This window comes from Podarcis gaigeae (genome assembly GCF_964106915.1).
Source record: "Podarcis gaigeae genome assembly, chromosome: 3".
Taxonomy (NCBI): Eukaryota; Metazoa; Chordata; class Lepidosauria; order Squamata; family Lacertidae; genus Podarcis; species Podarcis gaigeae.
The window spans coordinates 84,483,865-84,628,043 of record NC_139680.1 but is presented as its reverse complement, the minus strand read 5'-3'; the positions used below and the strand labels follow the sequence as shown (position 1 = coordinate 84,628,043).

The 144,179-nt window shown below is 43.6% G+C and overlaps 1 protein-coding gene and 2 long non-coding RNA genes across 11 annotated transcripts in view; 1 reads left to right on the top strand and 2 right to left on the bottom strand.

Moving 5' to 3' along the window:
• The window catches only part of MDGA1 (MAM domain containing glycosylphosphatidylinositol anchor 1), a 261,863-nt gene extending 235,184 nt beyond the window's left edge, over positions 1–26,679 (top strand). For 3 of the 6 annotated variants that reach the window (XM_083732246.1, XM_083732248.1, XM_083732249.1), the window contains exons 15-17: positions 14,933–15,057; positions 21,534–21,642; positions 22,622–26,679. In XM_083732246.1, the coding sequence (XP_083588372.1) occupies positions 14,933–15,057; positions 21,534–21,642; positions 22,622–22,713 (326 nt within the window). In that variant the 3' untranslated portion in view covers positions 22,714–26,679. The remainder of the gene's footprint in view (positions 1–14,932; positions 15,058–21,533; positions 21,643–22,621) is intronic. The other 3 variants (XM_083732247.1, XR_014562498.1, XR_014562499.1) reach the window with 3 other exon arrangements.
• Positions 6,505–22,692, bottom strand: LOC310841617. 3 transcript variants are annotated; one of them, XR_014562615.1, is made up of 4 exons: positions 22,585–22,692; positions 15,219–15,380; positions 9,927–10,062; positions 6,505–8,042 (listed from the first exon to the last, which is right to left on the bottom strand). It is a non-coding gene; the product is annotated as an uncharacterized lncRNA (long non-coding RNA). The 3 variants fall into 3 exon arrangements; XR_014562617.1 differs by having other exon boundaries at positions 15,219–15,383; positions 22,585–22,674; XR_014562616.1 differs by lacking the exon at positions 15,219–15,380 and having other exon boundaries at positions 22,585–22,688.
• Positions 26,680–82,856: 56,177 nt separating the features above from the next.
• On the bottom strand, positions 82,857–122,781 carry LOC310841703. 2 transcript variants are annotated; one of them, XR_014562708.1, is made up of 3 exons: positions 122,672–122,781; positions 105,293–105,338; positions 82,857–82,990 (listed from the first exon to the last, which is right to left on the bottom strand). It is a non-coding gene; the product is annotated as an uncharacterized lncRNA (long non-coding RNA). The 2 variants fall into 2 exon arrangements; XR_014562709.1 differs by lacking the exon at positions 122,672–122,781 and adding an exon at positions 106,853–106,991.
• Positions 122,782–144,179: the final 21,398 nt, after the last annotated feature.

The window sequence follows — 144,179 nt, the reverse complement described above, 5'->3', positions numbered from 1 at the left end:
AAGCTCTGTGAAAGTCTGAGGAGTATTGTAAAAAAGAGAATAAGACAGGAAGGGTATATTAAAAGGCAATATTAAATTTAGGGAATGTGTAATAAAAATTTAAATATGGATGATTGGCAGAGAAGCTGACGGAAGTCCAAAAGTCAAAATTTGTGAAAATGTTTGATATGGTTATATGTGTATAATGGAAAATCTAATAAAAAATTATTTTTTAAAAAAGAATGTATATGGAAACACCAATATTTGCTGTCTACCTAGCAATGGCCACCCCTTTTACTGTAATATACCAAACAAATGCAGAAAAACAACAGAAGTTTTAATTCAGGAGCTTTCAAGCCACCTCTCACATGGCAATCATCACATTACAAAGTATATATAGTGGCCCAAATTGAATACATTGTCCATAATAGTGGTTGTAACATAATCAGGTTTAAAACTTGCATTCTGCATGCCTGAAATTAATGAGCCAGAATAATAATAATAATAATAATAATAATAATAATAATAATAATAATAATAATTTATTATTTGTACCCCACCCATCTGGCTGGGTTTCCCCAGCCACTCTGGGCGGCTTCCATAGAAACCAAAAAACACTAAAATATCACACACTAAAAACTTCCCTGAACAGGGCTGCCTTAAGATGTCTTCTGAATGTCAGGTAGTTGTTTATCGCTTTGACATCTAATGGGAGGGCGTTCCACAGGGCAGGCGCCACTACCGAGAAGGCCCTCTGGCTGGTTCCCTGTAGCTTTGCTTCTCGCAATGAGGGAACCGCCAGAAGGCCCTCGGCGCTGGACCTCAGCGTCCGGGCATAACAATGGGGGTGGAGATGCTCCTTCAGGTATACTGGGCCGAGGCCGTTTAGGGCTTTAAAGGTCAACACCAGCACTTTGAATTGTGCTCAGAAAAGTACTGGGAGCCAATGTAGGTCTTTCAAGACCGGCGTTATATGGTTTCGGCAGCCGCTCCCAGTCACCAGTCTGGCTGCCGCATTCTGGATTAGTTGTAGTTTTGAGTCACCTTCAAAGGTAGCCCCACGTAGAGCGCATTGCAGTAGTCCAAGCGGGAGATAACTAGAGCATGCACCACTCTGGCGAGACAGTCCGCAGGGAGGTAGGGTCTCAGCCTGCGTACCAGGTGGAGTTGGTAGACAGCTGCCCTGGATACAGAATTGACCTGTGCCTCCATGGACAGCTGTGAGTCCAAAATGACTCCCAGGCTGCGCACCTGGTCCTTCAGGGGCACAGTTACCCCATTCAGGACCAGGGAGTCCTCCATACCAAACCGCCCCCTGTCCCCCAAAAACAGTACTTCTGTCTCGTCAGGATTCAGCTTCAATCCATTAGCCGCCATCCATCCTCCAACCGCCTCCAGGCACTCACACAGGACCTTCACCGCCTTCACTGGTTCTGATTTGAAAGAGAGGTAGAGCTGGGTATCATCTGCATATTGATGGACACCCAGTCCAAACCCCCTGATGATCTCTCCCAGCGGCTTCATATAGATGTTAAAAAGCATGGGGGAGAGGACGGAACCCTGAGGCACCCCACAAGTGAGGGCCCAGGGGTCTGAACACTCATCCCCCACCACCACTTTCTGAACACGGCCCAGGAGGAAGGAGCGAAACCACTGTATAACAGTGCCCCCAGCTCCCAGCCCCTCTAGACGGTCCAGAAGGATGTTAGTGCTGCTGCTGTCTTTAGATAACTAGAGGATATATGGAAAGCACCCTGTAAAATAACATGTTCAGATCAGTGATTGCAGAAGATTGATTCCTGTGACCCCCAAATCAACCCTAGGTGTGCAGTGAATCCAATGTGCAGCGAATCCACAGTTGGCTGTGGAAGGGAAGCAATCACATAATTGCTTCATCTTGGACCCAGATCAATTGTCATTGCACAATGAGATGAGTGAAAAAAATTACCTCTTTGTGTACTGAAAACCATTCTGGTCACACGAACAGTAATCAATGACCACTTTGCTACATGTTCAAGCCCTGTTAGGGCGTAATGTGAAACAAGCTTAAATCTCTCCTAAATCCACACAATTGCATTCATGCTGCATTTTGCACTCTGCATGATTCAAGCAAGACATTTCCCCCCATCACAGAATGGTGTAGTGGCAGTTTCGAATTTGCCACTGGGCTGCATTCAAAAACGCAGGCACAAACATAGATATGCAATATGTGTCCTAGTATAGGATAGGTACATTTTATCCTAAAGAGCTTTGCCTGGTGTTAAAAACCTCTTTCTTAATTGCTACCTGCTAGTTAACTGTCCTTTTCTTAATTATGCAGCCATAAGTCACAAAAGGGACGCGGGTGACATTGTGGGTTAAACCACAGAGCCTAGGACTTGCTGATCAGAAGATTAGCGGTTCAAATCCCCGCGACGGGGTGAGCTCCCGTTGCTCGGTCCCTGCTGCTGCCAACCTAGCAGTTTGAAAGCACGTCAAAGTGCAAGTAGATAAATAGGTACCGCTCCGGCAGGAAGGTAAACGGGGTTTCCGTGCGCTGCTCTGGTTTGCCAGAAGTGGCTTAGTCATGCTGGCCACATGACCCGGAAGCTGAACGCCGGCTGCCTCGGCCAATAAAGTGAGATGAGTGCCGCAACCCCAGAGTCGACCACGACTGGACCTAATGGTCAGGGGTCCCTTTATCTTTACCAACTCACAAAAAAACTTTAAGATCCTGTTTCAAGCAGATGCCATGAGGACATTCTATTATATTCTGCACTATCATGGGGTTGCCAGTGGACTGACTTACCAGCATCCATCAGATCATCAAGCAAGACCACTTAGAAAATGGGACCTGAGTTGTACTGGTGGGAAATGTCTCTGGTGCTGGTGGGAAATGCTATGTGACTGAACTGGCAGGCAGGACTTGCATCTGGGAAGTCCAGGCGGAATACCAGCTATTAGGAGTCAGCAAAACAAAGCACTGAGTTGGTGGCATTGGGAGGCAGCTGAGAACCTGCAATTGTGCTTATTAAGCACATGTTGCTTTTCAAAGGATCATTAGAGACGAGAGAATAGTAAATACATCTTATCGTGGCATAGAAACAAATTACATTGCTAAAAATTTAAGCTCGGAGCAGCTTGATATTTTTCTTCCTCTAGCGCCAGCAGGGCTGGGTTTTTGCTGTTCTCGCTCATTTGCTTTCCCCCTTTCAGAGCGGTAACTTGCCATTATTACAGAACCATAATTAAGAACACAAGCTTGCTGCTGATTGCTTTTCATTATCATTCATTTAAACGAGAGGAAAAAGCGGCCCATATTTGTTCTCGGGATTATGAACAGTAATAGATTCTTTTTGAGGGCTTTAGCTTACTCCTGGGATTTTCCTGCAGTGAGCCTTGGACTCGTGCTTCATCACCAGTTACATTACAATAAGCTTTCTGGGAGATGCAATCAGGGCCACAAGTGCAACAAACAGGGTGGGGGGAGGGGGAAGCATCCACAAGAGATGTTTGGCCTCCCAGGGGAGACTGATGCTTCTGGGTTCTGGATTACACCTAAAAAGTCAGGTTGCTGAGGAGGCCAGGAGTGCTTTTTATCATATCCATTTGGGGAGATGGCTGGATTCATTCTTGTTTTTCAGATCTTGCTTTTCAGAAATGTTGCTGAGGGTGCAAATCAGGCCCCCAAACTAGGGATTCGCCATTCATTTATATTAATGAATGTTGCTTTCTGAAGCAGCCGACTGTTTAGTCCATATCTAATTTGACTCTTAATGGTTGGGGTCAAGTGAATAATTGTTTCTCTCTCTCTCTCTCTCTCTCTCTCTCTCTCACACACACACACACACACACACAGAGTGCTTTAGTATGCTCACATATGTTTGAGTGCATTTTGATTTTAACGCTAATACTGGTCTCAACCCAAGTCCAAGAATATGACTGGCTGAAGCAAAATAAAAAGGAAATAACCACTTTTGGCTGGATTGGAGAGTTGAAGACTCCTTTGGTAATGCTTGGTGTTCCTTTGGGAAGAATGGCAGGATAATAAATAAGCAATAGGCTCTATGTGCTTCAGGAGTACTCTTCCTGAACAATTGCATATATTTTGAAATCACTGTCACGCCGCGTTCTCACTGAAGGGAGAATGAGAGAGAAATGTGAGCATGTGTTGACCTCTCTTGTGTATCACCTCTCTTGTCTTAATGACTAGGATGTCAAGTGGGGGGTTCAAGTCTTCTCTAATTTCCCATTATGCTTCTCCCCACCTGACTGCCATCATCTGTAGAGAGTATCAGTATGAAAGTTTCTTCTATTGTCTGAAAAGCAGGATAAGGAGGTGCTTTGTGGAGGTTGTGTAATGGTGTTACGTATGTCATTAGATTGTGTAATGGTGTTTGTTAGGAAGAAGTGGAAAGGCTATCCACAGCTTTCTCCTGAAACACTTTAGGAAAGGAACATTGCATTTAGAAAGAATTATGGGCAGAACAACACAATAGAAAACCGCACCTCAGAATTAACAGGAACATGTTTATTTATATTTGTTGTCCTTTTATACGAATGTCTATCCCACCTCTCACATAAATGTCAATACACGCTTCATCTATTATTAAGCTTGCAAGCTTTTTGCCCAGCCCTGAACCTCTGCCTTGAATTTGCAACCTCACCTGCAGAAAGGAAGTATCAGCACATCCCACTGCTTGCTTTGCTATTGCATAGACTTTTGCTTTTTGCTGAGAGAGACGGTCCTTTGCAGCTGTTCTCCCATAGACTTCTAACTGTTACGGATAGACTGAGCATAGCGATGTTGTCTTTGAACGGGAGTTTGCAGAATATATGAAAGGTAAACGGCAGTTAGAACACATATTTTTGCTTTTCTGGGGACATTTTTGGCTTTCTGGGACTCATTGCACATTTCATGTAAATACTTGTTAGTGAGACCCAGTGCCGTTAATTTTTTTATATGAAATAAAATAAAAGTTAGCTTCAGCAGGGAGGAAGTGGAAGCAAAATGAAGCGGTATGTTTTCCCTGCCCACATTTCTCTATTTCAAATCCTCCATGTTTGCCATCACAGCACCCGTTTGAATCCTGCAGAGAGAAAGATAATTGCGGAAGCAAGTTGGGCAAGAAGCCTATGGGACGGGAAAAGGATTGAGTAAACACATTCAGCACTGCTTCTTCACTTATTGTGTGCACACACAGACACAGAAGGTGCTTTTGAAAGAATGGGAGGGAGGGTGCATCTGTAAACAGGTAGCTGAGATATTGCAAATGGATCACTGACAACAGGGTTTGTTGGTTTGTTTGGTTTTTACTGATTGGATTTTCCCTATAAAGGGTAAATCCAGATTAAGTTGGGAGGGGAGGAATGCAAGCTGACATTTTGATTCCTACACTGTTGTGTGGATGCTGCAAAACAGCTTGTGTCTATGAGGAGGACCAGATCCCATAATAAACACCTGCATGGAATCTCCCAGAGACAGACATGGGAACTCTCCAATACAGGTTTGCATATATAGGTATTGGGCACCTCAGCCTCTCTATTGGGCTAACAGAAAAGTACTTTTTTGCAAGGTTTTGCAAGTCCTCAGACCTGACCTCTGTGAGACCTCGGAAGTACTGCTACACCGCTGCTACTGTGTGACGTCATGACTTTATGTCACGGGCGCCATTGGGCACACGTAACCTGGGGCCCAAGTCAGCATCCCTGGCCTGCTAGATGTAATTTAAAATTTCTGGAGTAAGTTATAGAGCAGATCATCAGTCTCTTCTTTCAGCCTGCCTATGCCAAAGCCTCTTTTAATTGTCTTTCTATGAAATGCCAATCTTGTGTGACTTCTGCCATGAGAGACCGACGCTGAAGTCTGCAGATCATTTCTTCCCATAAATTTCACTCACTGATGCTAACTTGGATTTAAGTGATCTGTGCACTGCATTCGGACATCATACGCAAGAGTATTGCAGCAAGACCAAGTCACGGAGGATGCCTTATGTTGAGTCATACTTCCAGAGTTAGTCCTACTGATAAGCAGGAATACACCAAGGGAGGTAACAGGGTCCTTGTGGGGAGTGAGATTTCCCCATTACCAGCCATTCCTGGAAGTGGGAATTGTTCTTTCTTTCCTCCCATGCATGTTATTTGGAAAGTGAATTGTCATGTGAGCAGGTTATAAATATTTTACAATAAATAAAATTTTAAAGTGATGGGGGGCAATAGGCTTGATCCCCAAAAATGGCTGGGGGGGGGGAGAAGCCCCTCTTGCCACATCCCTTTGGGATGACATGGTCCTTGTGGTGATGGGGGATTTCACCCAGGTGGTGCACTTTTCCCACCTCATGCATTGAGAGATGATGGGGAGGGAATAGGCAAGATCCCTGAAAAAGGCTACGTGGGGAAAGAAGCCCACTCCCTTCTTTCTCCCAGTGCAAGGTGAATAGAGGGATTGCTCCCTTAACCTGCCTTAACTGCCTGCAGAGGTGTGCTGTGTGCACCTGTCTAGGAAAGGAAAAAGAAAGATGACACAGGATGTAAAACCTTCTCAATTTTTATTGTACTTCTCAGTGGCATGTCACACAGACTGTTTTTTTTACATTGTGGGGTAATGAGATTTCTGTCCCATCCTGGGTTCGTTGCAGTCAGCACTGCTTCCCACTAGGATTCAGTTTCCACTATAGCTAAGTTTTTCATCTTGTTATCCCCTTTGGCTGAAATTTGCATAATTATTTACATTTCAGTGAAATGGGAAAGTTTTTACAAATGCAGTATACATGTAGGTCCTGCTTACCGAACACAATGCTTCCCTGGAAATTGTTTGTTAGGCAAGCGTTCACATAACAAGTCCACAATCTCCATGGATTCTTATGGAAATATTTCTAATCTGTAGTTTGTCCAGTCTCTCTTCCCCGCTCCTTTCCTGGTTTCTTCCAGAAATGGCTGCAGCCAACCAGAAAAAAAGATACATTATTTGTCTTTCTTGCTCCCTGATTTGTCCATTTTCTCCAGCTCTCTGATATATCCTATCTACCCTGCCTGCCTGCCTGCCTGCCTGGTTTCTGCTGACCAGCAAACACAAACAAGGAAGGAAGTGGGCAAACTCTGGCTGTTTGGATATCTGAATCTGTGATGTGTATAGCAAGGTTTGGGTGCCAATTCTTTGTGTTTGGATACCTGAATTTTCACATAACAAGCGGGTGAATAGCAGGACCTGTGTATATAACATAGTTCTTTACATACTACTTGCAGACAAAAAAAAGGAGTTAATACCACTCGTATTAGTTTGCATGAGTTCCATTCCTGACCTCTGGTGAACATATGAATTGCAGGAATTTCCACTCCCATTTCTGTTTTTGACAGAATTCTCTGGCATCCCAAGTTGTGTTCCATGCAGGGTGTCCCATGAGCAGCCACTGTGTTTGCAAACTCCAGCTCAGTGAGAACTTCCAAATGCAAGGGGCTTCAGTGTGGAAGGCACCCTGATTGTTATGCAATAGGGGATAGTGAAGAGTGAAAATAGTGAGCTATCTCTATTCCTGCTTTGCTATCCTAAATGTCATTCAGCAGGCTTTAAGCATCTTCCCCTTTGCCTGTATGATCAGCTGCTGCTCACCATTGTTACTGGCCAGGCTAACTAAGTGAGATTTATATTGAGTGGAAACTGAAATCAGACCTTTTCATCTAGAAACCTCTAGCATTTAAATGCATCCCCCCTGGGTTACTGTATCTAGTATCACAGCTGGTGCACTTCTGTGTACCAGGCACTCTTCTAAATGCCAGCTCTGGACTTTAAAAAGAGCCAGAAGCAGCCACTGCTGGCTCATATATTGATTGTTTCCTCACATTTGTTATGAGCCTTTATTTCATTTTCTGATTAATAACAGTTGTTGTTGTTGTTGTTTGTTAAATTTATTACCAACCCTTTGGCCAGCAAGTCACAGGGTGGGTTCTTGCAATTTTAAAATCAGCATTAGAAACAATTAAAACAGATTACAGTCACGGGAATAGGGTGGGTCCTGAAAACACACTCAGGTGTCAAAGGCCTGGGTGAAGCTGAGAGCTGTATAGCGATGGTGCCAGACACACGTCTGTGGAGAAGGAATTCCACAATTAAGTTGTAAGAACCAGACAAATAACAAATGCAAATGTGGGGGGAAATACCAAGGCACTTAGGCATAACTACCGTTCCTCTCCCATGGTAAGCTTTGATATTTTGCAAGGAGCTGGCAACTGCCACCTGGCAACCAACCGCTTGCATGTGCATTGTGAGCAGTTGCACCCAAGAAAAGCCAGGCTCAAATCAGGTGGGGGGGGGGAGTGGCCAAAGAGGAGGAGAAAATAAAAATTGCCAGTGAGGAGGTAAGATCTTGAAAAGGAAATTGCATGATTGCAATTATTCATTCTTTCATTGAATTAATATCTCATCCTTCCTCCCAAAGGAGCCCAAGGCAGCAATCAATAGCTGACTCAGCATCTCCTGTGTTTCAATTGCTTCATAAGTGATGGGGCTGAAGGACAGCTATTCCACTTCCTTACAGTTCTTACATTAACGTTTAGGAAACATACCTTAGATTCCTGTCCGCCATCAGGCCACTGAGGAATCAGCGCCTCGGTAATAACATTCCAGATGTTTGCGAGTGAGTAAGCTCATTCCTCTGCTTCTTCCTTCTGAACCTCTTTTATCAATGAAGGTAGGAGAGTCATCAGAAAGCTGAGAAGGAGGGAAATGCAATACACTGCTTCTAGGAAGCCTGTGAGATTTCCAAGGGGTGGAGCCTTAGAGTACTGTAATGCTCCATCCCTGGGGGGGGGGGGGGACAGTAATGGAAAGGCTCTCAAAATGCATGTTTACAGTTGTGACAGTAGCAGCCAGAAGAGCAAATCTTGCCACCTTCATTCTTCTGAATATTTGAATATCCTGAGAATACCCTGCATACCCCCACACTTTCCCACTATTTGGTGAGGGCTTCACCATTATCAGTATTCCATAGTTTTCAATGCAATAAAAAAACCCCTAATATCATTCAGGAATGAGCTACTTTATCCTGTTTACTGGTAGGACCAGCTCTTAGCATTCGGTGGAAGGCACTCCACCATAGCTTGGTTTAGCAGTAGAACCTCTTCCACAAGATATCTGGTTGCAATGCACAAACAATCCAACCGCCAGACATAAGAGCTGACCTCCAAACCAGCATGTCTCTTCAGTATGGCCCCTAGCCATAGTAAAACTATGTACATAGTACAGAGAATATATTGTTATCCAAATGTTTTAGGTAACCCCCTGCTATTCAGATGAATGAGGCTGCACAATATTCAAAAAGCATTAATTAATCAGCCTAATCAACAGAAGAGCTGGGTCACTTCCCCAATTTACACACTTGCCTCCTCCTTGTGCAGGTCAGTTTCTTCCTCTGGAAAACAGAAGGAGCAATGAGATTAATCTGCTTTCCAGAGACACTCGCCAGCCTTAATTGCTATTTGCAAAGAGCTCTCTGCACCTCCAGCGGAGGCCATGTGGAGGTATTTGACACTTTGTTGGCTCTTGCTCCTTCCCTCTGTTCTGTGGCAGAGCTGAAACTTTCTGCACAGGTATATCGGTTTGCTTAATGGCCAGGAGTTCAAAGCTGGATCACTTTTCATTTTCTGATACTGCTTCATTTCCTTCTTTACTTTGCCTTCTCCTCCTTCCTGCAGGTGCCAGAGTTCATTTTCTGGATAATTTGACCCACTTCTGTCTATGTTCCTTGCCTAGAGGGTTCTAACCAGAGTGTGCTAACCTAGGATTCTTCATTGTACTGAGTCAGGATTCGCTACCCTGACTGGCAGAGGCTTTCTGGGTTTTCAAACTCAGGTCTCCCAGTTCTACCTGGAGATGCCAAAGGTTAAACCTGGGACCTTCTGCATGCAAAGCAGATGCTCTACAACAGAGCTACAACCCTTCAAAACACTGTGTAGCTGGATTTTGAACTTACCCGTTGGCACTTTCTTCCTGAAAGTGTTGAAGATGTCAAGGCTGTAAATGATTTCCTCCAGGTTTCTGTTATATTTCCTCAGGGCCAGTGCAGTACAACAGGGTTGTTGATTTGTCCAATAACTGTCAGATAGTGTCTACAGTGAAACCATTTGAGAATCAATGTAAGATATTGTTAAAAGTGTATTGCCACAAATCAGATCAGACTGATTTCTGGAGGCATAAATGTCCCTGCTAAAACTTAGCGAAGCAAAACTAGCCTGTGACCAATCCTTATGGTAGCCATGCTGTGGCTAAGTCAATCTGATCTCCTTCCACTGGCTGGTTCCTTGTGTTCCTTGTGTAATTGTGCAAAGATACAGGTATAAATTCGTGCAATTACACTGCTTCAATCTGGCTGAAGTGCACACTTTCTGGAAGTTTAAAAGTTTTTTTAAAACACCAGTTTATAACAATGCCAAACAGTAACACCTCCCTCCTCAGGTGGGGACCAGTAATAACATTTTGAGCATGACGTAGCTCTATGCTGTGTGATGGGGTTTACTTACAATTTGGTAGCAATGCGGGGGGGGGGGCAGGGGAACACGACCAATTCTGGCCTTGCATCACTGACATCTGAGCAGTAACACAGACAAGAGTCAAAGAGGATATTGCCTGTTTTGCAAATCTGTGCTTCCACTTGTTGATGAAGCAGGAGCATGAGATGAGCATGACATGATATTCAAATCTTTAAATAGGAACCACAGGATGTGGAGCAATCCTGCACCAGCCTCATGTCTTTGACAAATACAGGCATGACCTATATTGATGCCATGCTCAAAGCTGACAGTGGTGTAGATGAATGCAGCGCCCAGTGCAAATCAAGTACACATCAGAAGTGTGGCATTGCACGATGCACTATTCCCTCCCTCCCTCCCTCCCTCCCTCCCTCTCTCTCTCTCTCTCTCTCACACACACACACACACACACATCTATAAATCTTTATTTCTGTCTGTTTCTCACTCATTAATGTTATAACCTTGGGAGTATATATTTAGGCAATGACCATTGTCATTTATTGGCCAACTTGCAGAGATTTCTTGCTTTTCTACAATTTCCTACAGTTCTTTCTGGCTTATCCACCCAGAGCCAACGCATGCATCATCTTTACTGGGCACATTTGAACTTCTTCCAGTTTATCTATAGTCTTCTGACAGCAAAGTAGCCAGAACAGTGTACAGTGTCCAAATGGACTTCTTCCAGAACTGTGGAGGGACACATACACCCTTCTTAATAATACAACTCATTTTGATATTTTCCATGTGATTATTTGCCCAGTCCTGATAGTTTTCTATTTGTGTGCTCTGTTGCTTCCTATAGTTAACACACCTAATTAAGGGGGGGGGGGGAGGCAGAGATGATTTAGGTAAATTTCCCATACACTAGTTAAAGAAATCCACTGGTGGTGTTATTTAAGTGGAAGAGCCATCAGTGAAGAGCCACCACATTTAACAGTGACATATGTGTAATTCCAAGCCAGCACTTCACCAAAGATCATCCAAAACATTTCTCAGCATGGTTGAGATTTTTAAGATAAGATGGGGAAAAGGGAGGGCCGAAAGGTGCAAGAAAGGATAAACACCTGCTGCTGTGAATAATAAAAGCCTAATTAAAATGTTAAAATTTCCCAAATTGAAATACATCCAATACGTGCTTACAATCAAATCATCTTTTTAAGATATACAAAATGTTTGCAAGACATGTTTGTAATGTGGGGAGTTATTCAGTGTCTCAGTGTGTCAATCATTCCATCAGCGCAAGCATATTGGCTAGCCAGGTGAAACAAGCCCCACCCTCCTGTGTGCTGTTCTGGGGGTCCCCCTCTACAAAGCAAAATTCAGATGACATGTAGGTGGGTGGAGAACACCCCATTATACAAGTGGAACTCCACTGACAGGACTAATTAGCTGAATCCCGCTCAAAATATTTTACATATATTCATTATAATAAAGCACCAAAATAGAGTCTTTGCCTCTTAACCCTAATTTAAAATGACCTTGCCTCCTGCCTCACCTACAAGAGCCAGCCTCCATGGCACTGAAGGTACGTACATATGGAGACTGGGAACCCGTCAAATATTGCTCCATGTCATCACAATTTATTTTGCGGTGAACCACCCCAGCAGCTAGAAATTAAATGCAAGTGCAAATAGCAGCTGCCAAAAGGTTACTACTTTCATAGCACAGCAGAATGAAAAATATTGGGAATGGGATTTTGCTGTAGCACAACCTTCTACAGAGACATCCTCTTTTCATAGATTTAAGGTCTTCACTGGTAAAATCAAACACCTGCAGTATTGGGATGTGGAGCTTATGACAGAGGGAGGAGCCAAGAAAAGACAGTGCCCAGCCATATCATCACCATCATCACCATCACGAAAGGAATCTGCCTAACATGTTCTTGTTGCTTATCTGCCAGTTCTAAGTAGAGGCTCTGTGGATAATGCCTTGTCAAACGAATCTTTCACTTGCTTAGCTGATAGAGACAGCAATTGGTTCCAGTGTGGAACGATTTAAATCTCCAAGCCAGAAAGGCCTGGTTCAAAGCATTAATTTTAATCAAGTTTTCCAGGTAAGGAAAAGTCAGCCTATCCATAATGCAAAATGACTAAACCAGTCTGACGGGCTTTGTTAGGCTTCTCCCCAATGTCACAGAGCCAGGGGCAGCTCTATTATGGTATGTTACCTTCTCTTCCTCCCTCATTCACAGTACTGTACTGAGGTGAACAAAGATGGACTAGGTCCATCCATTTTAATACTACCACCTTGGTCAACAAGCAAGCAATGCCATTACCAAAACTCAGGTAGAGAATAACTACCACCTCACCCTGCCTCCCACACTTACGTAGCAAATACTTGGAAGCTGCCAAACAGGAGTACACTGGGTCTGATGCATATTTTCAGACTCGCTGTCCACATTCCTTAACCATTATTATTTCTCAATAGCTTCAGATTTAAAGTGTGTTGGAGCAATGATCCCCAATTATGTGGACAGTTCTACTAGGCAGAGGGCCTTCTCGGTAGTGGCTCCTGCCCTGTGGAACGCCCTCCCAACAGATGTCAAGGAAATAAACAACTATCTGACTTTTAGAAGACATCTGAAGGCAGCCCTGTTTAGGGAAGTTTTTAATGTTTGATGTTTTATTGTGTTTTTAATATCCTGTTGGAAACTGCCCAGAGTGGCTGGGGAGGCCTGGCCAGATGGGTGGGGTATAAGCAAGAATTAATTAATTAATTACTAGCAATCAAGCAGACCTGAGTAGAACCCCTTGAAGATCTTCCCTGTTGGTAACTGAGGGGATGCGAGGATATTGGGTTGGGGTTTGCATGTGCAAATGTCTATAAACACACCTCAAATGTAAAGGTGTTCGTGTTTTTTGAGGCAAAGGTCCTGTATTGAACCAAGCCAGAACCATTAATGAGAAACATTTATTTGAGGCAAGTCAGAAAGCATATAAAACATGGGGGGGGGGGGCGGTTGAGAGGGAGAAAAACAGATTTCTGGGTAAAACGCAGCCCAGTCATATACACAGGGGCTGAAGACTACTTGGTTTGTATGGCTTCCCCCCTTTCCTTTTCTTTAGTATTTAAATTGTAATACTGACGTCTGTTTTTAAACGTTTTTATTTTATACTGGCAAGCTGCTTTGTGCAGATAGCTATATTTTGAAAGAAGTGTCTCATAAATAAATGTATTTTTATACCACTGCTTCTCCACAGAACTCAAATGGGCTTGCATGTACATGTTCCCCTCCCTTATCTTCACAATGAATGTGAGGCAGGTTAGGCTGGCAGATGATGACTAGACTAAGGTCACTAGTGAATTCTGGAGCTTGAGTGGAAGTTCGAACCTGGGCCTCTCCAGGGATCCTAGGCCGCAACCTAACGCCTGCAATACATTCAACCATTACCCAAGAACAACTGCGAGTCCATTTTCAAAACGGCCTTATTTAGCTACACAGCAGTATAGTCAAACATGCCACAGGGATCACTCAAGTCAATGCCTTCACTACCTGACAAATTGAGATTGCTGAATTTTTCCATCTCTCATGACTTTTGGCCAATTGTAGCACATTTCCCATGAGTACAAGATAGGCACAAGACCTGATGAACAGGTCTTTAAGCCCTAGTGCGTTCAATGAGGCCTACTTCTGAGAAGAAATGCACTGTTTCTGGCCTTAATGCTAGGATGAGGAAGCACCCTTACGCACCCACCCTGAGGTTGTTGGGTCACAATTCCCCTCGTCCCTGAACAGTCGCCATGCTGGCTAGGGCTGATGGGAGTGGAACTTTAATTTCTGGAGAGCGGCAGGCACTCCCCTTCTCTGCCTTAATGCATCATTAGCTGCCCTGGGCACAGCTTGATTCAAGGAAAAGGGGTTGTACAAAGAAGGAGAACTGAGTCTAAATTCACATTTTTATTTGCCGCATCCAGCATGTAGGAAATGGAATGTACCAGCTCTCCCTCTTTAAATGGTTTCAGTTTGGTTCACATGTAATTCAGAAGAATAATGCTTAGTTTTCCTACCAGTTGCTGGAAATTGCAGGAGGGGAGAGTGCTGTTGTACCCAAGTCCTACTTCTGTGTTTCCCATCTGACTGGCCACTGTGAGAACAGGATGCCTGACTAGATGGGCCACTGGCCTGGTCTAACGGGCTCTTCTTATGTTCCCAAATCTACATTCTGTCTAGTTGGTACTGCAGTGGACTCAGATTGACTGGGAATTAACTAGGTTCCAGGGGGGATTCTGAGGGGAAACACGAACCGTAGGGCAGGAGAACTTTTGAACTGGCATGGCAAACTATGTGTTGGTTTTTGAATAGCTGCCGTTCTGATGCATTTAATTCACTGGGAGAACTAGCGTGCAAGAGCTAGTTTAGATGCAGGCATAGAATGGCCCCTGAGAGAAAGGAAGAGGTTGCTGTGGAGAAGCAGTGTGACTCCAGTGTCTGGTTGCCGCTCTCTTACAGGCTCCTTAAACCTCTTGGTTCATGTGAAGAATAAGCAGCCCACTCAAGCCTTGTCACTCAAAGGGGACAAAGGAAATGCCTGGCAACAAGCACATGTACCTATCAACCCTGCAGGACCTTTCCAGGTAAGCAGAACCTTGGGGGCCTAGGCAACAAACGCCAACTCACATAGATGGGCTAGCGGGACCAGCAGCAAAATAGCAGAAAAGCTTGTTTACTCCTAGTTGCTGTGGTTGTAGAAAAGAAGCCAGAGTCAAAGGGCCCCGTGAGCTTATTAACAGCCTACTTCTCTCCATGAATGGTCAGTTAGTATTGTTGCTTGAGCAGCAGGTAGCCATGTAAGCGCATGCCTCAATCTGTCCCAAAATTAATTCACACTTTCATCCGGTATTTTCCAGTCTGCTGCAATTGGTTTATTTTGCACAAGTCTGTGCATCTATCTTGTCATCTGCTAATAAAGAAAAATGTTGTTGTTTTTCACATAACGCACAATAGATAAGCATGTCTCAGCCATCAACAGATATTTACAAATCAGTTACCTTTCCTGCCCAATCCTTTTCAAAGTTAATTAGCTTCCATAGGCAAAGTAGCCCTGTTAGTCTTTTGCAGCAAAAACAACAAACAGCCTTGTTACATCTTAAATACAAAGTTAATGAAGTGGCTAATGGCCCATCACAAAGCCATCTATGGCTGGGACCCTAACCATGCCTACTTGGAAGTAAGTCTGACTAAAGAGATTACTTATTTCCATATCATATGATGAGCTTTGCATGCCATGGGTTTTAAAATTTCACGGTAGGAAACTGACTATCACTGAACACATAGGATTTACTTATGAGTAGACATAGTTAGGATTACACCGTTAGTGCATATAGGCTGCCTTTGGCAACAAATACTTCAGAAACGAGAAAAGCAGAGAGGTGCTTGAATATGTAACAAATATGTAAATAGCAAACGACATATGCATGTTTTTTAAAAAGTTAATTGTGGAGAACTAAGGTAGATATCCTTCACAGCAAGAGTCTGTGATGCAATGGGGGTTGAATAAGCAGACTGAAGGAAAATTGCTTGTTCAACCAGATTTCTCTGACATCCTTAGCACCAGGCTACTACTTGTAACTGATGCTTGAGTCAAGAGCAATGAATCTGCTATTGGCCTCCTAATTATAGGGCAGTTTGTGAGACCCAGACATGCCTTTATTCCCCATCTGTGGTAATTCATGATGATACTTATGCGTTTGTCTGCTCATACATGGCTTGAGCAGCTGTTGTGTGCCAACTGCCTTGTTATTGCCAAATACAAGGTGACACGAAAGTTTATAAAATTAGGCATATCATGAAGAAAATGGGTAGAGAAAAGTTTTTATTCCTCTGCCATGACACTAGGGTTGCAGTATTTCAAGAAGTAAAACTCCTGAGATTTTTTTTTAGGAAGATCCCAAAATTGCTGAGCTTTTTAAAGAAACCCACCAAAATTGTTGAGATTTTTTGGGGGAACCAACTCAAATTGTTTGGCTTTTTTAGGAAAAACTCAACCAAAAATAGTGATTTAAAGCTTTTGGAGCTGTTTCCACTGCTTTTCCCCATCCGGGTTTCCCCTGATATTTTGCCAATCGGCAAAATTCTCCCGACGCCATTTTTACACCCAGAAACCAGGACATGTCAGGAACTTTCCTGATGTATGGCAAGCCTACTGTAGAAATCCAGTGAAGCTGAATGTTGGGAGATTCTGGACAGATAAAAGAAAATACTTCTTTATGCAGCATGCAGTTTGACTACAAAACTCGCTCCCACAGAATGCAATGATGGCCACCAATTTATATGGCTTTGAAAGAGGATTGGGCAGATTCATGGAGCAGAAGGCTATCAATAGCTACTAGCCCAGATGGCTGTGCTCTGCCTCCGAATATCAGTCGCTGGAGACCACAGGAGAGGAGAGTGCTCTTGTGCTCAGATACTGCTTAAGGGTTTCTAACAGGCATCTGGTTGCTCACTGTGATAACAGAATGCGGTACTAGGTGGCCCCTGGCTCTTATTACATTTTTATGTGTGACTGTGGGTAGAATTAAATGTTATGGGAGACGTGTGACTGCTACCGGAACCCTACAGTGCAGTGCAGCGGCTAAAGTATAGCACAGCGATACCATGTGTGTGAGAGCCAGTGTGGTGTAGTGGTTAGGAGCGGTAGCCTCGTAATCTGGGGAACCGGGTTTGCGTCTCCGCTCCTCCACACGCAGCTGCTGAGTGACTTTGGACTAGTCACACTTCTTTGAAGTCTCTCAGCCCCACTCACCTCACAGAGTGTTTGTTGTGGGGGAGGAAGGGAAAGGAGAATATTAGCCGCTTTGAGACTCCTGAAGGGGAGTGAAAGGCGGGATATCAAATCCAAACTCTTCTTCTTCTTCATGTTATTCAGTTTTATTTCTGGATGTTGTCAGAGAGAAAGGAGGATGAAACCCTGGACCACTAATTTTTGGTGGCAACTACATATTTCATATAATGTGTATTCCAGCACTGGGACTATCCACGTTAGCAGAATGTTTCTTGTGGCCTTTGAGCCAGGCACATTATTACTCTTGTTATCTATAATTGGGTACATAGGAGTAAGCTCACACATTTGCTCTAAGCATTGTTTACTTTGCACAAGTTTTTAGAGGCTGTCATCATTTATTTTTTTACTGACCCTGTGTCTTTAACAAGCACTTTAACATGCAGCAATTTAGGCAGGGGAAGTTTTTCCTCGTGGAGATCCATGGGAAGAAAAACTTTGCTTGGCGAAAACATGCTGCTGGTTGGACTTGATGACCCTTGTGGTCCCTTCCAACTCTAGGGTGCTAGACAAGAATGGGCCATTGGGCTGATCCAGCAGGACTCTTCTTATGTTCTTAAAGTGTGGTGGTTCCATGAGGACACTACTGCTTCCATTGCTGCACTTCATGAGCCACCACTGAGTTTTCTATGGCTGTGTGCTGAGACTATGGAGAGGTTCACAGCCCTGTAATTTGTGGTGAATGTGAATACAAGGACAGCTGTCATCTTGCAACTGTAGGACATTCGTATATGAATGTTACTCCATTTCTAGGTATCCTTATTATTTCATATATGCTTTATTTCTGGAGATATGACACATAATGGATAAACTGCGTTTAGGTTTAATTTCAAGAGCCAAACAAGTTTATATTTGGTTCTCTTGTGAATTATATGATGCTCTTTAAGTTTAGAGTTGGGATTAGGAAAGGCCCCTCCCACACCTTTCCTCTGTAACTGGCCCAAATTGAGACAGGATGCTGTAGCAATGCAAAGCTATACTCAATGACACTTGCTTGTGGTGATTCAGCAACTGGTTTTGCTTGTGCTCAGGATATAACTAAGGTTTTGTGTGTATTTCTTTATTTTGATGTATTTTATTTTGTTACTAAATTCTATATTTTATTAAATTTCTACACCGTCACTTTATCCAAAGATCACAGTGTAGTTTACAATATAAAAACACAATAATGTACAATAATGATAAACCCCACAGTTTAAAAGGCCAGATTGTTCAATGAGCTAAAGGGGGAGGAGGGATGTTTTTGCCTGGTGCCTAAAGATATGTAACAAAGGTGTTAGGCGAGGCTCTCTGTGGAGAGCATTCCACAAAAGGGGAGCCACCACAGAAAAGGCTCGTTCTCGTGTTTTCACTCTCCAAGACCTCTCATGGATGATCACAGCTTCTGGGTTGGTTAATACTGAGAGAGGTGGTCCTTGAGGTATTGCAGTCCTGAGCCACTTAAGGCTTTATAGGTCAAAACTCACACTTTGAATTGTGCCTGGAAAATAACTGGCAGCCAGTGCAGTTGGGCCACGATTGGTGTAATATGCTCAAACTGTTTTGCCCTGGTGAGCAACCTGGCAGCTGAGTTCTGCACTGGCTGAAGTTTCCAAACTGTCTTCAGAGGCAGTACCACATGTAACATGTTGCAGTAATCTAAGGTACAGGTTACCAGAGCATAGACAACAGTAGTTAGCTTATCGCTGTCCAAAGCTGATGGAAGGCACTTGTGAAATGGATTCAGAAAGTACCCCCAAGCTACGTACCTGCTCTTTCAGAAGGAATGTAAACCTATCAAGAGCAGGCAATCACCCAACAATCTGCTCTAGGAAGCCACTCACTATTGAAGTATGCTTCAGTCTTATTTGGATTGCAACCTATATCTTGCAACCTGGACATTGGAAGCATACTTTTAAGTCCCTCAGTGTAGAGGCAGCTCCAACTTCCAACTCTGCTGTTTTGTGATTTTGTTGACATATATATTTTTACTGCATGCTTAAGAGACATTCTCCGTCCCCAAGGAATCCTGGGAACTGTAGATCAGGGGCAGGTAGGAGGCAGGGACACATAATTGTGAATATTATTAGCACCCCATGGTGGACCACAATTCTCAGGAATATTTGTGGAAAGCCGTAAGTGTTGAATAGATAAAAAACCAATGTTAATTTGTAGTGTAAATAGGTCCTGTGGTCCGAAAGGGTATTATTTATTATTTTGAGCTGCTGCTGCTGCTTCTTGTAAGGGGCAACCCACAGGTGTTTGTTCCTGGAGAGTTCATTGTGATTGTTATGCCCTGCATCTTTATTTTCTTTGTTCAGGGAATGATTCCTTATGAATTCATGTCTGTGTATTTGCTTTGTTTTACTTAGCTCTGAAGTGCATATCATGCTTTGGGGTGCCATAAAACAATCTTGTTACTTGCAAGTGTGCTGTTTATGGCTTGTAGCTTGCTTATTGCTGTGTGCTTAATGACAATGGGGATGGGCAACTAATTTGTTATCATTCAGTTGCTTATGAGCCTGCTCCAGCATACATTGGTTTAATTCATAGGCTGCTTTGACTCTCATTTCTGTTATAATGTTTCTGGACCATTTACACTTGACAGTGATGAGAGCATAAATAGCAACACTCATGAACCCAGATTTCTAGGCACACAGTAACATTGTCATTTGGTCATATGCCACAAGGCTTATGCAGGGCAACATTATTATTTTTATTCTATCTGGCTCATCTGGGGGTTTTGGCTGGGCCCTCAAGAACTGGTGATGAACCTGGGGCATTTCCAAATGACCACATCAGGTGTCCTTCATAGGCATTTGAGCTACCGCATCAGTCTCCCAGCTGACTTTTCAGTGGCTATACTAAAGCTTGAGTTTGTACATAATAGGTAGCTGGATGGAGGAATAGTCTTACTGTGAAGTATGCTGAAAGAGGAAAGGGCTCTTGCATCTTTCTTTAATGGTTGTGTAGGAGAGGCAATATCAGCAGGTGTAGCTTGACACAAGGGGAGGTGAAATCTCAGAGAGAGACACATCCCTTCAGACTTTATCCTTCAAATTGCAGCAAGTGGGAGGTAAGGAACGTAGTAGAGACGAATATTATCTTCTGAATACATGGACATTGCTCGTGGCAGGCTTGGGTTGCAGCCATCTCTTGCATAATAGGATATGAACACAGAGGTTGGCTTTGCCCCTTAGGGAATGGGAAGCGACTGAGCCTTTGCCCTAAGCTTCCCGTAAAGCCTTGTAACCATAGGAACAGCACGCATGGCATGGGCTAATGAAGCTGCAACTGCCAGGCCTCAAGAATGAAGGAGCCCCCTGTGGTTCCAGAGTAAGCAGGACAGAGGCAGGAACAAAGTTGTGGCCTTCACAGTGGTGGGTTTTGAGATATTTTAGCACCAGAGCAAGCATGAATCCTGCCTCACAAAAGGAAGATGCAGCTTGACTTGCTCCCTCCTTAGCTAGTTGCTTTTGGTGACTCACCTCCTATCCTGGGTCAGATAATGAAACAAGGATGACCCATTAAAATGAGGAGGACATGCAAGAGTATATGCATACTTAGGTATCGACAACTCCAGTTGTATACCACTGACACACACAAAAACTGCAGTGTTTTATGTTGCCTCTGAAAGATGTTCAAGCTTGGGGGCAGGCGCATTCAGTAAAAGATGACTCGTGCTAAGGGGTGAGGTAAAGGATAGCAAAGATGTGACGAGACAGGAAAAGGTGCTGGTTGAAATGTAATGTTGTACTCATGTGATTGCTTCTCCATCACATTTACCACACAATCCCATAATTGTCTGCTCAGAAATAAGCATTACTGGACTGATTTCCAATTAAGTGTGTAATCCTATTAAAAGTGTAACTGTTGGGAGTAAGCACCATTGGGCATGGTGGTATTTACTTCTGAGTAGACATGCATAGGGTTGCACTGTTCCATTACCCAGCACCAACAGATGAGCTTCCTTCCTTTTCCTGAACCATACCTCTTCTCACATTGCTCATTTGATTTAATCTTCGTATGCGCTGCTCCATTTCCCCTCTTGTCTATTTTCTGAGTCATCTGCCATTTGAACCTGCTGATAAGCCTAAACGTGGATTCTCAGTTGGTCCCTACGTTTATGATAGGGCATGGTAAACACAAAATGACCCGAAGAGAATTTGGGCGTTTTTCTTCCTTTTAAAAAACAAACAGTATCTTGGAGAATGGGCATGTGAGAGTTTAAGGGGTTGGGTCCCTGGCCTGCTACCTAAGATCCTTTCCAACTCCGATGTGCTCTGCTTGCAGATCATCTTTGAAGGCGTCCGTGGCACAGGCTCAGAGGGAGATATTGCCATTGATGACGTCACTCTAAAAAAGGGAGATTGCCCAAGGAAGCCTATTGTTCCAGACAAAGGTAATGGGTTATATTTGGCGTAGTGTTTGAATACCTGTGGGTACTCCCAGGTGGCGCTGTGGGTTAAAGCCTCAGCGCCTAGGACTTGCCGATCGAAAGGTCGGCGGTTCGAATCCCTGCGGCGGGGTGCGCTCCCGCTGCTCAGTCCCAGCGCCTGCCAACCTAGCAGTTCGAAAGCACCCCCGCGTGCAAGTAGATAAATAGGGACCGCTTACCAGCGGGAAGGTAAACGGCGTTTCCGTGTGCGGCTCTGGCTCGCCAGAGCAGCGATGTCACGCTGGCCACGTGACCCAGAAGTGTCTCCGGACAGCGCTGGCCCCTGGCCTCTTGAGTGAGATGGGCGCACAACCCCAGAGTCTGTCAAGACTGGCCCGTACGGGCAGGGGTACCTTTACCTTTACCTTTACCTTGAATACCTGTATCCCAAATCAGAAGGAAAGGTTGGGAGAATTCTGCATGTTGACTTGACTGTTTCGCATATTTGCTTATAGCAGCAGGGTCCATTATTGATTAAGGTGTGTGTACCTGCCTCACTTGAATTACTTCAGTGTTCCAAAGTGGAGTCAATGGCACACACGAGATTTCTGGTGGAACAAGAACTGGGAAACATGCCACACAATCACCCGATGCTTAACCAATTTTCCATACATTGTTGCAAATGGTATATTGATCCTCATAACCTTTGCCATGTTCGTTAACCAAAGTTGTTCTTTAGAACCCTTAATCATCTTCATTGCCCTCCTCTGCACACATTCCAGCTCGTCAACATCCTTGAACTGGACACCATACTCCAGGTGTGATCTGACTAAGGCAGAACAGAGTGGTCCTGTTACTTCTCGTGATCAGGATACTATACTTTTGTTGATGCAGCCTTGAAGAGCATGAGCTTTTTCTGTGGCATCACATTGTTGTTGTTTATACTACAAAAGCAGGAACACTTACCTTAACTAACCCTTCTTCTTTCTTTCTTGCCCTGCAGCAGTTGTCCTTCCAGAAAACGGTGCCATCACCCAAGACAAATTTCCCCTCTGTGGACCGTTACTTTTCTTCCTTTTTGTCCTGCTCAGATGATAGCAAGCGAGTCCGTCCGTCTTCTGAGACTTTCCTCTTCCTTTCCTACTTGGTCACCTCTGCTCCTCTTCCTCCCCCTCCTCACTGGCACACCAAAGTGTCCATACCAAAGACTGATAAGCATGACGACGCAAAGGGGATCCAGCTCAGAACATGGAAGGATTCCTGGAGGAAGTCATAATGTCTAAAAGAAAAAGAAAACAAATCTTGATTATTAAAAAAAAAAAACCACAAGAGAAAGAGGGAGGAAGCAATGGAAAGAAGAGATGGAAACAATGGAACGAAAGGCAAAGATGAGAATGACAAAGCTATTTAAAAGGATGAATGAAAGCGGGGGAAAGCCACATTTCCTTGGGAATAGTGGACAGGACTTCCTCAGGGAAGTGGGAACTTTTGTTTTAAACAAAAACAAAATATATTAAAGCACAAATTTCTACAAGAACTGTTACCTTCTTTACCACAGAGGCTCAGTTTAGGAGACAGTCTAGCACAGCGCCCCCTTCTGGATCTCTGTGTTATGACCTTTCCCTGGCTGGCTCTGCTACCATCATCTGTCTGCTGCAGCACCGCCTCACCTTTCCGAAAGAGCATCCCACTCGTCTCCATTGGGGGCTGCTCCTCCCTGCGTGCCGGTGACCACGGAATCTCGCCCCCGCTGCATGTGCTTCAGAGTCTCCATATGCATTTTCAAGACTCTCATGTATTTACTTGTCCATGTGCAATTTGCTTTTGACCCATCCTTCACACCTTTGTGCCCCCCAACTTTCGCTCGGCAAAGCAGAGAAAAAGACTCGTTGCGGATGGTGGAGATGGATGGAAAAAATCTGGGGCAGACGTAAGCTGCAGGATCAGCTGTTGACCTCCTCTGCCCCCTCCCTCTTTCCCCCCTTCTTAAGCTGCTCAGCTCTCCCTCCCTTTGAACTTGTTCTTTCCACCACCATGGAGGCAGATTGTCAATCTAGCATAGGGAATGAAAGAAGAGGCTTTTTGGTCAGGGGCCTCTTTGGCAAGGTGACCGAATTGTGGTGCTGCACTTGGCAGTGTCAAAAGCATGAGCTGCAGAAGCCTTAAAGCAAGGATCTCCTCTGAGACAAATTATTTAATAATAACTGTCTCCCATTCCATTTTTTTCCATAATTCTCCCACCAAAAACATTTTCATATACTACCTTTCATCTTCTCCTAAGCCCTTATGACACCTGAATTTGCAATAGTTGTTTGTTAATTGTAGTACCTACCTGTGGCTCAGTACTAATTGCAGGGTGCTGATATCATGGTGCTTGATTTACCACTCAAGGATGAGACTGCTCTATTTCAGTTTGCATGATGAAGTTGGGAGACAGGTGGAGCCCTCAAGCTGGGTGATGAGCAGAGGAAGCAGGAAACGAAACAGACCAACCCCACAGGAGTTGGGGCAGGTGGATACACAAAGGGAATTAGATTGCAGACTTGTGTTTTCAGAGATGCCACACTACCACTATAAGAGACCAAGAGATCTCAGGAAAGCAAGCTTGTTGCTCCCAACTTGAGCTGGGCAGCATTAACCCTTCTAAATCAGTATGGCAAACTATACATTATGAAGTCAGGAGGAGGTGGTCTTCTGAGTAGGGTGCTTTGGATAAATGTTACCCTGTTGCCCCTACTTCCATAAGCAGCTCGCAGAGGGGAGTTTTCAGTACAAAGGTTCACTCTGCACCAGTGCACCCCTTACTTTGAGCTTGTGAACTGCATTCGTATTCAAGGAATACCTTGGGTGTAGAAATACCCACCCACCCCCATCTCACCTTCCTCCACCTTCAGTGCTGTCTTGGCAAGTCAGGGCCTTTTTGAATCCAAAATGTATACATTTGAAGGAAGATTAAAGTAATTTAGGAGCTAGTAATGGTTTTGGTTTCCCCAGTACCCAATGCTTTCATAGATTTGTAGAGTTGGAAGGGCACTGACAGTTACTTAGTCTAGCTCCCTGCAATGCAAGAATCTCAACTAAAACATCCATGAGAGATGGCTATCCAGCCTCTGCTTCAAAACTTCCAGTGAAGGAGAGTCCACCACCTCACAAGGAAGTCTGTTCCACTGTCAAACAGCTCTTGCTGCCGGAAAGTCCTTCCTGATGTTTAGTCGGAATCTCCTTTCTTGTAACCTGAAGCCATTGGTTTGAGTCTTGCCCTCTAGGAGAAAACAAGTTTGCTCTATCTTCCATGTGACAGGCCTCTAGATATTTCTATCACAATTCCTCTCAGTCTCCTCTTATTCAAGCTAAACATGCCCAATTCCCTCAACTGTTCCACCTTGTCAATATCCTTCTTATATTGTGGCGCCCGGAACTGGACACAGTAGTCCAGGTTTCATTTGGCCAAGGCAGAATAGGGCAGTACTATTACTTCTCTGGAAACAGACAGGGCATATATCCACAGCAGTGACCAGAGGAGGAAAGACCACTGAGAGGAGTGCAGAAAGAAGAAACACCACGGTACACCTGCATCAGCACAACCAGATGCCTTTCTCTGCCCCAGCTGCAACAAAACATGTCTCTCCCGTATCAGTCACTTCAGCCACAGCAGGCGCTGTAACTCTCCAGCGGTTTGACTTCTCCCCTCAAGGGACACTCTTCCATTGTCTCCTAAGATGGACTGATGCCAGCAGTATTACTTCCCTTGATCAGGACACTATACTTCTGTTGATTCAGCCTAGCTTTATCCCACACATGGAAGGAATAGTTTCCTAAATTGGTTTTTGCAGGGCTAGATTTGTAAGGTAGCTACAGAGTAGGATCCCAGCCAGTTTAACTGCCAAGTTGTGCCTGAATTAACCTTGATGGTTCTGAATATGCTGATTCTGCTCCTTCCAAAACTCCTTGCAGGTCAAAGTATACTGGTGCTTGTAATAATCTAAATGTGAAAGGGGAAGGAATGGCCACATTCCCTTATGTAGGAAGATTTAAAGCACAATTCTACATATGTCCCATTTAGCTCCATGGAGTTTACTCCCAGATAAACTATGTATAGGTCTGCAGAGATTTTTGGTACCCTGAGCAAATATTATCACTGCTGCAGGAGATTTGAGGAGAGCATATGGCATAGATGAAAGAGATGCTCTTTCATATGGTGATAGTTGTATAGGTTTGGCTGCTGGCAGAGGAGAAACATAGTTTATGGCATCTGAGAAATTCATTAAGCATACCGACCTCATATTGTTTAATCTGGATTGGATTATATATGTTTTACCTCCCAGATGACCCAAGTGCTTTCTTCGTTTTCACAGCCGCACAGAAGTAACATTCAGAATTGTTTGCTGTCCATCATTTGCTAGTGGCTCTGATAAAGAATCCTACCCCAGTTATCTCTTACACAAAGGAGGATACTAGATTGCTGTTGTAGAAGAGAAAGGTGGTAGGGTCTCAAAATTTCTAAAAGCCTCTATGACTGGCCTTAATTGCCCCCCTTTTAAAAGAATGGAGGCTGCATCACCCTTTCCTTCTGATTTTGCAGCTCTTAGAGCCATTGGATAGGTAAAATATTGTTTCAGAAAGTGTGGATTAGGTAGGTTTGCCTTTAAATACCAACTGAGTCCAATTTCTCCTCAACCCCTAGTCCTGGAGGCCATATTGTCTTTGAGACTTAGTAGTCTATGGGTAGAAAGAGTTGTGAGCTACCTTGGAAATTTGGAGAGTTTTATTGCAAATAGGCATTGCTGATATTTGGAAGAACAGGCGTGTGGGATTGGCCATGTAGAGAGGGATGGGGGACAAAATACATATCCTGGGCTGGTACCGTCCTCTCTGTCCCTTTTTCGGTGTGTCACCTTTATGATTTGAGCATACATCTATATGAGAATGTGTAAGTAAGGACCAATGGTGCCTATCTATTCACAGGGGATATGACTTGCTTGTAGGAACTAATCATGTATTCCGTTATCATTGGTTCAGGTATCTTACCAGTGATAAATCTGCATTTTAATCATCATATAAGTCTCAGGGAGCCTCATTTACTGATCCTTCCTCCTTTTCATTCTCTTTCCTTTCTTTGGCTTAGAAATAGCAGGTTTCCCTGGGGAAATTGCTACCTCAAGTGCCTTGGCTCGTCAGAAGCATGAAGACTGAAACAACAGGTTTCATGTCATTGTACAAACTGTTGTTAAGAGGAAATATAGAATGTTTTTACAGTAGCGTGGACAGTGCAGCTGCTTAAACCCTAGACCTGGCACTGCAGTTGTTAATACTGGAAACATAAACACTTGCAAGTGAAGCAGAGTTGGGTTGCATTAGTACTTGAACATTTAGACCTCCAAGTAAATGTCAGGTGCTTCCAGAGAAGTGTTATAGTCACTTAGGAATCAGCAGCTACTTATAGCCTAATGGATGTCAGATGTGCTGTTATTTAAAGTACATATAAAATTATTGTTCTGCTCTATTCAAGTGGTACTTTTTATGAGTACAAGAAGCTTAGAACCCAATGCCCTAGACACACAAGATTTTATAAATATTCTGCCATCTTAAAGGAGACCTGCAATTTCAACTGGATGTATTAATTAATTAACCTTGTGTGTTATGATGCAGCTATTGCATGAGGCATTTCGTTCATCCAACAGGTGAGTTTCATTGCTGCATAACAGCAATGTGTGTGGAAAGAACTGTGAGCTGCAAACCAGTCCATCATGGAAGGTACTACAAAAATCTGAGATACAGTATTGTTATTTTCATGGAGGCTTGGGGGGGGGGGCGGAGAATAAAGTAAAGACATGAATGTGAACCAATTAAATATTTAGGTTATGTGTGTGCATATGAGATGGGGGTGTATTTGCCATCAGTAAGTCCATTGGTCTCTCTTAGCCATGCCAGATAATTATAACCTCCATATTCAGAGGAAGTATACTTCTAGTTGCCAGGTGCAATGGACAAGCAATAGAGGGTGGCCATTGTCCTCTTGCTTTCTGCTTGGGAGCATTCCAGAGAAATCTGGTTGGTCAGTTGAGGAGAAGCCTGGAACAGAAGCAGCATATTGTATCTTCTTAATGAATGCAGAACAGCCTTTGCTTTTCAATGCTGTGCAGCCATTGCATTCTGAACAACAGTTGCTGCTGACTTAAAACCTTCCATGCCTACCTAGTCAAACTAGGGCTAGTATTCCTCCCAGGTGAGTGTCCCTTTTATACTGAAGAGTTAGCTTCACAAAACCAATCAAGGAACAGATACTGTATTATGTGATGTATCTTACCACTGGAGAAGGGTCACAGTGAGTCACTGCAGAATGTTTGAAGAAAGGACTGAATTTAACAGCTGGGGCATGGGGAAATTTAACAGCTGGGGCATGGGGAAATTTAACAGCTGGGGCATGGGCTCTCGATCCATTCCAGTCTGGCTTCCGCGCTGGCCATGGGACCGAGACGGCTCTGGTCGCCCTAACAGATGATCTCCGCAGGCAGCTGGATCGAGGCGGGTCAGGGCTGCTGATTCTTCTAGACCTGTCAGCACCCCCTCGACATGGTCGATCACGAACTCCTGGACCACCGCCTTGCCGACGTGGGGATCCAGGGCACAGTCCTTCAATGGCTGCGCTCGTTTCTCTGGTCGGGGACAGAGGGTGGCGCTTGGGGGGGAATTGTCATCGCGCCACTCCTTGGTGTGTGGAGTGCCTCAGGGTGCGATTCTCTCCCCGATGCTTTTTAACATCTTTATGCGCCCCCTCGCCCAGCTTGTCCGGAGTTTTGGGCTGAGTTGCCATCAGTATGCCGATGACACCCAGCTCTATCTGTTGATGGACGGCCATCCTGACACGGCCCCAGATACTGACCAGATGTCTGGAAGCTGTGGCTGGATGGTTACGTGGGAGCCGGTTGAAGTTAAATCCTTCGAAGACAGAGGTCCTCTGGCTGGGACGGAGCGATATGGGATTGAGGGGGCAACTCCCATCTCTTGCGGGGGTGCAATTAGTGCCAGCATCGTCCGTTAAGAGTTTGGGTGTAATCTTCGATACCTCCCTCTCTATGGAGGTGCAGATTACAGCTATAACAAAGGCGGCATTTTTTCATCTCCGCCAAGCTAAGCAGTTGGCTCCTTATCTCTCTCGCCCTGACCTAGCCACTGTGATCCACGCGATGGTCACCTTCAGACTGGATTATTGTAACTCGCTCTACGTGGGGCTGCCCTTGAGACTGACCCAGAAACTCCAGCGGGTGCAAAATGCCGCGGTGAGACTCCTTATGGGGTCTTCGCTGCGAGATCATATTCATCCAGTACTATACAAGCTGCACTGGCTCCCGGTGGAGTACAGGATCAGGTTCAAGGTGCTGGTTTTAACCTTTAAAGCCCTATACGGCCTAGGACCCTCGTACCTACGGGACCGCCTCTCCTGGTATGTCCCACAGAGAAATTTACGGTCTGCAAATAAAAACATCCTAAAGATCCCAGGCCACAGAGAGGTTAGGCTGGCCTCAACTAGAGCCAGGGCTTTCTCGGCCGCGGCTCCAATCTGGTGGAACACTCTGTCACAAGAGACTAGGGCCCTGCGGGACCTGACATCTTTCCGCAGGGCCTGCAAGACAGAGCTGTTCCACCAGGCCTTTGGTCAGGGCGCAGCCTGACTCCCTCCTTTGGCAACCTGCACAGAATTTTGCTTGATGGTTGCCATTAATTTGATTTTAATTAATTTTATAATGAATGTTTTTAGAATGTTGAACTATTTTGATTGTTGTTAGCCGCCCTGAGCCCAGCTTCGGCTGGGGAGGGCGGGATATAAATAAAATTTATTATTATTATTATTATTATTAGATTATTAGCTTGCCTGGTGCTTAGGATTCATTATTAGTCAAAAGAAAAAGGGGGGCATATATGAAAGATTATGGATTTGTATGGCTGTATCTCTCTGGCTGTTGTACAGAACTAATTTCCTGTACTTTTGGCAGTTTATTACTGGCATTGGGCCAAGTTAGTAAACTTTATGTGTGGTGTGAAGGATTGCCAGTGCAGTCCCATTCCAAGTGGCCCATGTTATATTAGAGGATATGTCTAAATATGCAGTGCAAACTGAGTTTAGCCTTGGGTCTTGATATAAAGCAACAGGAGTTCAAATGCACCTTGTAAAAATGATTTTACTGAATCAGTCCTTAGAAAACGCATTTAAATGCAAGTAAGAAAAGTCTGCAGCCTGCAGATGAAAATACTTGTACAGAGTCAGTGCCCAAAAAGAAACATGTCTGCAACCTCCCTCTTTGTGGGCTAGCCTAATATTGTTCAGACCTCACAAGGAGACAGGCTGAGGCAGAGATCCCTTTTCCGCTGGAAGAAGGAAATTATTAGAGCCTTGTCACGGAGCAGTCTTTTGCTTCCACCAGGTGCTTTTCTCTGCTGACACCAGGCTCCAGGGCAGTTGAACGCTTCTTCCCCTTGTAGCCTTGCACAAAGCTTGCTACATTTCTCTCAGAACTATACAGGCAGCTTTAGCCACCAGCCGGCATGCCAACAGGAGGACTGGCATTCTTTGTGTGAGAGCTGCCAGTTTTTGGAGCGCTGTCTTCTTCACATCCCAATGTTTTTCATTTGCCCTGATTGGCCTTGGATGATGTTTAATAAATGAGCAAGACATTTACAGAGGAAGATCTCCCATAGTGCCTTTGAAAATTGCATTTTAACGAGGACCAATTTACACTCCATAGTAATAAACTGCAGTCTAGAGACCATGGTTATCGTAGGAAGCTTACAACCTTAGTCTGCTTTGCAGCTGAAGAAGGCGGCATGGGTAGCTTGAATGTTTCTGAGTTTTACCCCAAGCAGAGAACTGTGGCAGACTGGTGATAGCCCGCCCTCTGTGTGACAATAGCAGAATCAGGAGGAAGCAGTCTACCCTACATGTGAGAATGTGGACGGCATTGCCTTCTTGTTCTCTGATGCCTGGCCTATACGCGCAACAGAATGAGATGGAAATTAGGTGGTGGAAACCTGAGATAGTAGAACAGACTATACCACTTCAGACTGCAAACAGAGGATCACATCAGACCTCAGTTTGACTTTCCTGTCCTTATCAAAGAATCTTTTACAAGAGGGAGAATAATAAGCAAGAGAGAAAATCATTTAACAGATAACTTGATAAGAACTTGACTTCATTCAGCCAACATCCATTTGCTTCATTGCTAAGCAATGCTATAACTAGTGTCTCAGATGGAGCTCCAACTGAGGAAGGAGGGATTTTACACTTTCAAAAGTTATCCAGACACCAGCTTTTCCTGCTTTCATCTTCATTTCTCCCCACCTCCAGGCACCACCTGATGTAGTCACCTGTTGCATAGAATGGCATCCCTGACTACATTGCTGCATATACATGTCTGTAGGACAATAGCAGATTGCAGCTCTGCCTACGGAACCAGTGTTACAAATATCTCAGGCACCACACTAACAAGTTGCAGATAATGCCTGGTGGAGCACATTGGACAGTGTTATTGGTGTGGCCACTAGCTGAACTTTTTATGATGACACAACCCACTTCCCTAGTATCCAGCCAAATAAATTCCCCAAGTGTGTACTATATCAAACTCCAATAAATTAAATTGTACTATAAACACAAATCTATACATTGTCCTACAGTTTATGAATGCTCTCTTAGATACTGTCTTGCAGAGTGGCATTTCACTGTGCAGAGCTTTGGAGATGATGCTCTTTGAGACTAATGTTGTTCTCCAAGACAATTGGGGGAACCAACCCCCAGAAGGAATGTTTTTTTAAAGGGGCTTCCAAAATGTAAGTTCTTAGAAAAGGGAAATAAGTATGTGTAACCTTTCAGATGCACCTGTCATTAGACAGGATGAGGTGGTCTTCTCAAGGCCATGTTTGGGGGGACTGCTCAAAAATAGCAAATTTACATTTATTTTATTTTTTCCACCACTGGGGGTGGCATTTAGATTTTTCACCTCAGGCACTAATATTTCTTGTGCAATCTTCTGGCTACTAACTCCACTGGGACCAGGACTGACCCACATCTTTACAGTACTAAGCAAGACATGCATGGTCTGCCCTTTACAAGCAGAAGGAGCCAACTGCAACTTCAGGACAGATTCAGGCAATCCTACATTTGACAGAAATAATGAAAAGTGGATGAGACTATCTCAGTTGCTACTCTGCCCCCAAGGCTTTTGATAGGTAGTAAGAGTAGATAAATAGGGACCGCTTACCAGCGGGAAGGTAAACGGCGTTTCCGTGTGCGGTTCTGGCTCGCCAGAGCAGCGATGTCACGCTGGCCACGTGACCCGGAAGTGTCTCTGGACAGCGCTGGCCCCTGGCCTCTTAAGTGAGATGGGCGCACAACCCCAGAGTCTGTCAAGACTGGCCCGTACGGGCAGGGGTACCTTTACCTTTACCTTTAAGAGTATCATCCACACAGACTGTACCAGTAGAGGCCTGTGACAATTAAAAAACAATATGTGGCTCAATTCAGAATGGGAACTTCCTTGCTGAGCATTCATAAAAAAGCTCTGTGTCTTTCCAGGAGTTCTCCTGTGGCTCATATTTTTGGTACATGCACATGAGTGGTACTGCATGCATATGCATTACTTTTGGCACAATTAGTTTCATTTGGTACTACCTGCATGGCTGCAGTTATACCATTGTGGATGCTATCCTTTACTGACTGTTTGCTGGCAGCATGATATTTTGTAAATTACATGTATGGTTTGGAAGTTCAGGGAATTTCACAGCAATCTGTGAGTTTTGTTGAGAGTGAGGGATTAACATTAAATACTTTGTGCATACTCCCACAAAGCATCTGGCTTTGTGGGAATGCTGATCACATACACAAAGTATCTTGTTTAACATTCTGAGCCACAGAAGAACTTTAGAGGGAAGTGGCACTCGATTCAAAATAGAGCCAAGCATTATGAGCTGGACAAATTAATATATTGAACCAAGTAATTATGAACTTCATCACCATGACTTATTATAACTAAAAAGGGATTCAGAGCTTTAGATTCTGGACAGAGAAATTCTCTCTTTAACCCTGCTTTCTTTTATTGTGATAATTTTCTGAATGGTGCAGACAATAATGAGGCTGAAAATCTGTGGGTCAGTAAAAGAGCTATAGTAGCAGCTGATGGGAAGATCCACGCAATTATAAATTAGGAAATTCCCGCCCCCATCTTCCTCGTAGATCCCCTCAGTGCAGTGTCTAGCACTCAAGTCTCTGCTTTAGCTACCTGAATCTGATGCTGCAGAAAGGCCAGCTTAAATGGCAAGACAGCCTGGATTCTCACCCAGAAAGCTAATAGCTGGGAAATGGGTAAGCAGAAGAGGCCAAACGGATACATTAAACAAAACGCTTTGCTAACACAAGGATAAATATGGTTTAGAACCCAGTGGGGAAGAGGCTAAGGGACTGGGTAGCTGCAGAAGGGAAAAGCTTGCCCCCTATCCACTTCTTCTCCCTAAATTGGGCTCCACTTAATGCTGACTTTTAGGAAATTTTACCCAACATTTGTACTTGGCAGGTAGGGGCAACTCCAGGGTTAAGGGGGCTTCAGGCAAAGTGACTCCTTCCACAGTGAAGGTACCCAGGTTGCCTTGCACTACTATGGTGGCAATCATAGTAGTGATCCAGTCAGTGCTGGCCGAAGAGGCATTTTAATTGCACACACAGAGCAAAAAAAAAAATGACACTTTTTGCCAAGCTACCCAATAAAGTTCCTTTCCCACACTTCCAGTTGCAACTTGCAAGTCAAAAGCATCTGTTTTTCCTTGTGCAAACAAGAGTCCCAAATTTGTTTCGAATGTGTCAATTAGCTCTTGAGTTATCACAGCCAGACCATGCACACAAATACTAAATTAGTGATTTCTCTTTGGCGGGGGGGGGGGGGGGGACTACAAACAAATTGTTAAGCTTATTCATCCTCCTCGGAATAACCTACAATTCAGCAAAAAAAATCAATAGTTTAATTTTAGCATTTCATGTAGGCAGAACTGCATAACAAGCCCCTGAGAGATGCTATATTGGGGAAACTGAAAAATGTCAACTGGCGCTCACTGCCTGATGCCAGTTAAAGATCCCAGGGCAGCCATTGGCAGAGGGTGCTGCTGGGACCCAGACAGCTGCCCAAGGATGTAGCATGCTGGTATCAGGCCTGTAAAAAGGAGCTCATTGCTTTGAGGTTCTAAAGTTAGTCAGTTGAATAATTTCTGTTATGGGACGTGGGAATCACTAGCCTTTTGGGCTTGCTGATCAGAAGGTTGGCGGTTTGAATCCCTGCAATGGGGTGAGTTCCTGCTGTTCTGTCCCAGCTCCCGCCAACCTAGCAGTTTGAAAGCATGCCAGTGCAAGTAGATAAATAGGTACCGCTGTGGCAAGAAGATAAACAGTGTTTCTGTGTGCTCTGGTTTCCATCACTGTGTTCCATTGCACCAGAAGTGGTTTAGTCATGCTGGCCACATGACCCAGAAAGCTGTCTGTGGACGAACGCCGGCTCCCTCGGCCTGAAAGTGAGATGAGCACCACAACCCCATAGTCGCCTTTGACTGGACTTAACTGTCCAGGGGTGCTTACCTTTTTAGCTTTTAATTTCTGTTATGGGGCAGCCTGGGAGAGGGCTTTCTCAGTAGCAGTGTCCCATCCTTGGAGTGCTCTTCCATCCCAGATATGGTTGGCACAAACCTCCTTACATTTTTGGTGCCAAGGGAAGGCACATATTCTCACCTAGGCTTAGGTTGCTCAGGTTGGTACTTGATCTACTGCTGACTCATTGTCTTACCTGCCCTGCTGCTGTTTTATGTGTGCATATGTTAGATTCATTTACTGTACTGGCCCTGGTAGTTTAGGGATATTTTTAAATAAATAACCAAAATAGCAGGCAATCCATTCACCTATGCTTTGTCTGCAGTGTCTTGCTCTCATTCTGACACCTCTTCTCGGTTGATGTTGAATGGGCAAAGGCTTTACCCCATGGCCTATTTAAATCATAAAGCATGAATGAAGAGGTGACAGGATCTGCAAATCAAGCTGTATTTTCCCCTCAATGTGGGTTGCTTGTAAAATGTCTGATCCCCTGCAGGGCTCAGCATCAAAGTGTGCTGCGTCTTCTGATCTGGGCTCCCATAGTGGGTCTTTGAAAAAGCTATTGTATTTCCAGATGCCTTGCACCTGTGCTCCTCTAATATGGAACAACACAGAGAAGGTACTCCAGTGAGCACATCTTTTAAGAGCACAAGGGGAGGCCAATTGAGAGCTCTGTTGCAGGATATGGGCCAGCCCACCCTTGTGGTTCAAGGACAAGCGGAGTTAGTTTCCTACATCCTTGAGGTGCAAGGACTTTGAGGCTGGCTGTGATATTTCAAAACTTGAGCATATACAGTCCACACCAACACTAGAAGACTGGCGGTGGGTGGATTTGGAATGGAAGGGCTGAAGGTTATCAATTGGGACATGCAAATAGCACCTGGCTATTAACCAGAAGGTTGGTGGCTTGAGCCCACCCAGGGAAGGCTTGGGGCAGGATTCCTGCATTGCAGGGGTTGGACTAGATGACCCCTGGGGTCTCTTCCAACTCTACAATTCTATGGCTCTAAGTACTGGGAGTTAGGACTCTGGAAGCAGAGGAAAAAATGAGGCATCGGAAGGCTGGTTGCCACTTACAAAATTAAGAGCACGTCTCCCTATGTTCCATAGTTGAATTTGGATAGCCAAATAGGTCTGACTGCTTGACTTTTGCAACTATATAGATGGAGAAGTGGTAACACATGCACTATGTTAACACATTAGAATACTTTGTACCTTCTCTTCACTAAATCTTCATTCCTCTGGTTTCAAGTTCAAGAAACCACCATGATACATATCTATATCATTACATTTCCAAGGTTCCCTAACTGGGAACTCCATACAGGTGAACCATTTCTGAATTCTTGGGGCTAAACAGAGATGTAACACACACACACCTGCCACACAGAGAGCGCTGATGGCAACTTTGAGGCTTTATATTGAGAAAAATAGAACAGAGAGCAAGAGTAGTTAGTCACCATTTCCCAGAGCACCGCTTTCCTGATTTTCATATCCACCTCATGGGGCCACTAATTAGAAAAACGATGGTTCTTCTGCATTGTGCCTAGTTTGAGCTTCCACCTTTGCCACAAGCTGCTTTTAGCCAAGGTAACAGAGATGATGATAATGATTATGATAATGATGATGATGATAATTATTATAATTATAATTATAATTATTATTTTATTATTTATACCCTGCCCATCTGGCTGGGTTTCCCGAGCCACCCTTACAAGCACAGGTAATAGTTCTGTGCAAAATCACTCTTCACACAGAAACTCCAGTTACCAAGTTATACAAGGTCAAGAAGCCAACGTCCCGCACCTAATTGGCAGTGGCATCTCAGTTCTGGAAGGAAGAGAAATTTGGGACCTGCCTTGAGGCTGCATTTCACATGCTCAAGTTTGCAATTGGTAACTGCTCCGTTCCTAGGCCAGTATGATGCAGTTTTGTACAGTAGCCTGCAAAGAGGAATGATAACTAAATCCTCCACGTTAGGAAAAAGTGCTAAAGGGAGAAGCAGCTCAAGCCAACCATTAGCAGTGTTCCTGGAGTCCATCAGCCTTTTTGCTCCAAAGCCAAATGGGCTAATGAATCATGTGAACTGCCGGAACAGTTAACAAAGGGACTCCGGGGTCAATGGATTGTGCGAAGTGGTCCTTCATTGTTTGTCACTCTCTTCCCTGGGATTCTGAGACACTCGTCTGGGAATCTGGCGCCATTCCCTGCCTTCAGTTTCACCTTCACTGTATTCTCCTCCTCTGCTCCCTCATGAAGCATTTCCATCACCACGCAGAGCAAGGGGACGGCATCAACCCTCTCCGGCAAGTATCTAACATTTGGGGGGGGGGGAGAACCCTAAAAGCACAAAACACAAGGGACCCAAGGGACCTTTGAAACAGGGTGAGATGTTTTATAAACTTTCCCCACCCACTCCATCCACTACAGCAGTGTTCCCTATAGAATCTCAACATGGACTGTTTCATTCAAATAAAGCTGCAGTATTAAAAAAAAACAAAAAACAAGGGGGAAAGTGTGTGTGTGTGTCATGGTGTGTTTCAATCTGTTCTGTTCGGAGCTGCGGTTTAATACCATGAAGCAAACCAATTAGAAGGTTGTAGGGGGACAGGGCAGATGGGAGGCCTAGAAATATTGCTGGGAAACTGCTGCAATCCCCAAGGAAGCCACTGCAAACTCATGTGGGCTCTCGTTTCCCCCCAGTACTCTGCCTCTGTTCATAACATCCTTTGTGGATTATTAGCTCATCTATTACTCTGTGGCTATGTCTCTGAACATCAGCCCTCATTCTCTTCCTTTGGCTAGAAGCCGCAGAGCTCGCTGCTGTTGCTAAGCGCTAGGCAGGCTCTCCTTCCTCCCTCCATGCAAGACTTTCCCAAGAGGGACTGGACAAGAGCTTGGAAACAATTCTTCTTCCTACAGAACTGGCTGTGACTTTGAAAGCCATCCCCACCTGCCCTTCTCACACTTCTCCTAGTCCTATAACCCATCGCCTTTCTCTAGATCAGAGGTAGGGAACCTTTCTCAGCCCAAGGGCCAGATTCCCTTCTGGGCAGACCTCTGAGGGCCACATGCCTGTGGTGGAAAGAAGCAAAAGCAGGTAGAGTAATGAATGTGGGTCTTACTTTTGTACAATAGGCTAGTTTCTACACACAAACACACACCCCCATCCTGCATCCAGACAAATGAGGCATTATTACAGTTCTAAATGTATGCTTTCCAAACTGCGTCTGCTGCAGTGTGTAGGTGTGTCACACAAATGCTCCCCGCGCTCCACCCGAGGCTGAAAAGGGGTTAGTTTAACCTCCAGATTGCTAGTAAAACGAAATTACTATGCTGCGAAATGATGCATGTCTAAAAAATGTGTCACCAACATGAAAAGTTTGAAAAGCTCTGTTCTAACCAGACAAAAACATTTGGGGTACAAAGCAGGCCCAGTGAGGGCATGACTTGGGGTGAGTTCCAAGGGCCAGAGGGCCACATTTGAGCCTTGTGCCTGAGATCCCCTGCTCCTGCTCTATACCCAAGGAAAGGAGAGCCTGCTTGACACATGTCTCGACTGACAGAAGAGCCTTTACAGCTGCCAGACTTGGCCCAAAATGACTCAGCAAGCCCCTGACTGGATGGGGTGGGTAGGAATAATTTTGGGGCCTGGCAGTGGCGTAGCGTGGGTTGTCAGCACCCGGGGCAAGGCAAGTAATTTGTGCCCCCTAACTCGTGGATTTGTGCCCCCTAACCCTAACCCCCAGATGTTGCACCCGGTGCGGCCGGCCCCCCCTGCACCCCCCACACTACGCCACTGGGGCCTGGTCCAGCCACTTGCTGTCTAAACGTTCTGATTTATTATGACACTACTATTCAAATGCTGTTGTTTTTTAAAAGTTTGATTACTGACACTGAGCTTCCAGCCTAATGATAGTTTTATTTGCTTATTTATAGAAATATTTCTATGTGCTTTTAGCGCCACCAAATGACTCACATAAAAGTGATTAAAACAACCATGAAAATGCTAATCAAACCAATAACCACAATTACTCAAGAGGAACAGTGCCCTGAAACAGTCAACTCTGAGAGTCAGACAAGATGCGAAGTGTAACAAAAAAAAGGTATGGTGCCTTCCACCTTTCCAAAGACTGGGAGGGCAGGAGCAAGGCAGTCTTCATAGAGGAGGAGGCTCCAGATCTCAGGTGCCCCAACCAAGGCCAATGTACACCTCAGCCCCTCTCAGATGTTAATGGGATGAATCATTACTGCCGCAACACAAAACTGCATGGATTAAATACCATATTTTTTGCTCTATAAGACTCACTTTTTCCCTCCTAAAAAGTAAGGGGAAATGTGTGTGCGTCTTATGGAGCGAATGCAGGCTGAGCAGCTATCACAGAAGCCAGAACAGCAAGAGGGATCGCTGCTTTCACTGCGCAGCGATCCCTCTTGCTGTTCTGGCTTCTGAGATTCAGAATATTTTTTTCCTTGTTTTCCTCCTCCAAAAACTAGGTGCGTCTTGTGGTCTGGTGCGTCTTATAGAGCGAAAAATACGGTAATAAAGCCGGGGGGGCACTATGTGCACATCTCTTACAAAACTGCTTCCAGACACTAAAGGTTCTCGCACAAATTGAACAATGTGGGGCTTGCTTCTGAGTAGACATGCATAGGATTATGCTGTTAAAGAGTCACCATAGCTACAGAAGCCTTCATGTACTTGTAAAGGTAAAAGTAAAGGTACCCCTGCCCGTACCGGCCAGTCGTGTCCGACTCTAGGGTTGCGCGCTCATCTCACTTAAGAGGCCGGGAGCCAGCGTTGTCTGAAGACACTTCCGGGTCACGTGGTCAGCGTGAAGAAGCTGCTCTGGCGAGCCAGCACCAGCGCAGCGCATGAAAAGGCCATTTACCTTCCCGCTATAAAACGATACCTATTTATCTACAGTGGTGCCCCACAAGACGAATGCCTCGCAAGAAGAAAAACCCGCTAGACGAAAGGGTTTTCCGTTTTTCGATGCACTTCGCAAGATGAATTTCCCTATGGGCTTGCTTCGCAAGACGAAAACGTCTTGCGAGTCTTGCGATTTTTTTCGCTTCCCCCCTTTTTCTAAGCCGCTAAGCCTTTAATAGCTGCTAATAGCGCTAAGCCGCTAAGAGGGTTGCTTCGCAAGACGAAAAAACGGCTAGACGAAGAGACTCGCGGAATGGATTATTTTCGTCTTGCGGTACCTATTTATCTACTTGCACTTAGGGGTGCTTTCGAACTGCTAGGTGGGCAGGAGCTGGGACCGAACAACGGGAGCTCACCCCGCTGCGGGGATTCGAACCGCCGACCATACGATCGGCAAGACCTAGGCACTGAGGTTTTACCCACAGCGCCACCCGTGTCCCTCATGTACTTGTAGTTGCCTTTAATTCCAAGAAGCATTCCAAGCAACTTTGGAGAGCTTGATTTGTTACTACTACACAACAACTTACAGTTACTGTTTTTCTTATTGGACGGAGCCAGGAAGATCCAGTTCCAACTGTTCCCAGTTCTCTCTGCTGTTCATTGTTCTTGTCTACAAATGGGAAGGGAAGAGCAAGGAGAAGCGGCTGCCATTAGGAAGAGCAAGGAAGGGACACAGAGCAAGGAGTTTCTGGGTCCCTTCAGGAAGAAGCAAGGCCAAGTCACTCAACCACCGAGCACGTGGGAGCTGCAAGAAAAGGTCCTAGGCTAGCTCCATTTTGCGGTGGTCTGAGTTACCCATTCAGCATTGCAATGATCAGCTTGTTCTAAGCTTGTACTAAGTCACCATGTTCTATTTATTCTTTACATTTTATCATCACCTGTCCCAAGGTGACAGGCAAATTAGTAGAACAAGCAAAATATAAATCCAAAAATTTAAAATAGAAAGGTTTGAACTGGCCTTTATGCCACGTTCTGCTTGCTGCAATTTTTTTCAGTTCCTTCCTCCAAATGAACAGCAACACTGATCTGACTTTCTTCCTGCCAAGCAGCATATTTAGTAATTTTCAGTCTCTCTGTAAAAATGTATCTACAAAGTGGGAAACAGTCACAGGAAAATTAAAACAATATATCAATAAAAACATAATTTTAAAAAATCCTATCCTATATAATCCCATTATTATTAGAAAGGATAGAAATCATGTTTGCTCTGTCTTGTTTAGCAATAGCAATCTCATTCTTCGAGCGTTGATCCGTGTGCCAGCATCTATGAACAGAAGGGAAGCATCAGCAGACTTGGGGGAATTCCAAGGTTAGCAGGAGTGATATATATTTAAAGCAAAAAACAAAGATGAACCAGAATGAAAACTGAGCCTGCTTACTGGGCCCAGAATTCTGATTGACAGTTGTGAGAAGGGGTGGCAAACCAGAAGGAAGGGAGTGGAATGGCGTATACTGTAGGATGGAAATCATGGTTAGCTGGTTGGAAACCTAAATAGGTGCACTTCACATTGCAACCCAAAGGGAGGGATTAGGCCATTTCTTTTTGCAGGACATTCCATTGTTTCAGGGCTAGCACAGAAAAGTCCCTGTCACACCAACCCGCAGCACTTCTGGCCCAGCAGAAAGAACAGGGCAAACAAAGAACAAGATCTTTGTTGAAAATTAAGGGATGGGCAGCGTTGAGACAATTCTTTGTAAATATGAGATAATATTATCAGATTAGAAACTGCTACACTGCCACAATACAATTGTCAGCAAGTCAAGTAATGGCTAGCAAATGCCCATGTGAAAAGGTCCTTTTGGTTTTCCAAAACTCCAAGTCCTCCTTAGAATCTTCTGAGCGCAATTTAAAAGAAAGTGTGGTGAGGAAAAATCAATCTCTGAAAATAAAACCAACCTAGATTTCAAACACTCTGACCCTTTTTGCTTAACAAGCCCAAGAGAGGAAAACTAAGTGACTAGGAGACATGGGGAAGATTTATGAGGCGTGAGATAGCACTGGGATTTGTAGAGTCAGAATAAAGTGACCTAAAAAAAAACCCTGAGAAGATTTATACGTGTGGCATGTGGATTCAGCCCCTTATGAGCAGAAGAGGACTAATGGGTCTTGGCTGTTTCTGCTCCCAAACCTCAGTGCCCCACATGTTGAAACGAGGAGCTGGCATGTCAGGCTCGCTGAGATATCGCCACCTGATAAGGCTTGGAGTGCAGCAGTAAATGTTATGTTATTATGTACATGCTAGGGATGTAGAAGCCTCTGCTAAACTATGCCTCTCTTCACCAGTTACGCTCACACTTACGCACTCTTTCTCACACAGAAGAATGCTCATACTCCGGTAGTTTATCAAGAGGTATGAAAGACATGTGGTTGCTCCTTATGGGGATTCTGCTGTGAATATGTTGCATGTCTCCGTTTGGATAAACCATCTTTGACTGGCCTGAGAAGAGACACAGGGGATGCCTTCAGCCTTTCTGGCTGACAAACCCCATCTTTCACACTTGCTCTTATGCAGATCTTGTGTTAGTAGCATGATGTCCTTATGCAGCAGAGGAGAGGAACTTTCTTGTAGGAGAAAGCCATACTGTTCTCGCTTAAAATGAAGGAAGGTGTAGACTCCGATACTGGAGGAGTGAAGTGCAATGCCTTCAAGGAACTCAATTTATTAAGAGGAGGCGAAGAGGCAACTCCAGAAAATCGATGCCTGCCTGGTGTTTGCCTTGTAGTTATTGTTAGAAGCCCAGATGAATGCATCCATCCTGGAGCATCAAGCCTCCACAAAATATTTGTAGATAACTCTAAAAATGATGCAGAAAGGCAGTTGTGTTGTTTGCTGCAAGTGATATCACACACATAGAACACCCGACGTTTCTTAATAACAAATCAGACAACTGATCAATCTAGCTCAGTATTGTCTACACGGACCAGCAGAGGCTCTCCAGGTTTCTCCAGATTCTGTGCTTAACTTCAGCATTCCAAAGCAATTTAAGTATGTGCGTTTGCTACATTGTGAGAATGTGGCACAAAAAATGACTAAAAATACTGCAAACAAATTAAAAAAAAATACATCAGGAGCATTGTAGGTAATTAACATGGTGGGCAGAAGAACACAGCCACCACATGCAGATGCTGACGCTGCTGCCTGCAGCCAAAAGTTAAGTCTGCCAGGAGGCACCAGTGGAGAAGAAGCCCACCAGAGAACACTCTGCTATCTAACCTAGAGCTGGCCCTGGTGGGATCCATGAGATTCCCCTCTAAATCCCCTCATGTTCTTCTTCCTTCCAGATCCTGCCATGCCCCAGGCGCTCTCTCCAATGTGCTCCAGCCCAGTTCCCTTTTAACAGCAGTCAAAGTAGCCATCAGTAAGCATCCAAAGCCTATAGGGAAACATAGAGTCATCCATCATCCTATAAAGGGAAAGGCGGACTGGTGCAGTTTATATACATGGTGAGAGGTGGCCAGAGGCCTAATGAGGCATGAAATGGGAAATGCTGCTTTAGAGTTTGTCTGACAAGCTTTGATCAAGAATCCTGGATCTCCAGAGAAATTGTAGGGTAACTTTCACCAAGCCGGCACCCTGCATCAGGAGGACATCAGCTCAGCAAAGCCTGCTGAAGAGACCACAGCCATTATTTTTGTGGAGCACACAAGGGGGATAGATTCCCCTCTCCTTGTTCTAATAGCCCTTGAGATATTTCACTCATGCAGCTGAGTTAATAGGCAGGAGGCTCAAGTCCTATTTCGATTTCCAGTAGGGAATTGCAAAGGGGGGCGGGGAGAGAAACCATTTTATTGCTCCATTAGTTTTCATTTTCTTTTCATTATTTATTCATTAAAATTGCAATTCTTTTGTGTTACATTTGTATTTGTTGTGGTGTTGTTGCTTTACTTTCTTTGGCTCTTTATTGCTGATACCAAAGTGATTTTGGTAGCTGCACCTGGCAGCCGCCATTATATTTTCCCAGAATCCCCTCCAACAACACAATATGGATGGCAGGGGTACTCAACATGGTGCCCTTTAGATGAACATAACATAAGAAGAGCCTGCTGGATCAGGCCAAAGGCCCATCTAGTCCAGCATCTTGTTCTCACAGTGGCCAGATGCCCGAGGGAAACCTTCAAGCAGGAGTCGAGCACAAGAGCACTTTGTCCTCCTGTGATTTCCAGCAACTGGTATTCAGAAGCATCACTGGCACCAACCATACAAGTAGAGCATAGCAACTGATAGACCTCTCCACAAATTTGTCAAATACTCTTCTAAAGCCATCCACATTAGTGGCCACTACTGTCAGCTGCTCTGACTTCTGGAGGAGACAGGAGAATGGCTCTGCTCCCCTTGAAATCCAAGACTGATCTTGACAGAGAAAAACAAGTTTTTTCACACCATTATGCATCTCCTCCAAGGTGAGATGTGCAAGTTTCAAAAACATGTGCAACGCCCACTTCATGAAAAGAGGAGCCATGAACAGCTCACACATGTTCCATCACTACAAATGCAAAATATCAAAAACCACTCCATGGAGAATGTGCTCTGATGAGTGAATCTCACAAAACAGATATTGCAAGCAAGGCATCTGATGTGTAAACCAGCCCTGTTTGAGAGTATTCCACATGCACAGCTTTCATTGTTTTCCAGAGCAGCATCCTCAGATTCTCCACAAGGAGGACGGCAGCTCTATTTCCCCACAGCACCATGACTGGGCAGAGTTGTTAAAAGGTGCCAGACCTCAGGGAACAGAAAATGCACTTGACTGGGAGAGAAAAGCCAACCAAATGAAGGAGGGCACGCAAAGGGCAACCAAGATGACAATGTACCACAGACGCTTGCCTTGGGGAGATCAATAAAAGGAGGTCTCTGCGGCAAATGCTCATCAATGGCATTTTTAACTCAAAAGCTAAAACAACAGAAAACTGGGGAAAATGAAGTTTCTCTCTTGAAACTCTGCACACAACAACCACCTCAGCAGCTCAGAGCATGCCTTGTCTGATATATACAAAATAAACTGAATGCAAAGACTGATGCAGCACCTGAGAAGAGGGAGAGGGGGACCTGAAACTGCCCCACCACAGTTCAAGGAGGGTATTAACACAACAACAAACTGGAATGTGTCCAAAGGAGGGCAGTAAAGTTGATGAGGGGTCCAGAAACCAAGTCCTACAAGGAAGGTTGAAAGCGTTGGGTATGTTGAGACTGGAGACTGAGACAATGAAGAAGTCCCTGCAAACGTCTGAAGGGCTGTCACATGAAGAACACTTTTTTTCTATCACTATGGAACCCAGAGGGCAGGCTCCTGCTAATGGGTTATCATTGTCAATTTATTTATACAGTAGTACCTCGGGTTACAGACGCTTCAGGTTACAGACTCCGCTAACCCAGAAATAGTACCTCAGGTTAAGAACTTTGCTTCAGGATGAGATCAGAAATCGTGCTCTGGCGGCATGGCGGCAGCGGGAGGTCCCATTAGCTAAAGTGGTGCTTCAGGTTAAGAACAGTTTCAGGTTAAGAACAGACCTCCAGAACGAATTAAGTACTTAACCCGAGGTACCACTGTACATTGGATTTTCTACAAGGAAAGTTGTGCTCAAAGTAGCTCACACAAAAAAATCAAATAACTACAGTAGTACAATAACAATACCTAATAAGACATACAAAATCTGTGCAGAGTAACACTAGAAACCCAACAATCGACAGTTCCTTTAACACAAATAAACTTTTGAGTAAATATACATCTTACCAATAGGCCAAGTGAAAGTAGGCATTAAGCAACTCCCTCATGAAGGGCTGGAGGGTGGGTGGACAAGGTAGGTGGAAAAACCCACCCCCTGCCGGCCTACACAACTGTCGAGGGAAAGGGTTTAAGATTAAATACTGTATGAGGAAACACTTGGTGGTGGTACAAGTTGTTTGACAGGCTGCCTTGGAATGTGGTTCCTCCTTTGTCAGAGGTTTTTATGTGAGGCTGGATGGCTGCCAACCAGAGATGCTGTATCAGTGGGTTTCCTGAATGAGCCAAGGGTTGGGAATGTTTAGAGCAGGCATAGCTAACGTGGAGCCCTCCAAATCTTGTGGACTACAACTCCCATTATCCCCAATGGCTGTGCTGTCTGGAGCTGATGGGACTTGTAGTTCAAACATCTGGAGAGCCATCAATCCCTGGCAAACAGCACGAACAGATTCCAAGCCTCTGCTTTTGGTGAGTGGACATACCATGTTTGGTTTGCAGTGCTGCAAAAGGGTTGAGTTTACATTTCAGGAAAACGTGTTGGTGTTGTAGGAATGGTTGGTATGATGGGACTTGCAGTCTAGCAACAACTGAAAGGGAAAAGGTTCTCCCCTCCACAGCCCTAGACCCAGTCCCCTTCCAACACCACCTTATCCTCCTCATGTTCTTAAACACAAAGCAAATAGTCATTCTTTGCCTGCTATGTTGTCAGCCTGACAAAGTGTAAAATCTCCTTCCTGGGTCTAGGAATTCAGTTTAAGACAGCTATAATGTTACCACTATATAACTACCAACAGTTCTCCAGCTCTAATGCAAGAATACTTTTCCCTTTGTGCCACATCAATATAGCCCTGCGCCTTCAAGTCGGAGTCTTAATGTGCTGATCCCATTTTAATTGAGCACTCAACCTCTGTGGTTTGCTGCTTCTTCCACACCACCTCCTGGATGAGTCCCTTTCGCCCAATCGTGTTTGGCATACAGGTGCAGCCTGTTGCTCCCTTGCCAGCTCCAGAAAAGGTCTCTGCCAGAACGGGCTTGGCTTCCTACCTTACAAAGATCGATTAGCCCACATCAGCTAGTAGCAGCCTGTGAGTGTTTCTGTGCTCCGTAGATGGATGCCAATTGCAATCACAGCAAGAATTCCACATGTCTCAGGCACTCGCTGACATTTCCCAAGGAAGAAGCTTGGAATGTCTCACAGTGTCACCATTAATATTTATGCTACATCTGTGGCTCAACATCTGATCTTGGCAAGTGAGGCAGTGAAGGAGCAAAAAAACCCAAAACAAGGCAAGAACTGCCTGGCAATAAATATACTCCTGCACCACAACGGAACCTTGTTTCACACACCTCACATATAAATTCCTGTCTTAAGATAACCAGCAAAACATCATGGTTAAGAGCGTAAGACATGAATTAGAAAGACTATGGCTTAAATCACAAACCCTTTTGGTATCCAGGGGAAAGCCTTGATCTCTAAGCAATTTGGAGAGGTTATTTTGGAGCAACTCATAATCCCTCTTTGTTTTAACCACCTCTAACAATTTGACACCATCAGCAAGCCTGGCTACCCCATTAATCACCCCTAACCTGCCGACATATTAATATAGTCGTTTTCCAAAATATTCCAACACCCTGATTACTACAAAGGTCCAAAAGGGAGGACATTTGTAATTCTCGCTCAGAATTAAGGTCACACACCATATATTTAAAGCACTATGACGTTGCTTTAAACAGTCATTGCTTCCAACAAAGACTCCTGGGAACTGTAATGTGTTAAGGAAGCTGCTGCCATGTTCGGCTCCACCCCTGGCTCCCCCGATGTCCTGACGTCACAGATATGACATCCGCACCCCCATTCTCCTTCAGAAGCTGGCACCTCTGCATGCATCTCTCAGCCATGTGGACTGTGCATCAAAAAGCACCCAAAGACTACCTCATAATAATGACCAGCATTCCTGTGCCAAGCAGCCCAAGGTACAGGCTGGGGGGGGAGGGGCGATGTTCAGCTACAGAAGCTGGATCTATTGGAGACAAGTCTTTAAGATGTGGATAAGTTTGCCTTGCTCATTGATTTCTGCAGCTTTCTTGACACACTATCCTTTTTAGTAAAAGTGCCTTGATGCTCTTGATCAGAGTCAAGACAAAGCAGGATGTTGGAATTCACCCTCCCTTACATGTATCATTGTTATTAGTGTTCTGTGAGTCTCCCACAGAACCCCTGCACTTATCTGCTTGCATGGACATTTTCCATACAAAGCACTGCCAGCATGTACATTGCTCTTAATGGCACTGTCCATGGTTGTCCCTCAGGGCTGGCTCAGGAAATTTTCCTGTCTGAAGCAAAGGACAAGGTGGATCCTCTCCACTTCACATATAGAAATCCACCAGATTGGCACCTCAGGGTCACAGTCACAACATATAGTTAAAGCACTCTTATACCACTTTAACAGCAGTGGCAATTGCTAAAGGTGCTGGGAAATGCAGCACTGTGAGGTTTCTTTTAACAATTCTCAGCAATGAACTACAGTTCCCAGGACTCCTTGGAGAAAGTCATGACTGTTGGTCTAAGAGTTCTTTAAATGCATAGTGTGGATGTGACCCAACAGTGGAGATGAGGCAATGTCCTCCATGATGTCTGAAGGCAAGAGGCTAGCAGAAGAAAACAGGTGGGCCATGCAGCATAGACAGCTCCATCCTCCATCACCTCACTGACACTTCCCTAACCTTTGCCACCTGAGGCAGCTGCCTCACCCTGCCTAAGGATAGGGCCGTCCCTGCTGTCCTTCTGGCGTCAGCTTTTCCTCGGTTCTCATCCCAATTCTAACCGTGTCATTCTTCTAGTCCGGCCAATGTCCTACATGTTCAAACAACTTTTTCTCAGAAGACTCCAATTTCAGGAATCAAGCTGGCTGAATCTCTCTCTCTTCTCTTTCCCCTTGCAGGAGCTGACAGCATAGTTATAAAAATGAAAGATTCTTAAAATAACATGCAGCATTGAGCAACTTCATTGGCCACCACCCCTCCCTCTCAATGCTTCTTGCAGCCTACACCAGCCTCGTCAGCCTTCCTCAGGACTGTCTTCATGATTTATGGTGTTAATAACCCAGCCTGAATCTCGCCAGACCCCTGGGGCTCATAACCAGCCGCTCACATCGTGTAGCACACGCCAGTGTGGTACAAGTGGAGCTCTGCTGCAGGACAGGTCCCTATCCCCACCTCATTCCCCACAAGGAGGCTGTCTCAAGAGACATTTTGGGAGATGCTTTACATCTTAATAGTCCTGGTATGTGGATCTTTGGTGGCACATGAGTGAAGGATGGTATATTTGTGGAGAGATCCAATCACTTCTTGGCTACGTTCAAAGATGGATACACTCTCAATTCAGAAGTTGAATAGCACTAATACTCTCCAATGTTCTTCCCTTCAATTCACTCAAGATATGAAGAAAGTATAATTTTGCCTCACTATCAAGTGTAGGTAACCTGTTTTGCTAGTGGGAATGTAATGGGAACAGTAGTTTAAGGAATGAATTCAACATGAGGAGCACTCTCCTTCCTACTTAACCAAACATGTTAGTTCTGTGCAAGAGAATAGACAAAATGTTAGGCATTCATTTGTCCAGTTGTGTATACTTGAGAGTAGCAAATTAGAATGCCAGATAAATATTAGTATTAGTCACCTGACCTCCCCTTGATTATACTAAAGCATTGGTTTGGTCAGCAGATGCAACTTGTATAAGCTCCAAAAAGCATTGCCGCTCCCAATATGGCAATATGCTTAGTACTGTACCATTTGATGAATTCATGCTCAAATATGCAACCTAGTGAGTTGTGTCCTTGTCTTGTTGACATATTCTTCCTTCAAAACCAGCATTAAGAAAACAGTAAAGTAATTCTACGACATCCTATAATAATCATTGACAGAGCTGGTACTAAGGTTGTAAATTTTGCATCCACAGTGACTGTCAACTTGAGGAAGAACTAAACACTGATATCAGGAATGTCCTGAGGTATGAAAGTAGTTATCAGGACAAAGATGCTGATCTACCAGGCCTCCCTTCTTGGCACCTTACTACATAGCACTTTACTACATAACACCGGTCCTGAAAGACCTACACTGGCTCCCAGTATGTTTCCGAGCACAATTCAAAGTGTTGCTGGTGACCTTTAAAGCTCTAAATGGCCTTGGCCCATTATACCTGAAGGAGCGTCTCCACCCCCATTCATACAGCCCAGACACTGAGGTCCAGTGCCGAGGGCCTTCTGGCGGTTCCCTCACTGCAAGAAGTGAGGCAGGGGGCAGAGGGCCTTCTTGGTAGTGGTGCCCTCCCATCAGATGTCAAGGAAATAAACAACCATCTGACTTTTAGAAGGCATCTGAAGGCAGCCCTGTTTAGGGAAATTTTTAATATTTGATGTTGTTGCTTTATTACTGTTGTTATTGGTGTTCTCTTGGGAGCCGCCCAGAGTGGCTGGGGAAACTCAGCCAGATGGGCAGAGTATAAATGTTGTTGTTGTTGTTGTTGTTGTTGTTGTTGTTGTTGTTGTTGTTACTACAGCAGCTGACTCTAGTTGCTTCCATCTCCATTGTTTGCAGTGACACTTCTGAATAAGAGATGGTGCCTATAGGCTACTACAGATACTTCTTTATCTTCTCAGAGAACGTTGGGTTGACATGGCATGTGCACAGCATGGAAGATGACCACATACCAACGGACATAATCTATGGCAAGATAGGCAAATGGTTCAAGATGCAGAGATCAGTCAGTACTTCCATAAAATGATGGAACATGAACCAAAAGACTCTGAGATGGATTCCATCTAGTATAGAAGCAGATGATCATTCACTATTTATTCACAAAGGGATACAGATATTATTTGATTAGATTTTTATATATACTTGAAAAGTTTCAAAGCTATTTACGTATGGAGCGATGGGTTGGGAGGTCTGTATAGAAACAATGTACAATGAAAAACGTGTGATGTATAAATAGCAACTGGAAAATGCATAAATAAAAATAAAATAGAATAAAACATAATAAAACCGTATTAAACAATATGCAATATCAATACAATAATAAAAATACACACTAAATCACAGATTAAGAACACTGTGGTACCTGTACTAGGTCAGTCTGATCTTATGACAATGAACAATTGCCAGCCAGTGACAGTGTCAGCCCCCTCTTTCTCCCACAGCACATTGGTGTACATAAAAACCTATAACCCACATAGAATTACGGTTGTAAGAAGGCGCCATCACCACCTCTTCTCTGTCCCCTGTTGAGGGTTTAATTTGCATGAGACTTGCTTGCCAGAGTTCATCATCACTATTGGGGAAACCAGTTTTTATTATCATCCTCCATATAATTCAGGAATAACCAATATGGTATCCTTTTGATTTTTTGGACTCCAGTTTGTATCAGTCCCAGCCAGCGTGGCCCATGATTGCGGATTGTGAAGATGGTATTCCAATATACTTATAGACTTGCACATTTACAGAGGGGGCATATATCTCCACAGCAGAGTACGTTGTTATGCCACAAAGAAGGTCCTGCAAGCCCCATAAAAAGATATCAGGAAGAAGGGCTGGGGGAAAACCTCAGCTTAACTTCTTGGAAAGCTAATGCTACTCAGAGGGAAAAGCCCTGGGACTGGAAGGGCCTTTTTCTGATTCAGCTTAACATGCTTATACCTAAATCAAGGGTGGGGAAACTGTGATCTTCCAGGTGCTGTTGAATTCCAACTCCCATCAGCTCCAGCCAACATAGCCAAAAATCAGGGATTCTGGGAGCTGTAGTTCAACTACATCTGGAAGGTCTCACATTGGCTAAACATGATCTAAGCTATATATGAAGCCCCAGACACCCACTCTTGGCCTCACTGCAGATGCCATCATAAAGTTTCCTGTTTGTCTAGTCTATCTCAGTTCTCCAAAATAATCCTGCCCAAGTGAATCCCTGTCAAGGTCACACACATGTATTCTAGCAGCACATACTGGTCCATATAATACTGGCTGGCTACTGGCCCTCTCAGTTTTGTTTGAAGCACTATTACTGAATTATAAAGTGTGCATTTGGAAAGTAATATTTTGTGTAATATAATGGAAAATAATGCTGGATTTTGTTACTGCATTGACTCCCAGAGAAGGCGAGATTCAGAACAAGGGGAAATTATTTTACTATGCAGGCTGAGAGATAACTGCACTTTACGAATACAACATTAATACAGCAGAATGTGAAAGAGTTACTTAGATTAACAGAGAACATTGGAACAGGAACAATGGATATAAAGTGCCCATTAATTTAGGCTGGCGATTAGAAGGAAACGTCTAACTGTTAGAGTGAATTTTCAGAATAATCTTCCTAGAACAGCCACAAGAGCTAAAACATTTTATTAGTTTTTAAACTGAGCACAATAAATTCATGGATGGTATTTTATGACTCTTTAAAACTGTGTGGCCTTTGTTTTCATCAGAGTTAAGCACAACTAACTTTCTCTAGATCAAAACCATCATCCACAGCCATTCCCTTGATTGCGGTAACAGGCAAAAGCGGCCACTGCAATTACAAAAATTGCTGTAGACTATATCTGTAATTGGCTAGTACACACAATACATTTGCAACTTAAGTGTGTCTTGGAGAACAGTGCTGCCTGTTTATGTGTACAAAATGTGGGATAACCAGCCTCGTATAACTGACATGCTCATGTCTAATGCACGAAGGGGTTAATACCATAGAGTAAGCTGTCCTGCCAGGTTTAGTTATGTCCACTTTCCCTTACCTTGGGAAGGATTATGTAATCAAGCCCTTGTTTTAACTAAGCCAAGTTCTATTGCCTGTGCAATTTTCTGCAGCGCATGAATCTGACCTTTGGAGTTTGTAAGTAAACCATTTTTTAACTTAAACTTGGAAGTAAAACATTTCCACACTTAACTTTACTGCATATTTTGTGATTTTAAATCTCTGCTAGAGATTTCTCAATAAAGAGTACTTGCCCCAAACCTGGGTCTTGGTATCCATGAATTCTCCTGTTTATATGCTTATTTTTCATTCCACCAACACAAAAAGGGCGCATTCATGCCCAGCATATACCCATCATTTTCAAGTGAATGTGTGCACAAACCACCACAGGTGAAACTCCACAGAAAGAACCTCCCACCACCTCAGGCATAAAGGGCAGAATTCACCTAACCAGCCACATCAGCAGAAGGACTTCTACCTGCCCTCTGCTCCCTCTGCACCACCAGCCCCAAAATTGGCTCAGGGGTGTCGGAGGAACCCCCAGAACAGCATAGGGAAGAGAGGAGGGGGTATCTTTCCAGCTAACAAGATGCAATGCTTGTGCAGAGTGAATTGTTGCAAAAGCACAACATTGAATTCCACCCAAGACGTTTTGCACATTCAGCTGCAAATTATCAGGTGTTGACGATCAAGCGAAGTGCATGTGTGAACCTGTCTCTCAGCCTTTCAAAACAAAGATTCATAATATTTAAACCTATTTGTATGAATAAACCATTGGAAAGGTTATACACTTGCCCTTCAAAAAGGTACCCATCTGGTACCCATCAGCCACAGCAACTGGCATGCTCTACACAGCTAACAGCTTGACTCAGTAACAACATCAAGAGTAATTTCATCACGACTGTTATCATCAACTTAGCCTGTGATCTCATCCTCCTGTGCTCCACCACTCTGTAGCTCTGTGCAGCTTCTTACAAAACTGGGAGAGCTGAAAAGGGCAACAAGATAGTCTATTCCTGCCCCCGCAAGATGGGTAAGGCCATATTATAGGATGCTAGAGGGTTTCATTATACAGTCTCTTTTCTCTCCGCTATTTAAGAGGCAAAGGGCTGCCCCTCCCTTGCTAGAGACGAGGAAGGGATAAACGAATGAAGGATGGCATGGTCAAGGATTCAACCTTGTTATCCAATTCGAAATGCAGCCAAATGAGATAATTATGGTGAGATATTGATTCTCAGCAACATGCCCAATGAATGCCAAAGCAATAACTCTCAGCTCAATCACAGGCGCTTCCTGAGCCTTACACTAACCAGAGGAATATGTCTGCCTGCCTGACTTTGTACCATGAGCAACAAACAGCAGGTAAAGAGCCTTGGATGCTGGCCTATCCCTCTAATTCCCAGCAGCCATGTCTCAACAATCCTTTACTAAAGTTGTTGCATTCAGCTCTCACTTGCAGTGCTGCCCATCACAATGGTGGTGGTAGCAATACAAAGGGAACAGAGGCGCTTTCATGTGAAAACCCACTCTTTACTGCTGAATCAGAGCAAATGGCAATCCATGGAATACCCAAGTTGCCGTTGGTTGTGCTTCAGCCTTAAAGAGCTGATTTTTGCAGAGAAGCTCTGGGGCAGAAAAAAAGAACGCTTAGACATGGAGCTTTAAAGCGCAGGTCTGTGCCTGGAAAGTGTGGGGAAAATGTGTGGGCAAGCCCTGCGCTGAATTAAGTCTCTTGACTTGGGACTCCAGAGCTTTCCTAAAGGTTGCTCTTGCGATTTTGGGTAGATTGTTATGCATTGTCTTGCAGTGCTTAGTGCTAAAATTTGTTCTCACATAAATAGAAACAAATGATCCTTTTACAAATTATCTACATACAAAATATGTGCATGGAGGGCCCTTAAGTGGGGATGGGTAGAAATGCATTCAGCTTGCATCTGAATGCAAACCCACCCAAGTGACAATTCTTGAACTATTATGCAAACCAAAGCCCAGTTACTTCTCAAAAAAATGCACTTCTCTGGATTTTCTAATGCAGTTCTTCAACCAAAATATGTGCACAAAAAGGGAGGGAAATTAGGGGAAAGGGCACACAAAAATGCATGTTTTGATGAAAATAAAATAGAAAAATACATTACAGGAAATTGCTTGGAGTACATGCACTGCATACAAAAACAAGTATCTTAGGAGAAATGCCAATGAAGTGATTGAATTTTTGTGCAGAGTTAAAAAACAGGGAGGAAAACAACCCTGATGTGGTCATGGAGGAAGCTGGACTTAAGACAAAAAAAAAAAAGGAGTTGAGAAAAAGCAAAATTAACCATTCCTACCTTCAAGTGCTGGTACTGGTATGCCATATGCAAAAGAACCTGGTCACATTCTTCGCACAACCACCTTCTGAGATATAGTATCCTGTGGGTTTGGAGAGGGTACTCACTGTGTGAGGAAACCTTGCAAGGGTCCTTCTCCAATTCCAGGAAGCAGGAGCCAGTTAATCTGTTAACTTCAACAGATTAACACTCAACAGCAGCTGTGGCCTGCTACAAAAGCAAGGTGAAGGTTCCAATCAGTTCCCCTTTAACTATGGAAGGAACCATACCCAGAAAGGGGAGGGGCATTTCTATTACAAACCAGATATGTCTATTAAAGCGACAGTCCTATGTTGCATTCATCAACCTTTGCAATAACTGTTACTGACTCAAAAATGACAAATATCTGTATTGCTGAAGATACTTTTATTACAGTGGTACCTCGGGTTAAGAACCTAATTCGTTCTGGAGGTCCGTTCTTAACCTGAAACTGTTCTTAACCTGAGGTACCACTTTAGCTAATGGGGCCTCCCTCTGCTGCCACCACACGATTTCTGTTCTCATCCTGAAGCAAAGTTCTTAACCTGAGGTACCTTTTCTGGGTTAGCGGAGTCTGTAACCTGAAGCGTCTGTAACCCGAGGTACCACCGTATTCCGTAATGTATGTGTGCGCGCGCCCCCCCACACAAAGTAGAAGAGACAGTCCATACTCACTATATGAGATAACTCACTATTCCCATTTTTTAGCTGCAAGTTGGGCAACAGAGAGGCCCAATGCCATCACTACATCCGATACTAACAGAGATTTGAACTTTGAACTTCCTCTAGCTTCCTATCTTCTGGACAAACCAGCTTTTTGCATCCTTATCCCAGCTTCTGACTCTGTCCAGTTTCACCTATTTGAGCCAAAAAATCTAATTTAAAGCGGAACTATTCTACAATGACTAGTTAGGACTTGACCCTGTACACATTCAGATTGGTGAAACAGCAAATATTTTACAACATGGACACGAAGTCTACATACCAAATTGCAGGAATTCTTATTTTGGTGTAGTATGATTAGAGTGTCAGACTGGGACTGGGGAAACTTCAGTTCAACCCCACCTGAACACACACACTGTTAGCCATGAAGCTTACTGGGTAACCGTGGTCTACTCCAAGAGTGGCAAGCCAGTGGTCCTCTAGACGCTGTTGGGCTAAGATTCCCATCAGCCCCAACAATGGGAGTTGGAATCCAATAGCATGCTTACGTTTTTGCCATCCCTAGTCTAATCATTACCCCTCAGCTGATCCTCCCAGGATTGTTATGAGGATTAAATGGGTGAGGGGAGATCCCTGTATACAGCTTTCAGTTTCATGGAAGAAAGGTGGACTAGAAATATAATAAAGATAACACACACATTATCTATAGAGTGCTGTTGAGCAGAGGCAGTGAAGCAAGACGCTGCCATTATGTGTGAAGGCAGCACAGGTAAAAAGCTTTCAGATGAAGAACGTTCCTTAAAATGCAGGAGTTGTTGCAATTTTACTGCAAATTGTACATTAAGTCAGTCACTTCATGTAGCCAGATCTCCTGCTTATTCTCAAACAAAGCAAAAACAAAAGAACATTTAGAGAGGTTTACTTCTCCAAACAGTTTGGTCCCAACCATACTTCACAATAAAGTCTCCCATCAGGCCATTGAAAACTCTGACTGATTATTATTTGAAATCTGACGCCTCCAAAAGCAAGTTACAAACTCTTCACCAATGGAGAAAATATTTGTTTCGTTTACTCTAATTTTATTAGATCTAATTAAAAGTTCACATGTGTGGTAAATGCTTTTTTAATTGCGGCAAGACGAGAACATTTGAATTGTGCCTTTGAAGAGAAAGTACAGTTAATTAGGCTAGTACAGCTAGGGTACTATTTCTACCTATTATTTGAAAATCTGTGCACTTTCTAAGCAGTACTAATGTCAGCTGTAGCTTTAAAACAATTTGCTCCAATTTAAAAATAATTTCTGTTATCCTTGCTGAAGGGGAGCTGACTTCTAATGAAAAGTGGTAGATTGACAGTGAAGAAGTGAAATGCCACCTTGTGTTCTCCTACAAAGTTGGCAACTGGGAGGCAAACTTCCCACACATTGCAAAAAAGGCACCTTTGCAAAAAAGTGTACAAGAGAAAGGAAGGTACTGTGCATTTTCCACAAGTGACATGAAGCTATGGACAGAGATGTGCACACACATACAGTTTGTAATGCACCACTTCTGAATATTAATAGCCTATGAAAAGCAAGGAAAATACACATTTAAATCAAATGTACATTTAATCCAGTCACCCTCTGCCCACCTCATCCCATGTGGTTTCCTCTAGATCCCTTGGACGACAGCAGGCACTCTTGGATGAAACCAGTTATCTTGACCCATTTCAATCTGCATTCAGGCCTGGTTATGGAACTAAATCAGCTTTGGTCACCATGATGGGTAATCTTTATTCATACCCTCCAACATTTATCCGATGAAAATAGAGACAACCCATTCCATAATTATAATTTTACTATTTATACCCCACATATCTTATTGAGTTGCCTTAGAACTCTGGGCAGCTTCCAACATATATAAAAATGTAGTAAAACATTAAACATTTGAAAAATCAAAAACTTCCCTGTACTTCAGATGGCTCGGGAGTTGGATGACTCCATACCCTTCAACATTTCTCCAATGAAAATAGGGGCATTCTAAGGAAAAGCAGGACATTATGGGATCAAATCAGAAACTGGGAGGGCTTCTCTAAATCAGAGACATCCCTGGAAAATAAGGACATTTGGAGGGTCTGCTTTATTGAGAAGACAGGATAGGAACAACCCTGTTTTCTTACTTAATCTCTTAACAGCTTTTGATACCACTGACTATGAAATCCTCCTCAACTGACTTGGTGAGATGGGTAATGGAGTCACTGGCTGCAATCCTATCTCCAGGGTCAGTTTCAGAGAACAGCACTGGGCAATTATCTCTCAACACCCTGGCAGTTATGCTGCTGGGTGTGGCATGATACCAACTTGTCCCCAAAGCCATGTTCCTCAGCCTCAGTTATGTTCTGATCTCCAGCAGCAGGATCAGAGGCCTGGTCTGACTAGCCTCTGGCTCCAGGTCTTGACTGCTCCTTGACTTTGGGGCCACAACACAATCTAATATTTGACACAGGTGAAGTTCAAGGAAGGAAAGTGTGATCAGGGGTAAACAGAGAAAGACTATGTGATTGTTTGGTTACCTCTGCTTAGGCTTAGATACAGTAGGGCATGGGAAGTAGGGGGTATTATTTTGGGGAAGGGTTCTGAAGGAGGTAACACGTAGGTGTCCTGGAAGGCTGTTCCAAGCATTTAAGACAGCAAGGGAGAAAAAGCAAATCTTTTTGAGAAGCAGGAAGTGTCCCCCACCTTTTTACCAATTGCATTTGATTCACAGATGTAAGAAATGGGTTTCTGAGCTGAAAAAAGGCATCTTGCATGCCTGTTGTCTGCTGACCACAGTTCTCTGAGAAGAAGAGATACATGTATGCAAGCATGTAAGAAATCTCCCAAGCATGTGTGTCCCTGTGTGGATGCTCAGAACAAGTAATGGTTCGTTATTACTTTGCATGCCCATCCACGCACAAAGAGCCAAGGAAGAGGGAAAAGGGTGCAACTGAGATCAATCGCCTCCTTACCCTGGCTTACATAATTTCCTGTAAGGAAAGAAGAAGCCCATTCTTCTCTCTAATGTGTATGCAGCTGATCTGAGTCGCTGCCCTCTTTTTGCCCTATGTCTTGGGACAATTATCTTTTTCAGCAGCCACAGGAGGAGGACAAAGTTGCACTAGGATACTGTGCTTTAGGTTCAAATCTACATCACTGGACAAGAAAACATGGCTGTAAGATTCTACAGATTTTCTACCCTAGAAATGCCTATAGGGCATATATTATGGGGCCGTTGAGAATTCACTATCAACAGAAATCTCAGGATGTTTTAAAATATGGAATTTAGCATGGAAAGGATGCTTTAAGTCATGGAGACATAGTAAAGAGACTGTAATAAGAAATTTATGGAGTCCTGGGCAAATGATCTTCAAGACTGTGGGCACTTTTTCACGTAAGATGGTTAAAGTGGCTTTTCTTTCAGCTGGGTTTCAGCAGCTCCAATGTTAAGCCTGCATCAGGCAGCACGCTCTGCATTACAAATGCCTCTCCTATTTTTCTTCCGCATGAAAAATAACATAAATAGCACAAAAGAGGCTTGACAAGACAATTTAAGCCTTGTGCATGTGAAGCACCCAGTATTTGAAATGATCTGGAGGTGGGAATCGTAGGCCTCTGTTTCACCAGCAGACGGCCAAAGAGGGAGGCAGCTCTCCATTGCAGCAAGTCTGACTCAGGAAAAGGCTGCTTTCTCCATCAAGGTTCTTCCAATGCCTCAGTGACAAACAGCTCTATCCATTAATTACCATTTGCAATGCCAAACAAGGGGAATTCTCTAATGAGAGGTAGGTGGTTCTGTTTATTCATTATGCACTCTCTTCAAAAGCTTGGCTGTGCTTTGATCCCAGGGTCAGGGCAGGCTTACCGCCAACATTCAGCTTACAAAGCAGAGCAGAATGGGGGTGGAGGTGGAAGGCTACGGATGCTTGAGGACTGGTCCACATTTCTAAGCAAACCAACCTGATTGACACTTCCTGGACTAATATGCAAAGTGGAACAGTAAACAATGTGCCAGTGTGATGCAGCAGGGCAGAGGAGACCAAGTTCAAATTTGGCCATGATCGTCACTGGGTGGCCTTTGGCCAGTCACTATCTGTCTCAGCCAAACTGACCTCAAAAAGCTGTTCTGAAGATAAAATAGAGGAAGCAGAGGACCATATATGCTGCCTTGAACTCCTTAGAAGAAAGGTGGGATATAAATATCACAAATACATAATAAAATAATCCCATTTCTCTGGCTTTGCAGCACTCTTCACAGCTGAAAAGAAAAACGTACAAAAATCCATATTTTGTTTTAATGCATTTTTAAAGAAGTATAGAATGATGTGAGCACAAGATGAGACGAACTTATCAATATATACATGCAGAACTGATGTGGACTAAAAATACCCTCATCCATCTATTCCTATGGGGGTATTAGCCTGTAAAAAAAGGAGTCCTTCCATTGCAATGAACTACACACACTCCAACCTGCCCCAGAGCAGAGCAAAACGAGTCCCCCTTCTGTGCAAAACTTCTGTGGGCTGCAGTGAGTGCTCCAGCGGGGATTTTTTTTTCCTTGATGTCTCCTACAAAATGTCAACTTGGAATGAGCACAATGCTCAGGATCAGAAAAGTCAACAAACAACCAGAGTTGGCATCAATAAGCAGCTTAATGATTTGCGCAGAGATCTTCATTAAGAGGATTAGGCTTCTATTATCCAGCACCCAGAGCAGCCTGCACTGTTCCTCTGGTGGCTCTTTGCCCTTTTTCTGACTGGCATTGTCTGGCTCCATCGCTCAGCTCCTCTCTCTCTGCCTCTTTGTTAGAAGAAAACATTGCAAAGCCTTTGACAAGTGCAGCAGCTTTGATTTGTTGCCAGTCAGCTGTTGACAAGTATTAAGACGAAGCCCTTAAGGAGCCTCCACAGTGAAGCTCCTCCTGCCCATCTTGGGAACTCTGCCAAGCATTTCATTTACTCCTGCCGAGGTTATGTTAATGCTGCCCTCCTCCGGTTCCCGGCAGGCCTCTTCATTCTTCCTCTGCCATTTCTTGCCTCCGGGCAGAACGAGAAGGGCAAGGACAGATAAGGGCTGAGTCACTTGGTGACACTGAAATCCTGGCTTCAGAGTCAGAGCCACTGATAACACAACACTGAAATGTGTCAGCAATGAGATGATCAGATTAATACACTGAAATCCACAAGGAGCTGCTGCTGCTAGGTGGCATGTTCAATTTGCAGAACAGTTTAGGATCCTAAGCAGTATTTCTCCTCGCAATCCTATAAAGCAAGTCACTGGTTTTCTGATTTACAGGTAGGGAATAGCAGCTGACAGTCTGCAATTTGTTCAAAGCTCAAAATATATTCAATACAAACTTAGGTCTCTGCATTATGGCAGCACTATAGTTCCTTCTCTTAAATGGAGGTTTATGCCAACCGAGTTGGTTTCAAGCGGAGAAGTAGCAGGTGGGAGGAAAATGCCAAACCCTTGTGCCACCCACCACTTTCACTCCCACAAACACTCCCTCAAGCACTTTTTTGCCCAGCTGGAAGTCCATTTTAATCCCAGTCTTGAAACAATCTTGATCAGACAAAAATGACTTGAAGGGTGGAAAAATGAGGCCCCCACCTCCTTCCTACGCATTGCTTCTGCACTTGAAATGTCTCCAACATACACTGCAGTACTTTATAGCTGCTTGGTAATGACCTACAGTCTAGGAAGTTTGGCCTATGTAGAAGAGAGGTGAAAATTGCATTATACAATATACAAACCTTGTGTTGACAGTGGAATTCAGGTAAGGGTGGGCAAATCTGTCAATTTCAGTTGTTATTATTATTAGTAGTAGTAGTATTCTCACAGTTTTTCCCCCCAATCCTAAATTTAGTTCCCCACATTTCCACATCAGTTTCCAAAAAGAATTATTCTAAAAATGTTAAGTCTTAATGACAATTCATGGGTATTTTAGCACATATTTCTCCTCATATGCACATTTTGTAAGCTGTTTGTCTAACATACATGGTTTTGCGAAGCACCTCTTACTAATATGAAATGTTTTTGTATTTTGTATTTTCCATTAACATATTCATTTTTGTACACATTTCTTGGCTGAAGAACTGGATTGCAAAATTTGAAGAAGTGTGAATTTCAACTATGCTTTGGTTCGCATACTGTTTTGCAAAGTGCAGATTAGGTGGCTTCACCTTTAAATGTGAATGAACTGATTTTTTCTGCCATCCCACTGATATATTTATCACCACTGGAGGCATCATTGCCTCATTCACCAATGAACTTTTAAGTCCTGGGAAGAAGACATGGATGAGAAGCCTGGAAGTGTTTGTGGAATGTAGATCTAAACACCTATATTGCACTTTAAATGGTGCCCACATTAATTAATTTAAAACATATGATGGGGAAAGGGTTTAGGGAAGGATATGGAGCTTTCAGGAATCCAATGTTTGGTGGGAATGCTTATTAATGCAGTCGTTCTGGGATATCCAAATCAGCCCTTAATTTTCCTTTCAAACGTTGTGGATAAGAAGCAGCTTACATAAAGGATCTGATTTATTTTTGTTGATAGCTGCAACGGTGGACTTTTCAAGGATATGAAATAGAGCACAGCTTCCCACTGCACTTCAGCACACCTCTACGTTCTGAGGTGTTTTGTGCAATGGAAGAATTACCCATCAATTCCGATAATCCCATAAGAGACAAAGTCTAGCAAGTTTTTCTAAGATCTGGTATCTCTTTCTAGAATTCATTGTACCATCTTTCTGCAGCCTCCACCTATATATAGGATACTTCCAGATGGAGGCTTAATATCACAAATGGGTCGTTGTCAACAGGTGTGTTGTTGTTTTTTTAAAGAGATTTGTTGCGGAAAGGTTTAAATCAAGATTAAATGGGGAGAAATATGGGCTGGCTCTGAATGCTGCAAAAAGACTTGCATGCAGGATTGTGGTCCCTTCCAACTGTACGATTCTGATTTTGTGATTACACAACAAACACCTGTCTGGAAAGAGTTGCAAGTGTACATGCAAACAGGCATAGGTCAGAAACCAACTCTTCCCTGTCTGTTTTTTCTCACCAGCTTTCCCATCAGTATAATATGATCAATAGGAGTATAGGGGCTTTTATGGGACTTTTATCTTCTTATTATAAATTCAAACCTTGTTTAATATGTTTGTCTTTAAGTTTATTTTGTTGTTTATGTCCATTGATTTGTAAGAAACTGAAAATTATAAATAAGTACTAATAAAGAAAGATCTCTGCCCTACTTCACAGCGCTAAAATTCTCATGGTTCTCTAGCAAGAAGCAATTCATAATAATCCAGGTAATTGCAGTGTAGGGATGCTCATTGACTTTCTGTAGTAGTAATAGCAGTGTGTGTGTGTGTTGCTATTGATAAAGAATTGTAGAGTTGGAAGGGACCCTGAGGATCATCTAGTCCAACCCCCAACAGTGCAGTAATATGCAGCTGCCCCTTACAAGGATCAAATCTGCAACGCTGGCAATATCAGCACCAGGCTCTAACCAGCTGAGCTATTGGTGGACAGTATTAGATGAGGTAGATAGCAGTGTTGGTCCGACACAGTCAAAATAAATTAAAAAATTGTCCAGTAGCACCTTAAAGACCAACTAAGTTTGTTCTGGGTATAAGCACACTTCTTCAGATACACTGAAACAGAAGTTACTAGACCCTTATACAGTGGGATCTCAGGTTACAAACACCTTGGGTTACAAACCTTTCAAGTTATAAACTCTGCTAACCCAGAAGTAGTACCTCGGGTTAAGAACTTTGCCCCAGGATGAAAACAGAAATCACATGGCGGCAGCGCAGTAGCAGTGGGAGGCCCCATTACCTAAAGTGGTACCTCAGGTTAAGAACAGTTTCAGGTTAAGAACGGACCTCCAGAATGAATTAAGTTCGTAACCAGAGGTAGCACTGTATAGAGTGGGAGGGCGCCCTCCCACTATATATAAGGGTCTGGCGACTTCTGTTTCAGTGTATCTGAAGAAGTGTGCATGCACACGGAAGCTTATACCCAGAACAAACTTAGTTGGTCTCTAAGGTGCTACTGGACAATTTTTTAGTATTAGATGAGAATGCCAGAAGCAGGAGTCCCTTTTAGTCTTTGTCCTGTGTTGGTAACATTGTTATAGTTATTATGAGTTATTATGAGAGACAAGAAATATTCACAAGGAATACAGTGGACGCTCGGGTCGCGAATGTGATCTGTGCGGGATGCATGTTCGCAACCCGCAGCATTCGCAACCCGTAATTTAGCGTTTCTGTGCATGTGCGACCACCGAAACCCGGAAGTAACCCGTTCCGGTACTTCCAGGTTTTGGCGGTCCATAACCCAAAAAAACACAACCTGAAGTGGCTGTAATCCGAGGTATGACTGTACACTTAAATTCACTGCCTTGTCACAGTGTAACCTTCAAACTTACAGCACATTTGCACATTTGCTGCTAACCTGCAATTTCCAGCACAAGTTTCTTTACATCCTCAAGAACTCCAGAGTCCAGACATCATTAGTCAAGGCCAAACTCCCATCGAACATCTTCCTTCATTACATGTCAATGACTGAATTCACCCTCCAGGTTCAGTCCATTTCTATTTGCACTTTTGGATGGCAGGACTACAGTCTTTGTTAAAGAGATGGGAAATCCTTTGGAAAGAGACATACAGATTCTTTGAGCAGATGCAGTTGTGCAAAGCCAGAGATACTGTAGCACGCTAGAAACACAGCTGCAAAATTGCCTCTAGGACCAGGAGTAAGATGGGAAGAGGCAGGCATTTTTACAGTAGCTAAGTAGTCCAATAAAAAGGAAAGATATAAGATGCCTACTTTTACACACACACACACACACACACACACACACACACACACACTAATGATGACTGAGTGAGACTTGGGGCGCATCCACATTTCCCGCAGATCCCCCCCCCAAAGAAAATCTGTGATTTAGAGGTGACTTGGAACAAACAGCAATCAGGTTTTCCACAGAATGCCGTTTGTTCGGATTTAGCGCTAAAGAGCAGGTTTTCTGGAGGAAAGCAGCGTGGCAAAGGCAAAACCTCTCAAAGCCATGTCTGGAAAGCACGGGGCAAGCAGAAGTGCGGATGAGCCCTTGGTGGAGTTGGCGGCTTAAGTGTTAATTTTTCAAAGAAGGGAATTCGGTGCTTGTCAAACTGAGTTTCCAGAGTGGGTTTTTAATAAAGAAATTGGACGGCAAATAAGTAATGTTTTAGTGATATGCTACAACAGGCATAATTGACTCTCATGCTTCAAGGCATACAGATTATCGCTGAAAGAAATCAAGAGGGTATTATTCCCATCCCTAATTACTGGCCTCACTTTTCCATGTATAGATCAGAGAACACTTCACCAAAGTCAAGGAAAATCAAGGACGAAGTGGCTCGCACTCAGCTTCATCATGCTTCACAAAATGGGTCTGTGTAGCACTGTTGGTGCAGGTGGCCTTCTAGAGCCGCATTAACTACTATTACTACTTATTTGTATCTACTTTAAATCTATATAGCAATTGTAATTTGCTAGGTGCTTTATAATCTCTATGCTGTTCTTGCTTTCGTAGTAATCCTGCAATTATTATCTTTATTAGAAATGTGCCAGTGAAGAACAATGGGCAACTGAGACCAGATCTGTCACAAGTAATAACTAGAGATGCTGGTTGTGTCAAGGCTCACTTGCAGGAGCCGATATAACGCTAGTGTTATTTTGTATGAACAGCAGCACTGTGGTTCCCTTACAAGGGGAGAAGGGTTACATCACATCAGTTGTGATGATGCTGGAAATATTTTCTGTACATGTTCAGAAACATGCTTTCACTTCACACAGCTGATCCCTAGCATAGAAAATAAGTTCCAGGGTGACCACCTGTCAGAGATTCTTCAGCTGTGATACCCGCATTGCAAGGGGTTGGACTACATGACCCTTGGGGTCCCTCCCAACTCTATGATTCTATGATTCTGTGACTAAATCTTGGTGAGCCCTGGATCTAAGTAAACCCTAGAGATCAATAAATGATAAGCTGTCTAAAGGTGTTATCCCAAAGAAACCTACTGGGGAGTCAACCCTACAGAATACAGGGACATTCAAAGGTAAAGGGTAAATATACAGTGTTACATTGCAACTTACCATCATCTGGATGTACACAATCCAACAGTCATAGTCCAAACTAGATGGCTTGCTCTGATCAGTACCATCACTCCAGACTGGATTTAGAGATACTCTCTTTGAGATTATCTCTCAATTCCCTTTATTTCCTTCACCCTAGCTCAAGTTTTCAAACCATTAGCATGCCTTATTAGAAAGGTTGCAGTCTTTTTTTTTAAAAAAAAAAGCAAAGCAAAACAAAAACCTTTCTTCTCTTCCATGTTTGTCCTGTTCCCACCCCCATCACCATTATTTCCTACGATCTAGCTTGTGGGTGTGGGGAGGCTATTCAGACCAAAAACAATCTCCCACATCTGAGGCAGCTTTTTCGTTCCCTTTTTATCCAATTTCCACTTGGAACTGAAAGGGAAAAACACAAACAAAAGTGTCTACAAAGGCTTTATAATGCATCTCACTGCCTACAAAGCAGTTCAATTTGTTTTGCTTTCTCCAGAATCCTTGACATGCAACATCAGAGAATCGTGCATGGTGAGATCCACTTGTAAGCTAATGAGAAAGAGAACTGCTATTAACTTGCAGTCTGCAGCTTCATCCCAGTCGCAGTCGCCTTTCATCCCAGAGGACCTCAGCATACAATAGTTATGTTATCACTGCAGCAGTGCTAAGGCATAGGGGTCTGCAACGCTTGTCCCCTTCTTAGCAGCACCAGGTTCCTGGACCTTCTAGGCTCTCAGCTAGCAGTATTTGCACAAGTGGCATTTGGAAGACAGCCATCCAGCCAATAAGGTCTCCTCAACTGGTGACCCCTCTGCACACATGTCACTCCTTTGTCACTCCTTTGTACTATATGTCACTCCTTTGTACTATATGTGTTTGCTGAAAGGAAAAGCAATATCCACGTGGCAATGGCAAACCCAACTGCTGTGTAAAGCACAAAGGGACTATAAGGGTCTGGGAACTCTGGCCTCTGCCCCACAACTGAAAAATGGTGGTAGTGGAGGGGTTATTTGCAGGTCCTTTGTCCCACCTGCCTCTTTTTGCCCCAGCCAAGAATGCCAGACCCTTCTCTACTGCCAAAAGTTGAGAAACAGGTTGATAAAATGTTTCTATCTTACTATGTAATAAAAAGTAAAGTTACAGATAGGTAGCCGTGTTGGTCTGCCATAGTCAAAACAAAATAAAAAAAATCCTTCCAGTAGCACCTTAAAGACCAACTAAGTTAGTTCTTGGTATGAGCTTTCGTGTGCATGCACACTTCTTCAGATACCAAGAACTAACTTAGTTGGTCTTTAAGGTGCTACTGGAAGGAATTTTTTTATTTTGTTATAAAAAGTAAAGAGTGTCTTCACGCTGCATGATACTGAGAGCTTCAGCATGGCAACAGTCTTCACAGCAGCGTTGGAAGGCAGTAGTGAGCAGCCCAGGCAAGCTGTGGAAGAACAGTCACAGCAGGCTGGGGCAGCTTAGTAATTGTCCTGCTCTGCTGCCATCGCTGCCCACCTCAATGGCACCACTATGTCATCCTTCTCCCATGAGCAGCACTTGCTGAGAAGCTGCCCTAACCTGACATGACTCTTCCTACACAGCTTGCCTTGGTTGCCTGCTGCCTCCCCCTTCCTTGTGGGAAAAGGTCTACAGCAAGTGGGGGGTGTCCTGGCCCCAACGTATGGGCAAAGTACTTTGACTTGTCTTGGCTATTGTTAAAGGCTTTATTCCCAAATTTACTACACTGCCTGACCATAGATCAGAACAGGTTGTACAGTTCTGAAGTTCACAACAGAGCACTGAGATATATGTAAGATAAGATGTTGCCCCAAAACATGACTCCCACCCCCACCCTGAGTTCCTGTTTTGAATGGGGGGGGGCACAGTCATTTGTGTGATTGCCATCCCAAACTATGGGATTGGGCAAGCAAGCAGGAACTCCTACGAATAGGCTGGGCCTGATGGCCCTGTTGAAGCTGTCCAGTCTAGTCTTAGGCACTTCCCTGGGGGTGGGGAGAACTTCAGTGCTGGAAGGTGGCATCAAGAGTCCAGTCAAGCAACTCTACCATGGGGTGGGAGTCATGTTTGGGGGCAACATCTTAGCTTACATATATCTTAGTGCTCTGTTGTGAACTTCAGAACTCTACAACCTGTTCTGATCAGGCACTGTAGTAAATTTGGGAATAAAGCCTTTAACAGTTTGATGACACTGAGGCAGGATTCTGGATCCCTCCTCAACATCTAGATCAGTGCCTCCTGGACCATGAGGTCCTCCCTAGGATATGGTTCTATATCCCATTTCTTCTTCCCTTCTGACCAGCCCTGCCAAGACATCCCCATAATGCTCATGGCTGGAGGTTCCTCCATGGCTTGCCTGGGAGAAGGTCTAAGGGGAGAGGAGGCATCTCTCACTCCTTCAGGCCTTTCAAGCCTTTCCTTCCCTCCAAGTAAGAGCACTCTGATAATGCTCAGAGGGACCTGCTTGCTGCAGGCAGCAGTTTTGTGATCTGTAGCAGCAGATGATTGACTAATGGGAAGATATATAAATAACCTGCAAACAAATCAGGATGAATGCTCATTGACATATAACCACCCCACAAACAAATAAGAACAAATGTTCCCAAAAAACTGGATATCATCTAACTTCCATGTAAGCTTTGTGCAAGCAAATGAGAATGCTCAATAAAAAGGTCACCTAGAGAGGCCCTAAGACAGTGCTATCTGTCGGCATGCAGAGGGCCGCATGTGACACGCAACAGTTCCATGTCTGCTCCTTAAGGTGGAATGGAAATCTCAACACTATCAAGTGGTATTTTATTTGTTTATTAAGGGCTTCACCCCTGCTCACTTTGCTCAACAACCTCACTTACCCGCTTATCAAACCCACACAAACATCTCACCCAGCTGCCCACTCCCCATCACTCAGCAGCCCCCTGCAGCTCCCCTCTTCAATCAGACCTTCCCCTTTCCACCTCATGCTGCTTTTATCACACACATTTCAAAACATTTGCTGTCACTTTCCAGACTGAAAAAGTCTGATTCTCATTTTAAGTGGTTTTGTTGCACTAGGGTGAGAGCCCTGTAATCCACTTTAAATGAAAAAATTAAAGTTCCCGTGTGTGCTTGAACCCCTTCTGCAAAATAGTGACCATCTGGAGGCACCCATGAAGAGCATAAGCACAGAGACATCTGAGGGATAGAGCTTTGATCAGCCACACCAGGAGTCCACAACTCTATTACCTTTAGTACTTCTGTAAATACAAGTGTAATTAGGAAACATCAAATTAGGAATCATTAAGTAATTGACATGACCAATAGCTCTTGAAGGGACTACACCAGATTGTGTAAAGCGCTATTGCCTTTGATCAATTCTGAAACAACCTCTGTTAATTTCGCCATCACCATTTTCTTTGTTCTCAAGGTGCTGCTGTAAAGGATGAATAAGGGACACGTCAGGTCACATTGAAAGCCACAATCAAATTTCAGGAAAGGGTTCTTGTTGCAATGCAATTCAAGTAATGCTTTTTATCCCATGCACATTAAATTAACTTTCAAATACAACAGACAACCAGAGGCATTCATAGTACTTGGTGGCTACTTGGAAATTCCAAATGCTGAATGGCATTTTTTTTACTAGTAAACAAGGCTCCCAGTATGTTTCTGAGCACAATTCAAAGTGTTGGTGCTGACCTTTAAAGCCCTAAACGGCCTCGGTCCAGTATACCTGAAGGAGCGTCTCCACCCCCATCATTCTGCCCGGACGCTGAGGTCCAGCGCCGAGGGCCTTCTCGCGGTTCCCTCATTGCGAGAAGCAAAGTTACAGGGAACCAGGCAGAGGGCCTTCTCGGTAGTGGCACCCACCCTATGGAACGCCCTTCCAGCAGAGGTAGATAAACAACTACCTGACATTCAGAAGACATCTTAAGGCAGCTCTGTTCAGGGAAGTTTTTAACGTGTGATATTTTACTGTATTTTTGGTTTTTATGGAAGCCGCCCAGAGTGGCTGGGGAGGCCCAGCCAGATGGGCGGGGTATAAATAATAAATAATAATAATTATTATTATTATTATTATTATTATTATTATTATTATTATTATTAGAGTTCAGAGTTCTAAATCCACTACAGTGGGCATGAGCTCTGCAGATTTGGGTTCAAAATCCAACTTACCTACTGGCTCACTGAGTTCATTGCTGTCCAATTTAGCTCTAGATTTTTAATACATACCTGAGCATTGGAATCTGGAGCATAAAGGATTACCTAAGCCCTTATATCCCGGTTCAGTCACTGCTAGAAGAATGTTGCTATCTGTCTCCTGTGTTAATGAGGCCTACTTGGTATTGACAAGAAATTGAGCATTTAGCGTGGCCAGTCAAGCAATGTGGAATGCCCTCCTGTTGGAAATCCACCAAATATCCTCACTTCCTATTTTTAGACATCTTTTGAAGATTAGCCTTCACAGTTGGATGAATTCTATATGACTGGTCAGCTGTTATTATGTTTTATGCCTTTGTATTTTTCTTACAATTTTATATTTGCTATATACTGCTTAGACTGCTTAGATATTTTGACAACATACAATTTTTAAAAATAAATAAACAAATAACCTTTTAATGCTTCAAAAGTCTTGGCCCCATCTTTAGATCCCAGCCAGGTAATATAATAAATCAGCAAGCTAACAAACCAAGTGTGTCTGTCTGTCTGTCTCTCTGTCTCTCTGTCTCTCTCTCTCTCTATATATATAGTGGTACCTCTGGTTAAGAACTTAATTCGTTCCAGAGGTCCGTTCTTAACCTGGAACTGTTCTTAACCTGAGACACCACTTTAGCTAATGGGGCCTCCAGCTGCCGCTGCACGCTGCCATGCAATTTCTCTTCTCATCCTGAAGCCAAGTTCTTAACCCGAGGTACTATTTCTGGGTTAGCGGAGTCTGTAACCTGAAGCGTCTGTAACCTGAAGTGTATGTAACCTGAGGTACCACTGTAATAATAATATAAATACATCTGTTTTACCACATCCTTTAAAAGTAAGCCCAACCAGGACATACACACAGAATTGTCTGAAAACATCCATGCTCCTTCCTAGGGAAAGGAGTTCCATAGGGCAAGCTTCTATCGAATGGGTCAGTAGACTTAAAAATTCAAGAAACTTCTTATCTTAAGAGAGCATAAATCAAAGCAAAAGCTTTGATATATATAAGGCACGAAGGATCCATATCCTATGCAAATACATAAAAATGACCAGGCTTCACCGTATTTTTATTTTTTTAACTAAAGAAAAACTCTAAAGGTTGCATACTGTGTTTTGAACCCTAGTTGGTCCAAATAAAACATACAAACTCATTTACTCTATAGAAACTAAGGTTAACAACTTCCAGGCAATTGCAGGAAGGGGTCACAAGCAAATTTAGCAGACTTTATCTGGTTGCCAATCTCCACTTACCAGAAACTGGTATAAAGATTTGCTTGGGTGCATACTCAAGATCACTTTATTCAGATTAATTACTTATCAACACTCCATTTGTTATTACAGGCAGGATGGGAGCTGGCTTCCCAAATACAAGTTAAGAACTTGATGGCTGTAACATCAAATGAGGATTTGATGTGTAACAACCTGTTCCACCAATGGTACTTTTTAATCACCTTAAATGCAATGCTTTTCAGTGGGAGGGTCTGTCCATGCATTGAACTGTGAGTTATCAAAGGTACTGCACTCAGAATCAAAGGTACTCAAGATAAATCAAGTGTGGAAGTCAAAAGACCATGTGAAACAAAGGATGAGGAGAAGAGCAACCAGAATGTCGTATCTGAAGAAGTGTGCATGCACACGAAAGCTCATACCAAGAACAAACTTAGTTGGTCTTTAAGGTGCTACTGGAAGGAATTTTTTTTGTTTTGACTATGGCAGACCAACACGGCTACCTATCTGTAACCAGAATGCTCAAGGGTTTGGAAAAACTCCCCGATGAGAAAAGGTTACAACATTTGGGCCTTTTTAGTTTAGAAAAAAGGCAAGAAAGGGAGGACATGATTAATGAATAGAGATGATAGAAGCTTTCCCCCCTCTTTCTTATAAAACCAGAACCTGGGGATCATCCAACAAAGTGGAATTTTGGAAGATTCAGGATTGACAAAAGGAAATGCTTCTTCACACAGCACATAGTTCAGCTATGGAATTCATTACTACAAGATGCAGTGAAAGCTGCCAACTTTCATAGAATCATAGAACTGCAGAGTTGGAAGGTACCATGAGGGTCATCTAATCCAACCACCTGAAATGCTGGAATCTTTTGCCCAATATGGGGCTCAAACCCACAACCCTGAGATTAAGAGTCTCATGCTCTACCAACTGAGCTATCCCGGTCTTCTAACTTTGATTGCTTTAAAGGGGGGCTAGACAAATTCATGGAGGATAAGACTACCAGTGGTTACTGCTTATGATGAATATACTGTGTGTTGCCTCCATATCAGAGGGAATCACAAGTGAGAGGGGGCACATATCCTTCTTGTAGGCTTCCCATTAGCATCTGGTTGGCCATTGTGAAAACAGGATGCTGTATTAGATACAACTTTGGTCGGATCCAGAAGGCTTTTCATATATTCCTGTATTCTGGTGATGACTGTTATTCCAGTTTAATTATCCAGAATAAAAGCATGCAGTTTTGAGTATGGAGTGTGTGTGTATGCCCTACCTAGAGATATCCAGCCCTATCTGAAGATACCAGGGACCCTTTGCATGTAAAGCATGTGTTCCACAGCTGAGCTCCAATGCTTCATAGAAGACAGAGAACAAATTACCCCACTGATTAACACGGAGCAAATATTCAGATAAATGCTGTGCTTTCTAAGTCTTTTATTCAGGGATGGGGGCCCCTAATTCGCTGCTTTCTTTGCAGCATGGAGGAAGTCAGAAAAATAATGTTCTCTTTCCTCATTGCATTTACTGCTGAATGCCACCTGTAGAATGTGGCTCCTAATTACAAGAGCCTCTGGGGAATTAAATGGTTTCTCTACTTAATGGAATAGCACTATTAATATGTCAATACCCAGATGATATATATAATGCATTATATTGAAATCAATCAATAGGCGGTCCTTCATTTCCCCAATCCACCTGCCTAATAAAGGAAAATGTTACTGCCCAAGACTACAAATTAATGTTATTAGTTTGCTTTTCCTCCCATCTTTGGCTTAAGGGAATAGCTCGTTGTTATTTGCTCCCTGTTGTCTCAGCTGTGGAACCTGTGCATGTGTGTGTATGCACATAATACGTATGTTGGTTACCTTTGATGCAAAGAGGACTGGGGACCTTGAGTATCTTTGTTACAATCTGTTTAATTATTAAAAAAATACAGCACATGAAGCAAGCATTCTGCTTTCCACATGGAGGTACCCAGAGCACATGGGACAAAGAAAGCGGGAGACACAGCATGTGGGGAACAGGATGTTTGTAGGGTATTGCTGCTGCTCCCACTTTTCCCCCACATCCAGGTCAGAACCTTTTGGGCTTGGCAAGTTTGTTTTCTGTTTTGTCTAGCCTAGGCAGGCTTATTAACTATGAACCCAAAAATTTGGGATCCCCTCCCAACCTGTGCCAAAGTTTTGCAGCATTTTGCAGCAAAAACCCAGCCTTTTGCAGCACCCCACAAACTGAGTAATTGATAGATCAAACATGGGATTCATGGTTAACACTCAAAAATCAAAGTGCCCAAATCACTTCAAACTAGTGTCAAAGTTTGGCAATAGATTTGCAGTGAAAACCCCATATTTTGCAGCACCCCACAGACTAAATACCGTAATCGTTACTCAAACCTAGGGTCATAGTCATCACCCCCCACCCCACACAACCCAGGGGGAGTCCCGTGGTTGTGGGTCTGAATATGAGTGATTGAATGGGAAGGTGAGAAGACATGGTAATACTATGCTAGTTGTTTTCTACCAATCATGTACAGTGGTACCTCGGGTTACATACGCTTCAGATTACATACGCTTCAGGTTACAGACTACGCTAACCCAGAAATAGTACCTCAGGTTAAGAACTTTGCTTCAGGATGAGAACAGAAATCGTGCTCCAGCGGCACAGCGGCAGCAGGAGGCCTCATTAGCTAAAGTGGTGCTTCAGGTTAAGAACAGTTTCAGGCTAAGAACGGACCTCCAGAACAAATTAAGTACTTAACCCGAGGTACCACTGTAATTCCTGCCTCTCCCACATGAGCTTTGGAAACAATGTACGATTTGAGTCTTCTCAAAGCCAAGGATGCTGGAACTGTGAGACCTTCCTCTGAAATACAACTTTCTTATCAGGCATTCCCAAAAGAATCTTGCTGACAGAACCTTTGGGCCCAGAGGAAGACAGAAGTAAAGATAATAAGCATAGGTAAACAGTGCAAAGCTCACATTTAATCTTCTGATTATGATAACTGGAAATTGGGGCTGCAACTGTGACTTCATGGACTTCCAAGAGGCTCTGTGGTAAACAACCTGGTTAAAAGCCTAATAATGTGATTGGAGAGAATCTGTGGTTTGAGGGAAGCTACAGACAAGCAATTAATTTGGCTTACATTATTAGAATCTAAGATACAAATAAGTTAAAGTAATGCCATCATCTAAATCAATTTCTTTTTGAAAGCATTTGCAAACTTTAAAGATCCACAATACTTTTCCAGGAGAAAGGAAACCAATTTTTTTTTGCCCATTTACATGGTTGTTTACCAATTTTAATTTTACAAAAGAAACATTAAGGCAGCACTCCTGTGTAAACTTCCTTAAGATTGAATCCCAGTGGTAGCAGCAGGACTTACTTCTGTGTAAACATGCATAAGATTGGACTATAAGTCATCTCAATGGATGATTTTAAAGGATAACTATCTTGGGGTGTAATCCTATATTCATTCACCTGAGCATAGTGAGCTCCATTGAATTCAATGGAAATTATTTCTGACTTAAAACAGCATAGGATTGTGCTGTTAGTTTGTTTTAAAAATATCAAGAAAAAATATTGGGTCATCTCGAAGACTTAAAGTTATTATGTCATACATCAGATGCATGAGGTGCTATCCTAACTTGGCAGATACACACACACACACACAGAGAGAGAGAGAGAGAGAGAGAGAGAGAGAGAGAGAGAGAGGCACAGAGAAGAAAAATGTGCAAATATGGGTGCCAAATGAAATGGTGACATTAGTGAAAGTACGGTAATATACAAAAAGATATTAGGGGAAATTGCTTTGCAAAAATGTGTACATTACTTAAAATCACACAGAGAAGTGTTTGTATTAGGAGAAATTTGTAGTAAAATGCTGGTGAATTTTCATGGTGATTTTTTAAAAAATTGAAAATAGAAATCTGGAGAACTGAAATTAGGTTTGAAAAACTGAGAAACCGAAACTGACAGATCCATCCATCCCTGAATGATGTTTTTCTTGCTCTGCTAATTTAACACCTGAAGTCAACAGAGTCAGTTGTGTCCGATCAGAATAGAGTGAAATGAACTGATGCATTCTAGCTCAGCACTTCATACTGCAACCTTCCTTTAAAGGCTTCTCTCTTTTTTGGTCAAAATATGGCAAGTTTCAGGGCAGCAGCATAGTGTCCTGGAAGTCAGAAATGTGTCAATTTATATCCTTACACAAAGACAGACCCGTTTGTCCTCAGTAAAAATCTGAAGGGGTACCGCTGGCTTGTGGTGACATATAGATCTCTAGATGATGTGTTACTTCGTCTCATCTCTAGAACTCTTGACAATCCCTGCCAACCAAAATCACAGCTAGGGACTAAAAGGTTAAACTAGGGGTCAGCAACCTAAGGCCCATGGGCCACAAGCGGCCCACGGGGGTCGTTTTACCAGCCCACGAGCCACCCCCAACTGAGCCGCCCACTCAGCGAGTCCCCATGCACTGCACTAAACTGGCGCAGTGCAGCACAGGGACTTGCTTTTGCGCCGAAAACTGCGCCTGTGCAGACACCAGAAATCACGCGCATGCGTGCTCACATGTGCCTGCGATCCAGCCCACGGAGGGGGCTCCACGGCAGTGAACTGGCCCAGGCAAAGTAAGCCTGACCCCTGGGTTAAACCACCCCAAGTGCTGAATCCTAATTACAATAGTCACTCCATGACTGTAATTAAATTTAAAACCATAGATGTAACAGCACACCATGCATTTCACATAACGTGTCATTTGGCCCTTCAAAGTTGGACACAAAAGGTATCTGAGTTTTAAGTAGCCGTCAATTGTACCTGGGTCATGCTCATTTAAACAGCTTGCTGCTCCTTCACTCAGCATGCCATGTATAAGAATGATAGCACTTATGTATTGCTTTGGAGACTTCAAAGTATTTCAACAGTCCCATAAGGTAGCTTGCCACTTACATGCAGCTTCCCCCACCCCACCCCAAAAAAAACTTGCCCTTGAGGCCTTTGGCACATCTCACTATATCTTTCTGTAAGTAAGCCCATGTCTGCAAATAAGCCCTTTGGGACAGAGGGAGAGAGACCTATTCTCTCACTCTTTGTAAAGTGCTATGTACATGCATGGTGACAAAAAAACCAAACACCTTTCAGTTGAACATGTTGTGCTAAGGGTTTTTCTTGCTCGCTCAAACTTCAAAATGCTGAGAAATTATTTCCCATTCAATAATCCTTTCAAGCTTGTTATGGTGTACTCGAAGGTTTACTTTAAAAAAAGGGGGGGCTGTCTTTATAAGACATGATAACCAATATTCCTTGATTGACTAGTATTTTATCTTATGAGCCTGATCTCTATCTTTCTCCCGGGACCATCATTTCTCTCATCTAATTAAACACAGACATTTTTGAAGCACAACTGCATCTTCTACTTTATTACAAAACTGTATGCAACTCTGCTGGCCTAATCGCCCCCCCTCCCCCATTTTAGCAACATTTTTTAAAATGGAGGTTTAAATATTGTAACAGGCCCTTCGCATCACAGGTCTTTCCTCTAGCGGCTACAAATATGCAAGCAATTAGCTAAAGAAAAAGAATAAGAATATAACCCATTTTTCTCAAGAATGCTTCATACATTATTACATTTGAATCGATCCCAAGCACAAAATGCAAACCTATAGCCTCCCCTATGAGTGGCATGAATGCTCACGTTCCAAGGGATTTCCATATATCTTGCAAGCAAAACCTGTCAAGGTCCCCAGTTTAAACTGAGAAGAGTAAGGTCTAAAGCTATGGGTCTACTAGCAAGCTACCATTTTTTTCCTAACGCTAACATTGTTTTTAACACTCGATTGGAAGCCGCCCAGAGTGGCTGGGGAAACTCAGCCAGATGGGCAGGGTATAAATAATAAATTATTATTATTATTATTATAACCATAAGGATTAAACCTTCCTTTCTGCATTTTGTGGTCCCAGTGAAAATCAAAGGTCCTTGGGCCTAGGATTCTTTAAAAAAATAAAAAATAAAATCCACTGCTGGGGCTTCTAGTTATGATATTAATGTCAAGTTTGGCTTGCAGACACAGCCTAGTGAACTAGCTGGGGCCAGCCAAACCCTACCATGAAGAAGAGTGAGGCAGCCACCTCATGCAGCTGATTTGGGGTGTGATAAAACAGAATTGTTAGTTAATTGATTTCCCATTATTATATTTATTATTATATTCATATTGCATTATTATATTCATTACTGCATGCAAAAATAATTTAAACAGATGTACAATTTTTCAGGCAGCAAAATGCCTTGGCTTTTGGGTGACCTGGGCCTCTCTTCAGGCAAAAATGGGGAAAGGTGTGTGCAGCAGCACTGGCAGGCAATATACCTCTGGGCAATACAAGCCTAGAAGCCTCAACTTCTATTAAGGTCTGGAAAACCCAGAGGCATCATACTGTGTGCCAGTTACAGGTTAATAAAGCAGTACCTTCTTGCTGCACTTCAATCTCCAACTGAAGTCAAGTTTGTTGGATGGCAAGGAAAAATTTGGTATATAAAAGGAGAAATCTTGGATACCAAGATCCACGTTTGGGGCAAGTACTCTTTGGTGAGATAACACCAGCAGAGATTTAAAATCACAAAATATGCAGCGAGGTAAAGTGTGGAAATATAAGCTATTTGACCTTTAAAATGTGCCCTTCCAAAATTTCCCTCTTCCCGCAGCATAGAAAAAGATCACACATTTGGCAAGTTAAAAATGGTATGCTTACAAACTCTCCCAATGCCCTAGTCACATGTTTCCGATTCAGAAGACACAGGCAAACTTGGCTTAGTACAGTGATGAAAGTTCCTAAATTATTGGTACAGGAACACAAACATAGTTTGTAAGAGCCATGTGTTTAAGCTGCAGCAACCAGCTTAGCCTCTTCACGTGGCAAGCTTCTCTGGTAGACTGAGAACAAAGCCTTGATTACTTGGTCCCTCCCAAGGGAGAAAAGCCTGGCAGGACAGCTTACTCTATAGTCTTAACCCCTTCATGCATTAATTAGACTTAAACATGTTGGTTATATGAGGCTGGTTATCCCACAAAACTGACATCAAAGACAACTAGGCCCCAGAGCATTCACTGGGCCCTGCCTTCAGCACCTTTCAATGGCACAACCGTAAGGTGACTTTTTCTTGATTAAATTCTAAAGACCCACTATGTGGTGGTGTGCTGCTTATGGAATATCCTCCCTTCTGTGGTACAGTAAGCCAAATTAAAATGTGGCTATTTTTAATGGGTTTTCCCCTCATGCGTTTGCTGGCTATTAGCATTCACCTAAGATTTATTCATTTGGCCGGTTATGGTTAGAAAAGAGAATACAGTATGCTGCACCAAAACAGAGGACCAAAGAAGGCATAAGAATTGAATAGGGTAATTTATATGAATTAATTTTTTTTTTTGAAATATTGACTGTTATTTAAATAGAAGTACAGTACACCTCACCATAGTGAGGAACACGCCAGGTGACATCTGTGCCTGCTCAGTCTGCTGACCAAGTGCTGCTAAGTATTAATGGGCAAATTCAATGCTTCTGCTCCTCATTTTTATGGATCTTTAACTTGAAACCAGACTTGGAGTCCCCATACAGAGTACACCTTCAAACAGAGACCTATCCTGTTAAAAAGGTAAAGGTTACCCCTGCCCGTTCGGGCCAGTCTTGACAGACTCTAGGGTTGTGCGCTCATCTCACTCTAGAGGCCGGGAGCCAGCGCTGTCCGCAGACACATCCAGGTCACGTGGCCAGCGTGACAAGCTGCATCTGGCGAGCCAGCGCAGCACACGGAACGCCGTTTGCCTTCCCGCTGGTAAGTGGTCCCTATTTATCTACTTGCACCCGGGGGTGCTTTCGAACTGCTAGGTTGGCAGGCGCTGGGACCGAACGACGGGAGTGCACCCCGCTGCGGGGATTTGAACCGCCGACCATGCGATCGGCAAGTCCTAGGCGCTGACCCACAGCGCCATCCGCGTCCTGTTGACAGCCTTCAAAAATTAGGACTGCCGTCTGCAAAATATAGCACATGGCCAGTCTTAGATTGAAATAAGTATCTACTCTGCACTTTAATACAGTTGAGTTATATTTAGCAGCTCTATTAACTTACGGTATTATCATTATAATTTAAATGTAACTTTACTGTGCCCTGCTCTGATATAGTTGTGATGAAGAGTGGGCGATAAATATTTAAAGTAAGTGAATAAATATTACATCAGGGTTTGACATTAGATGCCACATGAGCGGCTGTGATGGGGAAGCAATCTTTCCCAGCACACCCCAAGAGTCAGAAGGTTCTGCAATGTGCACAAGTCAACAGAGCAGCGTCTTCTTCAGCAGAAATCCATGCTGGAGGACATACTCCATGTCTGGGAAACTCCTCTTTACTTCCTCCTTCTCAACTTCATGTATGCCCCCATTACCCACACAGTTTGAGGTAGTAGGCCCCTGCATATTGTTTGTTCAAACGTGAGGTTGTTGGGGTTTTTTTTTGTTCTTTTCCTTAAGTCCCAATTACTTCTCCAGTTAAGACATCAGAACTAGATTTGTCACTTAACCATCTGGAATAAGCAATCACTGGAGGTGGCAGTTCCTCGGCCTGTCACACTTTTCAACGGCACTAATATAATTCAGATGTTTTACAAACCAGCAATGACAACCGGGCATGAAATTAAAATGTTTGCAGAGCTCACTGAGTGGAAAATGATGGCTGGGTAAGGGGAAAAGGCAGGTATTGGGGTGGAAGAAAGAGACAGGCAGCTGAGGGGCCTTTGCCGCCAATCGCCTGCCTTGAGCTGCTACATCCACTTTGCGCTCCCAAGGAAAGGATCTTGTAAATGTTGTTGCCAAGTCAAGAGGGAAAGTGTGAGAGAGAGACTTTCACCTGGCAGGAACATGAAAAGTGAATCAGTTTCCCTTTCATTTTTTAGCATACCTCATGTTTAATCCCGTTGCCCCTAAAGCACCCAGGCAAAAAAGATGTCAGAGTTGCCACTACAATATGAATTCCACTCAGTTGCTACAGCTCCTCATTTTTGTATTCATCCCCATTGCTCTACACTTTTCAGCACAATCTGAGGGCTAGTGCCGTTGTGAAGATATAGGAGCCCCTTGGGTTAATAGTTGCTTGCATGTTGTGTAATTGCACAAGGAAGCCCAACTACAGTGGCAGAAGTTTTAAACTCAGTCCTAAGAGCAACGGCAGAGCTGACAGTAACCATGAAATCTACATAGAAGGGCCTAGAATGAATGGTCAGAAGAGATGGTTGGATAGTGCTCTTGAAGCTACCAGCATGAGTTTGACCAAACTGCGGGAGGCAGTGGAAGACAGGAGTGCCTGGCGTGCTCTGGTCCATGGGGTCATGAAGAGTCGGACACGACTAAACAACTAAACAACAACAACAAAATTTCAAGCACTGGTGAACAAAGCTGTTAGAATGTTTGCTGTACATCCTCCATGAGAGGAGGAAAGAAAGTTGTCAGTTTGGCAAGGGAAAATTCCAGAGCAGTCACTGAGTTCATCTGCTACAGGCAGCAAAAGCAAACAGAGTCTTGTGGCACCTTTAAAGTCTAATAGATACGGTACAGCATAAGCTGTCATGGGCTGTAGTACTCCCAGTCAGATATCAGAGGAGGAAATGTCAATATTTGCATTTTTAAAAAACAGCATTTGCATTTAAAAGAAACAACACTTCCTTTGCTTGACTCAGGATATATACTTATGTGATTAACAATTAAAGCTTTTAATATCTCATTAAGGTAAAGTATATAAAAATACAGACGTTTATATGCAATGTGAGTAAGCCTTTTCTTTCTGATGTCTACATGTTCAGCGGATGCTGTCATATGATGCAAGGGGGAGGGGGGCTTTAAACTGTGTTGAGTCAGAGGTTGAGGTTTTCCTCCATCCAAGTACTGAAATCTTTGTTGTCCCAGAAAAATCGTGTCAGCTGAAGACATAAAACAATATGGCATCCATGAAAGCAAAACCAAACAAAACCAAAGCCAGTTATTAAAATGCTTAGTCCACTACTGGAGATGTAGATGGATTCAATTCAGTTTTCATTAAAAGGTGAACCTCCCTAATGCACTTTCTGAAACAATACACAAACCAAAAACTAGCCAAAATTCAAACTTTTCTGAAAAATGAGAAACCAAAATGGACAGATTTGCCCATTCCTACCCATTACAAAGCTCCAAAAACTCATCAAAGTAAGAGACTTTTCTGTCCCTTATGCCCGCTTTTCATACCTTCAATGACAGGAGGACACAGGGCACGTCTTCCAGGGTTGGCCTCTGGATTCAGGAAGATTCATGTTGGAAGAAACGATACTTAAGACATCCAGTTGGAAGAAGTGGCCAGGCATGGGAGAGTTGGAGGGCTGGGGAAGTGGCCTAGATAACTCACCAGTCACAGGGTTGTGAGGTATAAGATGCAGACACTGAAATGGCTATTGTATATTTACTGATTAGCCACTCTAGTTTCTGGCATCACCATAAAGGAAAGTTTGTTGAAAATACAGAGTCACGGGCAGTTTCCAAGGGCTCCACCCCCAATCTTCCTCAGAATTTACACTGAACCAGTGCAGCCAGTCATCTCTAATGGGAATCAATGTGGACAACTCTGGGTGTGCTTCAAAGTGCAGTGCTGGTGAGACCCCACCAACCCACCCTCTTGATTTGCTCACAGGCACTATCTGTCATGGATGCATTAGCTGAGCTTCCTGCATTGCAGGGGTTGGACTAGATGACCCTTGAGGTCCCTTCCAACTCTACAATTCTATGCAGAATTGTGTAATGGGTCTGTATCCTGAATCTTTTAAGTATGTAGCGATGCTCATGACTTTTGTACCAGAGCTACTGCTTTTGCTGCAGCAGCAAGCAAATCTCCACCATCACATCAGCTTCCTTCCCCCGCCTACAAAATCCACTATCTCCCCAAAACATGCTTTACTTCTTGGAACCGAAAGTAGTAACTGTGCCTACAAAGCGATACAACTGGAGAATATATAGTTGTGGCACAAATATGGCATGGTTCACGGGAGGGGGGGGGAGAGAATCACCCATGAAAACAAAAGAGGGGTGCTGCATTACCCTGCAGCTTGAGCTGGGATATGATGCAAGAGAACATTGTGCTATGTACCAATGAAGACACTAAAACAACTGAAGATGATGCTGTTTTCTGTTTCACACCGCCGGGCATTTTGATCAGAGGCAGGAAAAGAGAGGGACTTTAAAATATCTTCTAATTAAGAAGTGAATCTGCCTTGGGAGAGCAATTAAGTTGAATCTGTCCCTCGTTTACTAAGGTTCACGTTTCAGAACTCCAGAAAGCGTTCCAAGTTCCAGCAATTAAGCTGTGCACCGCTACCTTCCTAACCCCACTGCAAGGAAATTTCTTCCATCTCTGCTTTTATCCAGCCTCCACAGCACCCTCTAATGTCAGTAAGGAGAAGAGAAATGGCAACACCAAAGCAGAAAGAGTTTGTGGGCAAGGAATGGGGCTGTTGTACACATTCAAATTTCAGGTTTTTACAGTAGCAAAATGACACCGCACAGGTTTAATTAAAAGCCTCCAAACTGTATTCTGAAGTTCATTAAAAAAAAAAAAAGGCAGCACAATCTGACATCTCGGAGAAGGTCAGAGAGTAATACAGTAGTTTAAGCCCAAAACGTGATTTGGTTCAGTGCTTAAATGAAGCTGCATGCTCTGTGGAAATACAGAATATTAAGTGTCAGTTCAATATTTACCCTTTTGGTCCACCAAAGGCAAAACATTCTCCATTCAGGACAAATAGCTTCTGCAGCTCGGACTTCCAATGAACACATCTGGCATTCTGAGCCCTTTGAAACAGTCCTGCGGGCTTCCAAGATGAGAAAGAGGCGAGTTCAGAATACTGACAGTTCATGTCAATTACCTCCCAGCAACAATTTAGAAAGCAATTGACACCAAACCTCAGGATTTCAGTTTCCCAAGCAAAGGCTCAGGGGATGGAGGGCCTCAGTACAACCGCCAGTTGGAAAGGACGCTTTAGTGACCACACTGAGGGTGCAATCTCAGGTTTACTCAGAAGTAAATCCCGCATGGTTCAATGCGGCTTACTTCCAAGGAAGTGTGCACAGGGACTGCAACTTGTGAGAGGCTGCCTGATGCAGTCTGACCTGTCTATGCTTTCAAAGGTTATAATTAAATATAATCACAACCATGAAACTTAGATCCAAGGCTGCAATCCAATTCACATTTATCTGAGTAAGCTTTCATAAGACTGGGCTGTGTTTTCTATTTGCGAAAGCTTTTGCCCTGCTACAGTTTCACAAGATTTCTTTGGCTGTCTTTTCACAGTCAATTTAGACCATTCTATAAATTAGAGGGGTTGGGGTACATAGCTGAATATAATCCTCCTTGTTTGTGTTGAGCTGCTCTCTTCGTAAGGAAGCAAGGCGCAGTTTTGGGGAAGATCTCTTTTCAAGCATTCCTTGCTGGTTGACCCAACAAAAAAATAGATTTTTGTTTGCTATTACTGACAGGAAGGTGGCTGAAAAGGTAGCTTCCTTCACTGTTGTGGCAGCACAAGTACATCAAAACATTAAATCAGTGCAAGAGGTGAATTGTTGTGGCCACAATTGATTCTCTATTCATATGCTGTTTTACTCTGTACCTGAAAACTACAAATGTATTATGATCCATGGTTTGAAGAAATACAAGCACTTTCAACAAGAGCCAGTCCTGCTATACAGTTGACTGAAGACTAGGAAACTGGAACACAGGCGGCACTCAAGTCCAGCGGATAAGCAGAACCTGGAAAAAGGAGTTGCCAATTGGAAATGCCATAGTTGCAAATATCTGCCTGGCTGAGATGAGGAGGACAAAGGATTTAAGAGACGTGGGCATGCTCCAGCAGCTTTAAAATGCCTGAGAGATTCCACCAATCAGCAGATCACTGGAATCAACTTTGAACACTTTGAACAACCTGAATTTGGAAATAAAAGGTATTGAAGGCAAAGGACTTTTTTTTACCCTCATCAGTTGGTCCAAGGCTTTAAATGATGTAACAAATTGAAATAAAATACATGTCTAACGGTGCATTTGGCAGCAAAGCTGGCATGGCCACGCCAGACAGTGGGCAGCTGTAGAGGAGCAGAGGGCATAAAGCCTCTTCCTGCTGCCAGCCTCTGAAGGAAATGGGCCGAAGCATGCAGAGATGGTTTCACCAATCTTCTTTTGCCTCAGAGGAAAGGAGACAGGATTTAGATAGATGGATAGATAATAATAAAAGAATATATTCATTAGTAAATTAATTAAATAAGGGGAACTCATCCTCAATATTAGCATTCCAGCAGGGAAAAACCATCTACTATTTATAGCGTCACTAATCTGGCTATTACAGAATTGTAGAGCTGGGTCACATGAGTGTTGGTGCCATTAAATTTCCCCCACATGATTGTATTAAGTTTTGCTTGTGCCTATTCTTGGGTTCACATATGCCTACAGTGATATGAAGGTCACCGCAAAGTAGAGACAGAATATGTACATCAGTATATAGCACAGGTTAACTTTTTTTTCTTTTGCCTGAGAGGGCACATTAAAGGTTGGCCAACCTTCCCAAGTCCACATGCTAGTTTGTGCATGGAAATGGCCACGGTCAGAGTAGTTGTTCCTACTTTTGCACATAGACACACACCTACAGATATATACCATGCATACACACTCACCACAAGCAGCACACAGCATATGCAGAGCGTGTGCTCTCTCTCTCTCTCTCTCTCTCTCTCTCTCTCACACACACACACACACACACACACACACACACACACACTCACACACACACACATCTCATACTTGTATGGAAAAAATAAAATCACAGGCTTGTAGAGTTGGAAGGGTATTGAGGGTCTTGTAGTCCAATGCCCTGCAATGCAGGAATCTCAACAAGAACATACGTGACAAATGGCCATCCAACCTCCAAGGAAGGAGAGTCCACCACTTGCTGAAGCAGTCTGTTGAAGAGCTCTTACTTGTCAGAAAGGTTTTCTTGATGTTTAGCTGGAATCTCCTTTCTTGTAACTGGAAGCCATTGATTTGGGTCCTAGCTTCCAGAGCAGGTGAAAACAGCCCTTTAAATATTTGAAGATGGTTATCCTATCTCCTCTCAGGCCCCAGGCTAAACATACCCAATTCCCTCAACTTGATTTCCAGATCATCTTGGTCACCCTCCTCTACACATGTTCCACCTTGTCAATATCCTTCTTAAATTGGCGCCCAAACTGGACACAGTATTCCAGGTGTGGTCTGACTAAAGCAGAATAGAGCAGTTTTACTCCCCTTGATCTGGACACTATGCAGCATTGAATATCTTTTATTACTGCTGCCATAACACTGTTGACTCATGTTAAGCTTGTGGTCTACTAAGACGCCTAGATCCTTTACAAGTGTACTTCTGGCAAGCCAGGTGTCCCCATCTTATATTTGTGCATCTGGTTCTTCCTGTCTAAATACATTTGTCCCTATTATACAGTAGTAGCAGTTGTGACTCTGTGACCCTTCCTCAATCTCTCACAAACTTATGAGTTTAATTATTCATATTCTGCCCCCCATCCCACCATTTTTCTTACCAAAGTCTATCTTTCACTTTTTCTTTCCTCATCCCCTGTCCCAAGTAGCACCAATTTCCTACCTTCCACCCACCTTTGCCTCTCCTCTCTCTCTCCAAGGATATTACTAATAATTTAAACGAAATTCCTCTCTATTTTCTGACACCTCTTAGCAGGGTTCCCTGAAGAGCCTAGATATTCAAATCAATTAGATAGCCTCTAATTGGGGACTCTGCTTCAATGAAGTCAGTGCTGGGATCTCTCTCTCTCTCTCTCTCTCTCTCTCTCTCTCTCTCTCTGTCCTTGGAAAGCAGGGGTGGGGAGGATTTTTCTTGAAAACTGTGAATATATCTATGGCCCTTCCCCTGATGAACATCTCTCTTGCTCTCTGTTTCAGGTTAGGAGGACGTACATTTTTTTAAGTGCAAAAAGAAAGCTAATAAGGGGAATGACACAAATTAGAGAGTATGCCCTTAAGTGCCCCCATTTTGCTATTGCCATTCATCCTTAGCCTCAAAGGCCCAAGACTGCACACAGACTCCTCTGCCAATAGGAGAGAGGTTTCAAGGAAGTTGTCAAGACACCTTTGACAGAGACTTAATGCAATTGCCATGGCCAGCATGCTTTTTAAAGGAGCAGGGGCCATTAAGAATAAAGGCCAAGGGGAGTCATAAGGGAAAGTAGATGCAAATCAGGCCATATGACTTTTCCTGTTATGGGCTCCTGATGGACAATTAGGATTCATTGAAATTCCACAGAAAAGCTTGTCAGAGGAGCGGTGCTGTGGCCTAACAAGCAGGCCAGGGCAGTGGGGGCTTCCTATCCTGGACTGATCTCTGCCGCCAATCCCTAACCACAGCTGATGCTTTTCAATCAAACCGGCTTCCATAGAGCCTTCCCCAGTTATATGAGTGAAATTACTCTCTTAGACATCAGTGGTCCACTGTGAGGGCACAAAGTCATCTAGGAAGTGCTTGCACAGACAACTTCCTGGGGGTCGGGAGGTGCATCCACGGCCTATGTCCAGGCCCAAATAATCCCATATACTTTGGTGTAATATGCTTGCTCTGTGGGAATTTTGGGTATGGGTGTGTAGCGAACATTTTAGCAGAGCCCTAGTTAAGTGCAAAGCATGGACACGCGGAACCTTTGAAACGCACAGGGATAATTTTTTAACAGTGTGCTTTTGTACATAATGGTTTGCAATTGTCCTCACGTTCCCACAAGAAAGTAATCTAAAATGGCAGCTACTATCTCTGTCGTCTGTACACACAGGTGGGCATGTTATCAAACTAGTGCACAATGGTGTTCTCTAGTCCCTTCTCCCTCTGTTGGTGTTGCCATAGACATAGTACACAGGGGTGGCTAAGTTACTGCACTGCTTCCTGTTTTACCTATTTTAATCACAGACAAGTTAAACATGGTGAGGCACAGTGGCACAGCTCTACAACTTCAGCAGGGCCTCTCCAAAAGAAGGTGAACTGAGAAAGTGATGGCATCATGTGTACAGCACCCCAAAAAGACACCTCCATCCAGCACTGAAAGCACATTATCACACAGTGTGTGTGTGCCCTAAGATTGAAAGGGGTACACATGTAGAAATGGAGGAGGACTGCAGCTCAGTGGTAGAGCAACTGCTTTGCACAAAGCTGCAGGTTCAGTCCCTGGCATCTCCTGGTATGGCTGAAATAGGTTCCTGTCTGAAATCCTGGAGGAACTGCTACCAGTCTGTGTAGATAACACAGAACTCGGCAGATCAAAGGTCTGACTTGGTGTAAGGCAGATTCCTATGTTCCAATCCATACTGTAAAGAAATCCTATGTGGTAGTAATTTAAATATAGCTAATAATAATAATAATAATTTATATCCCACCCATCTGGCTGGGTTTCCCCAGCTATGTGGCAGTTGGAAGCAGTGTGCTGGCCTAGATGACCCTTTGACCTGATCCAGCATTTATTTAGATCCCACCTACATCCCAAAGAACTCAGGACAGCAAACACAGGGTTACCCCATGTGATCTTCACAACAATATTATGAAGCAATTAGGCTGAAATATGACATTTAGTCTGGTTATTGGCTGAGTTTAGACTGCAACTGAGCTCTTTCTGTACGAATACGATTAATAATAATAATAATAATAATAATAATAATAATAATAATAATAATATAGTAGTAGTAGTAGTAGGACCCCTCCCATCTGACTGGGTTGCCCCAGCCACTCTGGGCAGCTTCCAGCATATATAAAAACATAGTAAAATGTTAAACCTTAAAAAGCTTCCTTATGCAGGGGAACTACGCACTGTCATATCTCTTATGTGTTTGATGAGCAGATACAAAGGACATTGCAGGGGGGAAACCTGATTTGTTTTGTTTTGTTTTGCATTTTAGCTGCTTTAGTTACCAAAATATATTCAGAGAGATAGCTTTCCTACTGCAGGAAAAGCACCATTACTTCCTTAGGTACCATGTCTAATGGACTTGGTAGGTATCTTGTCCAATTTTTATGTGCAATTTTTACTTTCTTCCAGTGCAGAAATTGCACTGCTTAGCAAAAGATTGAAATAAGCAGTTTTGCTTACTCCATTTTTGATTGGTACGTACTGTTTTCTTTTTCATCTTTGGAAACATTCTGAAGATGCTTCAGGCATTTACCTTACAATACAGCATTCACTTACAATTTTTATCATCATCATTTTCTTTATTCATATCAAAGTCTACTTGCATCTGTTGTGTTATCAGTGTGCATAGTGGTATACAGAATATAGGAGCAAAAAGTCCCTGTCTGGAGCAGCTTACAATCTAAAATGTGGCATGTGGGAAACATCCAGCGCAGAACGACTAACAGCACAAGCTGCTTGCTACCTATTAACTCAGAAATAAGACCTATTGAGTTCCATGGAGCTTATTTCCCTCTAAGTTCTTATAGGAATGCAGCCTAAAAGAGACAAAAGTGGGGGTGACTCTTATCATAACTGGCTTGCATAGGCCACAGAAACTTGGAGAAGCTGAAAAAGATGCACGGTTCTTTTCTGTCCTCATCCACTCAACCTCACTGGCAACAGCTGACAGGTGCCACTCACAGTTTACATGATCAACAAAGCAAAACATATCTGAGACTACTGCATGACTGCTCTGGCACACATATAATGCATTCTCAAAGAGGTGTTCAAAATAAAGGAAAAGGAGAGGTACAAAAACCAGCCAGGAGTGACTTCTACCAGGAAAAGGTAAAGGGGAAATAAATCCTAATTTCAGAAGCTCATAGCAGTGTAATTATCAAACGGCGACAGTAGGCTGAGATGCTTGCTAATTAAGGCCGCATTTCTTTATGACTAGTTATTTCGAGTTGTCATTTGACAGACTGAAGGGAGGAGGGACGTGCACATAAAGTTGTTTTTAATTACATTTGGTATGCTAATTTCTGATATAAAATAAATATTTACCGGGAGCAATATTTCTTCATTTCACGCTGGCTGCACTGTAGTGTTTATCAAGGGTTACAAACAGGCTGCTATCGCCCAGCCCTCTCTGCCAGCACCCTCACCGCTTTCAAAAGAGGACAACACAGCCTAGAGCATTCTGGGTGACAGGCCAGGTATCAGGAGAGCACAGACCCAGCAACGAATTGGGAGTGGGAAAGAAGCATTTATCTCACAAACTTTATTTCCCTTATCCATCTTCAGCATGAATTCCAACAGCCTTTCTTTCCTTCTTGCCAGGAATCAAATTGCTGGGTAAAAAAGGATATATTTCACTTAACACCTGTGTTTCTCACAGGATACATTGACAGTATTTCAGTTGCCTAAAGCCTAACGGAAGGCTTCTGGGAAGCAAGGAGGCGGCAGGAAGGTGTACTTCCTAGCCCCTCGAACGTGCCCTGTGGTCCCGAGGCATGTCATAAATGTTGGCATTAACATGCTCTCTTGTATGGAAAACCTTTCGCTTTCTACCCAATTACTAATCCTTTGTGTCTTCTGCCTATCTGAGCATCATATTACTTCTGCCCCCACAAACCCAACACATCCCAGGCTTGTGCCCACACCAAGCATTTAAAGCACATGTTGACATGACCAACTTAGGCTCACTATTCTGAATAGCCAAAGGACAATGTGTTGCCTATACACACTCCCCCCCCCCCCCATGTACAAAAACCAACCTAAACGGCAGCTGAATCTTACTTCCACTGGTGATGAATAGTATAGTGTCTGAGCGCAACCTTCCGCCCCCCCCCTTTCACCCCTAAAGTGGGTGAAATTTACAGGGCGCATTAAGCATACCAAATTGCAGACAAATAGGTCCAGGGCCTTCTTGTGGGGGAAAGTAAAAGGGATTCACTTTCCTCCAAAATCTATTTAGAGGAGTGGAGTTGTCTCCTGCTCTTTCTTACCTTAAAATGATAAAGAGGTAGGTTGCCGAGTTGGGTGTATTCTTACTTGTAAGCACATTTTTTAAAGCTTCAAACTGGCCTTTCCTTTCTGGCACTGGTGTCCTCCGATAGGCTTTACAACGTGAGGCTGTCCCGATTTATGCATCTCACCAGCCTTGCCTATGTCTTCCAATAGGCCCTAGGCTTGAGATACGCCTTTCAATGTGAAGCTGCCTAGAAAGCTGCCTGCTGTGTTCTGAAGAGCTTAGTGATTATTAGTTAGTTAGTTAGTTAGTTAGTTAGTTAGTTAGTTAGTGGAGAACAATGCAGATTTTTATTTTTTTTAAAAAACAACACCACACCTTAAACAAAGCTTTTTGCCGTTAAAGAAATCATCTGCCTCTGTATTTAGCAGAAAAGCAGGAGTGGAGAGAGGTGGAGAAATCAGTGTTCTGCAGGAAACATTTTTGACAGCCTCACTTCTTGCAAAGCCCACAGACCTAGAGTAATTCAGAAAGATATGAACATATAAAGTGATTCCATATCAAAAAGCAGAAACAAATCTAGAGTGACGGAGCACCCGGTGGATTTGTGGGGGCATTGGTATAACGGGGCGGGGGTATTTATACTGTGCTTCGACTCAGGGGAGACCTCCAAATCACACTGCGTAGCCTTAATCCCATTTTTCAGGTCTCACACAAAGCTGATGCACACTGCTACGAAATACTGATGAGAAGCTCACAAGGAGAGCTTGATGGGATGACCATTCCTAAATGTTTGTCCCTAACCTTTGGTTGCCACTACATCTGAATTACTGGCAGTTCGTGTGAACTATTACTATTATTATTGGTCTAGTTCTTTTCTCATTCTTCCATGGTAATTGGCATTGCAACATTCTGGGGCACTGAATTCCGCAGGGATTGGAGAAGTCCAGAAAGGTAACATGTTGCCTAACCGATCTCTCAGTACAATCATCCAAGACAGCGACAATGAAGCACACAACTGATTGGAAGGATGTGATGTGGGAGCAGGCATTACTCCTTGTGGTAGCATAGCCCGCGATGAATGGTGCAGAGTTAGACAATGGTTATTTCCAATTTATTTATATGATTAGAACTTCCGTCTACTTTAGGGTCAGAGATTGTCAGCCAAACAGTGGAGAGGCTGGTACAAATTTCAGTGTCTGTACTGAACAAGCTGATGAAACAGAAAGACAGGAAATACAGTAGATGGGAAGGACAGTGTGTATGATGTGCAGCAATGTTGGTCACATTTAAAGAAAATATTAAAATTAATTTGAATATAGGAGGAGAAATCTTCCACTAGCAAATTAAACAATTTTATCCTTATTAGTTAGCCCAAAGGAAAAACGTTACCGCATTAGTAGTGCCATACAGCAAAGAGAGAAAAGGTCAAGACTACAAATACAGCACTGCCAGAAAGAAAGGTTTCAGAAGCTGGGCAGTTTTTTCTTTGAAGCAAGTCCTATTAGGTAGGATTTACTCCTTAGGAAGTGTGCTTAGCATTGCAGCCTTGAGTCATTATCAAAAAATAATCATGTATTTTGTTTCACCAGCATCCCTTCTGGATTTTTTCTACTGCACACCTACCAAACTGTCTTATATCATATCCATACCATCAAGGCATAAAGTTTGGGGCAGCCGAGTGCTCTCATCATGTCCAATAAATGCATGCTGCATATTGACTCTCTCCAAAGAACATTTTCTGTCTTCTTCATTTGCCCTATTAGTTTTTGAGCCAGCTCATGGTTTGATGCTGAGACACTTTCTGTGGCGATTGCCTGGAAAAAAGCATAGCCCTATACGACTCCAAGCAGCTGTGCCAAAATCCCGATTTTCTATTTCAAAGGTAAAAGAGAAAAATTAGCAGCTGCTCAGTGAGCATGAAGCAATGGCTTCTCAAGCAGAAAGAGGGAAATTTGATACTCTTATTCTCTATTGATTGCGAGTGCTGTTACTCTGTGCTACCACTCCTTTGGCATATAGAAATGAGTAACTGCTCCAGCTAAGGAGTGTCTTTCATTTATTTTTGAGAGGTATAATACCCCTATTTTTTTCATCACCCTACTTAAACTACTGATGTCTCAGACCTGTGTTACAAGCATAACGAGTTACTTAAATACCTTCCTATTGAGATTTGTTTTAATTTTATTTTGAAGCTACACTCACATATTCAAGCTGAAGTAACAATAATACTGTTCTGGAAAGCCTGAGGCAGGTTCAGAGATCCATGTAAAAATTCTCAGAATGCTCATATCAGTAAGCTTCCTTTGGGCACATCATGTTACACATTTCCCCCCCAGGGTGTAAAAATATAACTCTGCAAGGTTTATAGAGGCCCAGAATTCCAGAGTAGCTCCATCTCTACATATGCCCCAAGCAAAGTGTTTAATGAAAACAAGGTTAGCCTGGAACAATTTAGTTCTCCTGGTCCAGTGATGAAATCTGTTTCTACTAATTTTGAAGGTTCGAGAAAAGGCCTGGACCCCCCCCCCCAAACGTGTCAAATGGTTTCCCACCAGCCACATACTAGAAACAGACCCTTCCCATCTGTCATGGTCCGGTTTACGGGCGGTTGAAGTCCCGTCTGAGGACGTTAGGACCGGGGGCAAGACTGGGGGGTGGGAGCAGGAACAGGAGTCAGGGAGCCGAGGGTCAGGAAACCAGGAGTCAAGGAGCCAAGGGTCCGAGGATCAGGAAGCAAGGAGTCAAGGAGCCAAACGCAGCAAGGCAGTTAGCATGTTGCTGTGGCAAAGAGCCAAAGGGAAATGCTGACCTTATATCCCTTCCCAGCTCTTGCCACCAGATGCTGTGAGTTGCCAATCAGCCTCACCTGTGTGGCCATGCCTTGCCTCTTCAGAACAAACTTAGGAAAATCCCAGTCCTGCGAAACACTCCTGACACCGTCCATGCTAAAAGACCAATAGGGTAGGAAAATAAGCCTAGATAGGTAGACCGGAATCCTGCTTTTTTAAAAAGTAGGCCTTTAATAAACAGAAAAATTGCTGAGGAGCCAGGAGATAAAGAACAACAACAACAACATGAATACCCTGCTGGGTCAGACCAAAAGTCTATAAAGTCCAGATAGGGATGAGTGAGAAATTCAATTCAGTTCACATTTTAATGTGAACCCACTTAATTGGTACTTACTGAAACAATGTTTGAACTGAAACACACCTACCCTTCAAAACTGGCACTTACCTGAATTTTGTGATGCAGTTTTCCAAGTAGTGTGTGCATGAAACACACCTATTGGGTCAAATGTACATAAAATGAATATATTAATGAAAATAGCATACAAAGAATGCTTTACATTATGGAAAAGTGCATTATAATTTGTGTCTTTATAATAAATTTGCACCAAAATGCAGAATTTTTATTTTTTTAAAAAATAATAATATGCTGATGTAGAAACTGAATTTAGAAACTGAGATAAACTGAAATAATCAGGTTTATCTACTTTTAAGTCCAAGAGTGGTCAGCCAAATGCTGCTGGGAAACTTACAAGCAAGCATAAATGTCACAGCACTTTTCCACTGTGCAACCCTAGCACCTATTTTTGAGGTGTACCACAGGTGTGGGCCTGGCAACTTTTCAGGATTCCTTCTATTATGAGCATAGCTGTCAAGCGTCCCTTATTTAGAGGGACAGTCCCTTATTCCAGTGCCATGTCCTGCTGCTGTCCCTTATTGATGGATGTCCCTTAAATTTCAAAGGAAGCAGCTCCTCTCCCTCTCTCCCTGCCAGCCAGGGAGGAGGGAGGCTCCAACTGTGTTGCTTGGCTGTGTTGCTCACCCAGTAAGAAGTCTAAGAACGACTGGGGGGTGGCTTGCATGCCTTGTGCTGATCAAATCGGCTGCGTTGCCTGGGGACTCGCCTTTGCTCAGTGCTTCCCAGCGGAGAGGTGACGGTGGTTTTCCTTGAGGCTTCGTTTGGCTGCTGGCTGGGCTTTCTGCCTTTGGCTCAGAGGGGCTCAGAAGTTGAACATACCTGTGCTGAGTGCTCTGATCGGAATCGGATGGATACTTCATCGACGGCCCACTCACCCTTGCTGGCCAAAAGGTCTTTCTGGAGCGGGGGCACATGGTGGGGGGAAAGGAAAGGAGATCTCGTGGGGGGGGGGTTGAATTTGTTTTGGAGGCTCCTTCGATTGACTTATGGGGGAAAAGAAAGGAGCTGGTTGACTGGCGATCTCATGGCGAGGGTGGGAGGCTGTGTGTGTGTGGCTAGTTAATGCAAGCTGAGGGGGGTTTTGAATGTTGGACGCCATTTTGTTGCACGTGCTGCTGTAAACTTTGCAGTGCAAGGCCAGGCCGGGGAGCCATCTTAAGTTGAGGCTGCATAGGCCTTGTGGTGCATGTGATTCAGATTCTATTCAGTTGAACCTCTGGTTACAAAGTTGGTTGGACAGTGTTCTCGAAGCTACCAGCATGAGTATGACCAGACTGCAGGAGGACAGGAAGACTGGAGTGCCTGGAACAGGTGAGGCCGCAGGTCCCTTATTTTGGCTGCTGATCCCTTATTTTCAAGGCTGCTGGTCACTTATTTTCAAATCTGTAAGTTGACAGCTATGATTATGAGTAATCTGTTGGGACCTGCGTGGTGGTGATGGACTGAACCAAAGCTGATGCCAACTACCTCAGATTAGAGTTCCCAGTCTTATGTAGCTCTATGCAGACTTTTTTTTAAATCGGAGACTGATTTGGAAATGTAGAAAACGGAACTTAAGATGGGGGGGAAAGAAAAACCAGAGAGAAACTGAAATTCACCCATGCCTACTTCTTGCATGCAGAAGGTCTCCAGGCATTTTCAGTTGTGTTTTTCCATAAAACATCAAGTAGCAGAAAGACCTTGACCTGATATTGGAGAGCTGCTCCCTGGTAGCATAGACAGGACTGGGCTAAAAGAACAAATAATTTGACCTGGTAGGAATAAGGCAGTTTCTACTTGCATTGATCATGCAGGATGAAATGTTTCAAATAACATGGGAATTTGGGATATTTTGAAAGATCACCCGCTCTCACTTTAAACACTAGCTTTCCTGCTCAAAAGCTCTCATTCTGATTTACATAAGCAAAAGATTCCTCTCCAACTATGGGCTAGGCAATAGGAAAAGTAAGGTAAACTCTGCAAAATACTCTCTTAATTGCATTTTACCTGGCTTACCATCAGACGAAGCAAATGCCGTTCCCAGCCCCATGCTGTCATGATCCCTGTATGCTTCTAATGACTCTTTGGTTTGCATGACAGTAATAAAAGCTAATTACCACAACAGCATCCCTCTGTAAGGACATAACTGGTTCTAACTCACTGCTGTTTGATTACTTAGTTTCATCTTGGTTCACTGCTTTTGGTTTGCTTTTATATCCTCTAATTTGGTCCACATTACTCCCACATTAGAAATGCACCCGGAGCCTATATGCAGCTATATTTTATTTTATGTTTTTCTTGTTATGTTTGGTTTTAAATGGTATTGTAAACCACTCTGGGATTTAAAAAAATAATTATGAAGGACAATATACTAATACTTTTTTAAAAAATTAATATAATAATATATATAATATAATATAATATAATATAATATAATATAATATAATATAATATAATAATTAATATAATATAATATAATAATTAATATAATACCATATATCATATCATATTATAATACTGTACTGATAACAAGAATACACCACCACCCATATTTGTCCTGCAGTGCCCCCTATGTACCATACAGATTGACTGGAGAACAAGATGAACTGAAGCTGAAAACTAAATCCTGTTCCTGCTTCCTGAACAAGAGATTGATGCAATTGTTGGTTTTCTTACAGGGTTTGCAATGAATCTTTAGGTGCAGCCGCTAAATCAGGAGGGGAACTGTGTGTGTAATATCCAAAAAAACATGCAAAAGGTAAGTGTGTTGAACCTTGCTTCTGCATTTTGTCTCCGATATGAAGTTGGGTAAATAAATGTTAAAATACAAACCTTTAAAAATACCTTCAGTGTTGCAATGCACACATATATTAGGGTAAAAAGTATAATGTATGTAATGTATCTATGACTGTGAATATTATTCTTAAGCTTATATTTATTTATATCCCACCTTTTCCCCTGACAGGGACCCAAGGCAGCTTACAGATAAAATAGAAACAGCAAAAAACATAGGGGGGGTCATTAAAAAAAACTTTAATAGAATAAAAATTACTAGAATAAGATTTTGAGCTGGACCATAAAGAAGGCTGATTGCTGAAGAAGTGATGCTTTTGAATTATGGTGCTGGGGGAGACTCTTGAGAGTCCCATGGACTGCAAGAAGATCAAACCTCTCCATTCTGAAGGAAATCAGCCCTGAGTGCTCACTGGAAGGACAGATCGTGAAGCTGAGGCTCCAATACTTTGGCCACCTCATGAGAAGACAAGACTCCCTGGAAAAGACCCTGATGTTGGGAACGATTGAGGGCACAAGGAGAAGGGGACGACAGAGGACGAGATGGTTGGACAGTGTTCTTGAAGCTACGAACATGAGTTTGACCAAACTGCGGGAGGCAGTGGAAGACAGGAGTGCCTGGTGTGCTCTGGTCCATGGGGTCACGAGGAGTTGGACACAACTTACCGACTAAACAACAACAATTAAGACAAACAGATAATTACAATTAAAAAAATCACAGCACCAGCTATTTCCTTGGAAACAGTCAGTTCTCAAAAGCCTGTCAGAATTTGAAACTCTATGCCTGCCAGCAGAAGAACAAGGGAGTCAGTCTAACTTCTCTAGGAAGGGAGTTCCAAAGTCTGGGAGCAGCCACCAAATATTATGAAGAATGATATCATTCAAGAAGAAAACAATGGCTGGGTTTCATTGGATGAGTGGATTTATATGCCAGCATGGTCAAAACAGTGTTTTAAGTGATGTATAGGGGAGACATTAAAGCAATCCAAATGGGAGATGAAAAGGGTCTATTCCAAAGCAACAATATTTAGCTGTAGTTAGTGTTCCCAGAATGCAAAAACAGAGTGTCAATCACTCCTTCTCCCAAGGGCCTGTGCCCAACTGCTCCCAATCTGTGCAACATTCACCACAGTTTGCTCCAGCTTATTTGAGCCGCCTTCCCTTGGGAGATGACTCCAACTGATCTCGCTGTCAGGGAAATGTTCCCGCTACATGAGTTCATCTGAAGATCTCTGTCACCTTTCAAGGTTCAAACTGTCAACGTGAAGCTTGCAGCACAAGACAGTGGCACATTACTCCAATGTCCTGGAGAAGGAGCAAAACTGAACAGTTCACTTCTCTCTAACCAGTCAAATAAAGATAAAAACAGACCACAGAAAAAGCTAAGATGCAAGCTTTTTCTTAAAAGTTCCATCTGTTTTCTTAAAACTCTAGCTGAAGACTGCAAGGAAAGAAATAATTTTTGGAAATAAATAAACAGTTTAGATTTCAATTACCATTCAAACCTACAAGTCACAATAAGGGTGGTTTTCAATGTAGCACAATGCACCCTAACAGTGTTCTGGTTCGGAACAACAGTTACCTGTGATCAATTTGTCAGAATTCTACTTTTGATGCCTATGCCACGCAGACCAACAGAGTCAGCACAGGCAGTACAGATACTAGCCTGTCAAAGCCAACAAGGTCTAGTTACCTGTCACTCTCTAACCATTAGGAAACACTCTCCCACCTAAGCTGAGAAAACCACTCCTCGTGGGTTTAAACTAGTCAGCTCAGAGCCCCTACCCAGAGCCATATGCAAAAGGCAAATGCTTAGAATTTAAAAAGTATTTGTCTATGATTTTTAACTGAACTGAGCTCACTGCCCTTATACACATGCAAAACCTCTACTTTTTACTCCCATGCTGCAGGGGTCACCATAGTAGAGCATCTGCTTTGAATGTAGAAGATCCAGGTTCTGACTCAGTATAAGGTAGCTTCCTGTGTTCCTCTGTTTTCTTTATTTTAGCTGCAGAATTTAATGAGGGAACAATTTTGTTTTGCCTGTTAAACAACTAGAAATCAGAAATACTTGTTGAATTACTTCAAATCACTCTGTGATCTACCAGTAGATCCTATTCTATTTTCTGCCCCTCCCCCCGCCTACATTATAAGCATGTGGGAGCAGAAGCAGAGGAAGTCGCTCGAGCTCCTGGGGTGGCGCGCCCAGGGGTGGGGCGAGGCACCCACAGGGGTGGGGCAAGGGCGGGGCAAGCCACCCATGGGGCAGGGCACACCGCAGGACCTCCAGAGTCTGCCTGCCTCCTCCCTACAGCTGGGGGGAGGGGGAGGCAGCAGGAGGACCGTTGGTCAGCATGGAGCCTGTGCGCTCCCAAGCCACGCCTCTCTCAGGAGAGACACATGGCTCAGGTGCACTGCAGGCCCTGCGATGCGTGCCACCTGGCATTATGTCACCCCACTCAGTGGTGACACCCGGGGTGGACTGCACCCACTGCACCCCCTTCCTCCGCCCCTGCATGGGAGTGTCATTCCTTTACACCCACAGTAGTGGATTCAAAAATCCCATTTCCCCACTTTGTAGCTTTAAACTCCTTCCCCCATAAGACGCTCTGACAGTGCTCCATGCCTTGATCAGGGGTGGCAATCAGCTAGTGAATCAGACGCCACTGTCCTTTGTGGCAGCCTGACTAAGAACAATACAAACACAAGGATGCACCTCCAATGTCTAATCCGTCTGCCTTTCATGTGAACAAAGCGTTCTATCAACAGCTCCCAAACAAAAGGAAAAATATATAAAAGGATTCTTTGGCTGGCAGCGTGGAATGCCCAGACTGCATGCTAATTGATTTCGAGAAGTAACAAGCTTAAAAAGAAACCAGGAAAAAAGGTTAAAATTAAGATTTCATGCTAATTGTTGAGATGGAGGAGTGGGGACTTTTTGTTTGCTTATTTTTTTAATGGAGAAAACTATACAGGCCTTGAATGGATGGTGCCAACATGATAAATGCCAAAGAGCTATTCTTGTTCTTTTTCACGGCTCCTGATCGTGATGCCCTTGCAGTTCTCTGTGCATCTGGCATAAAAAAATCAGAAACTGGTGCTACTGCCTGTGATTTGGGGCACACAAGATTATGAGCTTTTACTAGGAAGGACAAGAGGTCACAGAAACAGCAGCGCTTTCAGCTGTCAGTGAATTTTACTGACAAGCTATTATGGGACAAAAAACTGACCCTTTGGCCCATGGCCTTGCCCAACATGTTCCCCAAGTTCTTATACCTGGATTGGTTTTCTGTCCATGGTTTTGCTTTCCTAAATGTAGCTAGACATCCACCTCATACCATCCTGTGGCTCCAAATGAGGATAGACCTTATTGCTTATATATTAATGTATCTTGTCAATCTTAATACATGACTTGGCATACAGTGTGTGTCAACATCCTAAAACTGCCTTTATGGGAATGATTTTTGTTAACCGGCTTAATCTCTGTCTGAGTTCTGTTTGTCTCCTAGTATTTTATTTATTTGTATATTTATTTTTAAAATCTTGCTCTTCAGAATAAAGGGTAGAAGAACTCACAGAGTGGCTTGCAAATGTTAATGATAAGACAGTCCCTGCCCTTGGACTTACAAGCTATAAGACACAACACAAAAGGAATAGGGAATGGAAATAGGAACATCCCATTCCATAATGATAATCTTACTATTTATGCCCCACACATCTTACTGGGTTGACCCAGCCACTATGGGCAGCTTCCAACACATATAAAATCATAATAAAACAGTAAACATTAAAAAAACTTCCCTATACAAGATTGCCTTCAGATGCCTCGGGGGGGTTGCATAACTCCATACCCTGCAGCATTTCTCTGATGAAAATAGGGACGTCCTAGGAAAAAGTGGGACATTCCAGGATCAAATCAGAAACCGTGGTGGCTTCTCTAAATTAGAGGTGTTCCTGGAAGACAGGGACAATTGGAGCGTCTGAAGTCACCCAATTAGCCTTTTGGCTGAGTGGGGGACTGAACCAGGATATCCCAACCTAATCCAAACATTTCAGCTACTACACAGGCTCTCACCTGAGGAGTCCTTAAAATATGCACTGCATTGGTATGACCTGCTTTTGTAATAACTAAGAAAACAGGGTTTTGAGGCCGCAACATTAGTCATCCACACAGGGATAGCACAGAACATAATGAAGCCCAAGCCTTTCCTGAAGAGCGAGGTCAAATCCCACGAGGGAACTAAACTACCCTCCCCTTCAACAATAATATCAGATAATTTTTAACCAGCTGAATGAACAGTATCTGCAGCAACAGCAGTCTGAGGAAATTTGGTGTTGATCTGTTAGGAATGACAATAAGAAGTGCTGCTGCTTTAATCAACAGTCAGAACGCAGTGGGGAGGCTCTTCCAATTTGCTTTAGGCTGACAGCTTACACAGCTTTTTCATCCAGGCCAGGCAGAACAAAATCTAATTCCTCCTCCAGCATCCCCTGCAGGAGTGATGATGAGGAACCACCGAAGGAAGAAGGGCAAGAATCGCCCCAGTGTCCTAATGACATGGACAAGGAGAATTCTTCACCCTGCAGGATGCCGCAAATATTTTGGAGATGACATGCTCCATACCCTGGCATTTCCATAAGTTTGTCTCTTCATCACTCGCCTGCCTAAGAAGCCTGCCACTAGCAGCTCATGGGATCAGAGGACTTTCTTGGGGTCAGGCTCCCTCGTTCTTGTTGGGAAGCTGTGTACATTCAATCGGAGTAGGTGACAACTTTGCCTAGGGCAGCAGGCCACCCCAATGGAATATATAAATATATATACATTCCACAGTTAGTCTCTAGTATGGGATAGCCCAGATCCCAGGGCCTCCTCTCAATATTATATGGTAGGGTTAGAGAAATGTTTGTTTTGCCCCAAAGTTGCGATGCAATTTGAAATTGGCTAGTGAACTGAATCGAAAAAATGCATGTGCTGCATACTGGAATTTGATATTTAAACTAACTGATACTGCAACCTGTCAGGCAGTTGTTCTTACTCCACAATTAGCAATACTTAATGTATGGGAAACAATGAAGAACTGGCATCTTGGCCATGAGTCCTGGAAGACCTGCTCCCTGTCTTGCAGGCCTTTTTCCTCCAGGCCTGGGTTGTCAGGGCTCTGACTGACTCCAGCTATAAAAGCTGAGGCTGTTGAACAGACTTTTGGGCTGGGATGTTGCTTGCATGGGGTGTTTGCTGCTGCAATTGTTATTTTTTTGTTTATTGTGCCATGATGCCAGAACAGGACAAGACTATTTTCAGAATCTCTGTGATTGCCTGCTCCAATTTTTAACAAGTGGTTGGTCATCCTTTCTCACTATCAGGCTGCTTCTCTCTATTAAACAGCGGGAGCTCAGAAATGTCAGGGAGTTGTATTCAGTTCAGTCGAAACTGCTTGAACCGCAGAGTGAGTTTCCTATTTCTCCTTGATTCTTTGTTTGGAACATATCTCCCAGATCTTAGGACCAGATTGTTCCCATCAGGGTTGATCCAGATTAAATTAGCTTAAGGAACGTACCATGGAAATTGTTGAAACAAAGACTTATCTGAAGAAGTGTGCATGCACACGAAAGCTCATACCAAGAACTGACTTAGTTGGTCTTTAAGGTGCTACTGGAAGGATTTTTTTTGTAAAGACTTAAAGGCGCATACATTTCAGAGGAACTAAAGTTCTAGAATCCTACAGCTATATAGATATGGGACTTGTCTTGTTACCATCTCAAGACAAAGATGGCCTTTTAACTCCTGCATCTGTAGCAGGGACTTTGGGGACTTTTGAATGGAGACTGGCCAGGCAAGGAACCTTTTTAAGGGGGGGGGCCTGTTTGCACCTGGCTTTTTGTGGCACTTGTCAATTTACAAATGAGTTTAAACTCAAGATTAGGCTTGAAAGCCTATAGTTGCCTGAAACCTGGTTAACACAACAAACTCAGCGTATTACAAATGTCTGTAATATTGAGATTTATTTGTCTATTTAGTCTAAGGTTTAACTGGCACTGTGCAATTCCAGTGATGATTTTATTGTGTAATAGTATGTTGTCTTTAACCTACTCTTGAGTAGTATGTGGAAATGCAGCACAGAAACACACACAAACATACACAGAGAGGTAAAGAGAGAGCGAAATGAGTAAAACAGGCATGAAAAAATAAAGCAGAGTGAAATAAAGGCAACAGACAGCCAAGGACTGGAAGCTGAGTGCTTGCAGAATTGCCAAAACTGATCAAAGACTAAAAGCTTACAGTAATAATTTCTTAGAAACTTTTATTTGACAATCATTTATTTATTTTATTTTGAGAATACTCCCCCCAAAGTATCTTTTATATCCCAAGAACCCAAGAGTTACACACTGGCCTGCCAAGTACCCGAAGAATAGTGTTCTCTCCACACTGCCCAAGCCACCTGAGTTATGAATCATAGAATTGTTGAGTTGGAAAGGACCATGAGGATCATCTTGTCCAAACCCCTACAATGCAGGAATCTTTGACCCAACATGAGGCTTGAACCCATCACCCTGAGATTAAGAGTCTCATGCTCTACTGACTGAGCTATCCCTCAGCTATAGTGTTTATGTTAATAATGGCAGCCAAGAGGGGAAGGTGGGCTGAGGTTGCTTGACTGGTTGCAGATGGGGATTTTAACTTGCAACCACCTCGTTCCTGGGTAAATACTCAGCAAGTCACAAGGATTTCACTTGCCCCAATTGAGACTGGTCAGAGTAGGTGATGGCTATAGCAATGAGGCAGTGGGCACATTGATGGCAGTCTGACCCAGAGGCTTGGTGCTGGAACAGCATCCTCCACAACACCATTTTAACACTTTCCAGTAACTGGTTAAATTGGTTTCTTGGGTGCAGGTAATGTAAAACCCACAATACACATTCTAGCTCCGTGCATTGCATTGCTTGGAGAAGCCAGTGCATCTGTAATATAATCGGCTCCTTCCTATGGCGAAAGACAGTGACTTTGCTGAAGGATAAAAACAGACAAAGAAAACTTTGTTATGACAAGAGATCAAATGGCAAGAAAAGGGCCCAGAAAGCCCAGATGAGCCACGATGTCTCCCCAGATAAGAGAGGAGAAAGCGAATGGAAATGAAGGTAGACAAGGCATGCATTGGAAGCAATGGAAAGGAAAGGTTAATGTAGGCAGGACAGTGGGTTGAATGGATGGCACAATCAAACTAGGCAATTATATAATCTTTGCTGGCCATCTCAGTGTGAGGAGAGCTCAGCTGACGTATGCCTGAATAAAACATGGCATCGTGCAAAGGAGCTCCCAGGGGTGTTAGGTCAAACATTAAAAAGCTAGAAATAGTTAAGCTACAATGAGAGAGAGAGAGCGACGGAACGGAAGACCTTGCAGACATGCTTGGATTAGCTGCCTGCTGAAGTGCACACAGGTTAGCCAGATTACACCTTCCTTCTGTCTGTGAAAATGCCAGGCTGAAACTCAGGCAGAGAGAGCAGTGCAGAAGCAAGGCTTAGAGGGGCTTCAAAAGCAGGCTGGACCTTGTGTGGGATTAGTCATGAAGCCATTAGGGTTTGTTAAGTGGGATGCTGGGTAACAGGTTGATCCTCTCTCTGAAGCACCACTTCAGTGAACCTTAACCTGCAAATATTCTACTGGATCAGGGCTCAGAGGTGGAGGGGAATTTTTGGATGGGGGCAAAAGGAGCAGTTCACTTCAAATGAACCATAATGTTCCAATTCCCAGCTTTCATTAAAAAAACAAAAACCAGTATATTTCTAGCATTTGTAGAACCTGAGATATAAAGCAAAACGTGCAGACAGCATCCATCTCATTTTTATTATTGTGAGAAAACCAGGCTGCTGCTCCCTTTCAGTGCTTTACTTTGGACAACCACCATTCTGAAAAAAATTATGTGGCTGCCCATGGCCCCTGCTCCTTGTTGCTGTTGCTGGCATACCACAACCCCGTATGAGGAGAGAGAGAGAGAGCCTGGCCATGCTGCTTGACTCTTCCGTTCCACACACTTTGGGCCACTACTTGACTTATCAGGCTGCCATAAGTGATGACACACCCTTGGTAGTGGCCCAAAGTGTGTGGAACTGAAGAGTGTTACTTCTAGGGAGGCACTTTGGAGGTGGCAGAAGGCCTACCCTATTCAGGATGGAGGGAGAAATTGTTCTAGCCCTTTCTGGGAGATATGGCGGCCCTTTGAGGCAAAGATTTATGGCTACTTGGTTGGGTATTATGTTTTTAAATCTTAGGTATTATTTTAATTGTGGATTTGGGGGGTACTAGCTAGGGCAAGTTTATTATTTTACTCTGCAGATCTTAATATATGCCTGGGAGGTTTTCAAAAAAATCCTAGTGGAGAAGAAGGGCAGCTATGCCAGTATGATCTTGAGCAAAGGTATTCATGCTCATCATCTTAGTCTGATGCTAGAGGCATTCACACATTATATTCAGTGAGTGTACAGTCTGTGTTTCTGTGTACACAGGTAGCTGGGCTGTACATCTGTAAACTTATGAAATCTTCAATGAATGTAGTGTCTGTGTACACAACAGCCGAGCTGTACAAATTAACAAGTGTATGTTCTTCCACACCAACACTTGTACCTGTGTTGGGTATAATACATGAACAAGTCTCCTGTTAGACTTAACCCAGTCAAGTTTTATGATCAAACAGGGAATGGAATTACGTGAATTCTATCTGTCCAACACTCTAATCACTACACCACACAATGGCACTCCTGCCTCATCAGTTGCCTTATCCACCACTCATCTACCTTTGCAACAGAGCTGCCTTTGAACTACGCATCATTAATGTACCAAAGAGTATGTACTTTGCACTGTTCTTTTGTTGTGAGACATTCAGAGCTATATAGAGTAAGCTCGGGTGGACTTGAAGCCTGCCCCATCTAGTTTGCTACCCAGCTGGAGCCAAGTGCAGAATAGTGGCTTATAACGGGGGGCAGGCTGCTGACACTCCCCTTCAGTGTGCCCTGTTCTTTACATATAACTCTATCTCAGCCTAGGAATTTGTTTTCATTACTAGAACCAAGCTTACAGTCCTTATCATACAAAATAGCTCAGTTGCTTGAGTGTGAAACTTAATCTCAGGGTCATGGACTTGAGCCCCACATTGGGTAAAAGGTTCTTGCATTGTGGGGCGTTGGATCAGATGACCCCTGTGGTCACTTCGAACTCTACAGTTCAACAATTCTAAATCCCTTCCTGGTTTCCCTCCAAGCTTTCTTCGTATCAGCAGCCTAATTTTAGAGGAAAGGTTGCTACCATTGTTATACAAATGGGAAATCCTTCTCACCAGGGCTTTTTTCCAGCTGGAACTCAACAGAACTCAGTTCCGCATCTCTCAGTGGGTGCCATTGCCCTTATAAGAGAACAAGGGAGGTATTCATGGTTAGTTCTGGCCCCTCCTTTTCTAGAAAAAAAGCACTGCTTGTCACCCCAGTCCTATCTTCTGACCAACCAATTGATATACAGGCACATAACAGAATATAAATAGAGGCAAAGGAGTCTTCCAAATATCAAATGAGTTTTGGTTGTCCCTCCCAGCCCCAGGATAAAACCATACCATTGGATTAACACTGCATCCAGACAGTTGGAAAGATCCTAGCATGAAGCCATAAAACCTTACATTCAAATTAAAACAAAATGTATTAAGCTGCTGCTTGCCACGTTTTCCCCCCAATTATGTTTCAATTTAGCTCAATTACTTTCCCATTAGCGTTCGGTGATTCTTTTTTAATTGAAGCTCCATGTTATTGTCTCCTTGATTTCCTTCTGCTATGTGATTCTCTAAGGAACAGCAGAAACCAGCTCCTTGGGAGAATGGGCCGGCTTTTAAATTATCTGGAAAGGCAAAGCAATAGGAAGAAGTAAATCTGAGGACATTTCAACAGCCCTTTAATCTAGGGCCTGGGAACAACACAGCCACAGGTATTGTTACTTGAAGTATCTGTTGGTCTGTCATGCATCTATGTTATTCTCACATTCCTATAGGGAGCTGAGGAGCTTCTGGCAGGGTGCTACTGGCCCAGAGCAGTACCATGGGAAGCCTAAGGAATGTGTTCGGTGTTAACTGCAATATCTCTTCAAACATGTGAATGCGTAAATGTCCATTCTCAGCACACAAGAGCATTCCAACATACCTGCCACATGAAACTGGTGTAGTAAGATCTCCTTGTGGCGAGTTTGCTGTGAAAACAAACACAAACAAGCAGTTTAAACCTCAAAGCAGGTTCAGTGTCAGCACCATTGTCAAATGCTGCAGTCTGAGGCTGACACCAGTTGCTGATTTCCCCTTTTCCCCTTGTTTTTCTTTTTTTAAAAAAAATGCTAAAATGGTGGGTGCATAACCCATTTGCATATATTCCTTTAAGAATTCTGGAGGGAGGGTATTTATCCGCATGTTCAGTAGTGAGCTGGAGCGGGAAGTAGCCACCACTGTTGTCAGTGAGTCTGTCAATAGAATGAGAGATAATTCTGTGGCAACAGTCTGGAAGAAAAAAATATTAAAAGTACAGTGCTCTGCTGTGTTATTGAGGTGTTTATGTAAAAACACACACACACACACACACACACACACACACACACAGTTATTGTTTGATGCATGTGAGTTACATACCATCTGCCTTTGCAGCAATCCTTTGTTGTGAGTCCCTGCAGAGCCACTGAATAAACATATACATAGGGAAAGTTTCTAAAAAGGTTATAGGTACATGGCAAAGCACCAGTCAAAGCTGCAGTTGCGGGAGCCAAGGAGGAAGGGTAAAACCATGATGGCATGCAGTGCGGGGTGAACCAGGTGATGGGGGCTCCTTTGCTTGCAGGCCCCTCAAACATGGCATGACCCACACCTCATAGTTTGGAATTTCAGTGGTATGCATTCATGAACTTTTAAGTGCAACTATTAATGATCAAATGCTGAATAATTTCTTAAATGTTACTCCATAATCCTAATTGAAGAACATTTTTTAAATATTATGCAGTGTTTAATCATTAATGGGTACCATGGGAAGAACTGTACCCAGGGGCTGTAGCAAAAGGCAATGGCAACAGGGTGCGCTGTATGGAACTGTCACGGAGTGACTGTCCTTGCCTTTTTCCCAGGCAGCCTGCTCTGTGATCTCTATTCTAAATTCAAATAGGTGCCCTTGACTCCAGTTCCTGTATTTTTTTTCTTTTCTTTTTAATGACACACACGTTTTGGGCCAGCTGTCCAGTTTTGGCCATGTGGTCACTACATGTGATCATTGCTAGACTAGGAAAAGGTATGTTTTGTTAGGTTACCACTCCCTTAAATGAATTTAGGATGAGAGTTTGATTTCATTCAGCAGGGGGCTTGCCATGGGTAGGCAAACTAAGGCCCGGGGGCCAGATCCGGCCCAATCACCTTCTAAATCTGGCCCGCGGATGGTCCAGGAATCAGCATGTTTTTACAAGAGTAGAATGTGTCCTTTTATTTAAAATGCATCTCTGGGTTATTTGTGGGACATAGGAATTCGCTCATTTTCCCCAAAAAATATAGTCTGGCCCCCCACAAGGTCTGAGGGACAGTGGACCGGCCCCCTGCTGAAAAAGTTTGCTGACCCTTGGCTTAAGCAGTTAAAACCTCCCCTCTTAGCTTTTAAAGTTGGTATAATATTGTCCCCCTGAACTATATACCATGTGAACCAGACCCTAGATTTCTGTTCCTCAAAGAGGCCTACCAGTCTTCTTCAATCTCTTTACTGATTCCCTGCCTCTCCTCCTGCATATTTCTTTGCTCTTTCTTAAAGATGCCTGATGCTACATATCAGTTCACATGGAATTTGGGGTTGGGTCTGGCCCTTCCAAAATTCTTGCTAAGTAACCCTACAAAGGTAAATACAGAGAGAGCTTCACCATAGGAAGCCCCCTTATACTGCAACAGACCACAGATCTATCTAGCTTACTAATGTCAGCAATGAACATTAGCAGCACTCCAGGATTTCACAGCAGGGTCTTTCCTGTTCCTACATGGAGATGCCAGGGATTGAACCTGAGACCTTCTGCACGCAAAGCAGATACAAGCTGCAGCTGTGATCCAAGCCACCTGCTTCAGACGTCTCCACTCCACTTTAGCATGCCAGTTCAGGGGGGCAACATCATTAAAGGACATGGTTTTCTGCATGAGTTGGCAAATATGTGCTAAAAAATTTAATGGGAGATGTGTGACTAGTTATTTGAACACATTTGCAAGCCGTGCACAAGCTTAAAAGCATTAAGCTCAATTAATTAACACACATTTATAACCGAGGAAGATTTATAGTATTCCTTCACTGAAGTATTGGAAATGCACTCTGAAATATGTGGTTTGCCCCTCGACATGCTCATTGGTTCACTGCCAGCACCATATGTACAACCCCCCTATTCTATCAGAATGCAACTCAGAACCAATTTGCATGCATAAAATGTGGACTTGTACCGTCTACACCCACACAACAGTAATGAGTCCTGGTTCAGCTTACAGTCCATCTGTCATGGATTCTCAGGGTTTTATTTATTACATTTATATTCCAGCCTTCCTCCATGGTGTAGTTGGTGGAATTTCTGACCCATCCACACCAGAGATATTTCCATGCAATGTAAAGTGGTCCTCCATGGGTATAGCTTGATTTAGTCAAACCCTACTTGATCAGAGAAAGTTTGGGAAAGACGATGGATAAAACTAGCTGGACATGATAGTATGTAGTATAATTAGTACTACTGCCACACAAAGTTGTCCATCACCTGAGGTCACTGGAGAGGCTCTTTTCTAGGTTTCCTCACTTGCTGAGGTCAGGTTGTGGTTGTGGAAGAATGAGCATTTTCTGTTGTGGCACTGTGCCCATGGCTTGTTCCCTGCCTGTTGGCTAAGGCTGTGTACTTTGCAACCACAGTTCTGATTTTTCAACTTCTGGTTAAAACGTTTTTACCTGCCCAGTCACTGTAATTCAGTATATTATACTGTTGTTGGCTACTTACAAGGTTTTACTTTTTTCTTTTCAATGAATGTTTTTTATCTGCTGCCACCTTGTAAAATTCTGTGCATGTTTACTCAAAAGTAACAAATGAATCTTAACCATCTTTACTCAGAAGTCAGCTGTGCTGAATTGAGTGGGGCTTACTCAGTGGCGTAGCGTGGGGGGTGCCAGGGGTGCCGGCCGCACCGGGCGCAACATCTGGGGGGCACAAGTCCAGAGGGAAGGGACAAGTTCCTTCCTCCGCCAGGCTCCCCGCCGCCACCGCCAGCCTTGCGCCCTAGCGCGCGCGCGCCCGCCGCCGCCGCCGCTGCGGCTGCGCTCCACTCACTGCTCGCAGGAGGAGCAGCCGCTGCAGCAGCGCCGACGCCGCCACCAACGCCTGGCCGGGCACGGGCAGCCTCCACACACCCCCGCCGCCGCCATCCCCTCGGCCCAGCCACAGGCGGCGGCTGCTTCTGCCGACTGGGAGGGAGGAGCCAAACCCTCCGAGAGGAAGCCGGTGGGCGGGCGAGGGTCTCCCGGCGGAAGGGGGCGCCACTGGCTCCGGCTCTCAGTGCAAGCCTCAGCCGCGGGGGGGCGGGGGCGACGGGCGAGGACGGAGCGCGGCTGGAAGCCCCCGGAACCAGGCTGGGGGGAGGAGAGGCGCTCGCCAAGCCCGGATCTGGAGCGCCTCGGAGCGCCCAAGGAGAGGAGAGGGCGGGGAGGCGCCCGAGGGGAGGGGGCTTCGGCTGCCTCGGCCCGCGGGGGCTCCGCAAATAATAAATTTAATAAATTCCTGCTGAGCCTTAAGGGGGGGGTCCTTGGTTCCTTCACTCGCCCCCAGCCCCAATGGCGTAGCGTGGGGGGTGCAGGAGGGCCGGCCGCAACATCTGGGGGGGCGCGCTCACATTCGAGTGCTAAAATCCAGGGGTTAGGGGGCGCAAATTACTTGCCTTGCCCCGGGTGCTGACAACCCATGCTACGCCACTGGGCTTACTTTCAGGTAAGCAGGGCTCGGATTAACGGTCTTAAACTCACTGCTTTCTTTTGGAACTTACTGCCTAATAAGTGTCTTTAAGAATTATAGCCTTTCTTGCCGTCTTTAGGTCTTGCTCTAGTTGCTGCTTGTACAAATTATTGTTCATATTATTCCTCTGTGTATTTTCATGATATTTGCTGCAAAAAATAAATGTTTTGTTGATGATAATGTGAAGTAGAAATATTTTAAATAAACAGATAGAGCAGTAATCTGGCTGCACAAAGGAGTTGTAGCAAGAGCAGTTTATTCCTTTCACAACTCTCAGTATAGTAATTACTCTTTCTCACAGACACATACTTTGAAACGTAACACATACTTAACATACAATGCCAGAGGGGACATCTAGAGTGTCAGAAGACCTGTCATCACACCTCCTAAACCCAGCACCTCTGTTGGAGCACATATGTGTGCACACATACACAGAAATCAACAAATCCTGGGAGTTAAAATTGCAGATTGCTCTGTGTCAGGATAGAACTGATTCTGTGAAGTTTCTGTTCTGGCAGAGATGCCACCAGAAATTTGCTTTAGGCCAAGGATGGGGAACCTGTGGTCCTCCATATATTGCGGACTTCTAACTCCCATCAGCCACTGCCAGCATGGCCAGTGGTCAGGGCTGACAAGCGCTGGAGTCCAGCAATATTTAGAGAGGCACAGGTTCCCCACTCCATCTTACAAGGTACAATCAAGAAGATGCTTCCCTCCTACCCTGTTTGCAAATAGGAGGCTGGCTGATTCCAGTGCTTAAATGACTTGCAATGAGAGTAATCTTAGGGGAAAAAGACTGGATGAGATGTCAAGGACATTATGGCTAGGGAAGGATTTCCAGGTGTCAGGGATTGGCTGGACAAAGAGGAGTTGAGGGAGGCATCAGCTGGGGAACCCCCAAGGGAACCCCCAGAGGGGGAAGGCTCAGAGCCCGGGGATTGGTGGTGGGACACTGGGGAGAGGTCAGAGGCAGAAGTTTGGAAGGAGAGGTTGGATGCTGAAGGAGCAACAGGGTTTAGTGAGCAAGAAGAGCCTGTGACAGGGAGCAGTTCAGACTTCAAGGCTGAAGCAGAGAAGGGAGGAGTCAAGATACTGCTGAAGAATCCCTCTCTTGCTGTGACAAGCTCCCCTCCCCCCCCCGTCTCCAACAATTCACAGAGTAACGAGAAGAGCAGAACAAAAGTCGGAGGTGCACAGACACAGTTTGAGACTGTTTGGTAAACATCCGAGAGAGGAAGAGCCTTAGAAAGGGTGGAAGGCAGGGACTGTCCTGGCAACTGCTCCATAGGGGCAAGACTACTGGGAAGTGTGGCTAAGACCACTAGGTCGAGATGTATGTTTATTTCCTTGAACAAAGAGTTAACTTCACTGACAACGGAGATCTGCTTCCTTTATTGCAGACCTGTGTCTGACTCCAGCCCTGACACCAACTTCTCTTTGACTCTTCTTAAAGACCCTATAATAAAGGATGGTTGTGTCTCAATACATGCAAAATTCAGGACTGGTTCACAGCAGCTAAAACCAGAAATTCCACAGCTCAAGCGTAGAGCACATGCTCTGCATGCAGAAGGTCACAGATTTAATCTCCAGTTTAAAAGGATTAGGTAGAAGGTGATAGGAAATATCCTTTGCCTCAGTTTTGCCATTCAGACTAGACAATACTGAGCTCCATACATAAATGGTATAAGGAAACCTCCTATCACCGCCCACTTCAATTGCTATTCGCTTCTCATTATCTATAAAAGCTATTCCAAATATGGAGGTTTTTACCCCTGGGAAAAGATCCAATGACATAACTTAGCAGCAGGAAGCTGCATGCATTTTAGTCCACCCTTTTCTTTACTTTCAACTCATTCTTTGCATAGTTTAACAGTGAAAGGGATCTCAGTTTCACAATTTGTTTTGGATTCACCTCTACACTGCAGGTTAATTAGGAGACTAGCCTTACACTGTGGAATCCTGATGTTTAATGAATCAAAGGTTAATAGTTCCAATTGTAATGTTAATTGATGTATTCACCACTCATGAGCTTATCACACAATGGTTAGTGGGATGAATGATTTGGGGCATCAGGGTTAGAGCTATTTTCCTTTCTGATGCAATGGGGCTTACAGTTCATTTTCATACTAAGAACCTACTGAGTGGTGTGAACTAATGTACAGTGAATATTACCGTAACTATTTAAAGTTCAGTAACCAATGATACAACCAGAGTAATCCACCCACACACTGAAATTCTAGGATTCATCCGAGGCACTGCAGTATGGCTTGAGACTTAATGTGAGAAATGTCCCATTATTTTGCCCAACTCATTGTCACCTGGTATACCTGGGACTTTCAAGCAACAGGGAACCACTTCAAGGAGTTAAGAGATATTCCAGTTGGTCCATTTATGATTAAAAAGCCTCTCTTGTTAATTACTGGCCAGAGCAATCAGGACTCCTGCCCTGAAGCCTTTCTTGCTTTCAGCTGACTGCAGATCTTTGCTAAAGCCGAATCTGTAGCTAGTGCCTCGGTTCCTCACCTTTTAGAGACTCATGCACACTCTGTGATTTATCTTGGCTTGTCTCTCTCATTGCATGTTGTCTCTAAACTTGCCCTGCCATGAAATAGGGTTTCAGGCAGCACCATAGTATTGGGTGGACAATTTTTTAATTTTTGTGTGTATTCGATTGAACATGGCTAGAAGGTAGGGAGATTAAACACTTCCCTTTCACCTATCAATTCTCTCAAAATGCCCTCTGCCCCACATTGGTATTACAGTGGTACCTCGGGTTACAGACGCTTCAGGTTACAGACTCTGCTAACCCGGAAGTAGTACCTCAGGTTAAGAACTTTGCCCCAGGATGAGAACAGAAATCACGTGGCGGCAGCACGGAAGGCCCCATTAGCTAAAGTGGTGCTTCAAGTTAAGAACAGTTTCCAGTTAAGAACGGACCTCCAGAATGAATTAAGTTCTTAACCCGAGGTACCACTATACAAGGTAATCTGTAGCTCCAAGTATATGTGTGTGCAGCCTCTTGATGAGCCTTGGGGTTTTAAATTTGTTTGGGGTTTTTCTTTCTGATATTCTTTGGAGGATGGTGCAGGGAGGAATTGTTTGCACTGTGAATCGCTAGCACAACAACTATTACTAAAGGGGATGAAAAGAAACCTGTACAGAAGGTAGCCAATAGGGCTCACGTCACCACCTTTATTTGGGAATGTAGACAGGACTGGCTGAACCCATTCTGCAAATGGTTCAGCAAGTAATGCGCAGGCACTGCACTATACAGTGATAAAGAGCTACTTAATGCAGACCTCCTCTCCACTCACTGCCCTCTGCTGCGGGCTCCCTTTGTTTATAGGCTCGCAGGCCCTCAAGCTTTGCTTCCAGCTAATGCTTCTACTGGCAGGTTCCCCTCAAAAGGCTGCTTTCACTCACAGCTGAAGAATAAACTAGGCCCTGAGAGGTTGATAAGATTAAAGAAAAAAGGAGGGGGTATTAAAAAGTGGTGACGAATAGGAGATAAAAAAGTGAGGGGAACAAAAGCCCAAGAGACAGGATGTGAAGAAGGAAAGAGGCAGAAAAAACAAAATAAAGCGGTAGTGGAAAGGGGGAAATACAGGACAGATGCTTGGCTGAAGCAGGCGGTTCCTGCTTGAGGTACAATTGGTTATTCTACCACATGCAAGGAAATGTAAAGGCAGAGAAAGTGCATAACTAATGAAACTGCCCCAAGAAACCCCCAGGAAGTAGCACAGCATTCACTAGAAGCTGAACTTTGTAGAGCTTTAAGCCTGTGGCCACATTTGAATTGTTGAGCAAGTGCTGTGGGCCCCACCCCATAAAGCCACTTCTCAAGGCTTCGCAAGGCTCTTATTAAATCTTATAGAATCAGAGCCTTGAGAAGCACATAGAGCTCAGAGAGGAAGTGGGGAAGAAAGTAAGCCTTCCAACTTCCTCCTTCAATTTTATATACTTTTCAATGGAAGAAAAAGCCCTAACCTAGCCCATGGCCATGGAGGCACGGAGCCTTCATGAGTTTCATGGGAAGACCTCAAAGGCACCATTGCACTAATGGATGCCACGTTGGCTACCTCTGGTCTGCACTGAAGAGAACAAAAACCTATGTCAACACCACAGAATCGTAGAACACATGTGAAAGACCCATTTGTAACCTAAATGAATCATGCATGTGAATCAGCCCTGTAAGCTTTTATAGGCCTTCCATATCAGAGGGAGAGAATAAATAGATGGAGGTACTGCAACACCTACGCCCACCTAACTGCCCAGGGAACTCTCCAACCTCCACTTTTGGTCATCCGCACACCATCAAGGTTTTACTCAAGCAGCTTTGGACAGCTATAAATACAGTCATGCATCGTTGGGCATGCATCGTTTAAGTCAGTTTATATTTAAACATTCAAAGCACTTTGATACAAGCTTCTCCTTATCCTAGTATAGCTGATCTTAAACTCAGTGTTCTCTGAAACACTCTTCAACTGCTGAAATAAAAACAGATCACATTGCATTATTGGGGAAATTAATTCCAATTTATAAATCATAAAACTCAAAACTCTTTCTCCAGATTAATGTGTGCACATTAAATAAATTCAACATTTATTTGAATAGCAACTTTGGCCACAGCTGAGGTGGGTAACATAGGGGTGCCATTTTTCAAACAGTAAAAATCCAGACGGAAATGTTGTTGAGCTTTTTTTTGCCCAAGTTGTTGAACTTTTGGGGCAAAAAGGCTTTAAAAAATACTGTTCTTTAGCTATTTTTATGGGAAACCGGCACTGCCAACATGGGCTGCCATATACCTGGATTTTCATGGACATTCTCCAGATTTCCACCCAGACACTGCTGCCGGCTGTGGTATTCCGGATATGTCCAGGAAAATCCGGACGTATGGCAACCCTAGGGTCCCAATGCATTTCTGAGCAGAAGGTTGTAGGCTCTCATGCATTTCAAACATTTGTAACCCAACACTTGAAGAGGGTCATTAAAACATCTCCTTTCCCTTCCCTTAAATCAGAGATGAGGAATCTTTGGTCCTTCAGGTGCTGCTGGGCTCAAGCTCCCAGCAGCACCAGCCAGTACAGCCAATGGACCAAGATGGTGAGTTATAATCCAGCTAGAAGGCCACAGGTTCTCCATCTTAGCTTTAAAATGTCTGAGCTGCTTACAATTGTAATATTTCCCTGATAAAAGCTATTAAGGCTGTATACACGCTATTATTTTAAAGCACATCCGAAGCACATTCTTTCTGTCTAATAATTTTAAGAACTGTAGTTTGTTAAGGACTGCTGGGAATTGTAATTCTGTGTAAACAATAGTGCCCAGAATTCTTTGCAGGAGAGAATGTGCATCAAATGAGCTTTAAAAGTGCAATGTGTACACAACCTGAAGTTCAAAACATATTTCCACTCAACAAAAAGTACATCCTACGTATGTTGACCTCTTTGTAACTCAGGTGGTGGTAGTGCGGAGGTTTGCATTTTTTGTACATGTTGTCTGCTTGTTTCCAAACTTTAGTTAGCCATGCTGGTTTATTGATTTTAGCAGTGATTTAAGGATCGTCATTTTATGAATATTAGTTCTGTGGATTTCAGCTGCGTTTCACCTACAGTTTTATTATGCACACCACTTAGAGATCTCTTTCATTAAATGGTTTATAAGTCTTTCCAAATATATTAAATACTTTTATTGGGACTGGAAGAGCAGGAGGCAAATTTACAAAGAAATGCGCACCGTGATGTGTTTTTATATATTTCCTTCAGTCATACACACTGCACCCCTTCAGCAGTGTCTTCTCTTTTCTCTTCCAACACTGTGTGGATAAAGTAGATTAGACAGAGAGGCAGGCAGACACGCAGGCAGAATACAGAGCCACACAGAGTCACAAACCACGCAAACAAGACAACTGAACCATCACGTTCTAAGGTTTGTCCAAGTGGAAATGTTCCCTAGGGTGGGAAAGAGACGCTGAACCCCTGGCTTGGATTTTTCTCTTTCCTTTGCTTGTTATTTTCCCCGCCTGCTGTGTGTTAATGTGCTCTATCAGGTCCCAACCATGGTTGAGTGAGGATGCCCGAGGTCATTCCATCTTTACTTTCTTTGGGCCGCTTGCCAATAAGCTAGTAGCAGAAGTGTGGTTTTTAGAAAATTAAATTTGACTCAAGCTCACCAGTGAATCTGCACCAAAGAATTTCATACCCTGTGCCTTGGAGCAGAGGCAGGGGAGAACACCAGCAGCTCAGAATGGCCCAGTCCAGAATGAGGCGGCTCATATTGGTCTAGAATGGCTCGGCCTCTTCTACTGGCAGATGTGGTTGCACGAGGAATAAATCAAGTGAAAGTCTTTCCTGCCCCCCAGTTAGGCACAACCTCTCTCCACACACACAATACCTGCCTTTTTCTATTTTTTTTCTCATTGCCCGGGACCAAACTTAGTGGTGGCAATTAAGCCATATAACATTTATTTAAATAGCCACAGGGGAGGAGCCCTGGGACAATGGTGCAGGGCTTGCGTTGAAACCCTTCCCCTTCTTTCTTCTGAATTCCTGGGAAAATACTCTCTCCCCAGACACCGCTAGCCTCAGGAGGCAAGCTCCCAGTCAGTGTGCATTGCAAAGATGTCTGATGCCTGGTGACTGGACCATGGTTTCCTGAGTGCTGGGAGTAACTACTTCCTTTTTTAACCCCTAATATAATTTTTATTGAATTTTCAATTTTTTTACAAATTGATTTCAAATTAAATAGTTGTTTCACATATTGACTTCTCACCCACACCTCCAAAGTGTTTTTGTTCAAACCCTTTTCTGCTGCATTGTATGCCAAACTCTTATCTGTGACAGAAATCCCTCAACTACAATTACTTCACCATTTTTATTCCACAGCTCCTACCTCGAATACTGTCTGCGATTTCATTTGACTGTGGGAGTAACTACAACTGCTTTCCCACTGCACTTTCTGTCTTAAATATTTTCACCATTTGTTTTTTTTAATGTGTGTATACACACACACACACACACACACACTTCTGAGATCGCACTCCCACATTGTACTGCCGCCGCTGTAGGCTAATAAAAGATGTTTCAAATGATAAAAAGCAGCCAAGTTGCCCCCTGTAACAATTTCCCACTGTGCTTTGCTCCGTTTCCTTTTGTTTTCTCTTTTAAATTAGTTAATTGTTTGAATACAGTACTCCTCCTCACAAGCCCTGCAGTATACAACACACCCGATTTAAAAGCAAAGACATGGTAGGCTTGCGTGCAGCAACTCACCCACTCTTCATACATTACATTGAGGCAGGGTATCTTGCCACCAGTGATGCTCAATTGGGACTAAGTTCAAATGCCACATGCATTTGAAAGGCCCTTGCTATCTATTTCTCTCACTTTGTAGCAGAAGACATTTATTTCTCCTTAGGGTATGCATTTCTCTGCAAAGTTCCCATAATGTGAGGATTTTGTTCAGCCATCAAACGCATCTTAGGTGGATATAGCCTTGTGAACAGGGATGCTTCAGGAATTCGTTCTTTGTGAATATGCAAACAAACTGATGTGTTCCACAACCAATGTCTGGGTTGGAACCTAGTCATCCTGAAGATTCTGCACTCTGAATTTTATGGTGCACATCTCAGCTTGAAAAATACATTCAAAAATGTGTATTTTACAATGAAATGCAATTTGAAATGTGTACAGTCGTACCTTGGAAGTCGAACGGAATTAGTTCCAGAAGTCCGTTTGACTTCCAAAATGTTCGGAAACCAAGGCACAGCTTCTGATGGGCTGCAGGAAGCTCCTGCAGCCAATCGGCAGCCGCAGAACCCATGCCGGATGTTCGGCTTCCGAAAATCATTCAAAAACCAGAACACTCACTTCCGGGTTTCGATCGTTCCGGAGTCAATTTGTTCGGGAGCCAAGGCATTTGAGATCCAAGGTACGACTGTACTTCGAGAGAAAATATGGCTTGCAATGCTGGGTTTTGTGGCAAAATATGTTCAAACATATGAATTTAAATATTACTTTCCACACAGGTTTGTCACACAGACTTGAAACAGAAGACTCATATTTTTACTTTAGAGAGTAGTTGTTATTATCCATGTAGAAATAAGTTGATGTGTGATGTACATTCAAATTTGGTTTGTCAGTTGCAATGCACTTTGAATTAGTTTTGCTCTTCAGTGATCCAGACTGTGGGCATTTCCAAAGATAACCAAAGCCTCTGCTAAAGATGTTTTTGTTTTGTTTCCTAGATGGGTTTCTACAGGATGCATAGGTACTCCGTGATCCTTTACATCAAGAGGTATATAGCCAAAGGAAATAATCTTTTAAGCTAGCCGCCTCCACACATTTTTCTGCAAAGTGAGGTTCTGGGACAATTCTTCCCACTTCTATTATTCCAATTCTTTTGTGCCCTGGTATGGCCACATCTGGAGTACCATGTCCAGTTCTGGGCACCACATTTATGAGGGATGCTGATGAACAACAGCACAAAGTGAACAGGAGCATGAAGAGTTTAGAAAGCAATAATAATAATAATAATAATAATAATTTATACCCCGCCCATCTGGCTGGGCTTCCCCAGCCACTCTGGGCGGCTTCCAACAAAATATTAAAATACAATAGTATATGAAACATTAAAAGCTTCGCTAAATAGGGCTGCCTTCAGATGTCTTCTAAAAGTCTGGTAGTTGTTGTTCTCTTTGACATCTGCTGCGTTCCACAGGGCGGGTGCCACTACCAAGAAGGCCCTCTGCCTGGTTCCCTGTAACTTGGCTTCTCACAGTGAGGGAACTGCCAGAAGGCCCTCAGCGCTGGACCTCAGTGTCCGGGTAGAATGATGGGGGTGGAGACGCTCCTTCAGATATACTGGACTGAGGCCGTTCAATTGAAAAAGCTGGATATGTTAAGCCTGGAGACTATAAGATTAAGGAGAGACGTGACATGACAGCTGTCTTCAGATACCTGAAGAACTGCCGTGTTGAAACAGACTTGTTCTTTCTTGCTCCAGCATGCAGAATTTCATCTAATGGGTGGAAATGGCAAGGAAGCCATTTTTTATTTTTTGCAAATATGAGGAGAACCATCCTAATGGTAGGAGCTATCTGACAGTGGAGCAGGCCACCTCAGGAAGTGGTGGTGCTTTCCATCACTGCAGCTGGAGAGCAATCTGTCAGGAGTGCTATAGGTGCAAGATTATAGGTTCTGCCTCTGCTATGGCTGTGTTTGACCTCCACCAATGGAGAAAGTATGCCTCTGAATACCAGTTGCTGGGAATTGCAGATGGGGAGAGTTCTTTTGTGCCCATGTCTTACTCGCTGGCTTCACTTGCACATCTGGTTGGCCACTGCGGGAGCAGGATAGTGGACTGATGAGCTGATCCACCAGGACATTTTTAATGTTCTTAAGATGCCTGCACTGAGCAGGTGGTTGATCTAGAGTTGGTGTCCCTACCAATTCTAGAATTCTATTATTCTCAAATCCAACAAAACAGTGAGAGAGAGAGAGAGAGAGAGAGAGAGAGAGAGAGAGAGAGAGAGACAGAGAGCGCACCTCAAGCAAGGCTAATAATACAGGAGCAACTATTTGGAGCAGGTCTTCCTCCTTCAGCTCATTTCAGTAAGCCCTGCAGCAGTAGCTCCTACCAATCAAGACGACGCATAAACAGGACTGCAGCACTGTGTCCTCACCTTGATCACAAATAGTTTCTTATTAAGCATCTTTGTTTTCCCAGCTCTCTTATCAGGAGCTTTTGCCAGAAGCATTTCTACATGATTGTGCTGTGGGCCAATTGACTGGAAGCAATTTCCTCCACTAGCTCCCTGTGCCCAGTGCCGGCTAAGAGCCTAGAGTGCAATTCAATCTCTCAGAGTGCTGCTAATATAAGCTTGCAAAATAAGCCCATTCTACTGGGCTCAGTCATGGACTGCAAAGCAAATACATTTTTGCCAGCTCCAACCCCCCCCCCCCATTTCCTTTAAAGGGACATTCCTTGCTCTCTACCACAAAACGAGGAGGGGTCATAAATATGATTAATAGCGTTGTGGCCATCCAGCAAGATATGACCCCTTTTGAGGGCTTTTTGTATGGTTAGAATTTTAAAATGGCTTTTGTGAGCACTGATGGATAAGAGGTATTTAAGTAAGCATGGTGGCATTTGATGGCTGGTGGCTACTAGCTGCTTACACTCCACAGTCTGGGTAGGGGTTGAAAGGAAACAATTTTGAAGCTGGAAAGTAGCCAGTTGGGAGTTTTTGCAGCTAGCTGGCAAAAAAGAGCTAGAGCAGGGGAGTGGTTAAGGGCATGAATTATAGGCACTGCTTCTTTCTGATTGTACTGTTTTCTGAAAAGGCTAGTATTGATGAGTGAACTGGGCATACCAAGTTCTTCTTTTCCCCTCTTAAGATGCTTTTTTCATTCGGATACTGTTGTATTCCTGATGACGTCATCAGGAGTATGCCTAGATTATTCCTCAAAACCAACCTGTAAGCTTCCTAGACCTGCCAAATTTTATCGCCTTCCTATTTACTTACGTGATATAAGTAACAGGGAGAGATGGAGCACAAGTACTCCAGCTCAGATTCCCTGTGTTATAGAAAACAATCCGGGGGGGGGGGGGTGTTATTTGCCTCACAATGCAGCCAAGCATTATGAGCAGAACAACTTTGTATTATGAACTGGGTAATTACAAGCTTTGGCAGCATCACTGAACAGAAACATCAGATCTGCACACCTGAGACTGAATGCCAGAGGGGTATTTGCATTAGTCTGTTACAGCAAAAATGACAAAAGAGTCTAGTGGTTCATTAAAGACTTCCGAATACGTTAACCCTTTTCAGACATCCTGAAAGGTGGAAGGGAAAGACTGAACATTGTCCCAGCTTCTGACCTCCATGTCTTTATTTGAAGGCCGAGACAAAATCCTTGGGCTGGCAACTGTATGTTCACATCTCTGTGCAATCAGGAATCCTTTTTCAGGGGAGGGATGGGGAGAAATTCAATTCAGTTTTCATCTAAAGGTGAACCAAACACATATACCGTACTATGGTAAAGTGTGCCTATAAATGGATACATAAAGGAATATAATATAATGCATAATTTTGTGTTTATTAGGCAAAACTGCATACAAAAATGTGTCTATTAGGAGAAATTCACACTAAAATGCTGGTGACTTTTCATGAGGATGTAAAATAATTGCAAATGAATGTGGAAATGTGGAAAACTGAAGACTGGGAAAAGAAGAAACTGAAATGGACAGATTTGCCCATCCCTATTTTAGGATTCCCCATGCCCCACCCCCACATGTTGAAAGAAGGTATTCAACATGAAGTGGGTCAGAGTTCTCTTTGTTGCATCAGATGCATCTAATGAACTGGGTTCCGGCTCACAAAAGCTTATGACTCATAGCTTGGCACCTTTGGCACCTTTAAGATGACCAAAGTCTCTCTGTTTGTTGAGGCTAAATGAATATGCAGACCAACTCCTTACAAAGGAGACGGATGCCACAAATAATATTTCCTAAAATGGAGCTGACTTTCCTTTCAGTATACCAAAACCACTTGTGGCGAAGAGAGTCCCATCCCATCCTCAGCAAGTGGGCTCTGGTTTCTAAGTGGCCACAATATCACATTAATGATTTAGACCCCACTTAAGCACTACCTGAGCCATTTGGTTGTGGCAATCCCATGCTACTCTGGTATAAAGCTTCTGCCCCACACGATAAGAGTGCATAGTTATGTACCATTCCCACAATGCTCCTGTCTTGAGCACACCTTGAGAGCAGACTATGTCACATTTAAATTAGGCCTCAGACAATTACTGCTGAACACGAAGCATTGTAACAGGATGACAGCTGCAATCTGGCAGCCATGATATATAGGGATATTAATTTCTATCTATTTCAGAGGAAGAGTTGAGTATCAATTCCAGCAACACACTTGCTGTCAATTCCTGACTGTCTAGGACCATCAGGCTCACTGTGGTGGGCTAATTAGGTTTCCTCCAGTCCTTTTGAAAAAACAAAAACAAAACAAATTTGGAGATTCGAAATGCAAAGTCTTAATGAGAAGATGAATCTTTAGGGCAATGAGAGCCTTCAGAAAGTCACATGAGGGGGGCAGGAGAAACCCACAGCATCTATCCACTTACAGGCTTATAGGCTGGTCATCTGTAGGCTACTTTTAAGAAGTATATATGATAACACACCAGGATCTGGTTTTGTGAGTTACCAGAATGAACAGCCCTCACTAAACCTGTGACAAGAGTTTGGACTTTGCATCTCTCAAGAAGAAGGCAAAGAGTGCTAGATTGGATACTGAACAGAGATTTCTTGGTGCAAATCACTGGATTTTGAAGTTCACTGGATGCCCTTGGGCCACTCATGCTCTCACTGACTTGTCTACCTCATAGGATCAGTGTGGGGCTAAAAATGTATGCCGCTGATGGAGGAAGGACACGATGCAAATGTGATCAATATAATAAACTCCCCAGAAGGGCATTCCACACAGCCCCTTGGGTGATCATTATAAACTGATATTTACGAAGTGGCACAGCTGTGCAATTGAGCTTCACTCAAAACCACCACTCCTATTGACAGATATTCTCCCCAGAGAGCCTGCTTAATATGCTTCTCTTCTATTGATCGCTGCAGCGAGTCGCCATTAGTGGCGCCCCCCTCCTTTCACTTGTGTGGAGGAGAGAAGGGAAAGACAACAGCAGACTCATTACAAGGGAGAATGAAAGACGCGCTCACAATGCCACAAGATAAGAGCTGCAGAGCCAGATGCCAAGCAGAGTGGCACTCTTCTGCAACCTGCACGATGGAGGCTTGTGAAGTAAGGCCAGCAGCATGTATGTGATTAGCAAAGCCTTTCAGTTCTCCCTCCCTGCCCACAAGGAGGGTATCGATTATCTTTTGTTCCTGCTTTATGAACCCATTCGTTAATGGGCTGGGAGCTTGTAAATGCTCATTGGATTTCCTATCAAAGTGGCCTGAATGAACGAATGCAGGCATCTTTATGAGGAGGAGAGTTAGAGACCTGCTGGCACCGGCTAGGAAGCTTCAATAATCACACTTTCTCTGTTAAACGCCCACCTCGCTCACCTTCTCCCACACCCTCTCTGGGGAGGGGGGCTTCTTTGTCCCAAACACTAAATTAACGTTCTGCATTAGCAGGGAGAAGTTTCCTCCTCCAGAAAGACAGTCACTTTGGTGACAGCGGGGGTTCTTTATGCCAAGGGTGGGAGTGGAGTTCAACTTCTCTGAAAGTGCAATCAATAGCGGCAATGCTTGCTATTCGTGGTTGATATTTCAATGGCACAGTTGTAAGTTTAATTTAATTTATTACTGTTGGAGTTTGATGGTTTCAGCTTAGCAGAGTGTAAACCGGTCTTTTCCCAGAAGCCTTTGGCACAACTCCTTGCTTCATGTGCCCTACCCGAAACAAAGTGTTGCATTGTGCAGTGTTTCTGTTCAGAGTCCTAGCCACTCCGTTCCATTCTCTTGTCCCCATCACCTTTCTCCTTGCTAACTAAATGTCAGCTCACCTTCTGTACTAACTGAGCATGCTCGATTCTCATTGGTCTGTCTGGGGGAAGGTTGATGGGGGGAGGGGGGACACCCCCCCACAAGTTGAGTCCCCTGTTTTCTGTGGAGAGCTGGAGACGGAAAGAGTGAGAAGGAAAGAGAGCATGAAGAAAATGATGGCACTACAATATTGAAAGGGAACGGAGAATGAATCACATCAGTCCTTTTTCCTTTCTTGGCTTTAAGACTGGTTTCTACGTTTTCTTTTACAGGCATGCAATTTGCAAGTACACGTTGTGCAGCAGAGACATATGTGTGCACACACAGAGCACAGAGCACATAATCTATTCAGCGGAATGGACATGTCCTCAGTAAAACGGATGCTTTGGGATCAATTTGCCTTGACTTTTTCAAACCTTTGTAGGCGTACAGAGAAGTAATCACATGCCTTATAAATACAGAATGATTATACATTTAGAAGCCCTTTGTCAGTTTGTGTATCAAAGACATTATCCCACTCAGGAAAGTCAAAGCATTTCTTTGCATTCCTGAGACGCCAAGGACAGTGCCTTAGATCCCTTCAGTCTGGTGCAAAAGATCCCACTTCCAGCCAGAGACTTATTAACACAAAGCACAGGGTGCCTAATGACAGAAGAGCAGCCCTCGGTGCTAATAAATTTAAATTGGGGATAACAGAGTTGCCAGCTGTCAGTAATACATCTTTTGAAAATTCCTCTAAGGGCTTCTGCTGGAAAGGCAGGAAATGAACTTGCGGATCTCTCTCCATCCACCTTCACCCATGTCTTAGTGATTCAGTGTGAGCCTTAAAGGAACCTGGCAACCAAAAACTTCCTCTGGAATGATGGAGGTATCATATTCAGCCGTCCTTTGTGGGGCTGGAAGAAGAGTGAGTATAAACCAAATGGTTCTAATCTGTGATAGTAAAGTGGATGGTGGGTGTGGCAGAGAGATGTCACTGCAGCCCAAATTCACTTCAGCCTAAATGGGCAGGCATCGTCTTCTGAAAAAGACTCTCTTCTTGCTGAAGAAACTGCATCTACATAGGCTTCCAAAAATTGGTTTCCCCATTTATGTGCCTGAAAGCAACAACAAGATGTATGAAATGGATGCTGCAGCATAATAGTATGGCTAGCTCTAGAAATCTTCCCAAGATGGTTGCACCAAGACATCTTCAGGTGGGCCATTTCCAGCTCTCCTTTGCAACCAGGAGGTAGTCTGCCTTTTGCCTGATGTTTAAGAAGTCTGTTGTTTATAGAATCATAGAATTATAGAGATGGAAGGGATCCTAAGGGTCATCTAATCCAGTCTCCTGTAATGCAGGAATCTCAACCCACGGTCCCCCATCCAATGTGAAACCATACCGGACTCTGCTTAGCTTTGCAAATATGCTGGCACTGTTATTGCTGCACCACTTTGATCCAGTTAAAGTTGACCAGGTAAAGATTTCCATGAAGGGAAGACCAAACTGCAGTGTAGGCAGAATGAGTGTTAGATGCTGCAATCCCCACTGCCTCTTTACAGCAATGTAAAGAGAGGATCTGCATCCTAAGGTTTCTGCATCTATTCAGAAGTAAGTGCCATCAATTGCAATGAGATTTGTCCCTAGGTAAATAGGTACAGGATCACAGCCTGATTTTGCATTGTGACTCTTCTCTAATGTAGCTAGAAATCAACGTTTTACTTTTATTTCTTTGTGAGACTGTTTTTGTGTGTTCTCCTGTGCACTCTAGCCAATAAATGTTTCTTATTTAAGTAAAGGCAGAGTGCTAACCTGGATCGATGCTATAAGGCTGGGGTGGCTAACCCTGTTGCCCTCCTGCAGTCCTACACATAGTTACCATTGAATTCAGTGGCACTTAGTCCTGGCTGCATAGGTTAAATTTGCAAAACCCGCTGAGCTTTACGAAAATATCTTCAGTCGGTTGAAATGTAACCTTAAGCTTTTTTTTATTAGAAAAGCAAACAATCTAGTGAAGAAGTGCTACCGTTTATACTGACAGTGGTTCTCTGGGGTCTTATGCAAAAGATAGACCACTAGTCCATCTAGCTCAGTATTATCTACACCAAGGACAGGAAACCTTTTCGTAGCCTGAAAGATTCTCAGGAACATTCCAAGGGACACATGCCAGCAGCAGGCAACACCAGAGGCAAACATGGGCAGTGACTTGTGCCTTTGTGCAGTAGGCTAAAACCCAGCCACACGAAAGTCAGAGGTTCCAACACACACAGCCTTCTCCATCCTCCACCCAGGGAAGTGAGTGACACCATCATAGTACAAGGACACAGCCAGCCTGCCAGGCAAGAGCACTCTAAAAGAATACCACAACTCCCACTATGCCTGACTACTGGCTGGTGGAGGCTGATGGGAGTTTGAGTCAAACAACATCTAGAGGGCCACAGGTTAGAAGCTCCTGTGTTAGAACCACTTCTTCACACCTAGAGATGTAGAGGAATTCCAACAAAAACAGACATGGGAGTGCAAATTGCTGGTGTTCGCTTATCTGTTCTGTGTCCAGGATGGAAATAAATTCAGTGAATATGGTCGGTATTTGCTGTCATTGAGGCTTTCAGTCCCCAAATGATACACAATTGGTTACATTTTTACACATTTGCATTGTGATTCCTTTGCATTGCATTGAAATGAATGGGCTGGAATAACGTAATGAAAATGTAACCTATGTAATTTACATAATTAATTACAAAAGTTACGAAATTACAGGTAATGTAGATTTTGGCAAAAGAGGGGCTACAGGGGAACAGGAACTCTGATGCATGCAACGAATTGCAGGTGCAACAGGAAACAATACCTTCTCACAGCCCTACTTATCCCTTAAAACGGAAGCAAAACATTTCTGTCTTATCTCTATCCTTGCTCTTTCCTGAAAAATATTTAGATCTGCCCCCTCCCCTTGTTCTGACATCCAGCCCAATTTAGAACATTAATTAGTGGTGAATTAGCAGAGTAAATCCTATCCAAAGCCTCAGACCCACCATGATGAATTCATCTGAGGAGCCTGGAAAATCTAATGTTAATATCTTCCTTTTCTTCATCAGGCAATTACTTTGCACACCATTTGTCGGCAACTCTTGAGTGGGCACCCTCAGCCTCAGCACTGGAATATGGAGCTTGGGCCTGGTCAATTAATTATTGAATGGCTTATTACCGTATTTCACACTAATAGATGATTAAAAGTACAAACATGCACATACATATAAGCATCTCCTCAACAATTACGTTTCATCGAGAGCTCCTCCAAGGCGTCTGCATGGGCCTTTTAACTCCACAAATCCCATTTTGCTACTGACTTGCCAGCATTAACACGCTCGCAGCTCACTTAACTGCTGTGATGGCTTCTTATGAAGGCCTTTGTACAGGACCTTCGTCCACAATCATCAATGGGAGGGGTGTGTTTTCTCATAATAGTCTGAGAAATGCACTCTTGCCATTACGTTCCCTATTGGCCATATTGCTCATACTATTTTCCCCAGTGCTGAGCTGAACATGAGAGCAAAGGGGGCGAAAGCTCTGTGCATGCTGCTGATCCCAGGTTCATTCTCCGACCAAAAAAAATAGATAATGGCTAATAAGGTGGGGAATGAACTCTGCCTGGTACCCTACAGAGTTGCTGCCTGCCAGCACAGACAGCTAAACCCAGAGAAGGGGTTCTGATGAAGCTCTCAAAGCACAAACAAGCAAAGGAGAGAGAGGTGATGTTTCAGGTACCCTAGTCTCAGGTCAATATTTTGAATTGGGCCTGAAACAAAACATGAAAAGGAGAAAACAGGGGAGGGCATCAACACCCACCTGCTGCCTCTAGCGTACCTCACTTCTAATATCAGAGTCCAGCTGGGAGAAAGCAGCTTCAAGAAGTGGAACACTTCCACAGGAAATCAGAAGGGTGCATTACTCTTGTCACTACACAATGTAAGGCCAGTGCAAAAGGATCAGTTGAAGCAGTAGTCATCCAGGGATAGGCTGTTTCTTGCTGTTCCTGTTAAAGGTAAAGTTAAAGGGACCCCTGACCATTAGGTCCAGTCGTGGCCAACTCTGGGGTTGCTGCACTCATCTCGCTTTATTGGCCGAGGGAGCCGGCGTACAGCTTCCGGGTCATGTGGCCAGCATGACTAAGCCAGTTTGCAAACCAGGGCAGCGCACGGAAACGCCGTTTACCTTCCTGCCGGAGCGATACCTATTTATCTACTTGCACTTTGACATGCTTTCGAACTGCTAGGTGGGCAGGAGCAGGGACCGAGTAACGGGACCTCATCCCGTTGTGGGGATTCAAACCACCGACCTTCTGATCGGGCTGTTCCTGTTACTGAGCAGTAAACATGCCTGTGTAGGTGGCTCTTTATATAACGGGATGGTCATAAAGTGCTTGCTACTCAGGTATTTTTTAGCAATTAAAATTTGGATACACGTGCAGCCGCATTACAAAAAAACGGTGAATGCCAGAATTAATCTGGTTACCAATATACCCAAATTAAATCAAATGCCAGCATATGTTAGCTGGCTTACAGAGACCCCATGGGGCCCGGCTGATTTAAAAAGTCAAACTAATCACCAGGCTTGGCTTTTGTTTTCTCCCTCTGGCAGGCATAGCTGTTGTGATCCTTGCTGCAGCCTGGCAAATGGCAGTGTGTGATCTGTGTGGCTGTCACAAGCGTACAGAATGCTTGGCAAGCTTCACTAAAGCCCAACAGAAAACACAGAATGATGCCAAAATGGGCAGCCTAACAGTGGAGCTACATGCACCCTATACATTTAAGGTATTTTTATGTCACTGTCACTTATGGCTCACACAGACACAGAACCCGAGGAACTGTAGTTTGTTAAGGGTGCTGGGAACTGTACATATGTGAAGGATAAGATACAGCTACCAGGATTCTTTGGGGGAAATCATGACTGTTAAAGTGGCATAAATGTACTTTAAGTGTGGGTGCGACCCTGCTTTAAGTTAGGGCTGAGTCATACAACTATTGCACACACAGAAGCTACTTGATAATGCACCAGCTGTGCCAGTGAGGACTTATTTACATAAAGGCTGTTATTATTCACACAAATGTTGGGTTTGTATTGTGGGGGATGAGTTAGGAAAGTGCTAAGATTTGTAGATATAGGATAGGGTTCCAACTCTTACGGCAATCGTGCACCCCAGTTTTCTAAAGATAGTCCAGTATTGGCATATGCAAATTTATATCTTCTTTTCTTGGGTTATGAATTTCCTCCTCTTGAGCGAGATGGTAAGTGGCCACTTTACCAACTCTTGAAATAAAGAAATCATGATAGCACGGCGATGCTTGGAAGTGAAACACAAGAAGATGCCTATACCGAATCAGACCACTGGTCCATTCCATGTGTCTCAGTACCGTCTACTCAACACTGACTAGCAAAGGCTTGCAAGAATCTTCTAATAGGGCATAAGAAGAGCCCCGCTGTATCAGACCAAGGATAGTATCATGTTCTCACCAAGGTCAACCAGATGCCCATGGAAAGACTGACCATCAGCAGGACCTGAGCGCAGCAGCACTTCTGATTTCAGCAACTGCTGTTTCAAGGCATAGTGACTCCAGCACAGAAATCTTTCCCAGCCCTACCTGGAGATGTTGGGAATTGAACATGGGATTTTAAAAACACAGCACTGAGCAACAGACCTTGCTACAGTTCTTGCTTTTCTGATAACTGAGTAAAAATCAAGTGGGAAAACAGTGTTCTCCCCATACCCGTTGGTTCACAACCTGAATATAAAGTGCAGTACAGACCCTTAGTATTTTTATAAGTCTTCAGCCTGCACATGTTGTTGGTTTTTTCCATTAGCAGCTTCACGTTAGTTGAATGGTTTTTCATTATCTTATTTATTTTTCTGCCCCACTGTCATGTCAGTTCAAAAAGGTTTGGCAGATTTTTGTAGTGCTTTAAAAGTACACACAACCTTTCGACCAAAGGCAAGAGTAGACAAAAGGCAGTGTTGTGTATACCAGAGGCAGTGATGGCTTTCTCTTGCCACATAAACTTTTCTTTAAAAAAACAAACCCATCTCTTAGACTAAAGTGTCCTTTAGCTTTAATTGATTAGCCAATCTGTAGAAAACCCGAGAAAATATGGGCTATCTTCCCAGTGCTCTTTGGCAGAAAACCAGGAGAAGTTATCACTTCAGGGTAGAACCAAGTAGCTTGCAAACACCACAGACGTAAACATATTGGCACAAAACTTCATGAAAGAGTATTAGTATTAGCGATAACAGCAAAGTTCTCCAAGGCTAATTGGAGGACTTTACAACTTCAACATTTTTCTTCAGCTTGTATAAATTCAAAATCCAAGCCGGTGAAGAATTAGGGAATTCCCTACTTCCCATTCCTACCAGCCCTTATAGTCACCCAAACCACACACACCCCTTTCCTTTGTACATGCACCACTACTCCTACTTCTGCAGCAGCTTATAATGTATAAGGGACAGCCCAGGATGTTTTGCTGCTTGAGGTAACAGAGAAAATGCCACCCCCTCACCTCCATCTCCTTCTCTTTTGCTTGTCTGCCGCCCAATTCCAGGAAAGCTTGGGTAGACATACAAATTTTTCCTAGGTTTTTAAAGGTCCTTACTGTCTCTGTTTTGAAATTTATCAAAGGGAGGGCATTTTAGATGGTGAGTGCAACCACAGAAGGCTTGCTTCTGTGCTGTCACCAAGTGACAATCTGTTCATGCAATGACCAGCAAGTTTTCCTCAGAAAATCTGAAAAGACTGCCTTGGTCTGTACCAGGTGAGGTGATCTGCAAAATATCCTGGAACCAAGTTGTTTAGGGCTTTAAATGTCAACAACTAACTCAACTCAGTAGCTAATAGGAAGCCAGTACTGATCTTTCAACACTGGTGTAATACTGAGTGTCCTACTAAGTACCTAGCAGCTGCATTTTATGTTAGCTACAGCTTTCAAACCCCTTGCAAGGGTAGCCCCACATACAGCACATTAACAGTGCCTCTAATCATGAGGTCACCAAAGTATGAACCACAGTGACAAGGCTATCTCTGTCCATGAATAGCTGTAGTTGGCATACCAACCAAAGATAGAAATGGGTGCTCCAAGCTACTGAGGTCACCTGACTTCTGGTGAGAGGGATGCATCTAGGAGCAACCCCAAACAATGTACCTGCTCCTTCAAAGGAAATGCAACCTCATCCAGGGTTCGTATACAACCCAGTTCACACACTTTAGAACCACCTATCCATAGGCGCAAAATGAAAGGTAGAGAGAAGGAAACAGCTTGCACATGCATGTCTTCCTCAAAGAAAGAACAATTCCCTCTGGTTTGATGTACAAAGAACTAGACTCCATCCTGGTAAACAGGCCAACGAGCTAGGCTTGACTAGGCCTCTGCATTCTCTAACTTCCTTTACCTAATAGAAGTTGAGTCTGACAAGCAATTTCCAAGCCACAGCCCAGCCTCATGTCAGAGGAGAGTGAACAATTAAAGAGACAAAGTACTGAAAAATGCATAACAAAAGCCCTGCAAATGGGCATCAGGAGCTCCAGGAATGAAGCTGGCACATGTTAATGATGAACATGTTTTTGGTTAATCTTTAATGGGCCACAACTAAAGTGATGGATCCGAGATGGTTTCAGCTGGGAGGCACACCCGTTGAGGGAGAAGGCCTTTTCATTTGATATGACAGCCCTCAGCCTCCTTGTGCTCTTTTCCTCAAGTTAATTTCTCCAATTCAACAAGCTTTCAAGGGACATGGTTAAAATTGAATTTTGAGGTTTATGTCACTCCTTATCCGGGCAGGCTCCTCACAGCCAGAAAGGCAACACAGGAGCTCCAAGGAAACCCTGACAGAAGACAAGATTTCCTCGGTCACATGGAACTTCACATCCAAAAGAAACAGCTGCTTACCCACCTAGACACAAGAGTAAGTGCTCAAGTCCCCCAGCAACATATGGATTTTCTCTTTCCTGGGCAACACCCAAGTGTCATTTTTTTGGGCCTGGTACAAACTTATAATATGGGTCCCTAACCCCACGAAAGGCCTTGCCCGTTTTGAAAAACTGTAGGATCGGGTATTATCATTTAAAGCACATTTGAAACATACTCTTTCCCTTAAAGAATTCTGGCTGGTGTAGTTTGTTAAGTTTGTTAAGGGTTGCTGGGAACTGTAATTCTGTGAGGGGTAAACTACAGTGCCCAGAATTCTTTAAGGGAAAGAATGTGCTTCAAATGTGCTTTAAAGGTGTAGTGTATACTGTACATGACTAAACACTGTGGTGTAATACTTAAAAGTACACCAGATTATGATGTGGAAGACCCAGATTCAAATCTCCACTCAGCCCTGAAGCTTGCTTGGCCTAGTCACCATCTCTCAGCCTGAACTACTTCACAGTTGTGGTTAAGATAAAAGAGGGACCATGTATACCACCTTTTGATTCTTGAAGGAAAGATGAGATAAAATGTAATAATTGTTCTCCAAAGCCTGGCTTTCGTCTCTTATAGAGTTTTCCTTTACATCCTAAGTGACAAATCAAGCAACAAAATATCCTCATTAAATTATGCATGTAGCCAACAGGTTTGTACATTGAATTCTGGTCTTTCTTGTAAACCCTGTTGTTGTTGTTGTTGTTGTTGTCTTGTTTGTGTTGTTTACCCGTTTGTGTTAGGGGGCTGGTTATGGTCTATCTGATTTCAGCTGTGAGACCCTCAAGGCAGTGGTAGTCAAGCACAATATGGTAGTGAATACACAATGAAACAACAGGAGAGATCTGAATGGTGAAACTCTGCATCTCATGTAGTTGAGTCAGCTTTGATCTTGACAAGAGTTCTCAGTTCATTTTTGTGGATGGCAAAACATTCTATCAACTAGTCAAACTGCATGCAACCTTGTCACATAGCTGCTGGCATTCACAGCTGGTCTACTACACTACTTCATAAAAGAAATGAGAGGAGGGTTCTTTTTGTATACTTGTAGGGAGCTGAGTTATTAGGAGTTAGGAACTGGACCACAGGACTGTGTGCCTAGCACAGAAGAAAAGTATATTTATTTATTTTTAAAAGTGGAGAAGGCTCCAACTCTGAGCTGAAAAGAAAGTTGTCGAAAAAGAATAGGAAGAATTATTCTGCATCTATGATCTGGAAATTTACGTCAAGGCTTGAAGAACATAAGATGAGCCTGCTGGATCAGGTCAATGGACCTCTAGCCCAGCATCCTGCTCTCACTGTGGCCAACGCCTGTGGGAAGCCTGCAAGCTGGACAATAGCGCAACAGCACTCTGCCCACCTGTGATTCCCAGCAATTGGTATTCTGATGTTGGAGGCCATTGCGCAGCCCTGTCAGGGTCACAAAGGACTGTGAATTGAAGGCTTGGCATCTGGAGAGCAATGGAGAGTGGAGATCTAGGTGTGAGGTGTGGTTACGCTCTTACTATAATGCCTAAGCCCAGTAGCACCCTTTTTCTGGTGCTTTGAGCAATGCCAGGTGACTGAATCTAACTTAAATTTCCTACTTAAAATGGCAGCTCGACCCAGAATCTTGGTGCTGCTCAGAACATCACTGCTCAACACTAATGGGAGACAGGATCCATGGGAGGGCACTTAAACCGGGCCCCAGTCCTACTGAGGGCTCTCCATGTCCCAGCTTCATTCCCCATCAGACACTGCTACATACAGTGTTTCTTATATGCTACAAGCTAGCAACCATACAAGTACTATGCAGTGCACAACTGGGTTAACTTGGCTGTAATACACAATGGTCCCTGAAATAGGTCGCAAGCATGTCTCATATGCTCCTGGTTGAAAAAACCAGTCATGCTCCAACCCTTTTTCTCTCACCCCAATCGCAGCAGCAGTAACGACTTGATACCAAAAACCCAGAGGAGGAAAATGTCACGGGAGTTGGAGATTAGTAAGGGGGTTTAGAAAAAGAACCCATTTTTAAAAAATTGACTGCGGAGCTCCATGTCGCCAAGCAATAATTTAATCATTTGCTTCCTCCTCACCCACAACCCGGCTTCTTTTTAGTGACATGAAAAATCCTGATAATGTCGCAGAAACATGGATTGCTCCCCACAGCCAGTGCCAGATCCTAGGGCCATACATCTCTCTGTGTGGAAAGGCTGCCATGAAGGGAAATGGCATCTTGCAAAGCCCTTTCCCCTCTGACTGCTGGCCTTAGTAATGTTCTCTCTGTGCCAGCAGTCCAAGCAGGCACCCAGGAGAACAACCCAACACCTGTTGCAGGTGGAAAGCCCTAAGGAAATCAGGCTCACAGTGGGACTGCTGTTCCTATATAATTATTACAATTTTAATCATTTCTTTTTAATAATAATAAAATCTTTCCCTTAAGCCATCTTGCACTGCAGAAGCTACCGCTGCTGCTGCCATGGTTACGGTTCCAAGCTAGCCAATGCTAGCAGCAAAACCACAGTCTCCTGATAGTGTTGAACCTGTGAGCTGTGCCATCATGCAAGCGCCAGCCACTGTGCTGGCAAACCGGCTGGCATTGCTCTTCTGCTATATAGTTTCCTGCATTTAAACTTGAGAGATTATGAGAAGCAAAATCTCTCATTAGCAATGGGCTCATTTCGTGTGATCAGACTGCAATCTCCGCCCCACCTATATTTAATTATTGATTTATTGATTTAGGCGGAATATCTTTGCCTTTAAGATCTGCATGAGAGGCAACAGCTTTCGAGAGAAAGACTAAGCTTTTCCAATCACTACATCTCCAGGCTGTTGATTCCTTCCCTCTCACCTGTTGATTTCTATGCATTTATTAAAAACAAGGAGATCAAGATGGATACAAACCAAGAGTGGGATGGAGTAAATCATGAAAAGAAAAGACATGTGCAGGGGTCGGCAACCTTTTTCAGCTGTGGGCCAGTCCACCGTCCCTCAGACCATGTGGGGGGCAGACTATATTTTGAAAAAAAATATGAACAAATTTCTATGCCCCACAAATAACCCAGAGATGTATTTTAAATAAAAGGACACATTCTACTCATGTAAAAACATGCTGATTCCTGGACCATCCGCAGGCCAGATTGAGAAGGCGACTGGGCCACATCTGGCCCCCGGGCCTTAGGTTGCCTACTCCTTTACATGTGTATGGAGTTGTGGTGGTGGAATGACTTACGTAGAATAATTTAAATGAGTTTAAAATGACAATGCACTGAATTAATTAATTAATTTTTGAGGTTGGCGACTGTTGTTTTTGTTTGCTCTATCAAACCAATAATATAGAAGCCGTTCCAAAGCATGGAATGGTGGCATCTATCAGCTGCCAACCATGAGCCAGACATTTGCCAGCAATATGCTACATGTTCCTTCCCTTTCTTTATCTTAGTAACTTGCCTTTCACTCATGAAAATTCTGTTCGTGGTTTGAAAACCATGCCTGACTGTGAGTAGGCTCTTTGTGACATCCATATTTAAGCAGAGGCACCTGCCATTAAATAAAATTGCAGTAATGTTGTCTCTGTTTTCCAGTACATGAACATTTAACATAAATCTTTGTAAGTATCAATTTTTACAACACATACACACATACATTTTCAGGCTTAATGACTTATCAATGCCAAGCTAATAAATAAAATAATTTTGGTTAAAATGAATAATACAACTGTTACCGGGAACATTAATATTTCAGTCAGGAGAAGCAAGAGGGGAGCTCAGGAAGACAAAGATAGAAATGGCTGTTAAGCAGAATCACTGAAGTACAGGGCCTCCTACCCTACCTCCCTGATCCATTCCAGAAGGATACCTGGTGATCAGTATTGAGAGGTCAAGGAGCAGGGTCACACTCCTTTATCTGTTTTCTGACATGTTATCAGCCAGGGTGACAATTCCAGTAGACAATTTCAGTACCATGACCAAATCTGAAGCTGGACTAAAAGGATCCAGGTACGTAATTATCTTCCTCCAAACATGCCTGAAGATGAGTTGCCGCCACCTTCTCAAGCACCTTGACCCAAAAGGAGATATCCACCACTCATGGTGGTTTAACACTTCTGGATACTGGGAGGTCCTCTTAAGGAAGGGGCATGCTACAGCTTCCTTCAAGGTGAATGGTGCCTCCCCTTCCTTCAATTAAGCATTACTTATTCCTTGAACAGGGACACGGGTTAAACCACAGAGCCTAGGACTTGCCGATCAGAAGGTCAGCGGTTCGAATCCCCATGACGGGGTGAGCTTCTGTTGCTCGGTCTCAGCTCCTGCCACCTAGGAGTTCTAAAGCATGCCAAAGTGCATGTAGATAAATAGGTACTGCTCCGGCAGGAAGGTAAACGGCGTTTCCGTGCGCTGCTCTGGTTCACCAGAAGTGGCTTAGTCATGCTGGCCACATGACCCGGAAGCTGTACGCCGGCTCCCTTGGCCAGTAAAGCGAGATGAGCGCCGCAACCCCAGAGTTGGTCACGACTGGACATAATGGTCAGGGGTCCCTTTACCTTTATTACTTGAACACAACTCTGTCCAAAGCTGAGCAATTCTTCCCTAAAGTGTCTCACAGATTTGTTAAAGCAGTCTGCTGCCGGCGTCAGAGCAACACTTCCTTGGCCAGATGGCCCAGTCACCACCTGAAAAAGCTGTGCCAGACAGCTGCTGTGAACAGAATGGGAAGTGGAGAAGTGAGCTTGTTTCACCACCACATGATAGACGTCGGAATGCAGCCTCACTTGTGCTTCGTCAAGTTCAGACCAAGATTTATGCCACCTGTACTCTAGCAACTCACCTCCTGTTTCATTGCACACAGGTCATTAGGGTACCAATTTGGCCTACATGTTCCACAGTGGCAGCAAGAGCACTGAGGAGAGATTGTGTCAATGGCACTGTGCATCTCACCATTCCATAGAGTGATAATAGCCTCAAAAGGAGAGCCTGTCATGTCAGCTGGAAAATCCTCCAGAGCTTGCAGGAATCTATCAGGTTCCATAAGTCTCTGTGAGCAGACCATATCAAGAAGAAGCGCCAAGGATTTTCAGTGGCAGCTTATGTGCTGTCAACTGTAAAGTATATTCCATTCTGCCTCCCCAATGTGCAATGACTATAGTGAGTAAGTTGGAAATACTCTCTCAGACACACACCCCAGTCCTACTTCCTTGGGAGCCATTCTGGGGCCTAATTCGTACATGCCGTCAGCAGCATGAAAATAGCTACTGGAAAATACAACTTTGTGGAAGCAGTTCTACACTGCAAGCCATTTCTGTGAAGATGCTTCCCATGCTGTTCTGGCGATTTTAACCATACCAGCAAAATGCAGTTATCTTTTCAAGCAGCTACCAGGGTAAGCATAAGCTGCATGTATGAATTAAGCCCCTGGATCTGAGTATTTAAAAGAGGCAACAACCAGATTTGTTGCTATCTAGCAAAATCTGCTGTGATAAGAACAATTCTAAATGCCCGTGTCTTTATTCTTTGTGTGTGTTCTTTAAATATCACTATTTTGGAACATTTTGGGAGCTGTAGGTCATTAATAGTGCTGAGACTTATTTAGGAGATCTCTATTCCCCTCCCAGAGCTACAGTTCCCAGAACTGCTCACTTGGTCAGACAATACCTGAAATACTGTGTCCAGTTCAGTATATGAAGGATATTGACAAGCCGGAATGTGTGCAGATGAGGTGTGCAGATGAACCAAGATGATCAAGGGTCTGGAAACAAAGCTTTATGAAGAATGGTTGAAGGAGCTGGGTATATCTAGCCTGGAATAGAGGAGACTTATAGGAGATATGATAGGTAAACGTAAAGGTAAAGGGACCCCTGACTGTTAGGTCCAGTCCTGGATGACTCTGGGGTTGTTGCGCTCATCTCGCTTTACTGGCCAAGGGAGCCGGCGTACAGCTTCCCGGTCATGTGGACAGCATGACTAAGCCACTTCTGGTGAACCAGAGCAGCACACGAAAATGCCATTTACCTTCCCGCCGGAGCAGTACCTATTTATCTACTTGCACTTCGTGCTGGGTTGGCAGGAGCAGGGACCGAGCAACAGGTGCTCACCCTGTCGCGGGGATTCAAACCCCCAACCTTCTGATCGGCAAGCCTTAGGCTCTGTGGTTTAACCTACAGCACCACCCTCGTCCCAGGAGATATGATAGCCATCTTCAAATATCTGAAGGCCTGTCACATGTAAGATGGTGCAAGCTTGTTTTCTCCTGCTCTGGAGGGTAGGACCCAAACTAATGAATTAAAGTTACAAGGAAGGAGATTCTGACTAAATATCAGGAAGAACTTTCTGACAGTAAGAGCTGCCCAACTAGAACAGACTCCCTTGGGAAGTTGTGGACTCTCCTTCCTTGGAGGTAAGATCTTGTGATTCCTGCATTGCAGGGGGTTGGACTAAATGAACCCTTGGGGTCCAATTCTAGGATTCTATGAATCAATCCCTCTTCCCAGAAAACTCTGGGAACTGGTTCTTCTGTGAAGGGAATAGGGGCCTCCTAACAATCCTCAGCACTTTTAATGAACTACAGCTCCCAAGAGTATTTGGAGGAAGTAGTGTTTTGGGTTTTTTAAGAGGTTTGATCCTGCTTTAAGCGTCTAGTGCAGATGGGGCCTCAAATATGCCTTACCTCCCTTCACTCTTCCAAACTCCATCTGAGCATCTAGGGCTTTAAAGAAACTAGATAGCCACATTGTCTAACCTCTTAAAACCCAGAGCTACAAAAATTTCCCAAGTTGCCCAGACAACTTCCTGCATTGCTTAAGAAGAGTTCCTTCTGCTGGGAACTTCTGAGCCATGCTCTTTTATGAAGTATTCCTAATCTGTTAACTAAGATTTGGTGGCTGATTAATTATTAAGCATTTTGAGCACTGTTTCATTAAATCGGCACAGCATGTCATCCCTTGGGAACAGCATACTGATCTCTGACAAAAGCTTTGGGCGGGGGTGCGGAAAGAGTTTCATGACACTTGCAACTGGAGAGTTTAGGGTTGCGCAACTCAGCCAACACCCCCCCGTCCAAGGCCAACGGTAAAGACCCATTTGCCCTCTATAAAGAAGCATATAGTAGCACAGCTACAGAGAGTTCATTTTGTTACAGATTGGCTACAGCTCATTGGGAAGGCAAAATACTGATGGGCCATGAAGATTTCAGCTCTAAATTGTCACTTCAAATATGTCCCAAGTCAGTAGTGACCTAAAATGGTTAGCACAGTACAACCTGAAACTTGCTATATCAGTAGCTTTGTGAAATAGTATAATAATTATATGGGCACCACAGCTAAATTCAAATTTCTGAGAGTAAAAAGATAGTATGTATTGAAATTGCATGTAAAATAATAAAGTATGGTCAGGGTTGATGGGAGTTCTAGTCCACAACATCTGGTGAGCACCATGTTGGCTTTTATCTCTGTTTTAAAATATTTTAACCTGTGTTACTGATTTTATTAGTTTTGAATGTCTTATAAACCACTTTGAATTTTCTTATTAGGACTAGGTAATTGTCTTATATATAATTTCATGGAACTAGAGAAAGAAAGCACAAACTTATTTGCAATTATTTTCATCACAATACTTGTGGCTATAGTATAGTGCTATATGTATCTACCAAGTGTTTCACTTTGGAACTGACATTTTGGGCCACTGGGAACATTTTGTGAAAGTGCTGTGTGTGTCACATGGCTACCATGGGGCATGGCATAAGTCAAAATGGCTGCTATGCAGAAGTGGCATAACACAAAATGGCTGACACGTTGAAAAGCACATAAGAAGATACAGGGACACAAAATGGTGTTGGCATGGCCCCCGATGATGGGGAATAGGCACCTACATCAGCAACCACCATGCTTTTTGGAGCTCTCTAATCCAGACATCCAATGCAATACAGATGTGGATTTTAGTGGGGGCATTCTACGTATTGTGGGTTTTAGAGGGCTAGTTACTGAGACTTTTTATGGTCTTCACAGGAGATACTGGTGGGTGCACTGGTGTGAATAGAGCTAGCAGAAGTGGGACCACACTGTTGAGGATATGGGCATCAGGTATAACTCATCTCTTACACTAATCTTTCATGACCATACATGCAGAATATTTGCGTCTAGTGTGACAAATCTTTGACTGCTGTTCTGGATGCCCCAGAAAAGCCATGTGAGAATCTTACTGATGTTAATAAATAAAGTCCGTTTATTCCATCCTAAGTCCTACATGGAGCAAATTGGAGTGGCACCAGGTTACTTTCGTGCTGCTACTAGTTCCTGCCAATTTAATGGCATATAGCACACTCCAACTTTGCCATTGCCTTGTTTGGCTCCAACTGGTCTGTAAATTAAAGCAAAAACATCACATAGCACGTTTTCTCATGTCCCTCTTTAGCCTGCTTGAGCAGCTCAAGGTGTTCCAGGTGTTAACAGAATGGCCCTTATTCCAGGACCACTAAGTCCAACATGGATGTCTTATTTTCCACTACATCCAAGCTTCACAGCAAGGACTCCATGGAACAGGCACTGCTCACTTAAACTGACTTATTTGCCCTGATATTAGGTAACTATGGTAACTGTTACAGACTTAATTGTAGCTCCATGTTTACCTTTCTGTATTTATTCTGATCATTTCTCTTGCTGCATGTGCTCACTCTCTCTCACGCACGCACACACTTTCCCTTAGCAAAAGACACACAGCATAGTGCTAATGATAAACCCAGCTCTCATTCCCTGCTGGCAGTGTTAGAACCCTTTATCAGCTGATATCGATGCTACCATGATCACCACATCTCTGTAATGCCTACAACCCTCCTTCCCTTCTCTGCACAGCAAATATCCCCTTCTGTGATGAAGTGTACTTTAATTTGCAAATGTTAGGCAAATTGTGTCTGTCTTCAGGGCAAGTCTGTGAGCTACGTCAGGCTTTCCTCATTGTGCCAATGAAAAACCGGAGCCCAGAACGACTTGCCATGAGGCTGTGGCTGAGGTGAGGCTTCAACCAAATTCAGCCCCCGCCCCCCCATATAAAAATTTAATGGTTTTCCTCCTTAGATTACATTGGTTCAAACTTGCAGCCTCCCTTGCCGAGCTGTTTCTATAACAAAACATTTAGTTATTGCTTATTTGTTGCTTACGGTCAGATGTCTTCCCTTGAGATGGTGCTTCAGTTGAAAGTACCTTTTTCCCCACAGGACGAGTTGCATCAGTCCTATGGGAAAATGCTATTCTTCTCATAGATATCACATTAATTGCTTTTCATTTGTCATTTGGAGTGGGTTCTGCATGTGTCATGGCCTCCTAATGGAGATCATGAATAGTGAATAGGGCCTGTTGGACACTATTTCTATGTTACTGCAAAAGGTTATTAGCATAGATAGATAGTGCCTGTGATATGAATGGTGACAAATGGTAGAACTCTCCTCTTTTCAGTATCCCCATGTTTTTTAAATCCAAAATACAATCATCATCATCATCACTATTTTCAACTCTCCTGCAGTCTATGCATTTCCTACTGTGTCAAATGAATGCAGGAAGGCTCTGCGTTTTTATTTTTCAATTGAAAATTTGTCCAACAAACATCCCCCCCCCCAAAAAAAATCCAGCCTCACTCTTTTTTTCTACTCCTTCTTATAGCATTACCATGTAACTTATGCAACTATTCTAGTTTATGTTTTGCCTTCTTAAAAATTCTTAACAGATCCATCCTATCCCAGCTACAAGAAATGATGTGGGGGGACTTTATTGATGTGTGCAGCATATCTGTGGGAAAGGGGGTGGTTATTGTTTTCATCTGTTATTATGTTATGTGGTTTTGTGGTTTTATATTGTAAAAGGGCAGTATAGGGTGGGTGAAGGGCAGTATATAAATTTAATAAATAAATAAATATCGAAACATTCTGCGGCCATATACAGCCAATATTGTTCCTGAGCATGTATACGGGGATGCACATGCTTCTCCTGGAACATAATACGCTTACTGTGTGCTGCCCCAAATGCTACATCAGATCCTGGTGAATCTGCAGTGCTACATAAAGAGTGGTGTGGGATGCCTGGCAAGGATTTCCAAGCCCCAGATGAGTATTATTGGGATTCCTAACAGTAAGATCGCCTGCCAACCTAGCAGTTCGAAAGCACCCCCGGGTGCAAGTAGATAAATAGGGACCGCTTACCAGCGGGAAGGTAAACGGCGTTTCCGTGTGCGGCTCTGGCTCGCCAGAGCAGCGATGTCACGCTGGCCACGTGACCTGGAAGTGTCTCCGGACAGCGCTGGCCCCTGGCCTCTTAAGTGAGATGGGCGCACAACCCCAGAGTCTGTCAAGACTGGCCCATACGGGCAGGGGTACCTTTACCTTTACCTTTAACAGTAAGATCAAACCCATCAACCCCTCTCCTAAACATTCTCACCGACAGGCAATCATGTCTCACTCTACCATCCATATATTGTCCTTAGCGAAGAGATCACACATTTGTTTGCAAAATGGGACTTGAAGGATGAGTGCGTAGAGGATACAAAATGCATTTCCAATGATTGTGCAGATCAACCCTGAAAAACAGCTAAAGAATCTTTACATATGACATTGGTGTTTACACAGCATAGTGCTATATCCACATATTAAGTTGTCAATAATGGTTTATTCTACACACTTTGAATGCAAAACCATGTTAACATAGGGAGTCATGACTTTAACTATTACTCTTATTTTTCAACAGGGATTCTGACATTTCCCATTTTTTGCCTTGACAAACAACCGGCATGGTGCCAGATGGAAACATCTGGAATAGTTCCACCGTGCACAGAGCCAGATGCCTTTCCATATATTTCCTCAGGCATGCATATATATATATATATATATATATATATATATATATATATATGAAGTGATTCTCTCTCTACTCTAATAATCTGTTATCTGAATAAGTAATTGCTAGTGGCTGAATCCTGGATAAGGCACATCCATTCCACCTCTGTTTGATTTACATGGTTCTCTGTTGTTTCCCACTGCATCTCATTTTTCTTTTCATCCTTTATTTGAAAAAAAGAGAGACAATTTGGATATTTTTAGGTATTCCATCATAGTCAGCTGTGCCGGCTTTTAGTCAACCTTTTTACCTTGTAACTTTGTCAAGAAAAAGAAGTATGAAAAGTAAAGGGAGAAAACATTTCCCCTGACAGAGTAAGATAAGATCAATCCGGCTGCAACAGGCCAAGGACCTGTCTAGTTGAGGATCCTGTTTATAGCCAAGCAGATGCATGACGGCATCAACACGCAACCACACCAACACACCTGATGATAATGATGATGATAATAATAATAATAATAATAATAATAATAATAATAATAATAATAATAATAATTTATTATTTATACCCCACCCATCTGGCTGAGTCTCCCCAGCCATGGCTTGTCCCCAGCATATGGTATTCAGAGATGCACTGCCTTTGAACATGGAGGTCATATGTAATACATAACCTCCAACATTTCTCAGATGAAAATAGGGATAATTTTGCTATTTATACCCCACACATCTTACTGGGTTGCCCCAGCCACTCTGGGCAGCTCCCAACATATATAAAAATATAATAAAACATTAAACATTAAAAAAAAACCTTCCCTATACAGGATTGCCTTCAGATGGCTCAGGGGTAAGAAAACTCCATCAGGGATGTCCCTGGAAAATAGGGACACTTGTGAAAAGGATCTAGGAGTCTTGGTTGACCACAAACTTGACATGAGCCAACAGTGTGACGCGGCAGCTAAAAAAGCCAATGCAATTCTGGGCTGCATCAATAGGAGTATAGCATCTAGATCAAGGGAAGTAATAGTGCCACTGTATTCTGCTCTGGTCAGACCTCACCTGGAGTACTGTGTCCAGTTCTGGGCACCACAGTTCAAGAAGGACACTGACAAACTGGAACGTGTCCAGAGGAGGGCAACCAAAATGGTGAAAGGCCTGGAAACGATGCCTTATGAGGAACGGCTAAGGGAGCCGGGCATGTTTAACCTGGAGAAGAGGAGGTTAAGGGGTGATATGATAGCCATGTTCAAATATATAAAAGGATGTCACATAGAGGAGGGAGAAAGGTTGTTTTCTGCTGCTCCAGAGAAGCGGACACGGAGCAATGGTTCCAAACTACAAGAAAGAAGATTCCACCTAAACATTAGGAAGAACTTCCTGACAGTAAGAGCTGTTCGACAGTGGAATTTGCTGCCAAGGAGTGTGGTGGAGTCTCCTTCTTTGGAGGTCTTTAAGCAGAGGCTTGACAACCATATGTCAGGAGTGCTCTGATGGTGTTTCCTGCTTGGCAGGGGGTTGGACTCGATGGCCCTTGTGGTCTCTTCCAACTCTATGATTCTATGATTCTATGTAGGGTCTGGTAATATATTATGGGCGCCACAATTTAAGAAGGTTTTGACTAGCTGGAAATTGTGAAGAAGAGGGCAACCAAGATGATCAAGGTTCTGTAAACCGAGCCTTCTGAGGAAGGTTGAGGGAGTTGGGTATGTTTATTCTGGAAAAGAGGGGTCTGATGGGAGATAAGATAGCCATCTTCAAATATCTAAAAAGCTACCAGATAGAAGATGGAGCAAGCTTGTTTTCTGCTGCTTTGGAGGGTAGGGCCCAAGCCAATGAAATAAAGTTACAAGAAAGGAGATTCTGACTAAACATCGGGGGGGGGGACGGACGACTTTCTGGCAGTAAGAGCTGTTCAACAGTGGAACAAACTGCCAAGGCAAGTGGTGGACTCTCCTTCCTTGGAGGTTTTTAAGCAGAGATTGGATGGCCAAATGTCATGGATACTGCATCACAGGGGGTTGCGCTAGATGACCTTCAGAGTCCCTTCCAACTCTACAATTCTATGATATAGCTATTATGTTGAAAAACCGCTGATAAACCTATACTCCGTTAAGCTATTTGATCATTTTATTTTAAAGATCTAAGCCAGTGGACATCACCCCAGAGTGGAACCTGGAGAGGGAAGGGGAAGAAGGCAGGATGGTCCTGGCGTATTCATTATTATATTGCAGTCTCAGTATTTAATCTTTTACTGGTATTGGGTTAACAGAAAACTAATAGAACTGTTAGTTTAAAAGTCAGAAAATGAATGTATATATGCATTAGAATTCCACCCCAACACCGTAGTTCAGTGGCAAAGCATCTGCTTTGCATGCAGAAGGTCCCAGGTTCAATCCCTGGCATCTCCAGGTAGGGTTGGGAAGATCCCCTGCCTGAAACCCTGGAGAGACGCTGCCAGTCAGTGCAGACAGCACTGAGCTAGCTGGGCCAGTGGTCTTGACTCGGCATGAGGCAGATTCCTTTGTTCCTATACCACCATATCTTATGCCCAAGAATTTCATGACTCATTTATAGAGCATGTAAAAAAAGTATTTTCATTTGGCTGTCCTGAATCTCATGCCAGTCTACTGAAGTGGATGACCCAAAGTACTAGCATTATGAGGAAAGAGAGAGGAAAATTCTCTCTTTCTAACATATCAGAGCCCTGATATATATCCCTGATATCCCATATCAGTCCACCTTTGGAGCTGAAATTCTTTGGAAGAGAGGGCAGGATAGAAGACTTTTTTAAATGGTTACCTACTTTCGA